The sequence below is a fragment of the Punica granatum genome, chromosome 4 (genome assembly GCF_007655135.1).
Source record: "Punica granatum isolate Tunisia-2019 chromosome 4, ASM765513v2, whole genome shotgun sequence".
Taxonomy (NCBI): domain Eukaryota; kingdom Viridiplantae; phylum Streptophyta; class Magnoliopsida; order Myrtales; family Lythraceae; genus Punica; species Punica granatum.
The window spans coordinates 11,268,392-11,412,570 of NC_045130.1; the positions used below are offsets into that span (position 1 = coordinate 11,268,392).

At 35.4% G+C, this 144,179-nt stretch overlaps 8 protein-coding genes across 12 annotated transcripts; 3 read left to right on the forward strand and 5 right to left on the reverse strand.

The window, feature by feature from the left end:
• Positions 1–5,720: 5,720 nt before the first annotated feature.
• LOC116204118 (expansin-B15-like) lies at positions 5,721–8,116 on the reverse strand. The gene is made up of 4 exons (XM_031536199.1): positions 7,948–8,116; positions 7,693–7,805; positions 6,242–6,435; positions 5,721–6,151 (listed from the first exon to the last, which is right to left on the reverse strand). The coding sequence occupies exons 1-4, from the start codon at positions 8,114–8,116 to the stop codon at positions 5,824–5,826; spliced, it is 804 nt and encodes a 267-aa protein (XP_031392059.1). The 3' UTR covers positions 5,721–5,823.
• Positions 8,117–21,370: 13,254 nt separating this feature from the next.
• LOC116205471 (expansin-B18-like) lies at positions 21,371–23,463 on the reverse strand. Its single transcript, XM_031538089.1, has 4 exons — positions 23,236–23,463; positions 22,995–23,107; positions 22,051–22,244; positions 21,371–21,960 (listed from the first exon to the last, which is right to left on the reverse strand). The coding sequence occupies exons 1-4, from the start codon at positions 23,396–23,398 to the stop codon at positions 21,633–21,635; spliced, it is 798 nt and encodes a 265-aa protein (XP_031393949.1). The 5' UTR covers positions 23,399–23,463; the 3' UTR covers positions 21,371–21,632.
• A 13,007-nt stretch (positions 23,464–36,470) lies between these two features.
• LOC116203524 lies at positions 36,471–41,423 on the forward strand. 2 transcript variants are annotated; one of them, XM_031535277.1, is made up of 2 exons: positions 36,471–37,084; positions 40,123–41,423. In XM_031535277.1, the coding sequence occupies exons 1-2, from the start codon at positions 36,692–36,694 to the stop codon at positions 41,116–41,118; spliced, it is 1,389 nt and encodes a 462-aa protein (XP_031391137.1). In that variant the 5' UTR covers positions 36,471–36,691; the 3' UTR covers positions 41,119–41,423. The 2 variants fall into 2 exon arrangements, with proteins under 2 accessions (XP_031391137.1, XP_031391138.1); XM_031535278.1 differs by having other exon boundaries at positions 40,126–41,423.
• A 391-nt stretch (positions 41,424–41,814) lies between these two features.
• LOC116203525 (nucleolin-like) lies at positions 41,815–46,174 on the reverse strand. Its single transcript, XM_031535279.1, has 7 exons — positions 45,729–46,174; positions 44,523–44,618; positions 43,714–43,845; positions 43,512–43,572; positions 43,010–43,134; positions 42,723–42,823; positions 41,815–42,323 (listed from the first exon to the last, which is right to left on the reverse strand). Exons 1-6 carry the CDS (start codon positions 46,077–46,079, stop codon positions 42,761–42,763), a joined length of 828 nt encoding a protein of 275 aa, XP_031391139.1. The 5' UTR covers positions 46,080–46,174; the 3' UTR covers positions 41,815–42,323; positions 42,723–42,760.
• Positions 46,175–48,966: 2,792 nt separating this feature from the next.
• On the forward strand, positions 48,967–52,495 carry LOC116203132. The gene is made up of 3 exons (XM_031534792.1): positions 48,967–49,893; positions 49,988–50,216; positions 52,034–52,495. The coding sequence occupies exons 1-2, from the start codon at positions 49,290–49,292 to the stop codon at positions 50,131–50,133; spliced, it is 750 nt and encodes a 249-aa protein (XP_031390652.1). The 5' UTR covers positions 48,967–49,289; the 3' UTR covers positions 50,134–50,216; positions 52,034–52,495.
• A 6,341-nt stretch (positions 52,496–58,836) lies between these two features.
• On the forward strand, positions 58,837–62,248 carry LOC116205915. Of its 3 annotated transcripts, none has more exons than XM_031538612.1 (3): positions 58,837–58,974; positions 59,472–59,774; positions 60,610–62,248. In XM_031538612.1, the coding sequence occupies exon 3, from the start codon at positions 60,742–60,744 to the stop codon at positions 62,002–62,004; it is 1,263 nt and encodes a 420-aa protein (XP_031394472.1). In that variant the 5' UTR covers positions 58,837–58,974; positions 59,472–59,774; positions 60,610–60,741; the 3' UTR covers positions 62,005–62,248. The 3 variants fall into 3 exon arrangements, with proteins under 3 accessions (XP_031394472.1, XP_031394473.1, XP_031394471.1); XM_031538613.1 differs by lacking the exon at positions 58,837–58,974 and having other exon boundaries at positions 59,450–59,774; positions 60,610–60,749; positions 60,831–62,248; XM_031538611.1 differs by lacking the exon at positions 58,837–58,974 and having other exon boundaries at positions 59,451–59,774.
• A 41,276-nt stretch (positions 62,249–103,524) lies between these two features.
• Positions 103,525–106,733, reverse strand: LOC116204084 (scarecrow-like protein 6). The gene has a single exon (XM_031536147.1). It carries the CDS (start codon positions 106,094–106,096, stop codon positions 103,943–103,945), a length of 2,154 nt encoding a protein of 717 aa, XP_031392007.1. The 5' UTR covers positions 106,097–106,733; the 3' UTR covers positions 103,525–103,942.
• An 18,589-nt stretch (positions 106,734–125,322) lies between these two features.
• On the reverse strand, positions 125,323–128,403 carry LOC116203065. Of its 2 annotated transcripts, XM_031534730.1 has the most exons (4): positions 127,777–128,395; positions 127,600–127,674; positions 127,085–127,225; positions 125,323–126,051 (listed from the first exon to the last, which is right to left on the reverse strand). In XM_031534730.1, the coding sequence occupies exons 1-4, from the start codon at positions 127,990–127,992 to the stop codon at positions 125,689–125,691; spliced, it is 795 nt and encodes a 264-aa protein (XP_031390590.1). In that variant the 5' UTR covers positions 127,993–128,395; the 3' UTR covers positions 125,323–125,688. The 2 variants fall into 2 exon arrangements, with proteins under 2 accessions (XP_031390590.1, XP_031390591.1); XM_031534731.1 differs by lacking the exon at positions 127,085–127,225 and having other exon boundaries at positions 127,777–128,403.
• Between the last annotated feature and the right edge of the window lie 15,776 nt (positions 128,404–144,179).

Genomic DNA, 144,179 nt, shown 5'->3' on the forward strand with positions numbered 1-144,179 from the left:
TCTCTTAGCCGAGGAAGTGCAATCGTTTCCTATTATTGAAGGTACATCGTGTCCGGCCAAGTTCAAGATTTTTTTTTTGTGAGATTGACCATATATTGAACGTGCAGGTAGAAGGATGAAGATTCTGACTTTAAGAAATAATTACTTCCGAATAATGAAATAGTCACGATCTCTAGAATTTAAAGTTTATCACAATTTCTAGCGAGATCCTTCCGGACATGCTATTTATTGCACATCAAACTCATATCCTTCTATGTCCTGCTTGCACTGCTCGTACCTCTGAGTTGGACTTATTTTATCTCACATCTATTTGTCTTAAATTTGCAGTTTCTATTTGTATGACGAATAACTTCATTTGAGAAAGAATGAAGTGTAATGGTATATATTTTCTATTGATAAATAAGAAATTCCTGAGTTTTGATTCTTATTAATAAAATATGTCTCTTTATTTAAATTTGATTATATTAAGCTCGTGAGTCTTTATTGTAATGAAAAAAAAAGATCATTTTATCTTGTTGTGAATGAATTTTTAAACCTAACTGTAGCTGTGATCTTACTGTCATCTAACGAGGAGAAGTCACGAGTCTTCCATTCGATTCGTGGTTGATTGACATCCTTTCCTCCGGAAATCAAGTCTTCCATCACTTAACTCCTAAATATTTTAATTAAAATAATACTAATCACCTCCAAAAGGAATATTATAATTAAGATATGGCTTTATATGCACAAATAACTAAGACATTGATTATTTGGTCAAGCACAACATTCAATTTTCAAACCCTTCAAAAAGGCCGCTCCCAATTTTTTTTTTTCATCGGAAAAAAAAGCGCAGTGCGATAGCGTACATCTTAATCTATCGATTAATAAATTATATATTTAATTCTTGTAATATAATTATATATTTGTGTTCATTTATTAATTATTAAAATTTTTCTTTTATTGTACGAGATCAATGAATCTCGTTTGTTAGGGACAAAATTTGTTTTGTCTAATAATTATGACCTCCTTCTCTCCTTTCCTCTCATGGTAATAACAGCAATAACTAGTCTTTTACCCGATGATAGATTATTCTCTTTTTTACTTTTTATCTGAGAGCTTTATTTACATAATAAAATTAGTAAGATAAATATCTTTTGTCATTCAATTAAGGATACATGTAAACAAATCTTTATAAATTTTATACTGATACACAAATTCTTTATATTTAATACTTAACGCCATGGCCCAAAAAAGAAAAAAGAAAACTTAAACTCTATTATCCAACTCAAGTTATATAATTTAAGTCACTAATTTGAAAAAAGAATGAGAAATTCGAAAATTTTTCAATTTTATTCAGTTACTGTAGGTTGCCTTTTAATACTACCGGTGTTGTTTGATCCTCCATAGTCGATACAGTGAATACATGGTCAATCATTCTTTTATAAAATTCTAGTCGGATATTTATTCAACCCTCCTCTCCCAATATCAATTAGTTCATATGAGGTTCACTTAGCCAGATCACTCAGATTAAAGGCCATTGGGTTGCTAGGTACGAGATTCCCGAATTAGGCTGGACCGATATCCAACCTATGACGGAAGAGGGAGAGGAGAAGAATTTACAACAAGTCTTATTATATGTAATGATTTTATTATTCTTGTTATTGCAACTATATTTTACCTGTGATTACATATTATGTATTGTGTTATAAATTAACGAATTTATTATTGATAGAGGTTATTCTTTTTAGCAATTTTATATTTATATTTATAAATTATATACATTAATGTAGGCAAATGAAAGGTCGATCAACTGGATGTTCTCAGCATTGTCGAAATGCTGATATGACATACTGCTGTAAAACGAATATAGAGACTTCTCGTGACATGATATCAAGGATAAATTTGCCATAGTAAGAAGCACTTCTTTACACGAATAATCAGTTACTATAAATTGATTAACTCTTTATTTATAACTCTTTCATAATAGACATCGTTTGATGTATTGTGTTGAGTAATATGATAATCATAATTATAGCTTGCCAAATTTTATTTCTACTTTTATAACCGCGCATTGAGCGAGCGGATGTATGGAGCAAAAGAAATACAATAATAAAGAGAGAGTTCCAATAGAGGAAATCGTAACAGATTTAACAATTCGTGCAGAGCATATTGAAAGTCACGACATGCAAAGGTTGACCTTGTTAGTTTAATTAATTTACGTTATTCAATGAAACTAGCATATACTCTGATTAATATATATCTATATATATATATATGTATGTATGTATGTATGTATGTATAATCTCATGAAGAGCGGCATGGGATGGGATCTTTGATTCGCATGGATTACCAACAGAAGGCAAATCCTCAGGCGTAAGGACGAAAGCAAAATAAAATAATTTTTTTCGATTACAAATGACACAACATATTTATTTTTATGACTTTTTTCGGTCACAAAGAAGGCTCATAGTATAATATAATAATATAAAATTTTAATAATTAATAAAAATGTATAACTACTTTTCACGGTGAAAGTTGAACCTTTTAACAGGTAAAATATACTGTCATTATGCTGTACTCTCTTTCACATTTTATTTCTAAGACTTTGCTGGGGCAAAAGGAAAGAGCATGGAAAAGTGATAATAAGACAAAAGCTGGTGGCAGAAAGTTAGCCCCCCTGTTCTTTAAGGCACCTGCAGACATAATGAATTGTTGTTAGGGGTTCTTAATTAGTTAATTAGCTTTTGTTATCTTTATTCCTAAACTAATGTCGGATTTACTGTTCCCATCCTGTTCTCTCTCACCTTGTCATGTTTAATCTCAAGCCAAGAGACAACACCTAACTCTATATACACTCTTAATATTAATAATTGAAATATTTACTTGCCCCAAACAAACACGACAAATTAGTTTACCAACAAAATATTAGTTGAGTGATAAATAATTTCAACCTCTATAAAAAGATGAAAACAAATTCGAGTTCCGGTAATCTTGTTAGATACGTCAGAGTTTATTATTTATTCACTAACAACTCGAGCAATTACCAAAAGTAATATTGCCATGGCGGTTAAGTGGGCAATTAATTTCCCACAGCAGACTCCGAGGTTTAAACCCTATTATGGCCGTACTATAGGGATTCATTTGTGTAACATAACTTAGGGAGGACATGATTCATGATCCTTTGACTTGCTTTGGGAGATACATTATTGGTAGGTTAGTCGAGGTCGCACAAGCTTGCTCGAATATCAGAGCACCTGACAAAACCAAAACCGAACGAATAAGAAGTTGCCCAGACCAGGGTGTTAGCAGCATCACTCACTCCAAGCTCGTTCACTTTCACCTTATTTCAATTACTCCATAGACCAGCCGTTCTCTTTCGCCTAACTGTTTCCCGCTTGATTGCATCATGTCCGCTTTCACGGAAACGGGTGCATGGATCGGGCAACTTACCCAGCCCACAGTTTGAGTTGGACCGGATCGGAATTTGGACCCACAAGGTGGGCCTGGCTGAAAATCTATAGGCCCAAAGAAAATGGGCCTGACCTGGACGAACATCAGAAACCTGGGCTCTGCCTGGCCCAGCTTCTTCATTACATGATATGAAATACTCTCCAATTCGATATCTATAATCTATATCTATATATTATGCTAAGAGAGAGTTCCCACATAGTAGGCTAAAACAGACTTTCAAAGGTGAGCTTTCCTTTAGTCACATATCAATCAACCATGCTAAAAAGAAAAATAAAATAATATTATATATATATATATATATATATATTTGTCATTTCAAAATTCTTCTCTTCTTCATCTTAAGAGACAAAAATAGAGAATTTTACCCACAAAAAAAAAAGAATTTTTTTAAGACAAAAAGTTGAGTTTGAAATTTTTTTTTACCATATTACTCGAGTATTAGTACCATCAAACCAAATTCTTTTAAGTGTAATAATATTTAGCTTATCTCTTTGCGTAAAATCTGGCTCCATTTAATATAGCAAATCAAATCATAATTACTATTTTGTATTTTATGACTTATCAAGATTTAAATATTTCCTTTTAACTTTATCTTTAATTTTTTCCCTTTTAACAATTATACATACATATATATATATATATATATGTCAATATAGTGTACATATACACTTAAATTTTCAGACATACAATTGAGCATTAATTGTAAGACATTAGTTCACATAAAAGGGAGATCCCACTTCTTTTATATATTTAAGTAAGGGGATATTGCCATTAGAATACCTAGAAAATGATTATACATTAGATATATCGTATTTAAATGTGGAATCTTTTAATCTTACTTAGAAAGGACTTGACAAATTAGTTTTCGATGTATATTGTCGTTGACTGGATATATGAATATCCATTTTTGATATTAACTTCTTCCATCTGTTAGTCATTTTAATTATGACTCATTCATTTTGTCGAACTTATTCGATCATATGTAACATAAGATTGCATAAAGTTATTTTACACATGCATTTTAATTAATAAGCAGTACATTTTTTCTATCAACCTTAATGTGAAATCAATTAATTTATTATTATCTAACTTTTTTTTTGTGAATTAGAATATATTGTAAATTACATTTTTAAAGCAGACAAAAAGAAAAGGAAATCCCCGCACAACGGGCAGGTGTTTAGCCTAGTACTGCAGTACATATTATAATGTACAATGTACGTGTATATTTGCTGTTAGAAAAGATCAAATGAAGTCTAAATCCAACCAAGTAGGATGCATCTATTTAGCATTGTACGGTCACTTTAGGCCAATTTTATCACTTTATGTGACTGGACGGTACTGTCCTTCCAATTAAATGTTTGTTTGCTGGCAAATTTTGAGTTTTTTTTTTAAAAGAGTTTGCGACATGCCTATGGCGATGTTAGCCCTTAGCATTGCCATAGACGGCTTCGGTTGATGCTTCTTAATTCCTAACGATGGCAAAAAGCCGAAATAAGCCTCGGCTGGCTCTATAAATGAAGTGGCATAGACGAAAATGAATGGGCACTAGTCAGACCTTGTTTTGCCTTGGTCGATGTCATCAATTGGGAGTACATGTGTTTTTGGTGCTCTTAATGTTGGGATTAATGGAAATTTAGTTGGACTACGTTTGGTAGATAAAAATGAAAACAAATATATAATGGATATCTCATCTTCCCACTTCATTTTCTTACCTCAGTGTTTCCTTTTCTTTTTTTAAATTGAAGAGAACAATCCACTAGGATGATACTTTTTTTTTTCAACCCGGTGAAATAATCTTTCATTGAAAAAATTAAGTAATATTTCACCATCTTAACTAAATTTTATATAAGTATCATATATTATCTTTTTAATACATACATAGAATGCCATTTTGGTAAACATGTTATAATCTTTTAATTAAACTACTTTGCATGTTCAAATTCAACTTGGAAAAAGACCATTTTTCTCTCACTATAATTTTATTTCACTCTATTGAACTAATCTACTCTGGATCCATTTTATTATTGCGTACCAAACCATAGGGCAAATATACCTGTATCTGTAATGTTTAGTATCTTTCCTGAGGCTTTTGTCCGCTTCCCTCTACCGGAAAAGAAGTTCATCATCTTTGATTGATGTGATCAAATTATGCGTCTCCGAGAAAGGACGTTCACTAAATACATTTATATCATCCGCAGAATCTATCTTATTATAAGATCTGCCCCGTACAGCTTTCAATTTAAATGTGGATTTAAGCATATATACTAATCATGCATGTGTATAAACTAGTTGGATTGATCTGCATCTACAGCGACCACTTCCTATACATAATAACTATTTGATTACTCTGTGCTAGCGTGAGTCGCAGGTTGTTTAGAAGTTGGCGGTTGATCGGTAGGTTTGGCCAGGCTTCCATCCTGCAGGAATGACGTTGTTGGCCACTAAAGTCTTGCCCGAGTTGCCTGAAGTAAGCCGGATCGAGAATGGGCCCTGAAGTGCCGACCCGGAGTCCAGTTTCCAAACTGCACCCCAGGAATGCTGCATGGGGAGCCACGAGTTGGAGCCTTGAGCTTGCTTGATATGAACAGCTGCGAGATCACCATCCCCGTTCTCATACTTGATCAGAACAGCAAAGTAGTAGGGGTTGGATCCTGAATCAACACGGAAGGTCAATGACACACCGTGGTGATTGCACTGCACCCTATATCACAAGGCGATCAGCAACAAATTAGAGAATACGATATAGGGGAGAAATAGATTTCCATGAGAATATGAGAGCTCATATGTTTACCTTCTGTATTGGATCTGCAGGACTCCGGCATTACGCAAATCATCAGCCTTACCGGAACTCGCCATGGCTCCAAAAGCCGTGCCACTTAAATCGAAGTGAACCTTCTGAGACACACACGGCTCGCCGGGGCAGTTGTCTGTGATTACCACAGTCACCGGATTCCCTGAGCAAGCTTTGTTCTCTGTGCATTTCACCTGAAATTATATAGCCGGAATAAATGTAAGATATAACAGTAGGTATATTTGCAGATATACATGGTTAATGTGATGAAAAATAAATTCTTAAGATTGGCAAAGAAAAGGAAAAGACTATACAGGATTGGAATCATATAGATTATATTTATAAGTTCATATTTTGCATGTAATTATATATGTATTCAAAAAAGGTATAGTGCAGCGATGATACACGTTCTAGCCTAGGAACTAATAGCTAGGTAACCGATAAAACAAATACATATATATGTATATATGTATGCTAATATATCTATATCTATGATACAAAAGGGAAAAGATAAGTGGTTGGATCAAAGTGGTTTCAGTTTTAATACTCATGGGATTACTCGTGCCTTTTTACTAGATATTTAGAATTTCTATTTTTTTGTACTTTACCTCCCTTATAATCGAAAAAAAAAGAGATGGTTTGGGTAATATTCCTTATCTGAAAATGTCCATTCCAATAATAAAAAATATAACTTTAAAGTTATAAGTTGTAAAGGAAATTAAAAGGGCAGTTAAGTAATTTTATTGTTTATGTGACTACCCTATTTCTTTACACAATTTTCCATTCTCTTCTCTCTCCCTCTCTTCCTTTCCTCTCTCTCAGCCCTCATGTTCGAGTCTCTCACATGCTCTACTCTTTTATCTCATAATTTACATTTAAAAAAATTTAATTTCATTAATTAATATTTTAATTAACGAAAATACTTTTTAATTGTTACAAAAAATATATATAGAAGTTTGAAAATAAGAAAAATAGTTATATTTTTTGGAGAATATAAAAGTGCAAGGAAAAAAAGTTACGAGCTGCCGTACGTGGTACGGGTGTGCATCTTATTTATATATATATATATATATATATATATATATATAGAAATACTCTTCCAACACTCTCCCTCAAAAGAAGTTACTTGTGGAGCCGAGTTTGTGAAGGGATACCATATATCTATAACTTATGGATGTAATTCTCAATCTCAGCTCGATCGACCATATGTACTTGGCACATTCTTTTATTTAATTTTTTTTTAAAATTTATAAAACTTAGTTGACCAAATAAAAGACACCAAATTAAAGCACAAAATATGCCCTCTTCATGGGACCACTCAATTGATTTTAATATGAGAAACCAATCAAAGTGTGCGACATGATCCTCTAATGATGCCATCAGAAGATCATAATTCTCAATTTGTTGCATTATATATGTGTGTGTATATATATATATTAATGATTTTGGACCTGATAACAGGCTCCACACCCTTTGCCTGATTTAAATAGAGAAGGCCCTCCTGCAGAAACCATCGAAGAAAACGGATGCTGCCCTACCGAACTCTCGTATCCACAAGCTCCTCCTGCAAAGCCCAAATAATATATAGTTACCATTATAAGCATACATATCTTATGCATGAACGTACTGTATGTACATATCATTAAAGTAAGCTATACTGAACTTCCATATAGATATTAAAATAACGTTTCTCTGATTCAATTTACCATCACTCCCAAAGCCGTTGGCAGAGCCGTACCAAGTAGCACCTGCAGGTGACCATTTGGAACTGGAACTATTCTGGGTTCTCGAGAAACTGAACTTTCTAGGGTGGAAGGCGCAAGACGAATGCATGCGAAGAGAAAACAAGATAACGAAAAATGGAAGAAGAGCCATAGCTAGATAGTCGAGCGTTGATCACAGTCACTGAACAAAAACATGTATTAATTTTGTGGGCAATGACTGAATGGATTGTTTCTGCTCGAGGAAATGATCAAGGAGTATTTATAGAGTGGTCGAGAAGGCAGTGACACTTGATTCTCAATTAATTGGAGAATTTATGGGTCGTGCGTACTCCTTAAGAAACAAATTAATTTCCAATGTCCAATTTGAGACATGCGAATGCTCTCTTTCCAAGGTAATGCTGGTGCAATGATTTCCTTGACATAAGCAAGAGATTGTTGGAGATATAATAATTTACCTTTAATAGGTATAGTGATATAAATTTTGCAAATATAGTGAATATCTATTTAGTTTAGTAATATTTGATAACAAAAAGGTAGTTGGTGATTACATATAGCTTATAAGTTTACATAGTTTAAGGTGGTTTATATATTGGTTGAAACATTCACTATGGTTAATATAAAGGCTAGGGCTATTTCCACCCCCTCCATGGCTAACCCACCCCATTTATTGTTAACTCGACTAAAATACCTCTAATAATATACTAATTACTTTAACTAATATGGATAGGTACACAATTTACTTCCATTTGAATTAGTTTTTCTTTCTTTACACTAAATAGCCATTAATCAAAACTTATAATATTTAAAGAAAGAACGTTTCTACCTTTTGTAGATAGAAGTACAATATTACTCAAACAACATGAATTTTTTTCTCGGTAAAAAACGAGACCAAAGCCATGAAAATAAAATTTAATTACGCAATCATGTGGCATAGAGACCCCTGATACATCACAGAGAAGGAGAGTTTGAATACTCTCCAGAGGAAAATGAAATAGATGAAGGCCCCAAGAGAGGTAAAAAAAAATCTTTCAAGCAAGTCAATCCGCGCACGAGTTGTTTGCCTATAAGTATAGACAACATGAATCTCCTAATCCTTCCCAAAAAACCTTCGAACATACTTAATCAGATTACTAAAAACAAGATCACCAATAAAAGAATGAGTTCGTTTTTTCATATAATGGATTCATGCCGTTGTATTCATATGGTCATGTTTTTATTTTCCCATTTAGCTTCGATCATAATAATATTGATATATTAAATGAAATTATTCATGAATTTCAATTTCTAATAATTGGTGCATACTAAATTAGCTATATTGTATGAAAAATTATATTACATAATCTACACCTTTAGAGAACAATTAAAAGTAAAGGAAAAAAAATGATAGCATCCATTGCATTGTCTTCGGCTAATTGCCCATATGAAAAATTCTCCCTTGAAGTAAAGGACAGAAAACAAAAAACGATACATTATCTCCATATTCTAATTTTTGTTTTTGTAATTTTCGAGTAAAAAGTCACTTTGGTGTATATAAATATTTTGTTCTATTTTTCGTTTTTTATCCTTTGAGATTTTTTGAGAGATGAATTATCTTTTACTCATTCATTATACGAAAATATGAAATTTCTTTTAAGGAATATTATGGGATAAGTAAATGTGTAGAATAAAGAAATTTTTAAATGGAAATTTTAATGCATTAACTAATAAAGGAAGGGATGAAAAATTAACTAATGATTTAAGGGACTTATCCATATTTAATCAGAACAGTTAATGTGCTATAGTATTGAGTATATTTTGGTATTATGAACAATAACTGGGGTGAATTAGCAAAATGGGGGTGGAAACGGCCCTAGCCTAATATAAACTACTGGCATGAATTCACCCTTTGGGTCACCGCGCATATTATTGTCTCTAAGCACTCCCCATTATATACAATCCAAAGTGTTAAGGTAGGTCATAATTGCTAATTTGAATCGGTTTTATGTTCTTGTCCTTGGCCTTTCTATATATTGGTCGATTTTTGAGATATACAAGATACGTACTTTTTTGGCCAGAAGTGCATCCTTAAAAATATTATTTATATGAAAGTCAAATCAATTATCATTTATTCAAGGATAAATTGTACTGGTGATCCAAAAAATTTTACAAATGTTTCAATATGGTACAAAAAGTTTTTTTTGCTAATTGATGGTACAAAATGTTTTGAAATTGTTTCAGTATAGTACAAACCGTCATCTCGCCATTGACATCGTCAAATCAACGCTGATGGTGCAAAACTAGTTTTTGTGGGACGTTAAATGATGGTGCAAAATGTTTTGAAATTGTAACTTAACAGTACAAAATATTTTACGTAAGTTACATGATGGTGCAAAAATTACAGATCTTGTAAAGGACGACTTGACGGCGTTAATAGAGAGATGACGATTTGTACTATACTGAAACAATTTCAAAACATTTTGTACCATCAAGTAGCAAAAAAAACTTTTTGTACCATATTGAAACATTTGTAAAATTTTTTGGATCACCAGTGCAATTTACCCTTTATTCAAATAAAAAAAATCAGTTATTGTGTTTTCGCACATTGTAGGACATTTGCTCTTATCACCTTACTTTTCTATCATGGTTCACAAAGGATCTATGTATATGTATGTATTTATATATATATATATATATATATATATTTGTTACAAAAAGAATTTTTTTTGGGTTACAAAAGGAATCTATATTTGTTTGGTTGAAAAAAGGAATGTATATTTTGCCTATATGGTTTCCTACATCACTAAAAGGATGCATGCTTGTTCTATAGAACATGTGTGCGATCCATTATAAGTTCTTTCTATATAACGGCTGATCCAAACTGACATATATGGTCAATTACAATAAGATCTAGCAACATATTTGATGCACATTTATAGAATGGCTAGCTATATATATATACATTTATATATTCAAAGGAAAATTGATCTAGTTATAGGGTGCTTCTTCGCTATGGATTTTTAGATTTTTCATACCATACGAAATCAATATGAGTACTTAGATCGCCCTTTATTTAATATAGATCGTCCATTGTACATAATTTTTTTTGAAGTATTTTCATTCTTTATTTTCCTATTTTCCTCCCACAAACCTTTATCAGTGTTACAAATTAGTCCTCACGCGTGGACCAATGAGGTAGTGGTGCGTCATCGACCATAAAAATTTTTAAAAATATATTTAACATTTAATTATAATTTTTGAAATTTTTTTAAAAAAGAACCCTACTGGAATTCGGTAATAGAGTTCTGGGAGGGGGATGCTACTGAAATACTACCTATCAAAGCTTTTACCTGTGCCAACAAAGTAATCCTGGTGGGATGGACACCTCCCCCACGGGAATTCTACAAACTGAATTCCTATTTCAAGTATCGGCCACCCGGGACCTGCAGGAGCGGGAGGAATCATTAGAGATTTCGACGGCTGTTGGTTTAACGACTTCTTGATGAATCTAGGAGACACAACTAGTGTGGTAGCAAAGTTATGCGCACTTAGGCAGGGTCTTCCACTAGCTCTAGAATCGGGAATTGGCTAGGAGGATCTGTGTTGATATTGATGATTCACTATTGGTAGACTGAATCTGGGGAAGGGCTCTTAGAATGTGGCTTTAAAACCCCTAATTGACCTGATTGATAACTGCAGGATGTCGAGTAACCAATTCGAGAAATTATGCCAAGCCATGTCTATCGGGAGGCAAGTGCGTGTGGTGATGCTTTGCGAAGAGGTTTGGAGGTCAAACTGCTCTGCATGCTTCCTCTGAACCATTGAAGATCCCCTTGGATCCAAGCCTTGTTATGATACTGTTTTTTTTTTTTTTTCCTTGAATGTTCGGATACTATTCCATTTCATGGAATTACGGGTTACATATGAAGCCTTTAAAGGTTCGGTATAATAGTTCTGATGGAAAGCTTTCATGAGGTTGAAGATTGATAATCTACAGAATCCACATATACAAAGTATCGGGAAGCCATGAGCACTCGGAGACAGAAAATTCAATTTCATTCATCTATCAAAACAATGACTAGCCAAACCTTCAACTATCTTATGATACTGAAGTTAAAACATCATTCAAGATATTCAAGACTATTTTACCCACAACGAAAGGCAGGTCACATGTGAGATTGCAGCATGGATTTATTCATTCATGTGGACAGAGAAAATAATAGACCAGTTCAAAGAGAGGAAAAGATGGGGACCCCTGACATCTACAATAAAGCTGTTGTTTAAAACATACTCTGAGGAATCATGGATCCCATATCCGGGAAGGGATGTGATTGCAGGGTCGACGCTGCCCCTGTCCTGTCGAGGAACAGTCCTTAACGTCACATTATTGAGCTAGTCTTTCTGCATCAGACCTTGCGTCCGGGCTATTAGCTCCTGACCAACATAGCACCCCTTGTCATAGCTTATGGCGTGTAGACTCTCCAGGTTGTATTCCAGTGTAATTACTTCGCCTACAAAATCACTGCACTCCAAGATCAAAAAGGCTGAAAAACATGCTGATTTAATCTGATAAGAGTGTTTCCATTAGGAAGACTATCAAGGAAGCTATAAGTCGAACTATCAATAATACAGTGCTCAATACACATACAGGGGAGAAAAAAACCTCAAGGATAATGGAAATAAGGGACCCAAAAAATAAAAATTCATCTTTCGGTATTTTAGTGGACCCTCTGCCACCCCTTTCTCTAATTTCCACAGAAGATAATTCTCTTCATCAAACCTTTATATAACAAATGAACCAGATCATGACTTTTCAAGGATATTTTTAAAATTTTAAAACTTATAAAAATGAATAGTCCAGAATAAATTGAAAGAGATTTAAGGATCCATATTACTTTTGTATAGTGTGGAAAAACTCAAAATCTGCACCATAGAATTTGGACTATATATAAGCATTGAGAGCAAGCACGGCCATTCGATAAATAAAGTTCCCTCCGTTGGGCAAGAAATTGTCTTTGCAGCTTCCAAACTCAGTGCCATCAAGAATATGTAATTTTGTTACTTTATTGGCTAGCTAAATTACGCCTGCCCTTTGGAATTTTGCCCCGTTATTTACCGGAAAAAAATTACGCCTTCCAACTTTTCTCGAGATATGTTATTCTTTATTTTAAGGGTAAATTACAAAAAAAAAATCTAAATTTTGTAAAACGTTTCTGTTTTGTCCTAAATTTTACTTTGTAGCAAAAAAACCACATGTTTTGATAATCGTCTCATATTTGACCTCCATTACTATTCCGTTAAAATTTCCGTCTATTTGTCTACGTGGACTTTGTGAGACCCACCAAATTTACACATCATTTGATCATCTTTTCTTTTCTTTATAAAACTAACCTAAGTTTTCATAAAAATCTTAGTTTTATTTTAGATTTTGATTTGTAATTTTAAAAAAATACATGTCAGCACTTTGTTTTGCTCTACCGGCTCCAAGAGAGAACATCAACAGCATTCCTAACTACAATTCGAAAACTATTACAGAAGAAGACCCAGCAAATCTCGAGTTACTATTCACAGTCGGGTCAGCCATGTCAACCAGACGGTCTCAGGAGCGATGCACGGAGGATCGCAGCATGAGAAAAATTCGAAATCGACAACCTATCCTGATCATAAGGAGGAGGGGCAAAATCGTCATTTCTGTCATCCATTGGTGGGAAGTAACACGGCTGACTCGGTTTTGAATAGTAACTCGAGGTTTGTTGGGTCGTCTTCTGTAATAGTTTCTTGGTTATAGTCAGGAATGCTATTACTGTTCTCTCCCGGAGCCGATAGACCAAAGCGGAGTGCTGACATGTATTTTTTTAAAATTACAAATCAAAATCTAGAGAAAAACTGAGACCTTTATGAAAATTTAGGTTATTTTTGTAAAGGAAAAATAAGATGATCAAATGATGTGCAATTTTAGTGGGTCCCACAAAGTCCACCTAGGCAAATAGATGGAAATCTTAATGGAATAGTAACGGAAACCAAATCTGAGACAATTATCAAAACATGTGTTTTTTTGTTACATTAGTGTGAAGTAACACGGTTGACCCGGTTGTGAATAGTAACTTGAGATTTGCTGAGTCGTCTTCTGTAATAGTTTCCGAGTTGTAGTCAGGAATGCTATTGATGTTCTCTCCTGGAGCTGATGGACCAAAACGAGGTGCTGATAAGTATTTTTTTAAAATTACAAATCAAAATCTAGAGCAAAACTGAGACCTTTATGAAAACTTATGTTATTTTTGTAAAGGAAAGATAAGATGATCAAATGATGTGCAAATTTAGTGGGTCCCACAAAGTTCACGTAGGCAAATAGACGAAAATTTTAACGGAACAGTAACGGAAGCCAAATCTGAGATGGTTATCAAAACATGTAATTTTTTTGTTACAAAGTAAAATTTAGAATAAAATAAAGATGTTTTATAAAATTTAATTTAATTTGCCCTTATTTTAAGGTCTTTCTACCTGTCATTTAAGAAATTTATATTTCGTCTCATGAAGCCTCATGCTCCAGGACGGAGATACAGCATCTATTCCTTTAAGAAGAAAGTGATCACCGTGATGAAAACATGATCCAAGAGTTGTAGAAGGAGAGACATAACTCTGTAAAATGGATAATCATTGGGCTACGTAATTTTTTATTACCCAAAAGTTAGCCCGTCTCTGAATTTACCTTTTCTTACATATCAGTCATGACTACATTGACTAGAGAAGAAACAGGCATGTGCTTGTTCCCATTTTTTGTCTAACAAATATGCCTGCAAAATTATGGACGCAAGTCTTTTAAGAGTGTGAGTTTTGCATACTTGGACTTGAACTTGTGCCCCTCTAATTTGACAAGACATTTAATCATTGTCCAAATTTGTTTCCGGATGAAGATATCATTAACAGAGAAAGAATATGAGAAAGAAAGTGTAGTACAGTGGCGTACATAATAAGATGTTTCATATTCAATTGATCTCGTGGTAGAACTGTCCGTGTTATTTATTAATTATTAAGATTTCTATTTCATCATATTAGACCCATGATCTTTCCTATATAACCGTAAAAAAAGAAAATGTGTACTAAGTCGCAAGGAAATTGATGTGGTGATTAAAGTGAGCAATTATCAAGATATTCCATTGAGTCAGACTTCATGGAGTTATACCTAAATTATTGGATATAAGTGAGTCCCTACACCAATTGGCACTAAAGAAAAAAATGTTTTTTTTTAATTCTCTTTTCACGACCTATATATAAATCAGTCTGTTATCTAAATATAAGAAATCAAGATACAAATAAGTTGGTCGAGAGAAATCATGAGAAAAGAAGACTCTCTCTCTTTCTTTATCCCTCGCGACCAAAAAGAAGAAACCCTAGCTTGGCTACTTCCCCAGCTCCTCTAGCTCCGGTCAGACGTGTCCGGCAACACCTCCACTAGGATCGAGAAGCTAGGGTCTCCCTCAATCTCCTGGGTGTCTTCGTTCACGGTGGCTCTTTTTGTTTCCCCTCTCCTCCTTGCTCTTTCTACTCCTCGGACGGTTGAGGGCGGGGTTTTAGTAGGGATGGTCAGCGTCTCAATCGTGGGTCACGGTGGCGACTCCTTATGCAAGTTGTCCTTCGTGTGGGTCACGACGCTCCAACTTCGGGTACGGTGGGCTCCAACTTCAGCGGCCTCTCTGCCTCAGCTACGAAGCAAGTCACAATGCTCCAGTTATGGGTTGGCCGGCCATCCTCAGCCTCATCTTCCGACCTCTGCGAGGACACCCCCTTAGGGCTCTTAGATGTCGGCGCCCATAGCGGCCTAGAGGGTGTCCGGTAGGTCCCAAGGGCCCTTCTCTACATCCTCTCCATTGTCGGTGTGGCGTATGCAGGGCAGCCTACTGCTCCCCTCCACTGATCGTGCCTTCTCCCTCTACAATTGGACTCGTGGCAACAAGTGGAGGCGAACTATATCTCCTCGGTTTGTTGACGAAGGCGGAGGCGGAGGCCATGTCGTCACCTGACCAGACCAACTTCCTGACTGCATCTTAATCAACCACAAGCCTTCTGATTGACCCGGCTTTGACCATCTACTAATCAGCCATCTGCTCCCAGACCACCGGCAATAGCGGCGCAGCGGTGGCGCTCTCCCCTCTCCCTAACCTTTCTGCCTGCCTGACTGATCCACCTCCATTCTGATGGTTGTTTCTAATATGCAATTAACCTCCTCTACCTAGCGACATAATCCCCAATCTCTAGTTCAAAGGATTGTGCCCTAGTCCAATAGATCCTACCGCCTACCTGCAAAGATCGAACTTTTGTGGCTTTGTCTGTTGATTTTTGCTGGTTCTGGCTCCCTAATATCAGTCGTTGGTTTGACCGATCAGGGTAGCTTGGTGCTTTGATTTGACAGTTTGATTATTTTTTATTCGTTGTCATTAGTTTGAACCGATCAAAGAAATCAAGCTGCTTTGGTTTGACTGTATAGGGATTGGACTTATTAGGGCTGGTTGATTGTCTAGGTCTAATGGTTGTGATCTCTGAAGGTTTCCTACGCTGGGTACCAGTTTAAGACCCCTCTTGGCTCTGCTCCTCTGCTTCCACATAGTAGCAGCCTCTATATGGATTGCATTTAGCCCGGTTCTAGGTATTATCCGGGATCCACTTAGAGCTTAGTTGCAAGAGGTCGGGAATAGATATAAAACAATTGGAAGGATTTCTGCAATTGTATCTATGTTTATTGGATGTGATTTTGTCACATTATATTTTTCTTTGCAATGATACCAACAAATCTGTTTTTTTTTTATCGTTGTAATCTTTTTCTTGAACATTTTACCTCGTACTCATTTTGTTATCAATGCACATTTATTAATTTCCTGAGCCAAAAATAAATCAAGATATAAGCACAAGTGTTATTGTACTATCCTGAGCCAATTCATAATCAAAATGGAAAATATATATTCGACAATCTTTATTCTTTTGTAATTGGGGATTTCGATTAATTGAAGATAAAAAATGGGTTGCTTAGCTCTCATTTTCAAATAAAACCATGGAATTATGTTTTATTCAAAATATATGGTTTAATACCAACACTAGTATGAGAAGGTTCAAGCGATTCAGCGTTTGTTCCTCTTAAACAAGATCTTGGATTCAAGTATTGTGAATGGAGAAAATTCATATTGAAAGAGTTTTACCCTCTTAGTAAGCCGACTCGCTCGAACTGAATTAATTGAGACTCGTTGGGCTTTCAGATATTAGAGTACCACCGAAAAATGTATGGTTTAATCGAGCAATTTTATTTGTTTGATGACAAAGCAAAATTAAATACATTATAAAAGGGCGTAATATATATAGAGTCCAAACCGAAGCACATTTTCTTTTTGCCAAAAAAATTGCCGAGTTTTGCTTCAAAACTGAAAAGCATATATAATATCGATATACATATATATGGCTTGAATAGTCTCAACCTCACAAGTTTGTTTTGCGCGAGTCTTAGCCCATGTCATATGTGCTGCAAAATACATGTTCACATGCAAATTTGGATCTGATGCAGATCGCCAATTTTTCTGTACTTCCATAAGCACAATCAAGCAACTAATCTGATGATAATAGCGAGCTTCAGCCACATGCAAATTATATAGACGAACCCCGAGTAATTCCATGAATCTGGGGTCGTTTGGATTTAGAGTTAAAGTTACTTTGATTTTGATTTTGATTTTGATTGTGGAAAAGGACAAATGAGATGTAATTATAAATTTGACTTGGAAAATGTGTATTTTTGTTCGGTAGTGTGTTGAGTTAAAGTTAAAGTTAAAGTTAAAATCAAATTTCTTGGAATCCAACCGGAAGAATATCTCAAAAGCATTTGATTTGCTTGCGTCCTCATCTAGAACTGAAAGCTAACATGTTATTATAAAATTAAAAATTCGAAAGTAATATAACCAAATCAATGAGGGGTTGAAAGCGACATATGTTAATTATGATGAGAGATATAGTTGACAAATTGCGCTGTCAGTTGATAGATTTTATTTGCAGTATAAGAGTCCACGAAACTTATTCAGAAATATCTCGTGACCAAGATTAAGCTCATATCTGAGTAGAAATCAATTTCAGTTGATAGATTGAGAGCACTTTGTGTGATTAAAAAGAAAGAGAGAGAGGAGAGAAATATATGTTGGTTGATAGCAGCCGTTAATGGCGGTTATAGGCCGTTGAATGTCTGCCCCGCCTACGGCGGAATGAATGTTAACCGAAAGTCAACTCCCATACTTTCTCTGCATCATTCCAAAAGCAGCGACTCCTATTGCGGGGCGAGAATTACGGCTCTGGTGACAATAATATTCTAGACATCATGAATGTTTCACAATTTCTTGTATTAGCTCTTACCTGACCTCACCTTGTTTGTCTCATATAGAGTTTATGACTAATTCTAATCGGCGCAACTTGAATCGCTTAATTACATGTTGTCGATGGCCTCGGAGATCTAGTAGATGTTGATACCTGTTGAACTTTTATATTTGTGTAAGTTCCACGCCCCCACCCCACATATATAGAGAGCTTTCGATTATTACACGTAAGTAGCATAATCATACAAACCAATTTGTGCATTACCTCGCCAGTATTGTCCACATTGTGTTGATATCGCCCAAAGAACGATTTAATAATCTGTTTTGATATTTCAAGCAGTTAGATGGCTTCTCTAAACATGCTTATATGGACGAACAACAAATTTAGAAAGCAAGGACGTAAGCTTGCTTTTTTATAAGTGTCACTTCTATTTTTTTTTCAGTTACAAAAAAGGTCCATGGACCTAATTAATTTCATTGTAATAACTTGCTCACATAAAAGAAATATTTCATAATTTTTTTGTCCACCTAGAAAATGTCCACCGAAATATTTTGGGTAGAAAGCAAACTATTGTGCATTTTTCTTTACTTGGATCATGTCCCATCAAATATACATTCTTTCTGCCCACATAGCCACGCCTAATTATCCATATACTAGGGATATAATTACATTACTGCAGAATGATAGATGGAAATCGAGATTTAGCTATCAATTTAAAGATGTAATAGATGACCCTATTACCTTAAGTAATAGGTAACTTTTATTAGAATACAATATAAAATCAATTACTAAGTATAAACGATAAAATTATGTACTAGGCCCACGTGTTTCTCTTTGTAACCGAAAAAAAAAGAAGTATAAACAATAAAATTAATTGGTCATTGTACTTTTTAATGAAAAAGGAGACTATTTATTCACCCAAAAGAAATCATCCAAAAAAAATTCACCAAAAAAAGGAGACTTCAAGAAGAGAGAGGTGAGAAAAGAGGAAAAAGAGGTAGAAAATAGAGGTTAGTGGATAGTTTTTGGTTAGTCTTTCTACTAAATTGACTCCAAATCAATGGTTTTGAATTAATTGAAATAATCTAGTATGAGCAATATCAAGGAAGGAAAGTGAGGCCAAATTCCTCCATCTCCTTTTATAATAGTAATAAATAATAGATTTTGTGATATAACACGAGCCCTTTGGTTTCACTTTATTTCACATGACAGAGTATTGACAATGAGCTGAGGGCTACAACACCCATATGCGTTTCCAAATTGCCAACGACACTTGTCGAACTGCATTGGCAAAAAGAAAATCACATTAGGAATGAGGAGCTTTTGATTTTTATTAATGGACTCGTATAAGCTCTCCATGTTCAGTTCATGCGTCACAATTGCAAATAAGAAATAACAGCTCATGAACGGTTTTTTAGAGTGGTAGTAAATTGTAATGATGATTTATGTAAACTGTCACTGAAAAAAAAAAGTTGACTTGTTACAATTGCTACTTTAGGTCTTTTAACTGCAAGTTGTCGAATGGAAATTACTCATACCTGCTCTTTGATCACTTTATTGTTAATTATGTCGTAATATATAAGACTACATAGCTCTTTTAACGCGGATATTATATATCTCCCTCCTAGTAATTACAGTATTTTGTTATAGGCTAGGACGCCACATTTTTTTTTCTCTAAAAAAAAATTATCCAAACTACTTTAGATTTGGTCGTCGTGCTTTCATCCATGTGACGTACCATAGAGTAATTCGTCCACATGGTTTTAATAACAATCATGGTCATTAAAAGAAAAGGAAGACCCAAGTTTGGGATATATGGATGAATTAAGCTCTTCCTCCACATGGCCATCATTTTCAGAAAGAGACAACAATATAGAAAATTACGGAGGAAAAGTACAGTACAAACATCGGAAATTCTTGTTATGAAGAAGTCAAATTAAAATTATCAAATACCATAAGAAATTAGTTCCGGGTCCCTACTAATTATTTATGCCCATAGGGCCAAGGAATATTCACTGGCAGAAAATTCTTGGGTTTGTTTCAGAACTCTGTCGACCCATCAAAAGGGGAAAATATTCGTTTAAGTAGGAAATTGTTTTCGGTGGTAAGATAGAAATATTTTGAACGTTTTGAAAGAAAAAAAATTTAAAAAAATAAATCATATCTCAAGTCTTAAGCAGGCCTGTTATCTTAAGTGTCTATCTTTTGTTTTGTTTTGTTTTTTTGTTTTTTTATTTTTTATTTATTATAAGGAAGGTTTTACAACCTAATACACGAATAGCGAAAACTAAATAATTGGCACAAAAAGCCCAACTAACAAGGATTGAATTCGAGATCTCATAGTTCCGAGCTGAAGATTCATGTCATTGCACCAAACCCCTTATTCATTTAAAGTCATCTCCGTAAAAGTCTAACTTGTCTTATAATGGACATGTTTCATAAGGAAAAAAATTCTAACAAAATTAAGAAGATAAAAAAAATATAAAATTGTTACTTCGGAATGAAAATGGTGAGAAAATATTTTATCGTTTTACTTTATTTTCTTATTTAGTGTTTCTGTTGTGAATTGAAAAGACAATCCATTGGGATAGATTTTCCTTCTCCAACTTGATGAAATAATCTTTCCTTCAAAAAAATGAAGAAAGTCTTCATCATTTTAACTAATTTTTATAATCTCCAACTCCTTTTCTAATGTCATTCCTTATTATTTCGAACTTCAGATTGATTCTAAATTGTTGTATTTTGCACAAGGTTTCCAAAAACACCAAGAACACCCAAATTGGAGGTCTAACCAAGAGAAAGATGTTTGCGGAGTTTTTTGGATAAGAAGAACATAAGTCAGACTTCAGAGACACCGTGCTTATTTTTCACTGAAGTCCGGGGCATCATGCAAAATTTTGAAAGTTTGAGGGCAAACCTGACAACACCTCATATAGTTCGAGGGGCAAATTGCACTTATCTAAACAAGTTAAATTCTTTTAATTACACTCCTTTGTATTTTCAAATTCAACAGGAAAAAGATCAGTTTAGTTTCATATATAATTATATCTAATCTACTCCGGATCCATTTCATTGTATACCCATCTTTGTGCCTGCTTTTCATTAGGCTTTTGCCTGCTTACCTCTACCGGAAAATTAGAGTTCATCATCATCCGCATAATCTCTCTTATTATAGGTAATAAGATCTGCCCCATACGGCTTTTCAATTTAAATATCAGAACATATATAATCGTACTGTCTCTCAAACGGTTGGATCGATCTGCATCTATAGTAGCGACCAATTCCTATATAAAGTAACTATATAGCTATTTGATTACTCTAAGCTATAGCATAAGTCCCACGGTTGTTTAGAAGTTGGCGATGGATCGGTAGGTTTGGCCTGGCTGCCATCCTGCAGGGATGACATTGTTGGCCACTAAAGTCTTGTCTGAGTTGCCTGATGTAAGCTGTATCGACAATGGGGCCTGAAGTGCCGAACCCGAGTTCAGTTTCCAAACTGCACCCCAGGACTGCTGCATGGGGAGCCACGAGTTTGAGTCTGGAGCTTGCTTGAGATCAACAGCTGCGAGATCACCATCCCCGTCCTCATACTCGATCACAACAGCCAAGTAGTAGGGGTTGGATCCCGAATCAACGCGGAAGGTCAACGATACACCAGGGTAATTGCACTCCACCCTATATCACCAGGCGATCAGCAACAAACTAGAGAATATGATATAGGGGAGAAATAGATATCCATGAGAATATGAGAGCTCATGTATTTACCTTCTATATTGGATCTGCAGGACTCCGGCATTACGCAAATCATCAGCCCTACCGGAACTTGCCATGGCTCCGAAAGCAGTGCCACTTAAATCGAAGTGAGCCGACTCAGACACACATGGCCCGCTGGGGCACTGGTCTGTGATTACCACAGTCACCGGATTCCCTGAGCAAGCTCCGTTCTCGGTGCATTTCACCTGAAATTATGTAGCCAGACTAAATTTTAAGATATATATTTAAGCAGAAATACTTGGTTAATGTAACATTGAAAAAAAAATCTTAAGATGGAAAAAAGTAAAAGAATAAACAGAGGATTATGGAATCATACAGATTTTATTTAGAAGTTGACATTTTGCATAATATATATGTATTCTAGTACGTAGTCCCAAAATAGAAAGAGATATATAGAAAAATTAATTTACTTTTGCAACAATCTCTTGCAAAAGAAATTACGAAGAAATTTTGGGTGAGTATTATTCAGTTACTTGGATTAATAACATCCAGTAAGAACCAACGTAAGTATTAAATTGGAACAACGATGATTTTAAAAATTTCCACTTATAAATTTTTTGATTGGTTATTACTTGTTCGCATTGATAAGTACAATGTCATAAAATCATGTGCGGAGCCAAGCTTGTGATGGGATCCCATATATCTTGAAAATATGAATATATAATTCTCAATCTCAGCAGAGTCGAACCGTATGTAATAGTCAATTTTTTTTTTATAATAAAATTTAGTTGACCAAATAAAAGATGCCAAAAAAAGAAGAAGAAGAAGAAGAAGCACAAATATGCCCTTGTCATGGGTCCATTCAATCGATTTTAATAAGAGAAAGCAATCGCAGTGTGCGAAATGATCTATTAAATAATTCTCAAATAGCTGATATTATATCTACCAAAAGAAATTAGTTGCCGTTATATAATTATTTATTAATGATTTCGGACCTCGTAACAGGCTCCACACCCTTTGCCCGAATTCCATAGAGAAGGGCCTCCAGCAGAAACCATTGAAGAAAACGGAGGTTGCCCTACAGAACTCCCGTACCCACAAGCTCCTCCTGCAAAGCCGAAATAACCATTAGAAGCATATATGTCGAATAACTACAACGCTTTTTCGTGGCATACTCCATGCAATGAACGTATGGTACATATGAGTTTAGTCAATAATGTGTCTGATTAGATTTACCATCACTCCCAAAGCCGTTGGCGGCGCCGTACCATGTGGCACCTGCAGGTGACCAGTCGGACGTAGACTGGACTCTCGAGATATTGAACTTTCTAGGGTTGAAGGCACAAGAGAAGTGCATACGAAGAGACAGCAAGATAGCCAAAAGTGGAAGAAGAGTCATAGCTCAATAGTCGAACGTGATCACAGTCACTGAACAAAAAAGATAGTATGTATCAATTTTGCGGGCAAAGACTGAATGGACTGCTTATGCTCGAGAGAATGAGGAGTATTTATAGAGTGGCTGGTAGAGAAGGCAGTGCACTCAGAGATCCGCTTGATTGAATTAATTGGAGAATTTTCGGGTCGTATTCCTTACGAAACAATTAATTTTCAATATCCAATTGGAGACATGTGCATGTTCTTTTTCCAAGGTAACGCTGGTGCAAAGATTTCCTTGACACAAGCAAGAGATTGTTGAAAATATATGACTCATCGCTATATAGGTAATAATTTATATCTGATAACCAACAGGTATAGTAATATAAAATTTTGCTGAGGCCGGGGCCAAATCGACAACCAAATTTATTATTTCCTCAAGTATTATATATTGATTACTTCACTAAAATATCCCATCTTACTTTCTAAGCAAGTTTATGAGTTAATCCTAATTCCGTGATTCTTTCTGCCAATATTTTTTTTTCTTATTTTCCGTTACAAAGGAGGCTCACAATTTAGTACAATGAAAGATAAATCCTAAATAAAACTAATAAAGAACACAGATAATCCCATTAGGTATCGAATTTATGATATCTAAGTCAACAGATGAGGGCGTGCGCCACTACGCTACACTTAATTTTTTTTCTTATTTTACCAAACAAATTATGTTCTATCACATGTATGATCGTTAACTTTCCTCCTCTCCGTTGAGCCCATTAATCTCTTATCTTTACTCTACAAGCTTATTTACTCTTTTCCATGATCCTTATTTTTTATGAATACATCACATATAATTTTTGATTTTTTTTTTCTAACGATCATATATTTTATGACCCCTAATTTATATGAGCATATGATGAACTTCTCGTCTTCTATTTGTGATGGACACAATTCCTTTTTCTTTGTGAAAGACTCAGTTAATATTTGTATAAATGACAATCTCAGAGAAAATGAAGATTGTCAAAGTGATGAGGAAAAGATGGATAAAGGTAATTTATAGAGTAAAATAACTATTTCGTCCCTGAGACATGGACTTTACGTCAATTTGGTCCTTCACTAATTTTTTACATCAATTGGTTCCTCGAGAAAGAGAATTTGGCTCAATTGAATCCTTTGTGTATTAATTTAGTCCTTTTATGTATCAATTTCGTCCTTGACTTGAATTTTCATCAATTGGATTTTCCGTCCTTCTATCGCTAACGGGCTAAACGTTAAAACTTCAAATAGGTCCTTATGTTTTTTCCCTTTTTTTTCCCATTTCCCTCTTTCCTCTTCTTGTGTATTTCAAAAGAGTAAACAATCAATTTTGTCCCCGACTTATGCAAGTTGTATCAATCAGGCCCCTGAGAAAAATGTTATATCAATTCGATCACTATTTACATCAATTTGGTTTTTGGTCACATCAATTTCGTCCCTAGTCACATCAATTTAGTCCTTGGGTGCATCAACTTCGTTCTTGGACACATTAATTTCGTCATTGATCACATCAATTCCGTCCTTGGACACATCAATTCCGTCCATGGTCAGATCAATTCACATCATTTTGGTCGTTATCAACATCAATTCTTTACATAAAAAATGTCCCTCTGGTCTTCTCCATCATTTTTACTACTCTTGTCTCCGTGCCGCTTTGGAGCATTCGTTCTCATTACTCAGACCTCTGATTCTCGTGTTCTTGGTGGCTATAGAAAGCTTATACATAGTACGACTACTTAGGATCAAGTTTCAAGCCAAAAACAAAGAAACAAGTTGGAATCCTTGGGGAAATAGTAGACTAGGTTGTGCATATAGCAGCATCTGCCTTTTGCTAGTATAGTGAATATCTATTCAATTCAGTAATATTTGATAGCCAAGAGATTTTAGCAAAATCAAGTGTCGAGAGACCTTCTGATTTCCTTGCTTGGCTGTAGGTGTCCTTTGTAATCATCTCTGTAACTGTTTCTTCTGCTCCTGTAATTTCCTATTTTCGGTTATTTTTAGACCTGCTCCTGTTTCTTCTTTTAAGTTATTTTTAGACCTTTTTGTATATCCTTTGTGATCTTCTTTTATAGGATCATTTCCATTAATGAAATATGAATGACCTATGTCCACCGAAAATATATATGAATGATCTATCCAAAAAAGAAAAAGAAAAAAAGAGAAGAGATTGTTGGGGATTATAGCTCATAAATATATAGTTTAAGGTGGTTTATAATTGCTTCAACATGGTTACTATCTGATTCTCGCATCGTTATTATTGTCTCTAAGCTCAGTAGATGCAATCCAAGTGTTTTGTTAGGTCATAACTGATATAAAATTGACTTGGTCTTATGTTCTTGTCTAGCGCCTTCTATTGGTCGATTTGTGTACGCCTTCTCCTAACAACATAGAGAATCCTGATCAATATTCATTTTCGGATTATCCTTACACCTTTATTAGTTATTAAAAATTATATTTTATTGTTCAAGATCCATGGACCTTCTTTATAACCAAAGAAATAGTATTATTTATATGAAAGTCAAATTAGTTATCATTTCCGGAAAAAAATTCAGTTATTGTGCTTTCGCACATTGTAGGACATTTGTTCTTGCTCTTATTACCATAGCGTACTTTTCTTAATCATGATCCACAAAGAATCTCTATTTTGCTAACGTAAGAATGCATGCTTGTTCTACGACATGTCCGATTATTAGTCTTTTCTATAAGGGCAGATCAAAACGGCATGGTCAATTACGAGTTCTAGTGAAACATTTGATGCACATTTATAGAATGGCTAGTTACATGGATATTCACAGGAAATTAGTCCTTTTTTTTTGGGTATGTGAGAGGTCTTTGAGCCTAATGCGACGATATCAAAATACTAATAGCTAATGAAATGATACTGGTAGTCTCATAACGAGAATTGAATGTAGAACCTCTTTATTATCAGGAGAAAATATGCTACTGCACTATACCCACTTTCTCAAAGTTGGTCTAATTATATAAGCATTGAAAGCAAGCATGGCCATTTGAAAAACAAAGTGCCTCTCTTGGGCTTTAGTTGTCTTTGTAGCTTGCAAACTTGTGCCATCAAGAGTTCGTAATTTTGTTGATTTCCAACAAAATATTGGTAAAGTCATGGGAAGTGCACTTGTTGGAAGAAAACACTTAATACTTGATTTTCAAGAATTGCGAGAGCAACGTTTAACACAATATTGTTGATTTATTGGCTAGCTAAATTACGTCTTGCACCTTTTCTCAACATCTCTTATTCTTTAGTTTTCAAGTCTTTTTTTTTTCCTGTAAGTTAACTAGGCGGGATTCAGATCTTTTTACTTATATTTCCTCCAGTTATGGAGGCCCATACTCCTGGTGGAAGAAAAAACATCTATTACTTTAAGAAAAAATGACAGTGATTAAAATCGGATCTAAGACTTTAGAGTTGTAGATGGAGATACAATGCTATAAGATTGGTCCTCATTGGGCTACGTAATTTCTTTAGACATTGAAATTTTGAACGGAAGGAAAGCCGAAGTTAGATTATATCTTGATTTACGTACCTTTTATTCATATTAGTCATGACTAGAGAAGAAAACAGCCATGCATGTGCTTGGTCCTATATTTTCTCGCACAAATATGTCTGCAAATTATGGATGCAAGTCTTGTAAGAGTCTGACTTTTAGACACTTGACTATAAATTATGTGCTCTCTAATTTGACGAGACATTTAAAGTTGTGTCCAAACTGTATCTAGATGAAGATATCGTTAACAAAGAGAAAATGTGCACTAAACCGCAAGGAAATTGGCACAGTGATTAAAGTGGGCAATTGTCCACGCAAGTTTGTCCAGGTATATATCCCGTCGGAGACGGACTTCATGGAGTTATCCCTAACTAGGTGGACATCAGTTGATCCATACACCACTTGGCATTAAAAAAATGCCGTCTTTTATCTGGATAAGAAATCAAGATGTAAGGGAAAGAGTTTGATGTAGTATCCTGGTATTTGAAAGAAGACTGAGCTTCGATTAATTCAATTCGAGTCGATTTCGCCCATGATTAAATGATAAAAACTCTCTCAATGAATTTTTTTCATTCAAAAGATTGGGATCCAAAACCTTATTTAAGAGAAGCAACACCCATAGGCCAAATACTATGAAATAGAAATCGTAATAACTAATAAATTAGCATGGATAATCCCACTAAGTATCAAATCAAAATATCTTGATTACTCGATGAGGACATGCGTCACTGCGTTATACCCTCTTTTGTATCGTAATAGGGGATTTCACTTAACTTTATGATCAATAATGGATCGCTTTCCTCTCATGTTCAAATACAACCACGGAATTTTGTTATATTCAAATTGTATGGTTCAATAGAGCAAATTAAATACATCTGAAAGGGGTAATATATAAATATATATATATATATATTTATTTATTTATATAGAGAGAGAGAGTTAAAACCGAACCGCTTTTTCTTTTTGCCATAAAAGTTGTCACATTCTGTGACAAATAACTGAAAAGCATATGTATTAATATATAATTATTGCATCATCATACATACTATATATATAAATATATGACGACTGAGCCTTATTTAATTTAAATAGTCTCAACCTCCCATGTTCGTTTTGCGCGCGTCTTAGCCCATGTCGTGTGCTGCAAAGTATATGTCGACTTGCGAATTTGGATCTGATGATAATAGTGAGCTTAACCTCCATGCAAATTATTTAACTAGACGACCCCCAGTAATTTCATGAATCTGAATATCTCAAAAGCATTTGATTTGCTCGCGTCCGTATCTAACTGAAAGCTAAGATATTATAGAATTAAAAAATTTGTACGTAAACAATATATAATCAAATTTATGAGGGTTTGAAAGAGACATATTTTAATCATAAGATATGATACAATTGACAAATTACGCGCTGTCAGTTGATAGACTTTATTTGCAATATAAGAGTCTGCAAAATTTATTTAGAAGTATTTCGTGATCAAGATTAAATCAATAACTGAGTACGAATCAATCTCACTTTGTGTTATTAACAAACAATAGGGAAAAAAAAAAGAAAAAGAGGAATGTATGTTCGTTGATGGCAGCCGTTAATGGCGGTTATAGTAGGCCGTTGATCTGCCCCGGCTACGGCGGAATTAACGGTATTTGAGCAATTACGAGAAGTCAACTCCCATACTTCCACCTGTGTCGTTCCAAAAGCAACGATTCCTATTTCCGGGCAAGAGTTAGGGCCGTTCTGGTGATCATAAAATTCTAGACATCCATCATGCATGTTTCTAATAGGTTATTATATAGGATATATTACACCATATAATTTAACGTTGATAGATATTTTTAAATTTAACATAACGTCTTTTTTTTACCTAAGATATCTTAACGTTGCTATTTTTGTTTCACAAACTATCCCCTGAGACTAGATGATGACATCAAATTAGCAACGTTGAGATACCTTAGGTAAAAAATCGACGTTGGGATAGATCTAAGAATATCTGTCAACGTTAGGCTATATGGTGCAATATACCTTATTATATAGCCTGACCTCACCTTGTTTGTCTTTTATATATATATATATATATATATTTATTTATTTATTGGTTATGACTAATTCTATAATCGGTGCAACTTGGATCCGGGACATGTTGTGGACGGCATCGGATCTTATAGATGTTGTTGGAAATTTATATTTTTGTGAGCTCACCCCCTCGTATATAGAGAGAGAGCTTCAAATTATTACACGTAAATTGCATAGTCATACAAACCAGCGGATTACCTTACCAATATATCTTCTTCATAACATCCAAAATAAAAGTTAATTGTATGTTTTGATATTTCAAGCAATCATTTTGCTTTTCGGATTATATGTATGCACGAATGAAAATTTTAAAAGGGAGGCAGGCCTTTCAAAAGTGCCCCTTCAATTTCATAGAAATAACTTTGTCTACCAAACAAAAAAGAACTGTAATATATTTTTTTGTTGGAGAAATTATATTTTCGCAGCAAAACGTTGTGTAAAATTCTTTATTTTTTTTCACTTGGATCATGTCCCTTCAAGTTGACCTTCTTTCTCTCCGTGAAACCCTCCCTTGATTATTCATTTATTAGAAGCGTATACTTGCACTACGTGTGAAATGATAGATGAAAAATCAAAATTTAACTATTAACTTAAGAATAAATTAGATGGCTATGTTACCTTAAGCAATATATAATTTTAATTAGGTTATTATAATAAAAAAATAGAATCAACTATTAAGTATAAAAAATATAAAACTAGTTGATATTTGTGTTTTTTAGTAAAGAAGGAGACGACTAGAGAATAGAGAGGGGCTAGAGAAGAGAAAGCAATAGGGAAAGAAAGAGACCTTAGTAGATAGCTCTTTTATTGCTACAAAAAAGAGAAAGTTCGTTTGCAACTAATTTTACCAAATTGATCCTAAATCAATGATTTTTAATAATTGAAACGTACCTGTCTATCAAAAAAATAATTGAAAAGACCTATTATGAGTGATAGTGGGATTATGCTCGAGTCGGTCGGATCTACGACACTAGAAGAAAATCGGATGATAAAGGCTCTGGGGGCACGACAAGCCTACCCTTGGCCTAGGGGCTCGACGAGTAACTCTTTAACCAAGGTGGCTCGGCGAGCCTCCCTCGGTCCAAGGGGCTCGATGAACCCCCTCGATACACGTGACTCAGTGAGCCTCTGTCGATCCAAGTGGCTCAACGAGCCCCCCTCGGTCCAAGTTGCTCGGTGGGCCTCCCTCAGTCCAAATGGCTTGGCAAGCCACCTCTATCCCGGAGGCTTGGCGAACCATCCTATCTCGGAGGCTCGGCAAGATTCAACCTTAGCCCAAGAGTGTGTTTCCCGATAGGAGTGGAACGAGCCTAGGGCCCAACCTAGGCTAATGGGCCGCAAGCCCAAAAGGTGAGCTCGGCCATATGGTCTCAGAACGCTCCATTTCAGAATGAAATTTTCTCTATTTTTTAGTCTTTATAATTTTAAATTATCTTTACTTATAAAATTAGCTACAAAATCTTCATAAATAATATTTCATTTAAAAAATTAAAAATACCATAAAATCTTTTGGATATTACGTTAATCTCCAATTAAAGGCAATATAAAATTTTCTAAATGGACATTATAGGTTTTCTAGTTTCGAAATTATTTTTAATAAAAAATATTTTTTAAAAGATATCTCATCATAAAATCGGATTTCTTGATCTCTTTAATATTTATAATTTATATATTATTTAACAGTCTTGAATTTTTTAATATGAAAGTTACTATTTCTTCCGAGATGGCCTTAGATGTTTTTCTGAATGAAATTTTCTTAATTTTTTGAGAATCATCATAAAATACGATTTCTTGATTTTTTTAAATATTTATAATCTATATACTACTTAATAATATTAAATTTTTTAAAATAAAAAAATAATGTTTCATCACATAAATATTAATATCAAAATAAGTATATATCATTACATATTCAAACATAATATAGATATATTAATATATGGTTATGTGGATAACTTTTAGTATATATAATAAGAAAAATATATATATGAATTATATTTTATATATATATATATATATATATTTTAAAAAATAGATTATATTATTATATATATGGAATTTTCTAAATTTTTTGTTTTCCCCGCATCAGTTAGCAATACGGGAAATGAGATAAAGTGAGACCCAATCCCTCCCAATCCTTTAAGAAAAGTAATAGAGAACTAGCTGACGGCTACAACACAGATGCATGGCAGATCACAATTGTCAAACTACATTGGCAAAAAGAAAACCACATTAGGTTCGTGGAGCTTTAAATTTTATTAATGGACTTGTGTAAGCTCTCTATATTCAATTCAGTACATGCGTAGCAATTGCAAATAAATGTTCATGAATGGCTTTGTGGAGTGATCACGATAACTTGTCTGTAAACTGTCACTAAAAACCAAGTTTATCTTATGTAGAGTTGCCGGAGTGGTTTCTTTAGGTCTTTTAACTGCAAGGAGTCGAAGGGAAAATACTATAATATCTGCTTGCCAAATGCATTAATGTTAATTATGTCCTAATTATTAAAATGGCATCATATATAAGACTACATATATAGCTCTTTCAATGTGGATGTCATTTATTTATAACTCTCCTAGTAACTAGATTATTGCATTATAGGCATAGGCCAGCATACGCTAGAATTTTTTTTTTGGTGAAATTTTTTTCTCTTCAAAACAATTATCCAAACCACTTCAATTACAATTGTACATCATACTTTCATCCATGTGACCTCCATGGAGTATTTCGTCCACATGGTTTTACACAAGAGAGCTGTTAAATCGTGCGAAATGGTCCTCTGAATACGCTCAGTGACAAGTGATGTAATTTCAGGCACTTTTTTAGGCAATTAATCATCACCTCGCTTTCGGCAGATCAAAATATTATTTTTACGGCAGAAAAAGCATTTTCCTTTACACAATCACGTTGAAAAGAAAAGAAAAGCCAAAATTCTGGGTATGGATTTTCAACAAAAAAAATAAAAAGGTATGCATGAATCAAGCTCCTCCACATGGCCATCGTTTTCAGAAAGAGACAAGAATGGAGAAATACAAACATAGAAAACTCTTTTTACTAAGAAGTCAAATTAAAATGATCAAATACTATAAGGACTTTTTTTTTCACCGAGTCCCTACTATTATTCATACTACTGAAATTCCCGCACTTTGTAGCGGAAATCGATTTTGTCTATTATACGGGATATCTACAATTCAATAATCACAAAAATAATTACGCCATGATATGTAACTTTCAATTTATACATTAGTAATCAAGCTTAAATCAACAGTCATAAAATTAAGCATAAAATAACAGTTAATAATGTTTATAGAGCAACTAATATATTAGGCAATATGACATCTTTTAGAAAATGTTGTATGAATTATTATTTGAAATATTCTAATTTAGATAGATTATACGTAGTAACAAAAGAAATTGACTGTTAAATTAATTTTTGACATGTCATGAGCATATTGTCCTCTTCACATGATTGGATTTCTAAATATTAACATAAATAAATTTATTGTTGAAAGTGAAGGAATTTTGTTGGCCAAGAGTACCATTTGTACGGAAAAAATAAGTTTTTTGAAAAAATTATACCAAAAACTAATTTCAGAAAAACTAAATAAATAGGTACCAAATTAAATAGTATTACCTACTTTTCATTTGATATATCAAACCCCATCACCTAATCCTCATTGTTTAATAAAAAATGAGGAAGAAAACAAAAACACTTGTGAGGGTAAAGAATAATCTCTACTCTCCTCAAGAATTCTATTTTGAAACTCTATTTTAACCTAATGTATAGATGTATAGATAGATTGATATGCCCATAAGGCCAGGAATATCCATTGCCAGATTTTTTTTTTTGAGTTTGTTAGAACTTTGTCAACCCATCAAAAGGGAAAACTATTTATTTAAATAGAAAATTTGTTTTTGGTCGTAAGATGAAAGTTTTAAACTTCTTGAACTAGAAATATTTTTTTTAAAAAAATCAAATCCCAAGTCTCAAGCAAGCCTATTATTTTAAGTTATCTTCTTTTATGTAAGAGAAAATACAAAAACCTCCACTGTAGTTTGGGTTTGAGACAAATTGCACAATATAATTTTTCTAGGGACAAATAATGCTATGTGTTTCACTTCGTGAGACATAATGGACATCGCCGTTAATTTTTGCATCACTTTTGGTCCTCAAACTTTTCTTTTTCCGTTATTACCCTCAAGCTTTCAACTTTTTTGTAATTTGATCCTAAAATTCGAAAAAAAAGGGGGAAGGGGCTTGGACCGCTAGTTGGCGACTCCGAACCCACTACCGAGGTGGCTGACACCCACAGAGGATGCCAGAAAGCTCGAGGGTAAGGTTGGCATCCTCTGTGGGTGCATACGACCTCGGTGGTGGGGTCGAGGTCGCCGACCGACGGCCTTGGCCCCTTCCTTTTTTTTTCTAATTTTAGGATCAAATTGAAAAAAATTTGAAAGTTTGAGGGTAATAATGACAAAAAGAAAATTTTGTGGACCAAAAGTGACGAAAATATTAACAGTGAAATTCATTATGTCTCACGAAGTGAACCACAATATATTATTTATTCCTAGAAAAATCATAGAGTTCAATTTGTCTCATGCTCAAATCACAAGGGGATTTTGTACTTTACAAAGTAATAGTCAACTTGTCTCCGACATCTTTGATTGGTATCTTATCTTAACTTGTATCTTATATAGAAGTATTATTATTTAAGGTAGAGTCTCATATTTTAATTATTTCTATAGTTTTCTTAAAACCCCATTTCTATTTATTTTTATGTTTTTATGGAAAAAAAACTTAAAAATTCGACCACTTTCATTCCATTAAAAATAATTTCAACTTACCAACAAGGATTGATTTAAACGGTTCGGTGCTTATTCCGCTTAACTAAGGTTTTGGATTCGAGTATTCAAAATGGAGAAAATTTTTGATTGTGAGAGCTTTATCCCTTAGTAGGCCTTCTCGACTTGAACTGGATTAGTCAACATTCGTAAAGCTCCTGTATATCAAGGTACACGCTGAAAAAAATCACTTTTACTAAATTAATTGCAATTATCAAATATCCATAAAAATAAATCACAATTCTCATAAATCTAACATACTTTTCATGAAAATTAAAATCGAGATTGGATAAAAATATCAAAGCAATTGCGCATGCGCATGGCCAATTAATAAGATTATATAACACCATCCTCAGTATGGATAAAATTTTTCAAATTAAAGTTATGCTTATTCCACGCATAGCGCAGGTTACACACTTTGGTATTAAGAAGATAAAAGGAAATCATATAATATTGTTCAAATATGATTGAAGAAATTTAATATATAAACCAAGAAGAAGAAATAGAGATATTTACTGAAGCGATTTATATTTTAGCTTTCCTAAAAAATTACATAAGATAACTAGCCTATTTATAGGCCAAATTACATAGGAAATTAGATATTGGAATATCCTAAGATACTAATAACTCATAAGATCTTATTCTCAAATATTCTATATCCTAATATGATAAAATAATATCACTAAACATGGAGAACAAGGAAATTTTCATCTTACACATAATCTTCACTTATATAATTTCTTAATTAGAATCAATCGAATAATGCATTTACTTTGCCAACCAGATCTTGTGGTGACAATGAAAAAGGAGTTTATTTGACTGCAATAAACCCCTCTATTCTTCTTTTCATTTTGATGGAAACAATGAATATGTGATTAGTATTGTTTGGAAGTTCAGTGGCAGTCATATAAGTGCTTATTTTATTAAATTTTAAGCAGAATCGTGATTTTTTTCCAGCTGGTTAATAGATAATTATAAAAACTGACTCAACTTATTTTTTATTTTAAGCATTAATTTTAATTTCAGCAATTTCAAATTATTATACTCAAAATGTTTTTGCTTATTTTAAAATCAATACTTATTTTTTAACAATTATATTTTAACTTTTTTGTTTCAGCAATAGCACTCCCAAACCAAGTGTAATATCAGAGGTTTGTAAAGATTTTCTTATTTTATTTGGATATATACATGAAATTAATCAATCCGAGTAGTCATAGATTTACCTTGACATTAGTGCCATGATTCAAAATCAATTTTCAAAGTGCTTTGAGGTTTCTCCCTTCGATAATTGCGTTCAATGTAATGATTCCTCTTCCGCTTTTGAATGAACGACACTGCTATCCATAAATCTTGTCCAAGCACATCTAAGCATAATGTTCGTGTAAAACCTAAGTTAGGTCATATTCTTAATAATGTTTGTGGTATGTTGCTTTTAGCTTCCCTTGCGTAGTCTTTTTGGGGTGAGATAGCCTTGCAGTAGTGTATAGTATGAATAGGATCTCTTCATTTGTCCTTAACAACTGTATACACTAAGAGTTGCACTATGATAAAAGTCCAGACTACCACACTCTTCGAACTTTTGGTTGCATGTCTTTTCCTCTTTTACCTTTTTATGAACATAACAAATTACAGCCACGGCCTAGATTATGCTGTTTCCTCAGGTACAACATAGAGCAAAAGGGTTATAGGTATCACGATCCTATCTCTCACAGGCTTTCAATTCTTGTCATATCCATTTTTTGGGACACAAGATGTTGCCAGTTCGTCAATAGTTATGCGGTTCCTTCGAATGTCACTCATTTATTCGTCAATACATTGTATGGCAGCAAGCCATGATGGATATATTACCAAGGCTTTAAGGTTGTTTGTATACAAATTCCAAACTATAAGGGGAATTTTCATCCAAATTATTAGTCAAACGGCCCATTTTGACCCGCGGCAACGCACGGACCATTCTATCGAGTCTCTAGATTACAATAAAACATTGTCCAAAGGAACATAATCGTTTGCCAGTCAAGACAAACATCAAGTTCACATAGCCTATAAGCTAGATTTCAATTTAAACATTTAAAAGAAACGTGGGTAAACACACATAATTTACTCAAACTTAAACAAATTAGTCAGGCCTTTAAGTCGAGTATTGAATATTTGGCTTAAACCCAAGCCATGGAAGTAGAATGTTCCAAGTGGCATATTATTCACCGAATTTATAGAATAAAATTCAAGATTTTATCGAATGTACCTCCCATTTTGAATTTACACCGAATCTATTCGCTTCCACCCATAGTATTCATGTGAAATCTACGAATTAATTTCGTAGATTTAATAACCATGTGCCGGAGAGGGCAGGTGTGCAACCCTTCATGATGAAAGTGGCCCTTTTTGAGGTTAGGTCTTATCTCGTCACCGGGCTTGGACATTACGTGCAGAACTCTATTTGCGTCTCGTATCAGAGTCTAGATCCTGGACACATTTTAATGTTTACTCTATTTAGGCGTCTCCGTTAGATATTTGTTTATGGGTGGGGTTGATGACTGGACCGAAGTGGTAGACGAAATGGCGATGTTTACGACAAAGTGGTCGCGAAAGTTTTCGAGGAACCGAAGTATTGGCTCGGAAAATGTTAGGGATCAAAGTTAGAGTTCACTCTTTTTCCGGATTCGAAAATTGAAAATCAGGATCATATTTTCACTATACGTAATGTTAGGGGCTATATGGTTAATTTCCCTGTTCTGTCTTCTCACTTCTGGCTAAGTATCTGGCTGACAATTGACATCCGGTGACGGCGGGCAACCCACCGGCCGGCGGCGATCGTTGCAAAATCAAAGGTCTCTCGCTCTCTCTCTTTCTGTCGACCAGATAACTCCATGGATCACTCCGATTACTACGCAAGCTACGACCAGCAGCACGTTCAGGGGACTTACGACCCATCTCAGCCATCGCAGCCCCACTGCTCATCCTCAATCGCCGGCCCCGCCACGACGGCGGCGGCCCAATCCTCCTCCTCCTACTATTCCTACGATCCCCAGCACTGCGCCGCCTATTACCATTCCCAAGACTACGCCAATTACTACTATCAGCAGCACCATCAACAGCCACCCGAAACTCATCAGCAGCAGCAGCATTCCCAGAATTCTCAGTTATACCAGGAACCTCACTTGCCCTCCCATCAGAACCCTTATTACGAGCAGGCTGCTCAGAATCCGAGTTCGGATCCTTGGCAATCGAGTGTTTCTGCCCATAGAGGAATTCACCACCCAGTAAGATTTTCCATCTGTTCCTTTTCAAATGTATTCCGGCATGTATTATACGTTTAGCTATATGTGACTGCATAGGACATGCTTGTGTATTTGACTAGAAGATGGAAATGTCGTTCAAGTTGGGAACTTGATGCATATTATTAGAGTTCTTGCCTCGTTTGATGTGCTGGATCATTATTCAGTCGGTATAGTTACAACCGTCGGTTGTAATGGTTCATAGAGCTTGTTGATCGGCTCCTTGTATAAGCTATTCGGCATCTTCAAAATTCACCATTGGTTTATCGTTTCCGTTTTGGCAGTTCGATGCAGTTGTTCTTGAAATGTTCTGTGTATAGGCTTTGGGAGGACAGTAATGAAAAATACAATAAGATGGAGCTGTTTGTTCTTGTTTTTGCTTGATGTGCTATTTGGATTATAATCCATAAGGCTAAACTGCACTTATTTGAGTAATCATGAAGTCCAAGTCCTGCATATGATTTAAGATGGAATTGGGCTGTCTCTGCTTCTGTTATGGAGGAGCGAGCTACCTGCTTGACATGCCTTGGTTGCTTTTGTCTTGCAAGGGTTAAGTTTTTCTCTCTTCCCCTAATCTCAGATAAAAAGTTTTAAGGTTAAAATGCTCCTTACTCATGGACAGAAGCCAGTGCTATGTTGTAGATTCATAATATTTTTCACAGAAGTTTGGTATGTTTGATTGTATAAGCCTGTCTCTTGCTCTTCTTCCTCAGGCTCATTCTGGGATTTTATTGCAGCACTCAACTGATAGGTTCTAGGTATTATATTCTGCAATTAATTTCTTCTCCAGTATGCAAAATTGTTTCTCTTCTTTTAGACAAAGCAATCAACATGAAACTAAATGGATTTGAGATAGGGGAACTCCATTTTAAAATCAACTGACTCGTTGACAGCTTGAGTTGTCTTTCTTTTTTTCTTTAATCTGTCATATCATCAACATAAAAGCTATACAAATTTGCACATTCAAAGCTGTCTCCAGTTCTTTCTCATTTCTAAGATTGACATAATAATTTCGTAAATTTGTTTCCTCTAAACTCTTGTAAGGAAGCATGATGTGCCTTGCTTTTTCTCTGAAGCCTGATAACAATTAGGAGTTGCCGTCTACATCTTTATCACATTCACTATTTGAGATGGCAGAGTAAAACTATACCAATGATTACCCTGTGCGTGCATGGGATTCAGACTAGTTTGTAAAGTATTCTCACTCCATTCAAATCATCAGTTTGAACAATACCATTGTTGTTGCTTTCTTTTTTTTTGTGAGGATAAGTAATTTGGCCAATTTTGCGCTCTTGTTTGGCTTCTCATTAAAGTTATACTCAGCCATGTTTTACTGATGCTGCTGTTCAACCTTCTTTGGTCGAATCTGCTACATATAAAAATGAAAATGGAAAGGGATCCTCGTATAAATTGGCCCCTACAAGTATTCTCACTCCAGTCAAATCATCACGTTGAGTAATATCATTTGGCTTTTTTTTTTTTTTTTATCTTTCTTTCTTTTCTATCGGATTAGATTTTCGCTCCCCCATTTTTTTTGGCTTCTCATAAAAGTCATATTGAGCCCCATTTCACTGATTCTGCTGCTCAACTTCTCTGGTCGAATTCACTGCATATAAGAATGAAAATGAAAAGGGATGCTTATATTAATTGGCCTGTACAATATATGGGGATTCCACTACGAAGGGTTCAAATCATACGTACCAGACATGATATCAGGCTTCTTGCAGTTAATCTCTTTCCATTTGTATTTTGACAAAAGTACTTGGTGGATATTGCAGTTAGCTCTCTATTCAGGATGTTTGAACTGAAATCGCAGGGATGATTCTAATTTTTTCTTTTGAGCCATGCATTTGTTCTCATCTCTTTTATTGGCTGGGAGAGCCATATCATAGTTCAGCACACACAAGATGGGTTCCCAGATCTTCATAGTTCTCAATGGAGAATCTTCTGATAGGTAATTCTTAATTTTGGTCGACTCAGAGATATTATCCCTGAATCAATGCTTGAATCCAAAGCCCGATAAAGAAATACCTTTTGTTGATTTGGCACTGTCTCGTCGAGAAAAAGGTGAAATGAAGCGGACTTTGAGATTCAGCAATTGATGAAATATTGAGTATCAACCACATGTGGTATCACTTTGGTTGCTTCTCAACTACTACAGCTGTATTTGTATGGTCTGACTGGCGATGCTCGAGTCTCAAAGCCTGATAAAAAAATGCCTTTGTATTGTTTTTGTGGTTTATTATGGAGAAAATGTCTTCGAGGAAATGGGCCTTGTGACTCGATCATTGATTAGTCTTGGAGCCTCTCTGATGTATGCCGTGGTTTCTTCACACCATTGGTGAGATTGATCCAGAACTGGGAAAGAGCAAATGTCTTCTTATGCATTTTGTTGCTTATCAATATCAACTGGCCTGCATGTGCTATTTGACTAATCTCATGTGATCTGCATTACATGTTCAAATTTATAATGTCATGATTCACCTGTCAATTCAAGATATTCTTCTCTTCATTTTTTTATTCATATTAAACTAATTAATGGGCTGCAGGTCTTTTCCATCCAAATTTTGCCCTTTTCCTTTAAGGCCTGCCCCTTAAACTCCTGAAAATGTTCTTCTTGTTCCATTGTTTTGATCGCAAATTTTTATTTCCTTTTTCCTCAATAATTAACGTTTTGAGATCAATTATATATTTAGTGATTTTCTGTGACATCTTCTCCAGTATGAAGCAGTGGAAAATGGTGAAATGGATTTTGAATTCAAAGTTGAGTAGGTTTTTGTGCTGATTCCTTCCATTCTTGATGGATTTTGAAAAACAAGTTCTCAATGAGTAATTATTTTCTGGTGTCCTTTTCATGTTCTGTGTTACTTGCAGTTTTTCCCTTTGATTTTTTGTCCATAATATCTGTTTGTTATATCTTTGGGTTGTTTCTTTTTTACTTTCTCATGTTTGTTGATTACTGCTCTCATATATCACTTGATCATGCCAAGACTTACCCAATGCTGCATGTCGTCACTGCTCAGCAGATGGGGCAATCTGAAAGCATTGGGAAAGGAGGGAGAATAGGCAACCGGCAGTCTAAACGAGGAGGAAAGGCTGGCAGCCGAGGTGCACAACAAGGCCCTCCTATGGAACAAGAACCTGGAAGTGCTCCAGGCCGACTCCCAAGAATGGTACGTTGTGAGCTCTGTAGGGTTGAATGCAACGCACCTGAGATCTTGGAACAGCATAAGAATGGAAAGCGCCACAAGAAGAACCTTCGAGTCCATGAAGAGCTGCAGAATCTCAAGAAGCAGATGAGCGAACCTGAGAAACCTGCAGAAAATCTTCCAGCTGAGACTAGACCACATGAGGAAGGGGCCTGTGGGGCTGGTATGAAGAGGAAAATGAAGGGAGGCAGGGGAGGCAAGTTTCTTAAGGCTGAATCAGGCCTGAGACGGCCAGTGGGGTCAGCCCAACCGAAAGAACCAGCTTTTCCATTCATTTGTGATCTGTGCAATGTTAAGTGCGAATCCCAGGTGGTCTTCAATACCCACCTGACTGGGAAAAAGCATTTGTCGAAGATGAAGAGGTTCCAGAGAAACCAGTCTCTCAGTAGCAAGTCTCAGGTGTTTGGCCCGCCTTGCGCAAGCTCAAGTCTTCCGGTTTCTTCAACCTCGGTTACTCTGGAGGCCAACAATCAGACCAGTGGTTCTGAGCCTCTGGCTCTTTTGTCGGTTAATGGAGTTTCCTCTTCGGACCCACAGGTCCTTTTGGCTCAGATAATAATGGATTATGTGCGATCTCAAACCCATGGAGTTCCTCAGCAGGGCCAAGCATTGGTGCCTGGGTCGGGCTCAGGGACTCAGAACCAGCAAGGTCAGCAGATACACGATTCAGAAACCGCATTAGAAACCTCAGCTCTTCCTCCTGGTACCAGGATAGAGACCAAAACCATGACTGAAGTATCATCGGGGGAAGCTGTTTCCTGTGGGCCTGCAAGTTGCAGTGAGACAGCTAAGGACATAGGGCCACAGTGAACTTGGTCATGCTTTGTTTTTGAGAAGATTGGTCTTCTGAATTTCAGAATTCATGAATCTCGACAGATGTTGAGACCGATGAACATGTACGAATTCATGAATCTCGACAGATGTTGAGACCGATGAACATGTACGTATGGAGGGAGAATTTCGCCAATCTCATTTGTATGAACGGGAACATGATTTTCTCGCCACAGTTTTTTTCTGGATTGTAAGTGCTCTCTCAGCAAATGCGGCGGGAAAAAGAAGCATGAGAAATGATTATTTTTTTTCCCCTTCCTACATTGCAACATTTTTTGATGATTTATCCAAAGTTTTTAATTGAAAATTCTAGCGTGGTTGTCAAATAAAAAAATATATTTTAGTTGGCAATTTCTTAACCGTGAGATTTTAGTAGATAAATCTCATCCGTTCACGGGCTTTATTTGTGAAAAATGACAAATTAAATCATATTGGTTTTATTTTTCACACTTTTCTCATAGATTTTCCGATGATGCGCGACTACACTCGAGATTGAGCTGATGGGGTGAACCAACTAGAATAAGTCACCCATCACGCTAGACTGATCCCGTTTAGCATATTCTCATATCAACCTTGCCAGTTTCTTCAACCAAAACATATTCTAATTAAAAATAAAAATAACATCTGAATAAAAAAAAATAATAAATAAATGTCGGCAGGATGCAGAGGGTGGTGATAAGTAAGAGTAGGAATTGTTTTGGCCTCACCACGTAATAGCATGGAATGATTAATGTCTTAACATTTTCCTGATGCTACTAACCCGAAATTGAGCAACACGAAATCAGATTTAGCCAAGGAAAAGGGGGAAGAAATCATACGTGATGTTACATTTTCAGCCCATTGTCGGCCAGCAATACAACAATCAGTAATGACTGGAGCCTCTGTACTAGCTAATGAATCCATGTAAAAAAACATTACTTCTATCCAAAAATTCAGAGACTCATCAACTGGATCCATGCTACTAGTTAGGGCTAGCAGTAGTTCCAATGAAGTCCAATCAGAGGACATGCGTCGCCAGCGCCTGCCTTCCATTCGGAAAGCAGAGCTAAAGCAGCCTTTTTCATCACTGACCTTCCCAGGAAGCTTGTCCATGAGTGCGGGACCAAAGGATTCATCCCTGTCAATGTCCGGTTTAAACCATAACTACTCCGCCACAAGCCTTGGCCTGCTATTGTCTGGCCATCCTGTCCAAAAAAGCCAGAGTTTACTCGAGTAAATGCTTTTACATTGCATCGTAATTCGAATAAATATCCTAATTAATGATTGCTACTACTACTATACAATTACCATGTAATCTAAACATCGTTTTCCCCACCTAGAAGTTTAAAGAGGAAAACTAGGAACTTTTTCCACTTCTTCAAACCAAAGGTGGCCATAACTTAATGGTAAAAACATAAGAGATTACTTTACAGTTCTTTAGGGAAAAATGGTGTTGATCCGTTAGATGACTTCCGATAATGGATAATATTTTGATTCATTAACCAAAAGCATAAGGAAAAAAAAAAATGTTCCCTGATATTTATGCTCTCGCCTAAGAGCAGTTACAGAGATTGAACTTGCTTCGGAGCATAAGGGATGCATACCTTGTTTGATATGCCAGGAATAATCCAGTCAAGAGCTCTCACTCAGGACCTTGAATCATGTTGCACCGCTCAGCAATCTTCCGAAAATCATCAAGGCCAAGCTGTAACATAGAAGAATGACTCAGTTCTATACAGTGACTCCAAATGTGAAGCTTGGTTAAACTAACAGTATGCAACCTCTATCAATTCCAGTAAAAAGCAGATGGGTGAAGTTGCTCCCACTTTCGCATTGCCATACTTTATGGGCTATAAAGAAATGGGAAACAAGGGTAGGGAAAAGTTCAGACCTTCCCATCTCCATCGGCATCGAAGCAGTGGATCATGTCAAGGAGTTCCTTATCTGTCCATGTGAAATCATGTGCAGTTGCTACCTTTGCTAAATCCTTCATGTTTATACTGCCTTTCCCAGCTTCTGCAAAACCACATTTTCTAATCACCATGAGAAGAAGATATCTCCAGACTCTTCACAAAATCAAATGAAAGAAAAGGATTTTTTTTAAAAAAAAAAGGAAAGAAAAAAAAGGGACATAATCAAACAAGGCATAGAGTGAGATTTTTTATTCTTTTTAACCAAAAAGATGCATGCTTTATGACCAGATCATACATGGAAAAACCATAATTTTATAGGCACATCTGCCTTTTAAAGCCCTTTAATCCTTCTCAACATCAGTATTTATGATCACGAAGAAAATCCCAATTCAAGTATGGTAATCATACGAAAATTGCTTCAAGGTTCACGTAACAATGTCATGCCCAAAGATGCAACACAAAGAAAAGGAAACGATTTACCATCAAACTGAAAGAAGTGCAGAATCACTTCATCCTCAGTCATCTTCACCCTACTACTGAACTGCACAATAAGGGAAGGACTAATAAGAAAAGAGCAAGACTGCAGAGCGTTTCTTTACAACAAGAAAGGGGGAAAAAAATCCCAGTCAATTGATTTGAATATATATAATTACTTAAAAAAGAAAAGAAATTGAGACCATACCAATGATCTGCTCTTTCCTTTCCGTGATTCCCCCCGAACCTCTGTCCTCCTCGCTCTTCCCTTTGGATCGACATCCTCAACTTTTCCAGGAGATGCTATTTCATTATTTCCTCGCAAAGAAAGTGCAATTGCCTGAAACGTGGCCAAAATACAACTTAGAACATATCCTTTCTTGAGAAACCAGAACCTCAAACACACTAAATATAAAGTGAGAAATTCATCTGTCATTATGAGCGGAAGGCTATGATAATCAATACTTTGTTGAACAATATTGTCAGTGGCACTTGCTTCTCTTATATTATGGGTAAATATTTAATATGCATAGCTTACGAATAACTTCATTGATCTTGTCCGTGTTATTTACACTTCAGCTCAGTCCTTTATAGTTCAATCTTTAAGATTTCGTTTCCTCAGCGAATTTGCCAACGGCATCTGTTAAGATGTGAGGGGCTTGCTTCTTTTTTTCTTTTTTTTTTTGGCTAACGCGGGGTGTCCGGGCTTTGCCCGACTAATCCCCGACGCTCCGTGAACCCCCGCGGCGCACGGAACGGATAATCACGCCAAAGGCGCTCCGATGGCTCCAAGGGGTTTCGAATCCGGAATCGGGTGGATATTTAAGCTCCTCCTTACCACTAGGCCATACTCCTTGGAGTTTGAGGGGCTTGCTTGTTGGATATTAGAAAACTTCAACCAGTTTCCATCAACGCAGAAAATATTATGAGAAAATATAAGATCTCATTGTTGAACCTTCTAAACTTGTTCTAATTAAACACATTAATGTTTCTAGATGAGATGCAAGTATACATTACCTGCATGAGCTCATCGTCATCATCAACAGAGTCTGATTTGATTGGAACCTTTTTCACTGGAGTCTTTCTTTTCGGGGTTGACATTCTTCTCTTTCCCTGGCATAGAAGATGAGCAAAGACACAATTAGATGAACAAGATTGTACTGAAAAGGGTTAAATGGTAATAGTCTCCCTACTATTAACTGCCCAAGTGCACAAAAGGCCTCAAAAACCTAAAGAAATCATAAGCTTTCCGACACCAACAACTGTCGGGGTCCTAAATTCTCGTGCACCCATACGTTTTATCTCGGCAAGAAATCGTAAGTGAACATGCTCAAGACAGATTCAGATTTTAACCCGTCACAAGCGAAAAAGTGAAAGCCTTGGCAAAAAGCTTGGAATTTCTACTGTCATATAGTCTGGTATCGAGTTGATCATCGAAGAAAAGGAGAATGCAGTAACTGGATTCAATAGTTACCCAAAAGAATTCTGGTGCACTAGACATCCCAAATGACAAAAACTCCTTAGGAAACAGCTACTGGAAATCCTATCAGGATCAAAATGACCTTGGTAACTTTTAATTATTTTTGGGGCAAAATATATTTTAGTACCATATCATATATATATATATAATATAGTGCATAATTGAGTGAGGCAACAGCATATAGCTGCCGGAGATGTGTATTGATAAGGGGAAAAGTGGAAATACGAGGATCTTGGAACTGAAAAAAGTCTAGAGGAGAAACTATAATCTATCTCATCAGAGTGATAAAATGTTCAACCATCACTTAGCTGAATAAACTTATCATCTAAATCTCCTGCTACAAATAATCCCATTCAACTCGAAAAAATTCGCAGGACTAAGGATGCTTTCAAAAGTTCTGATTCTCGAGAGTGAGAGCTGCTGCTTCCTAAAACAACGACGATGACCAGCATCATCCCTTCACTCCTTCAGATGTTCGCTACCACCCACGACCGTATTACTTTTAAAAGCAACAAGTAGGGTTACTGATCATCAACAGGCAACGGTGGGACTACATAAAATACAAATTCTCAAAAAGAGAAGATCTTTACGTGCTCGCAGCTACAATCCACCATCTCTAATGATCACGAGAGCCCCAGCACAGGGAAATCGGAAAAGGGTCGGTGTAATTTAACTGGACACATGAAACTAACCAATCAGATCAATGAACCGAACAACGCGATGGAAAGGGAAGTAGAAGAAACCTTCTTCCTAGTCGACCCAGGAGCCGAATACTCCTCATCTTCATCATCATCATCATCATCGACACCACCGGCCTCGTCCGGGTCAGGCTCGTAATCCTTGTCCTCATCATCCAGCTTCCTCTTCCCCTTATCATCAACCTTTCTAGCGGACCTTCGACTGGGGCTCTCCATCAGAGAGCTAGCGATTTTGGGGAGGCCCAAAGCGGCCATCCTCTTCCTGTTCTCCTCAATCCTTGAGAGCCTCTGAATCTCGTACTCCGACAACCCCTTACTCCCGGCGGGAGGGCCGGAGCCTTCGGGAACTTCCTCTTCGCGCTGGGGACCGGCGCGAGAAGACCGGCGCCTCGGCATTGTTTTATTTCCGGTGCTCGACTGAACTGAAGAAAAAGCAACGCGCGGAATCCCCTTCCTCCATCTCCTCCGCCGGCTTCCACCGCCAATTCACCGATTCAGCCACTCAAATCAATATTGACTAAATTGACAATTTGGTCCTCAAAGATACCTGCCTAGTAGAATTAGTCCCTGAATTATTATAATTGTGCAAATTGGTCCCACGCGCGCGTTTGGAACGTTTTTTTGTCCATCTTTCCTTCCAGTCCCAGATAGAAAAGGCTAACATGCTGCGTTAGCAACTGACTTGAACTGATGAGCTCCACGTTCGCCTTAATGGACCCGAAACCCCCAAAATAGAAAGGCAAATCCCCCAAAACCTGCGATTGAACCCTCTAAGATCAAGTCTCTTGCCCTAAACCTAAGATCAAGTCTCTTACCCCACATTACAATGTTTGTCCGAATTTATAATAGATTTTTATGCTGAAGAAAAAGCTATATATATATATATATATTTTGCAATATGAGCATTGAGACGACAAAGTTAATTATCATCGATTTTTCCTCTGGTAACTCTTACCGTTTGTTTGGATAGAAGGAAAATGATGGGCAAAAAATGCTCGTAAGAAGTTACCCGCTCCTCCCTTTCCTTTTCCTCATGCAAACAAGGGGTTAACTCTGGGTTCTGGCCAGTGAAATTGGTGCATTCTTCTTTTGGATCAATGGCCAAAAGATCATGTAAAAATTGGCCGGTGGAAGTGAAGGCAGCTGCAAATGACAAATTTTATGTAGAAAATTGGAGGTTTCTTCTGATCAACATCTATCTACCTATCTATCTATGCATCCATCCATCCGGCCGGGGACCTATGGGGGGCAGTGGGTGGGTTTTCCCCACCTGCACCCCATCCTCCTTTTTTTTTTTTAAATTAAAATTTTAAAATTTCAATCTTTTCCAATATTTATTAAATTTTAATTATACAAATCTCTTTTTTCTAGCAGGTATCACTTGATAATCTAAAATTTACGAGATTCGATTAATCTAAATTCAAACAAGGTCAACCCACTAAGAGATAAACTTCTTCCGATCGTGAATTTTCTCCGATTACAAAACTTGCACCGAATGACTTACCAAAAAATAACAAGCGCAGGCTTACCTAAAACTAGTCCACGCTAATAGAAAGTCTATTTCAATTCTTCGTCAATTTTTCGATTCAACAATTAGTCATCGATTTAGATAGTCTCTTTTTATTTGTGATTTTTTGGTGCGTACCACTTAATATTCGAAAATTCCATTAGGTTGGATTAATATAGGTTCGAGCAAGGTCGACTCATTAACGAATAAACCTCTCCCGATCATGAATTTTCTGCAATCACATGACTCACACCAGATGCAGTACGTGCCATGCCTGATAATATAAAAAATTATTAAAGAAGAATATGTCATAGTAATAATTATTGACAAGAAAATAACAATTGATTTAACGTCATAAATAAAATTGTAATGATATATAATATATCACTAGAATAAGTAAAATTTAAGTTATACATCTATAAAAAAAGTGGTTCAATAAGCGGTACTTCAAATATTTCTTTTTCTTTTCTTACATAAAATATATGTTCTTACCGACATTTGCCTTTCTTATTTCTTTGGAAATTAATTAATTAAATTGATTATATATGTGATTTTTTGAGAGTTAATAAGGTTTTTTAATTATAATGAAGTTTTTTTTAGTTCATTTAATACTTTTGATATAGTAATAGATATTTGCAATTGATTTTGAGTACCATATACTTTTACCAGTTATATAATAAGTTTTGATATATCATAATTATTTTCTTCTTATTAAAAATACGGGTTTTCTTGCCCCGTGCAGACAAATATATATTGTAGTTACATAATTCAAACTTAATTTTTTAGTTAAATTTAAAAAATTTCATAAAAATATATTTCTTTTTTTCTATAGTATATAATATCTAATAATTATTGTCAGCATCCCGTTTTTGTCCACCGGCTCTAGGGAAGGGCATCGACAGCACTTTTGACCACAACCCTTGAACCGTAATAGAAAACCGTCGGGTAACCATCCTCTTATCACTCACAGTTGGGTCAGCCATGTGAACTAGACGGTCCAGGAGCAAGGCGCAGAGTGTCATAGCACAATAAGAATTCAAAACCGACGACTTGGCATGATCACGTAGATGAGGGGCAAAATCGTCATTTTATCACTCATCGGAGGGAAGTATTTTTTATTAATCGCCTAAGCATTCACGGCTTTTAAATTGCATTTTTTAATTCACCTTTAATTTGACATTTTTCAGGCCTTACGTGCGTCAAATTTGAATTTCAAAATCTAGAACAAAACTCGAGGCTGAAAAATGTTTTTTTCTATATAATATCGATCCCTGAATTTTTCTGAACACAATGGTGGTCCTAGATTATTTTTCAGATGTCCGGTTGAAAAGACAAGAATTTCAAGCCTTGCATGCAGCGATGTTGATTTTTTTTTTCAAAATTCAAGTCGATGCGCGGGATTGAAAAGTATTTTTCTACATAATATAGATCCTTGAATTTTTCTGAACACAGGTGTTTTCAGATTATTTTTCGGATATCCATTCGAAAAGACGAGAAATTCGAAAATAATCGTGCAATTACTATTGACGTGTGTCAGAGGTTCAATATCGATTTTATCGAGATTCGATCTCCATTGATACAAATTGAAATTCTCATAGAGTCTACTAGTTCTCGAATTTCACGATTTCGAAATTCTCATTCCAAAAATGTCGACAGATTCTGAGAAATCAAATTTTCATCCGAAAGAAGCCCCGTACGAAAAAAAAAACATAAAAGTGCATATATATATATATATAGCAGAGCGTCGACCCCCATTTTTTATTTGTTCTCCTTCTTTCTGCCTGCCTCCTTTTCTTTTTTTCCTTTTTCTTTTCTTGTAGCCTGCAGGTTGCTTTTCCTTTTTTTTTTTTCCTTCTTCTCGGCAATCTTCCCTGCAACCTGCAGCTTCTCAGATAATCATCATCAAGTCTGCTCTTTTCCTTAGGCCCGTGACCTCTGATCAGAACCGGGTCAGCTCTCTCTCCCTCTCGACTTTGGCTTCACGGAGATGGACAGACCATCACCAGCTGGGGAGTTTCCTTCTGAGCTCAGCTTCCCTTCCCCCTTTCGACTCTCTCCCTCTCGGGTTCTCCATTTTAGCAGACTCCACAGCCACTGCCATGGCTCTCTTCATCTCTTCATCATCTCTCCACACCTTAACCACTATCACAGCCCACATACAAGGCCCGTTGCTCAGCTCACTCCTATCCCTCTTCTGCCGCCGGTCCCTCTCCTTTTTCTTCGGTGACAGCAGTTGCTTCTCCTTGGCTGCCATCAACTCATCTCCTTCCCATCTTCATCGTCTTCATCATCATCACAAGCTCCTCCTTCCAGCTTCTCTCCCTGTTCCTGCAAGAAAAAACAAAAACACAGACCAGCACATTCTTCTCTTCATCCCAGAACCATCTCACTCCTTCTCCTGGTATGCATCAGCCACGGCGGTTCATACAGCTCTCCTCATTCCTCAGTTGCTGTCCGTGGTTCCCGAGCCCCCGGCTCCAGCACTGCTGCTCCGTTTCCATCTGCAGCCGCTGGTCCGAGCCCTTGCCGAGCTGAGCGGCTGCCTGGCCGCTATCCTTCCTCCTCGAGACATAAAACAGTGGCTGTTGCAGCTCCTTCCCGAGCTCCCTGAGCTCACGACTGCTTTGCTCTCTCATTTGCTATGTGTTGCTATTCGCCTCGAGCTTTCCAGCCCGCAGCAGAGCTTGCCTCCTTCCATACCAAGTTGAGTCCCGCCTTGGTTCCCCTCTTTCCGTTTTCCTTTTATTTGCTTGCATTACTATTGTACTCCTCACTTTCTTTTGGCTTTTCCTTGCAGTTGAGTCCCGCTCGAGCCCCCGCCGAGCACCATGGATGTCATCTAGCCCCTCCTCGTGTTTGTGGAGCCGAGTTGGAGCACCGACTTCCTTCGATGTGGCTGCAGCTTTTGCTGTCATCCTGCTGCCCCTCTCCTTGCGGCCGTAGTGTCCTTGGACAGCCCATTCCGGCGCCTACTCACGGACAAGTCAAAGCCTCACATGGTTCGTCCCGACACTTGCTTGGGAAAGGTATAATATCCGATGTTAGTGGCATGACTAGGCCTCTATTCTTTTGTTTAGTTCAATGGTTGCATGAATGACAATAATGGGTGAATGTTTTGGTTGATAACAAAAGAACCGGTTTAATTATAAAAGTCGACTCTTTAAAATCAAGATGTGTGTGGGGTGAATCGACTCGAACATGAACTTGTTTTAAAGAATTGGACTTAAAACAAGTTGCTTGAAATGTGAATGAACTGTTACGAATTCGGATTCCATGTGCATTTGGACTTAAGGGATAAAACTTGCCAGAAAAAACTTTAAACCGGCCTAATCAAATCCACTCGGGCATAAAACCGACAAATTAGATTTTGTTGTGATTGTGTATGCCGTGTTCATGTGCTTCACGATGTTTTGATGCATTTTTTATTAAAACCTCACACAAACTGGTTTAATCATGTAAAATCGTTTAAAATTTGGACGACCCTTCAATGGCCGGATCGACGACTCGAAACCCACAAATTTATAGCATTTGACAAATTTTAATTAACTCGATAATTCCACAAACGAGGGAATCGAGACGTTTCACTTGGCTAAATAAATCACTCGGCTTTTTTACATAAATTGCATGTACCGGTCAATAATCTGTAATCGTGTCGACAGTTTAAGAACTGTTGGCTATGTCCTTTTAAAACTCATGATTTAAAAAGTACCGAGACACATGTCACGCAGAGCATAGATATCTAGACAGTACTCGTGTACATTGACTTGAGTTTGGGCCCGGTTTGAGGCGGTTCAAGTCGAGGTGCACAAGTCCTCTTTAGACCACTTTCAGGCGGAGCGACCATTTTCTTGGTTCTCTCGATGCTCTCATGACCCCGATAGACTCAAGGGATCGGTGGACACCGGCTACTGACTTTCGATAATCTGTGTCACGTGATCTCGACTTTCTACATGCACATTGCACATTTTTCCAGTTCAAGGGCATGACCACCGGTTTTTGATCCGCCGACACCCTAAACATTATAATGACCAAAACATACCGAATAAGGAAAGGGACGAGCGCCTATCAAGGTGCGATTGCCGCTCGTACACCCTCCCTTTTCTATCTGTATGTTTATGTCACCCTAGTGTAGATTGGTACGAGTGGGGATGGCCGGTGAAAGGTTGTCCAGTCCCACATGGGTCATGTGCAATGATCTTGGCACCCTCGTGTTGTTTCATGCCCCAATTTCCCTAAGTTTGTGTTTAGAACGGGTCAAAATACAAAAACAAATTAATCTCAAACCCGGCTTAATCAAACATGGGCAAGTAGTTAAGCAGAAGTTTAGGTTTCGAGTTTCAGGTGAGAACACACTCTTGTCATAATCTGTTAAGCCCTCACTGTTATCAAACAAAACAATTTAAAGTTAACTCATAAATTCGAGACTTGACTACAGATATCATGTTTGTTGGGTCCTTTAAAGTACTGTTGAATACTACTTACCCTCCCAGGGCAGTCTATGACCGATGCAGATCGAATACATCGTCTGATTTGTCTGTTTAGGATAGGAACTTTTTTTTTTCGGTTACAATAGGAGACTCATGGCCTAGTACAAGGAAATGGAAAGGAAATCTAAATAAAGGAGCACAGGTATTCCCACTAATGAGAATCGAAACCGGAACCTCTAGGTTACCAGGTGAGGGTGTTAGCACTGCACTACACCCCCTTTCTCAGGATAGGAACTTGTTTGTCAAGCAACTCTATTCATATATTCTTAATCACGTAAATCTGGCGATAATACACAATTTGTTAATTTTCTTCTATCTTGATCTGCTTTTCACCTGTTTTGTTTGTTTTCATGCAGTTTGAGCCCGCACCCATAAGATACGATGCACATGGGGTCCAACGTCCCTTTACTGTCAACCACGGGGTCCAACGCCACCACACACCGAGCGTGCGCGACCTAAGTGCAATATGGGGTCTCACCTTGAGTCACTGTCTCGACCCGTTTAGTATCTATGCGAATGATGACCCGGGTCAGGACAAGTGAAGCATGGTTAAATAATCACTTGGGAGCTCGACCGGTCCCATGGCTATCTTGAGGACCATTCTGTCATCTTGAAATCCGTCGGTTTGGTCGGACCTGATCTCCGACCCTCACGAGCCTACATGGCTTTAATTTCGGTTTCGATCATTTAAACTACACGGTGAGTATGCGTGGAATAATGGTCGAGCACGAATCGATCGGAATTCAATCGTTGTAATTTATATTTTTATTTATTTGAGAGAACAGTGTAAAGATTATTTTGTATATTTATTCATGTAAGAATCTCGGTCGGTGAGTGAAAGGTCCGAATGCTGAATCGGTCGAATCGATCTACTTACCTAGGGACGAGTAAACCCAATGCTTCACGGTTTCGATTCGCGCGGGATGTCGACCATCACAGTCTGATGAACCGTTACCCAATGATAGCGAACCGATTCCTTGATGTACGGGCCTACTTTTCTCTCGGGCTCTAAGTCTGAATCGACTGTTATCTTCAAATTTACGGTGTCAAAACGGGTAAAACGAGTGCAACCTAATCATGCATTAAATAAATAAATGTGGCAAGCCCTAGGCAAATAGAGTACCAATACGGCGTGCGAAATATAGGCCCCGCACATAACAAAACCCCCCAAATTTGAAATTTTCGGTTCTGCAAGACCAATGCCTTAGCAAATTAAGTGTATCACATACCCCTAGAGCCCGGGTAACTCACCGACCCTCGATTTTTGCGTCGTAAACAAGTAGTGGCGACTTAGTCTCACTCGTATCCGTCACGCGTCCCCACGGGAAGATGGACACTCCCAAGTCGTGCGATCAGTCGCATGCATGCAGATCCCGACGAGACGAAATTTTGGTTCGCACAATTATATATGCTAATATCTTTAGGAATTATAATTAATTCATATATTACTACCATATTCGATAATTGGAAGTAAAGTAGTGGTGTAACTTTTTCAAAATTATTATTTTTCTAATTCGATAAAAAATTAGTAATTATAAGTTTTGAAGATAATTTTGTAATCATCACATTTACGCATAAGCTTCAAAAATATATTAAAATAAAAATAAAAATATTTCATGTACAAATATGTTTATATAAAATAATCATATTTATGCATAAGTTTTGAGGATACATTAAAATTAAAATATCTCATGTCAAATATATTTGTACATATATATTCAAATTATTAACATTTTTTATTTATAAAAATCTTAATTTATATGCAATTAGTAATTTAATATTTATAGATGCTGATCATATTTATGCATAAGTTTCAAGGATATATTAAAATGAAAATATTCTATATTCAAATATATTTATACATATATATTAAAATTAATGAGCATTTTTATTTATCAATTCTAAATTTATATGAATTTACTAATTTAGTCCCATTTAATCCTAATTGTATAATATTTACAATTATGTCATTATTTATTCCACTATATAAATTATTTATATATTTACCGTCATAATCATATAGTATTTTGACATTTACCTTTTTAACCCTATTTATTGGGTGGGGTATAACTTTATATATATATTGAGCATTTTTATTTATAAGTTCTTAATTTATATGCATTTACTAGTTTAGTCCTGTTATTTATAAATCCTAATTGTATAATATTTACAATTATACCATTATTTATTGCACTATATATATTATATATATGTTTATCGTTTTAACCTTATAGTATTTTGACATTTACCTTTCTAACCCTAGTCTTCATTCATCCATGCGTTGCACGAGTAATTTTTCTATGGAGATTTGTTAAACCTTTTGCTTTAGATGTGATTATAATTACTTTTTTCTCGGTGGAGAATTTTTATGTTTCACTACAAGAAACACCTTATCAGAGACAAATAATGAGAGGCAATTATAATATTAGTTTCTTCAATTCTCATTACGAGACAAATACAATATATGTCTTTATGTGAATTTTATTTGCCTCTAAAAGCATCTAAATTAATATTTTACCAAATTACAAATCTAGACCATAATTATTAGTTACAAATAAATATTTTACCTCAAAAGAATAACTTTTAGAAACGTATTAGTTGGCGCATATAGAAAATTTGTCACTAAATATTTTTTTAGAATGCAAAAGACTTAATTGCTTCTAAATCCAATTTTATTTGCCCCTAATATATAGTTTTAGAGGTAAATTACAATTTTCTCTAAATCTAATTTTCATTTGTCTCAAACTTACGAAATTTTACCTACAGAATAAGTAGATAAAAAAGTTGAAAGTTTGATTGATTATTTTTACCTAAAATAAATAATTTATTCAATATGAATTAAAGGAATTCAAATTACTCTCAACATAAGTTGAAAATATATTTTATTTACTTATGGATGTGAATCACATTATGCAGATTTTGAATTAAATAGAAGGGCAAATTAGAAAAAAAAATCTAAATTTTGTGAAACGTCTCTGTTTTGTCATAAATTTTATTTTGTAACAAAAAAACCATAAGTTTTTATAATCGTCTCATATTTGGCATCCGTTACTATTCTGTTAAGATTTCCGTCTATTTGCCTACGTGGACTTTATGAGACCCACAAATTTGCACATCATTTGATCATGTTCTCTTTTCTTTACAAAAATAACTTAAGTTTTCATAAATGTATCAGTTTTGCTCTAGATTTTGATTTGTAATTTAAAAAAAATACATGTTAGCACCCCGTTTTGGTCAACTGGCTCCATCGCTTTAATTATGTAAATATTATACTGTGAAGTATATGTGAAATATTCGATATACAATGAATATATACTAAAATATTTTATATGCAATTAAAAGATGACATACAAATCTTATATTATAGGAATAAATTTTTTTTGCATATGCCGTTTGATAGAAGTGTTATATATGTTTACATTACAGTAATATATATATACACTGAAATCTATACATACAATCTTCATTATAGAAATATATATATTTACAATATATATCATATATTGAGACTTCGACTACTATTACCAATTATATACATGTTGTACATATCATATAGTGGAACATAGACCATTTCTTGAGATTAAAAAATGGAATTTTTGTATTCAAAAGTAAATTTTTTTATTAATTTGTATGACGTTTTGAACTACATATACTGTACATGTTCAATATACGTACTAACCTGAATATCTGACATGAATTTGGTCGATTCACAAGATTTCACCGGTATTTCACTACGCTTCATTAGGTTTTCTCAAAATCCATAATCGTCAAATTCATGTATTTTTTTTCCAAAAGTAATTTGTTTAAGATGTTATCTTTTAATTGAATGTTAATTTGTTTGATGCGTTTATTATTTGCTTGAACTACTGTATTTGCATGAGATATTTTTTATTGTGTATTTTTTAATCTATACCTTAACAAATTTTGAGTTGATACAATGGTTTAACATATATTAAAAGAATTGGAATCGGAAGAAGTAACGAAATTATCAATTTTGATATCATTTTTCTTGATAAGGAGGTATACTTTGCGTGTTCGACTAAGTATATTATTTTATTAATCAAAGTTAAATTATTGCTAATTTATTTTTTCTAATGAAATTAGGATTCATTGATGCATGTAAGTATAGGAAAGTCTCAGATTGATTTGTTTTGGGCCTTACTTTGAGAAGAAACTTATATATAATTAATAATTTCAAGATAATTACACTCTCATCAAGGTATCGTCAAGTTGACGTTGAAATAAGATATTGTTTTTGCTTAGTCGATATGAATATTTTTTTGTAATTTATTGATATCCTTAACATTATTCGATTTTAACTAAATTTTATTTATGCATAATATGTAAAATTATTTAAACTAGTAGTAATAAAAAAATTATTCAATTGGATCGATGCTACGCGTGTGTCATCACTTAGTTGATATTATTATTGTTACTATTATTATTATCATCATGATCATCATAATATATAATAATAAAACGAAAAAATAGGTTTAACGAGATTGGGCAATGTTTCATCTCAGGATTGACAAGATGATGCTATGTGTCAAGCCTCAACTCTCTATTTACCTAAATTTCACTAATCTTACCTACCCCTTTAATGCATTAGTAATTAATGCACAAGTAAATAAATTGGTTTATAAGAATAGTATATTTATATCAATTCAATTTATTAAAAATATTTTCATTATTCTTGATTTAACAAGTAAAATTATGTTTACTAGAATATCTAGAAACTTTTAAAGTTCCTATGACAATATTAAATATACTTGAGAAATTAAAAAAATGTGAGTGAATTGATCTAAGAGTTTGTACAATTTAGTAATAAATATATCTTTTAGAATCTGCATATATAATGTATCATAGTGAAACTAAAAAACAAGTTTACCAGGGTGGTGCCATGTGTCATCCAACGATTGACAAGGTGGTGACATGTGTTAAGCTCTTAGCTCTCTATTTACCCAAATTTTACTAATCTTCTTTGCCCTTCTTAATGCATTAGCAATTAATGCACAAGTAAATAAATTGATTTATAGGAATAATATATTTATATCAGTCCAATTTACCAAAATTATTTCCATTTTCTAATTCTTTATTTAACAAGTGAAATTATGTTTACTGGAATATCTTGGAACTTTCAAAGTTCCTCTGCCTATGTTAAATATACTAAAAAATAGAAAAAAAATACAAACGAATTGGTCTAAGCTTTAGTACAATTTATTAATAAATATATATCTTTTGGAATTATTATATATATATATATAGCAAAACTAACTACAGTTTGCGATTAATGTCTTTAATAAATACAACTATAATAATTTAAAAATTATATTTATTATAAATTAGTGAATGCAATTAATAATTTAATATTATTAATTATTAATCTGTATTTAAATATATGATAGAACTGACCCAAGAGAATAAATGTGCTTAATGCAAATTTCAAAACTATGGAAGATAATATAAATTGAAAATGTGAATTACTAATTGGAAAATGGGAATATCCTTTTAATCAAAATTTAAAAAATGGACTAATAGAATTATGAAAAAAAAATTAAAATTTTAAGAAGATAGCAAAATATAGAAAAAAAAATAAAGTTTATGAATAAAACCGTATTGGACTTTCAATTTTATTAGAATGATATATTTCATTTTAGGGCAAATTACAAAAAAAAACTCAAGTTTTGTAAAATGTCTCAGTTTTGTCCTAAATTTTGTTTTGTAACAAAAAAAACCATAAATTTTCTAAAATGTCTCAAAAATTACCTCCGTTATAACTTCCGTCAATTTTTGCCTACGTGTGACCTACGTGGACTGTTAAAGGGACCCACTAGCCTACGTGTGACCTACGTGGACTGTTAAAGGGACCCACCATCAACAGCAAAAATTGACGGAAGTTATAACGGAGGTCATTTTTTAGACATTTTAGAAAACTTATAATTTTTTTTTGTTACAAAACAAAATTTAGAACAAAATTGAGACATTTTACAAAACTTGGGTTTTTTTTTTTGTAATTTACCCTTCATTTTATACATAAACTTAATGACCATGTTAGAATATTGAAATGAATTAATAAATATAAAACTAATATCAAATTTTGATATTATAGATGAATAAGTACAATGCTACATAAATAAAAATAAGCCGGTGCAACTTACGGGAAGTAGACTAGTTATTATTATATTGAAAGGGCTAATAGTATAATTTTTAATTTCTCAAAATACCCTTAGCATAATGTTTCTAACTAATAACAATTATGAATTCAGCCAAAAAAAAATGGGACTATGATTGTAATATACATGATTAATTTTATTTTTTTAAAAAAGGAGATGATAGTATATAAAAATATCAACCAGTGTCTACACCAGCATTAGAGCTGGAGTTATTACAAATGTCTCTTGTCTAAGAGGTGCCCAACGTATAAGCTAATAAAAGATCTGCTACCTCACGAGGAGGGGTGTCAAAGTACATAATGTCCCGAGGTTGAGAAGGGTTCCCCATAGCGAGCTTCGCCAATCTGTCAGCCACCATGTTAGCTTCTCGATATATGTGGTGAATCCTAAAATTTGCGAAGAGCTGTATGAGCATCCTGCAAGATTATCACGTGAGTTGCCTGAAATTAGATCGACGATAACCTGGGCATCCAACTCCACAATTAGGGAATGAATGCTTATTTCTCGAGCCATGAGGAGCCCATCTCGTAAGGCCCAACACTCTGCCATATAGCTATAAGAGGTGCCAAGAGGATAACTGAAGCCTCTAGTCCACCCTCCTAGATGGTTGCACAACACACCTCCCCCTCCTGCCAAGCCTGGGGACCCCAGTGCTGATCCGTCGATATTAAGTTTGGCCCCATCCAAGAGGTGGTGGGGGACCAATTGACGTTAGCTTTTGTTCTCTTTACTGGAAGGGACGGTCCCAAGGAGGAGAAAAACTCAACAGCATTGATGAGACAAGGATGGTAGGCTTTTGGGTTATGGGAGACCCCCTCAAACACAAATCTATCCCTTTGCTTCCATAATATCCAAAGACCATAGGGAAATATAATGCTCCAAGGAGCATGTAAAGTGTGCAGCTCATAAGTTTCACAATTAGTGCGAAACCAATCATTAAGGGGAGGGAAAAAGTTCCCTCTTGCGATGATGGGGTTCCCAAAGAAGTCCAGAATTGTCTTTCAATTGGGCAATCTCATAAGATATGCAGAGCAGTTTCCTCAAGTACCAGACATAAAGGGCATGAGGGTGATATAGAAAGCCCCCTGTCAGATGGACTGCAGTAGGAAGCCGATTAAAGGAAGGTTTGTACTCGGGGATGAGTCTTTACTTTTCAAATCCAAGTTCAAGCCTTACTTGCTCGATCAGGATTCCGGCCGCATTACCAAGTGATAAGCTGATTTGATTGAGAAATGAACCATTGAAAGAGTACTTCCATATCAATCTATGTATGTACATGATTAATTACCCCATATTTTCTCCACGACTTTCGCCCTCTATGCTCTCTGTCTTTTCCCACTTTTTCTCTCCCTATCCTGCCTTTAGATTAACCGCATGCATCCCTCTTTTCCACATAATTTTTTTTATTAATAATAAAAAAGTATTAACATTTATTTATCATTCATAGTATCTATATATATATATATACTAAATATGAAAGTTCCAACTTGTCAAAATCATGTATCGTAAATTACGTCTAGTTGACGAAATACAATTTAATAATATCGTATTTAGGAGGAATGCAATTTAATCCGCATATAATCGAGGTTTTTTTTTTTTTTTTTTTGGGGGTGACGAGAAGACCGGCAACTTGTTCGCTGTTCCACATGTATTGCCGGTCTCAATTTCCCCCTCTAGCCCTTGCTGATTTAACGGGACCCACCCCAGACGGCCACAAAGGGGAAGTCGTCAGCAGCCAAAAAGGACAAAAACCACAACACCCGCCGGCCACGATCGTCGCCGCCACCATCCCCACCGGCCATCCAACGAAGGACAGAAGACGCAGAGGAAGCAGGAGGCTTCGGCTGACGGAGGTGGCTCTAGTAGCCGCCGCAGCTCACTGCCATGCGAGCCCATTTCGGGTTTCTGAGGGGCAAGGCCGCAGGTATGTAGCACCTCATTATCTCTGATACTAGCTGCTGTTCGGCTGCCGCCTGGTCGGATAGAGCTGATTTCTGCTGAAGAGAGCTGATTGTTGTTGCTGATCGTTCGATCTTCCAGCTGAACACAGCTGTTCTGATTGATTGAATCCTCATTTCCTGCTTTGAGTCATAGAGAAGGTGATAACATGAATGAGCTTAATGCTTGTCTGTCTGAACTTACTTTTATCGCAAACTGACCCACTCTCAGTGACATGCATATTGTCAATGAATTTATATCAGTCTGCTCGATATGTTCTCTTATAGAATCCATATATATTGTTTGGCTGGTCGAGTAGTGATTTGTGTTGATATTTCAGCATATTCCGTGAATTTTCTTTTGTTTGCTCTTGGTATGATATTACCATGACGCTGCTGCCTTATCTGGAACATATTGGTCTCAACAAGTTCTTGTGGTTTAACTTGACTCAATTACTAGCTTAGGACGTTAATGTTGAATGCTATCAACCAACACCTGTTCGATGATTTGTCTGAGTAAACCTGCTTATCTTTTAACCTGCGTGAACAGAGTCAGTTGCTCAAATGTGCCAAAAGTCGAGACCGTTATGTTCTCAACCAGTCGAATACTCCACTGGGGGTGTTAGACAATGCAGAGACTTTTTGGATTGTATCATTATATGGATGTGCTTAATTGCCCCACGGATGACACCTTAGTCTAGGTGCTTGTTGCATCGAGAGCGGAGATAGTATCCCACATATTTGATGTCTTTAAAGACCACAAAGGGGTGGTTTTTATGCTATGAAATAACTGTTTGATTTCATCTTACTGTGATGCTACAGGTTTCGTTCATGAGTTCGAGGAATTGAGTTTATTTATGGCGTGAAACCACTCGAAGTATCTTATTAGGACGTTTCGAAAGAATGCACTTTTAGATGGTTTTAGGTGGAGTCGGATGATGCTGATTAATAAGGATGTACAGGCGAGTAGTACACAAGCTTTATTTCAAAGAGTATATGAAAAGTCGGATAGGTGGATTGCTAAATGTGATGCTGTATCACAGTGTTGAAGAACCCCATGGAGCAGTTCTCCCTGCTGAATGGTATGAGAAGGCATACCCAAAGATGGTAAAACTGAGCCGTTTGTTGAAGGGCTTGGACGAAGTTGATGGTAGGCTAATGAATATCAAAGATGAATCGATTGTTGTCGATGATCTCACTGTGTGCAAGATGAATGCATTCAAATCTCTCGTCAGGGCCTTCATTGGGTCTCCATCAATCCAGCAAAAACTGAAGAGAAGCTCCATGGCCTCCTCTGTGGTATCTAGTTCTGCTTCCTCTGTTTGTTTCAGTCAATTAAGTGAAAACCAGCCCGTTATTATAAACTCTCTGACCCAAGTAAGTGATCTTCTCAGACTTTCAGCTCAACAGAGGAAATTGGTGAAACAAAAAATTAGCCCTCAGGTCACACAGCAAAAAATATGGACGGGCGCAATCATGGAGATACTAAACGGATTAAAGTATGATTTAGACTATTTCAATCGCCAATGTTCCAACAGAGCTACTAGCTTGGGCCAGCAGATTGTTTCTTCGTGTGTAAAGTTCTTGGACAAGACTGTTATTTCCTCTGACCCTGACTCCCCTTCGTGGATGAAACTCGGACCAACAAAGAGTCTAGAGGCACCTAACTTGTATAAGTGGGAGGATGTCCTTGAGATGTTCAATGACCTGATCAAGTGCTTGGGCGAAGAGAAGGGACTTTTGCTCCATGTTAGAAAGCTCAACGAGATGAAGGAAGGGTTGTATCAGATCAAGGATGTCTCAGTAGACAGAAATATTGGATACAGAGACTCTCGGCACCAGGAAATCCTACTGCAAAAGAAGCTCTCAAAGGCATTGGGCCACTCATCTCCTTGCCTGTTTACCCTTCTATTCTACTATCTCTATGGGCGTGTTGGAAGTACTGGGGTCGATCTTTGTGGAGGAATTCTTGGGCCCACTGATGGGAGTAGTGTTTGCCTGCATATGGGGAAAATATTAACATCGGAAGAGGCAGCTAACCTTTGGAGTGGAGTCAAGCAGTTGGATAAAATGCTTGGGCTCTTCAAGTTTGTCTGGGAAACAGCGGGAATGAAGGGAAGTTTGGAGCTTCAAGGACATCTATGGTGTGTGGGAGCTGAGGACAAGACATTAACTTACCGAGGTAATACCTATATTTTACATGGAATTAGGCATTAACAACTTCTCAGGGAGATAAAGGACCATTTGAATACAGCTTTGGAGGTCAAACAAGTGTTCCAAGGGAATTGTCTTCAGTTATCCAATTAGAATGGAAAATTATATTCTCGGTGTCTATGTTTGGAGCCTCCTTATTCTCGAGTTTTCCCCAAAAAGAAAACTGTTTTACAGAAAACTGAATATTGATCTCTGCTTTTCTTGTTATCTGCCCTAACTGGATTAATATAATAGATATTTCATGTGAGTTCCGGATCGGTTAAATAAAAATGTCATATGCATTTTTGCCTGCTTGGAGAGTGAAGGTATCGTGAGAGGATGGTGTTTGGGGCTTAGCAGCAGCAGAGATATGGACTCTCTTTTTAAAAACCAGATCTACAAATTGAGAATCCTCAATAAAATAATGCATTTCCAATGGCATGTTTGCATAATCTTCCCCGTTTTGAGTGTATTTAATCCTGAAAATGTCAGACGATGAACATATAGTAAGTGGCTATATACAGAACCTTTCCTAGATGGCCGAAGGTTGGGAAGTTGGGCGGCTTCGTATTGCTGCCTCTCTTATGTAGCAGATATTTGGAAGTCCCGATTCTGGATTATATGAGAGATTCTTCGATGATCTTATCTCGCCACGTGGTGTAACAAAGTACTAATTAAGTTACAATAAATAAAATAATCAATGCTAATCACTCAATTAATTGTGGTGATTATTCTTAATTGAAATAATCTTATTGATTCTTCATCACCACATTATTATGAGGAATAACCATTTAAAATTTTCTGAATTATATAGGAAGAAACCCCATTATCATGGTCCGTCAGCAAAAACTAATAGAAACTAATTAATGCGCGGGTTCGTGTTCATAAAATTATATATAAGTTTTGTCTTAATTAGTTGCAATTTGAAACATCAATTTCTCTATAGAAAACGATAATAATTATTAATTATTAATTTTAATATTCAAATAATATATTTTTAATAAAATTTAGAGTAAGCTAGTTATTATAATGATAATTTTAAATTAATTATTTCAATTGATATGCATCATATCTTTTAATTAATTGTTAATGTAAATTTATCAGGTAAAACATCGTTTACAACATCCTTGTTTTTATTTTTTATCAGTTAATAGCATTTTGTTCTAATTTTTTTTCATCCAGAATTTTTTTGGTTGCTCTCAAAGGCTCTCTATGGACTCAACTCAAACAGGCTTTGGAAAAGGATCATTTTTTCAAAATTCTATATACGATGTATTTATTCTTTTGTATTGTTTATATCATTTGTATTTTTATATAAATATTCATTTTAAAACACAGACACATCCTTTCTTATAACAATTATTCTGATTTTTAAAAATATATTTGCTTTTTAGCACAATAAATTATGCTCAAAGTTAATTCAATTTTCAATAAATATTTTTAATTAATAGTTTCAACGCATTATATATTTATATAAGCATTGTATTATATACAAATTATATATATATATATATTTACATAAGATTGGTTATGCATTTTTTAATATATAAAATTTTATGACATTCTTATTTTGAATATTTAGTTTTTATTTTATAAGTTCACATATTATAATAATTTTACCCTTATTATAACAAAATTAGGTTAACATCTAATTGAATATGTATTATTTATTAGTATACTTGATTGTCACAAATTAAATTGAGCCTTTTTTATTAAGTCGAGAAGATATCGGATTTTCATAGTTGGGCTTCACTTGATTGACTCAATTATCTTAATTTTTATCATATAATATTTTAATAATTTTCTTTTATTAATGAGAGAGTATTTATTACTATAGGAGTCAATTTTACTTATATAATAATTTAATAATATATTAGAGTATTATTCAACAATTGAACTAATTTATAGTCATTTCTTATTCTAGATTAAAGACAATTCATTGATTGTTATAATTGATTCATAATTATAACGCCTGTATCTTAAGAAACTGTGGAATTAAGTTATAGCCTCATGTAACCTGCTTTTTTTACAACAAAATCGACATCATAGATATTATTTGGAATGTATATTAAGCCTGTAATTTTACTCGAATGAGTGTCATTCTTAGATTTACTAGGTTTTTAGGCCATTGTGTTACACATATTTTACAAATAAAAATTCATAATACATAGAAATTTAAATATATGTATCTATAGAATTAGATTAAATTCAATGATAATGGTTAATATGGACTATGTATAAAATATATCACATATATATTGTTTTTACTCTATTAATTTTAATATTGCAAATTTCAAATTTTTTACTACAAAAAATTATTCGAGAGACATGAAAAATATATATAAAGAATAAAATTGTTCAGTAATCCTGTATTCCGAATAAATTTGTAATATTATTTAGATATTTTTAGTGAGAAATTATAAAAAAAATAAAAATTCGTAAAGTTCAAAAAATGATAAGATTATGCATAAGCAAACTTCAACATGGGAGAAATTACACGATTCGAATAGTAGCTTGGAACCCTTGATTCATAATGCGCTTGATGAACTGCTTTCTCCGATGTATACTCTCGTGGAATATGCCAATGGAAATTATACTTAAAAATTGAAAAGAAGTAAAATTATAATTAGAAATATAAATAGATTAAAAGAAATAAGGTGTCACATGAATTTTTCTCAATAAATAAGAATACTCAAGCCAAGAAATCATATAAAATGTTACAAAATAGCCTCTCAACATGCCTCTGGACAATGAGCACCTCAGCCCCAAATCCAACTAATACATAGATTTTCATGCAATTAAAACAATTTAGAATTTAATGATCATAATGATAACATTAATTTTAGTTGTCGCAAAATTTACTATTCTTTTTATTGACTGTATTGATTATAAAATTTATGTTGGACTAATATTGATAGGAAGATAATATTTATGTATAATATATTGCAGGAAATTTTAAAAATTTTAAGTCCTAATGATAATTAAATTGAATTGATCTGACTTCTAATTTAATTTTGAGTATTTCAAAATATCAATATTCTAAATTTTAATTGATAATTGAAATTTCACATCTATTAATACCTACTAGTTGGACATATATATGATATGATGGTCTTTTATTTCAAAAATATTAAATAGACCTTTTTAATTTATAATTTTTTTTGGCATATGACAATTTTTTATTCCTGCTTTTGTTTTATGACTAAAGAATTTTTATCCTATAGGATATGCTTTTGTTTTAAAGATATTAATGTAGATCTTTTTAATGATTTATTGTAACATTTTAGGGTTAATGACTAGAAAGGCATAAACTTTGATTCATTTTTTAATTTTGGCACAAACTTTATTTTTTCGTAGAAAAAGGCATGAACTTTAATTTTATTGTCACTTTAGGTATTTGTGACATTTTCCACCCATTTTGCTGACATGGCGAAAAACGGTACCTGCGTGGCAAACAACATCACATCACGTTAGCAAAAATAAATAATTTTTTAAAAAAATTATTAAAAAAAAGATAAAGGCTTTGATTAGAGAAATGGTGGGGTCCCCGACCTCCTACCGTCAACCATTGCCCCCTGATTGGAGTCGTCAGCGACCCTAATTAGAGGGGTGGCTGGGATCAAGACCCCACCCGCCGGAATCAGGAGAGCGCCCAATTTATTGATTTAGGGATTCTTTTGATTCTGGTGGATGGGTCTTGATCTCGACTACCTCTCCCATTCCCAATTGGGGTCGCCGATGACCCCACGAGAGGGAGGTGGCTGGCGGTGGGCAGTGGCTGGCTGGGATCCCCTACCCTTTTTCTGATTAAAGCCTTTCTTTAAAAAAAATAATTATTTTTGTTGATGTGGCGTGACATATTTGTCACGTATAAGTCATTTTCCGTCACGTCGGCGAAATGAATAGAAAATGTCGCAATTGTCTAACGTGATGAAAATATAAAGTTTGTGCCTTTTATGCCAAAAATAAAGTTCATGCCAAAATTTTAAAAAATAGGTCAAAGTGCTTACTTTTTTTTTGTCATTAGCCCTACATTTTGTGACCATTTTTTATTTGTACTTTAAATTATTTAATAAAAAATTAAAAGAAAAGCTCTTTTAAATGTTTAATAGCTTCAAATTTACTTATTTCTAATTATTATAATTATAAAGTCAAGGGTAAATAGCTTAAAAAAACACGTACTTTTCAAAAGTTTCCAAATCTAGCACGAACTTTAAGGGGGCGTTTGATTTCAGAGTTACAGTAATTTTGATTTTGATTGTGGAAAAAGACAAATGAGATGGTATTATAAATTTGACTTGGGAAACGTGTGTTTTTGTTGTGTAGTGGGTAGAGTTAAAATCAAAATCATGATTCTAAAATCATTTCATCAAAACGTTTCAAAACTGATCAAAACCTAGCATGTCGTTAACATCCATTCATGGAATGTCGTGAAATACTTACGTGGCCATTAATTTCTGTCTAACTGGCCGTTATCTTCCACGTGTATGCACCCCATTGGGGGGCCTATTTTCCTTTTCCTTTCAATTCATCCCCTGTTCTTTCACTTCCACTCTCGTGTTTTTTCTCATCCCCCATTGCTGCTGCCAACACCACCGTCACCACCACTCCGGCATCCTCCGCCAAATCACCGCCACTGTAGGCTTGAGCAACTTCGAGAAAGCAATTACAATGAACTCGAGTTCATGGAGAAGACTCGAGCAACAGCTGCACTAGTTTAGGGGAAGCTCGCAAGGGGCTAGACAGTAGCAAGCAGAGAGGCTTAAAGCACTACCAGCAACAACAACAGAGAATAGGGAGGGGCTTGGAACACCAGCAGCAGCAGCAACACGGAACAACAACAACAACACAACAACAATAGGGACTAGAAGAGAAGCAAACAACAACGACTATAACTCCAGGAGCTCAGGGAGGGGAAGCAAAGCAGCAACAACTCTGAAGGGCGTGCATTAGTAGCTAGGGAAGGAAGAGGGATAACACATCAGCAGGAACAATGAAGGAAGGAGAGAAGTCGAGTTGATGGTAGTTCAAGGAAGGTCTATGGAAGTGGAAGAAGGAGAAGGATAGAAGGAGATGATGAATGGAGGTGGCGATGATGGAAGGAAACATAGGCAGGAGAGGCTTAGAAGGTAGCGAAAATAGCCGCTTGGAATTAGGGAAGAGCAAGGAAGGAAAAGGAAAATGGTAATGGTGGTTATGAGTGGACGAGAGGGAGCTGAAGTGGTGTTTATAGTCTCGAGAGAAAGAAGCAGAGGATGAATGAAGATGAAGAATCCTTTGAGACAATCTCGACCATCTTGGAGGAGTCCGAGATAGTTGAACCGAAATATGAGGTCCCCGGTTTACATTTCTTGTTGGGTCATTGAGTTCACGGAAAATCAGAGAAGAACAAGTCCTGTAAGGAACAAGGGATGGAATTGGATGATGCCGGGGCAAATGGGAGCTGTAGGAGGTGGCATCTCGAAGAAGGGGAAGCATAAGGGAGAAGTCTCTTCGACGTCCCAGGGGTTGAGGGAGTGGTTGTAGCAGTGGTATTGGCGGCGACGATAGAGGACGAGAAAGAACGGGATAGGGGAAGAGAAAGAACAGGGGATGGGTTGAAGGGAAAAGGAAAATAGGCCCGCCAATGGAGTGCATACACATGGAAGATAACGGCCAGCTGGATAGCAATTAACGACCACGTAAGCATTTCACGGCATTCCATGGACGGATGTTAACGGCGTGCTAGATTTTGATCAGTTTTGAAAAGTTGTGCTTTTATAGAAAATTTTTAAAGTTCGTGCTGGATTTTGGAACTTTTGAAAAGTACGTGTTTTTTTAGGCCATTTACCCTAAATTCAATTGAGGATTAATTAAGAAAATTACATATTTTTAGCCCTATTAATTGGATGAAGTGAACTTTATACAGATAATTTTTTATATGATCTTTTTGTCACGTTCTTATAAAAGCATATATTTATATTGAGATTTATATACATCGGTGATATTGTATTAGGAATAGGTATATAAATTTTATGCTAAACATTACATACGTGATATGATATTAGTAGTAGGTGAGTAAACTTTATGTTAATTCGTCAATTGAGAGAAGTGATATTTTTCACCATATTTTTAATCATAAATTTTGTATGAGATATATATTTATTGATTATAACCAACGTTAAATATGTAAAATTTATGCCTTACTTTAATTAATAATATACGTATATTTTCTATTTCTAATTTATTTATGAATTATTATTAATTAATTCAAATTATTTCATAAATGGACCATAATATATTTACGACTCTACACCTATTTAATAGTTAAGAAGTATATATATATATTAAGTTATTTATTATTGAAAGCATATATCAGAAATAATGTTTATTTGAATTAATTACATGGAGATTACAATTTTACCCCCATTTATTATGGCGTAATCAAGTTTATATAATATATAGATAAGAAGGTTATATATATATATATATTAAGTTATTTATTATTGAAAGAATATATAAGAAATAATGTTTATTAGAATTAATTACATAGAGATTTATAATTTTACCCATATTTATTATGGTGTAGTCAAGTTTATATAAAAAATATATATATAGATATATAGAGCTATTTTTGAATTACTATATTTATTTTCATGAAAACTTACGATTTTAATTGAAAAGTAATTAGAAAATAGATCAAAGGCTATTATGGCTATTTTATAAAATATATATATATATATATATATATATTTTCACAAATTGTGGAATTAACCTATAGCTTTATGTAACCTTATTTTTTCACTACAAAATCGACATCTGAAAACTATATGAAGAAAAAAGATATTTAGTTTACTTTATAGGATATTATTTGGAATGTATATTAAGCCTGTAATTTTACTTGAATAAACGTCCATAGATTATGTATAGCGCTATTTCTTAACTAATATATTCACTTTTTATGAAAACTTACGATTTTAAGGCTTGATTGAAAAGTAATTAGAAAATAGAACAAGGCCATCATATATGTATATATATATACATATATTGTTCACGACCAAGTATTCGAAAGTCAATAAGTCTCTATCAATGTGTGTTGGTTCAACGTTTGTTCTGTAGGTCTTGGGTTTGAGTTTTGTGAATGAAAAAAGTTCATACTTGGAGAGTTTTATCCTTTGTAGGACGATCTAACTCGATTGGATTAGTTTGAGTTCATTGGGCTTTCGGATATCAGAGTGCACAAAAAAAAAGTTAGTGAGTCCCAAATAATTTGAGTTTGAGTTACTCAACCAATTAAAGAGTAAAATTCTTTCAATTGTGATTTTGTTTTTCTTATTCACAAAACTCGTAACGAGACATTGCTTAAAAGAAAAGGAATGCTAATTCACTTGAACCAGCCGACATTGGTCGCTACTCTCTTTAATGTTAAAAAAAGAAAAACATCATCCTACAAATTAAAACATCCTCCAATAGAAATTTCACAAACGCAACATAAGAGCCTCACTTTATGTCTCTAGAATTCTATTCGAGATGGACTAATTCATCATGGCACCTTCCACTCAACAGGCTTCATTAAGTTTCGGAGTTAGGATTCTACTCTATTTTATTTCGCTCATTTATGACGAAATAGTTTTAAAATTTTATTATTAAAAAATTAATCATAATAATAGTTAAGAGAAAGTATGAGTTACAATTTATTATTAAATGAAAAAAGATAAAAAATATATATATATGTAAAAGTAAATGAAAAATTTATTATTAAAAATTAATTGTAATAATACTTAGGAAAAATACCGAATGGAATTTATAATTAGATAAGACAAAAAGACAAGAAAAATAGGGATTTTTACCTAAAATGGCTCATGGTTTGTCCGTTTTGTTAAATCTATCATATGTTTTTTTTGTCAAATCTATCCCATGGTTTATTTTTTGCATCAAATCCATCCCGGCGTTATCTTTTTCGTCGACATCTAACGGCCGTGCTAACGTGGCCCGTGGAGAGATAGTGGGCCACACTTGCCACGTAGGCGCCACGTCAGCACGTCTGTTAGATGTCGACGGAAAAGATAACGCCGTGATAGATTTGATGTAAAAAGTAAACCATGAGATATATTTGACAAAAAAAACATATGATAGATTTGAAAAAACGGACAAATCATGGGTCATTTTAAGTAAATACCCCAAAAAATTAATGATTATATTGTTGAGTCGAGAGAATAATGGAGTGGAGTAGGGTGGAATAGAATTTATATTTCGAAAGATAAACTGCTTTCTCATTCCCCATGTCAATTCTTTATTATTATTAGTATCTTCACGACTGCCCAAAGAAAATTTGGCTTTTTGTTTTTTGAATAAAAAATTTTACTATGCTCAATTCAACTCTATTCTTTCCTAACTACAATCATTACAATTTTATTTTTTTTTCTCTATTTAATAACAAATTCTCCACCTACTTTCACATTTATATATGCATATATATCTTTTTACACGATTTTTCACTCATACTTTCATATCTTTTCACCAATCTATATATGCATCAATACTTGCCATCATTATAAAAAATCAAATTGAGTTGGATCATGATCCAACTCTAAAACCGAGCGCAAGCTTAGCGATCCTCTTAACTAATCTATATAATGGGGAGCCAGCCGTACATATAAAAAGAATACCGCTAATAAATGCATACAACAGAAGAAAAAAAAAAGAAACTAATATCTAGGATTAATTAAAAATACTCAATGCAGAACCTGAACTATGATCATGGACCATGATTCGTAAAAAAAAAATGATCATGGACCATGATCATGGATACACTTACATGCAATATATATATATATATATATATATTCACTTAAAGTAATTGTACCTGCTTAAGGGGATTGCTTATATATACAGTGGCAAGTCTCGTGTAAATTAAAATAAATTAGTATAACCCAGGAATGAAATTTTTTTTTTCTTGGTCTATAGACAAAGAAATTTCAGTTAAGGCCCGTTTGATTCAATGTCCCACTTTACATTACAAAGTTCGAACTTTTACATCGTATTTTATGGTATTTTGTTTAAAGCTAACCATTGTAATCATTTTCCTAAGTTAAAATTTTAAAAGTGTGGTTGTCAAAAATTTTACATTTGAAACACATGAAATTGTTAGATTACAACGGATATTCCAATTATGGGACCCATATCTTATCTCTATAAAAATAAATTATATAATATCTAGTGATCTCAACTCAAAAAGGATAAATTATTATTATTGGATAGAGAGTTTTTTCTTTTCCTTCTCATGAAGCTCAAATTAGGGTAGAGAGTTTTCTCCATGTCTCTCTAGACTTGTACATTGATGAGATTATTTAATTAAGATTATATATAAAGAAGTCTATGACTTTCACAACTAAGTTATGAAAAATACTATCTTATAAAGTAATCGATTCAACAAACAAACATTTCCATTATTTCCATAGTTGGTCCTAACATACGACTATAAAATTCTAATGATAACTACGGAAAACGCCACGTACTCTCAAGTTAAAATTATGGCGTGGACTCGCTGAGTTTCTAAAAATACTATAATGACTTCTTAAATAGTCTTGGTTTCATCGACGGCAATGGGATTGAAAATCTGTAAGCCACCTCCTCAATAATCTTACTTTAGAAAATTATTGGAAATGCTATTGTGAAAATTTACATTAAAAAGGTTAAATCAACTTGTAGATTTATTATATTTACTGAAGTCTATGTAACAACTTATAATATCATTTGGATTTATACCTTCTATGAGAATCACGAATCATAACATCCAAAAATAATAATAATCATTATATATAACTCATTATAAATGTAAATTATAACTATGTAACTTATGGTATTTCGTGATTTGTCTTTTCGACTTCTAAAAGAGATGTTGAGATTAGATATCATGTCATTTGCCATTTCATTACTAGTTGTGACTTGAAGGATTATGCAACGAGGATTTTACTCTCTACTACGTGACGTGTTCCGACGTGTGGCCTTAACTTTTGTAATATATATGTAGATTTGGACTTTTTGTGTACGTTCTAGGGGGCCAGGGGCATTACTATTACATGAATGAAATTTTTTCTTCTCTGATAGATGATTTTCATTTATTTCTGCCGCACGTTAATAATTTCTGTTAAGCCTTGGGAGTTGACCGACCAAAGGGCTATATAATCAATTATCAGTTGAAAACGATTTATATATGTTTTGACATTCATCAATCACCTGTATTGAGACACAGTGAGAGAGAGAGAGAGAGAGAGAGAGAGAGAGAGAGAGAGAGAGCGTTATAATAAGACAGAACCGTCCAGCAAAGCAACGGCTCGGAAAAGCCCTGCCAATCGTCAGAGATTTCTTCCAATTCCATTTTTCAAGAATTGAAATATCCATATTAAATTAAATAATGTCTCGCCTATAAAATCATAACAAATAGTCGGTAATGTAATCTAACCGAAGGAAGAAAATTATAAATATATATAAATATATATATATATATATATCGGAAATTTTATGTTTTGATTTCAAATCCTCACGTAAACAAAATGGGAAGAAAAATTACGTTTGTGTAATTAAATTACCAATAGATTTTAATGGAGAAAAAAAGTGGTATAGGAACGAGCCATTTAATAAGAAAAAGAAAAAATTGTAAATAATAAATATACAAAGTATAAAAAGACAAAGGAAGGAAAGAGAGATAGAAAGCAATGGAGCTGCCAATTATTATATGTCGAGGCAAAAAATCACAATGGACAGAATAAGCTCCAAATTAGAGTTCTTTACGCTTCACGTGGGCTTTGTCGACCCAAGTTTATCTCTTTTGCTTCCTCTTCTCTTCTCCTCCCCTGATTTTTAGTCCTTTTTCATTATTTTTCTTTTATTATTATTATTATTATTATTTTTATTTTTCTAAATTAAGTTTCTGGCGGTTTTCCATTCATGTGTGTGTGTCATCAAGTTGGATAGCAGCGGTATGTGAACGTGGCAGCAAGGAAAGGTTGTCGTCTTGATAACAATTATATATATATACCCTGTCGTTCATCATGCATGCAACAATATGTAGTTGATACGTAAGGGCAATTGCCAATTGGTGATGCAACTTTTTTGCTCGATTTGGAAAAGTCGGAATTTAGGGGAAACTGTCCTTCTCAGTTCTCTCTTTTGTGTTGACACCTAACCATACGATGATTTTAAGCCATATGATTCTCACAGTGTATTTTCCCAAATATTATTCAATTCTAATAATACGCAGTCCCAATTTATGATAACGCGTTAACTTGGTGAAATCATGTGTATTAGGAAGGTTTTGCGAATTAGTCGACGCTGACGGGGGGGGGGGGGGGGGGGGGGGGGGAAGATGTCAAGAAAATTCATGTTCCGATGGGAAGGAAAGGCCGATGGCATGGAGCCCAAATAAGACAAATGCCTTTATCTCTATGGCTGGAAAAAAAATCAGAGCACTAATAATTTGTTTTGAATCACACAGGAAAAATGACTTTTTAATTTCGACGACAATGGATGAGAAGAAAAAGAGAAGTCATGAAAGGGACATGAGAGAGGAGTGAATGGTTGCCTCGTTTGAGAAGACAATATTGGATGCTATTAAAACTTAAAAGGGGCTGGAGAGGATGAGAGATGGAGAAGAGTATGGGACAAAAGGAAATTAAAGGGCAAAAGGAACACAAACTCATTCACGATAGAGTCTTTTCGTGTTTTGGGGGATATGTCGCGATCCAATTGGTGCATACCTACTCATTTTCTTTGGAAATTTGAGTACAAGTCTATTGGAAGTATGCTAAAATTAATTTCAATGACTAATGTTAAGTTTCGCATCAATTGCCGGCTCGAATTGACTTGGAAAAAGAGAAATGTTCAGATATATATAGATATACACATCATCCTGACCGATAACCAAAAGAATGTCTCGTATAATCATATTTTCGCAGACTCCATATGTATATATGATAGACATGCAAATAATAATGTTAATGAGCAGTTAACCATATTTCCAAGATAAATAGGAACTTCGACCCAGTGTACGTATTGAGTTTTTATGTAACATAAAAAAGAGAAACACCCTTTCTTCTTTCGGTAAATATAAACACCCCAATTAATATATGTACATAATCTGTGTGGGCAAACACATTCATATCTATCAGTACACACCGGTTGTTCTAACAATGCATAATGTTCCTTCTCGCAAGCAAGAGAGAATGCAATATGAAAAATTATGATTCAAATACATGGTCGAGCTAGGAGCCAAGAGCAAGAAGCAACTCCCTGTTGATGTAGAAGATTTATCAGAAAAATTGAAGAATCAATATGCATGACAAGTTGACTCCTTGCCAATTATTTCACTCTTGAGCAATTCTATGGCTTGGAGCCCCATCCTATCCAGACGCACGGACCAATAATTGCAGCCCAATGGGCCCCCATCTGTGAGCCCAAAGTGTTTGTGTTATTTCCTCTAAATCAGGTCATGCTGTGTGCGAAGAAGGGCTTCGGAAGCGCCACTAAGCGGGCCTGACCTCATAAAGGATTTATATCTATATAAAATACTAAAAGTCAGGTTAAAGCATTGGGAAGCGCCACATAGGATGAAAGAGGCTTTTCCTTGCGTGATCACCATTCGTCTGACCGATAATAGCCATGTCCCAAATGGCACAATATTATGTAGCAACATCGCTTGCATAAAACCAAGATTATTTACAATATGGAAGACGAAAAGATTAATATAATAAATCTATTAAATTGTTAATATTTTGCTTGGTGATTTACATATTGGTTGAGGCACTTGCACGAAAATATTAAATTTTCATGAAAGATGTAATACTAGTCGTCCAAAATGTTTAATATGAACAGTAACGAAGGTAAAAGTCATTTTTATAGAATTGTATTAGTAAATTATTAATTGTCACAACCATTCTAGGCTGCGCACATATGCGGTGGTAGCTCGTCTAGTATTCAATAAAAGTCCAACTTCCAATATTAATTCAACTGTGATCATAATGAAGAGGAGCCATGCATGAATGGATTTTTGTCCCTGCGCCATACTTTTGAGAATTTACAGAAAGTGTTATAATATTTTTCAAGCTTGTAAATCGGGTCAACACAATAGCTTTTATCTTTTTCTTGTCTTTTTTCCTTTTTTCCCCCCTCTTTTTTTCTTCTTTTGAAAATAACGACAGGTCAATATGATAATGATTTTTAAGTGAGGGAGAGTCGTGAAGATGAAGGGAGAGACGGCCAATTAGATTGTCGAGTTGTTATATCGGGGAGAAGTGTCCTTACTTTAAGTGGGGCTTGGTCTTTTTGGCAAGCCATGAGTGCCTACTTTATAGTTTTTTTTTTAGGGTTTTCTGTTGGGTGGCGGGACAAAAAGGTAGAAATATATATATATATATATATATATATATATATATTTGTGTGGGACGCAAAGAACGCGTTGGTTCTAAGCAGACTGAGATTTTGTGTGCATGAAGAAGAAGTAGAAAGAAAATGACTTCACAGAGAAAACTATGTATATATTATAAAGAGAAAAAAACAATGAAGGAAACTTAAAGAAAGAAGGTGAGTTGAGGAAGAAGAGAAGATATGATGGGTGGTGGTGGGCAAGCATCTATAAAAGTAATTTGTGAGATGGAGGGAAAGGATTTTCTGTGCAAAAAGCACTTTGGCTGCATAATCTTATAAGCCATATTGACGTGTATATATATATGTATATGTATGTATAAAATAATCCCTACTATTATTGAGAGTTTTGGAGCGATTATAATGATTTTTTCTCTATGAAAATAAAATTACCGAAAGATATGCGTAAATATTATTCACATTGTATATAAAAAAATTTCGTATTCTTTTGTTATGAGGAAGACTAAGGAATAGGAACAAAAAAAAAAGGAACAGAATAACATGAGAGTTTCGATGATCATGAAAATAACAAGCAAAGTATCATAGTTTGAAGAGTTTTCCGTTTTTTTTTCTAAATTTCATTTATTTTATATTAAAAATTTATTGATTATTATATATTAGTAATAGTAATAATATCTCTCTAAGTTTCATAGAAAAAGAAATGAATTTTTACCTAAAATGATTCATGATTTGTCCGTTTTGTCAAATATATTCTATATTTTTTTGTTAAATCTATCACATGGTTTACTTTTTGCATCAAATCTATCCCGGCGTTATCTTTTCCATTGACAGCTAACGGCCGTGCTAATGTGGCACGTGGAGAGATAGTGGGCCACACTTACCACGTAGGCGTCACTTCAGCACGGCCATTAGATATCGACGGAAAAGATAACGCCGGGATAGATTTGATATAAAAAGTAAACCATGTGATAGATTTGATAAAAAAAACATATGATAAATTTGACAAAACGTGCAAATTATGGGCCATTTTAAGTAAATATTCAAAAAAAACGAAAATCGACCCTTTTTTCTTACGCACACCCATGTATATGAATCTATCCACCTGATCACCAACCACCATTTTTTTTTTCTTTTTAATTTTTAAAATTACTTTATTTCTTTGTCCGCTTGCCCTGGATGTTCACATGATTTTTTGCCCTAAACCAATAGTTCTTTTCTTTCTGTTTGTCCAATATCAATAGATTATCCCAAGGCCGAGGGGCGGCAGAGGTTATGAAATTAATTAGCATGAAAAACAGCCTTACAGTGTGCATGTTTAGATCATTGTTTTATCTTTTCTTTCTATTACAAATGCATGCATTAAGTGGGGGATGAAAAAAAGAAGATGAAATAAAAAATCACAGTACATGTTACTAATGAGAATTGATTGTAAGATCTCCTGTTTCCCGATTTAGGGCAAGTATTGTGTACAATGTCTCACCTTCTCTTAGGGTCATTGTTTTGTTCTCGTATAATTAGTTTGTTATTCTTTATCCATCGCACATAGCCTATTCTAGTACCAATGGCTAGATGCTTGATACATACAATTGAAAATTTCAAAACACTATGATTGATAGCGGGTGCACGATAAAATTGGTTTAGTAACAAAGGGCAAGATGATCGAGATTCAATATTTATTGGACTATATATATAATATATATTGCATCGGTATTTTTTCTTTTTCCTTTTGTTGGGTTATAATGGACACTCATAAGCCTTTTTTTCCCCCTTGTCACACTCATAAGCCATATTTTAATGAAATATGAAAAGCACCATTGATGAGACTTATATCGAGAATCACTTAGTTTTAGTTCCATTACAGTGCAATTTAACCTAATAAAAGATGTAACAAATAACAGTATAAACATTGTGGGCTTATAGTTAGGTACTGTATTGAACCCCATCGACCTAGAGAGTTCAATCACCAAATCTATAGAAGATACTGCCAGATAGGAGGCACCCACATGTTAAATTCGATAATTGAGCTCAAATCATATTAATTAGGACGTAATAATATGTTCAAATCTTCAAAAGATTGTGTAACGTAGTGGCGCATACTATCGCCTGTTGATTTAGAGATCGTAGGTTCGATACCTATAGTGGGACAACCCCGTTGCCACTTTATTAGTTATTTAGGATCTTTTTTTATTGTAATAGGTCTTGAGCCTCTTTTATAACAAATATATATATATATATATATATATATGTTCAAATCACATGCTAGGAATTATTGGCAAAGGCAAGACACGAATTCTCAACAGCCACAAATACACCGTGAATTAACGCAACTGAAAACTTGCATGGACATGATAAATAAAATATTTTATGCAATTTCACTAAATACTTTTTTTTTTTACACAACAATAATCTAGGGAGAACTCTTAGTCCCTAAGGAAGCAAAGAATTCTAGCAAAGGTTCAGGTTGTCGTGAAAATTGTGGGAATCATACAAAAACAACAAAAGATTCGAATTTCACAAAGCTTTCAGCCGAAAAATCTCAATGAAAGCTTTGTAGATATATACGCAACCTGCTCAAAGATTTTGTAAAAAAGAAGAGTTGATATGTATGACTAATGATTGACGATATATTCATCCATCGATATTTCTTTAATTATATAGCATTATTTTCGATTACAAGAGACGTTCGTGAACCTAATCCATTGAAATAGAAATCATAAATATCTAATAAAGAGACACGAGTAGTTCCACTGGATATCAAACGTGAGATCTCTTGATCATTAGGTGAGAAATGCATCATTACACTATACCATCTATATATATATATATAGCATTATTAAAGTGTTGGAATATGATTCTTGGACTGACCCATGAAATTAAACTAAAGTGCATTAATTAATTTCTATCCGGTGGGGGTTGACCAATTTGATCTTGTTTGAGTTGACAACGTGTTTCCTTCACACTCAGTATCTCTAGGATTAACAGTATATGTTAATATATAATTAATCTCATTATCATTGTTTTTGTTACTATTGTTTCTTATCATTATTTTATATTTACTAGTTTAAGTTACTTTTTTTTTTATGATCCATCATTATCGATATGAACAAGGTATCAACTCGGTACGTTGTAGCAATGACCTGCGAGATCCAATATAGAGAGTCAATCAGTTATCCGTTTTGGTATACCGATATGCATGCTTGTTGGAGCATGGCATCCGTCATGTCTAAGAATACTCAAAGGGATAGTTTCAATTTTATACCATTCTACATGTTTTTTCCGCGATCTGCATAAGAGGGAAACATATGAACACACCAAATCAATTTAAGACCATCCGGCATACACAGTGAAACATTGAGGAAAATTTTTATTATATATATGTGTATATATATATTTATATCACATTTTGCAAGTAAGTTAATCACATTTGACATAGGAGAATATGCCAAATGTTGTAAAAAAGGGTATGTGAGTCTGAGATAGGATATGACTCTTCATTCAAACTTTAGTTAGTGCCCCACCCCATCATTTTCGAACTTTGGAGAAGACAAAAGCTGAAAATGTTTTTATGATATCTTTGTTATCCCCAATGTATATATATATATATATAATAATCATAAATACAAATATATATACGTAAATAAATAGATATATTAAAAGAAACCAAAGCTAAAATCCCTCACTCCTAGGAGGCTTCTCAAAGACAAAAGTGCTCACCTCCCATTCCTTAATGAAAAGTTGCTTATCATTATACTTTCCAAGGCAGGGCCATTTTTTTGGGGTTTACAGAAAAGTGCTCCACTTTTAAGAGCTTCCATATCTAGAAGATGCTTAGATGGTGATATATATATATATATGTATGATATATCTATATATACGTACATGACAATAAAGGTGTTAGGGAGGGAAGAAAGGAGAAAAACAGGGAAAAAAAAGAAGAAGAAAAGGAAATTTCACGATGGAATCTGCTTTCAACAACTTGAGGTGACTAAAGGGCCACAATGGCAGTCTAAAGGAGGGGAGGGATTAGAAATTTTGCGATGGTAAAAAGGAACGCAACTTTTCCATTCGTTTGCTTATGTTCTTCCCTTTCAATCTCTATGTTATGGGCCACGTAGCCTTGGACAGGCCAAAACAACACACAATCGGTAATAGAAAAGCAAAAACATATCGTAATAACTCGTCTTTTATATATATATATATATATATATATAGTAACTTTTGAACTTGAAAAACATTATGATTTGAAAATGCCGAAACTCCTTCTTTATAACAGAAAAAAAAATGCCGGAATGGATTGAGTTGACGTCAAGAGTACGATGGTGCTCAATTAACTGGACTCGACTGTAAGTCATCTAGCCAAGACAACGATCAAAAAGCAATTGTATCGTGAATTTTCGAATCGATTGATAAGCACAAAAGTGATAAACTCTTATGTGCTCGAAAAATTTTGAATACCAAAAAGTCCTTGGATATCCCTGTCACGTAAAAAGTAAAGGAAGAGCATGCATCCCGTGAACCCAAAGTTTTACATTAATTACGATTAGAAACCAAAAAAATTGAAAGAGAAAAATTTGTTCAGTCATAGAGAAGAAGGTCTTACGTTACAAAAATATATGCCATAATATAACCTTTTACTTTTATTTGAATTTTATCACAACCTTTTAAAATTACACTATATGGTACATCGTTTAGGGTATAGTGTCAATCATAACAGAACATTTTACTTTTGTATCAATTTTATCGAAACTTTTAAAATTACAATATATAGTACATCGTCTGAGGTGTAGTGCCAATTATGTCAAGACGTCAAATTTTCCATAAAAATTAATCAGAAGTCTACTGTGGTGTGCCCGTAGATGAATAGTGGGCCCAGACTCTTGCCACATGCAAAATATCTCATATTTCGACTTGTCCGATGCCTTTTAACCCACCTGACTCCCTCACCATCAATGCCCGAATCTCATTCCCACATCTTCATACATTTGTTGTCACTACAACACCAAATTTCTCTTCAGTTCAACGCTTTGTCATTTCTTTGCTCTCTTCACCCTTGAGCTTACCAGTCTTTCTCTTCACACTTTTCATTCTTTTGTTCCCATATAAGAAAATGAATTAAGATTTTCATTTCATTTGATAGGTATTAGATTCCTTTTCTTTCTAACAATTTTGCATCCATTGTTCATTATATGAACTACAATAAATTCAATATATTATCTTTTTTCATTCTATTGATATTGTGGTTATTTTTAGAAAGAGCAATTTTATATATGAAGAAGCAGGATTGAGATTTGGGTATTGATAGTGAGGGAGTCGAGTAGGTAAAAGAGTACCGAGCGAGTTGGAATTTGGGTTATTCAGCATAAAGCCTGGGCCCACTATTTCATTCACGTATGCCCCATATCAGCTTTCCGTTTAATTTTTACGAAAAATTTAAAGTCCTGTTATAATTGACACTGCAGTCTAAACGTTGTATTATATAGTGTAATTTTAAAAGGTTATGATAAAGTAGATATAAAAATAAAAAGTTGTGATATCACATACATTTTTTTATTTAAATATTCCTTTTTTTATTTTGCCTTTTTGGCTTACAAAAGCTTCGAAGTTTGCTCAGCCCTTTTTTTCCTTTCTTTCTTCGTAATTAATTAATAAATGGCGCAGCTTTTAAAAGCCCATGTGCATGAAGTATGTAATTTCCTAAGCCATTTGCGTTGTTCCCTAAAGTCATAATTCTCAGGGTAACTTCAAATTATTTTTTCATTTTCGATTATAAAAAAAACTCATTAATCTAATAAAAAATTTAAAACTAAATAAATGAAAATTAAATTTGAGTTTTACCAAACTCAAAACCTCTTTATTCCGCCTCTTCAACAGTCCAGTGAAAGGCTTTTGGCCACGTTAATTAGATCAGGCTTGATAAATCGTCTTTACTCTTAATAAAGGTGTTAATTAGAAAAAGAAAAGAAAAAGAAGAGAGGGTTGTGCTTGGCCCGTTTTCTTTTAATATAAATAGGCCACTTTTCGGACTTTTTTCCCCTCTAAAACTCATGTTTTGGAAAATTTTCAAAATTATAATTATGGAAATCCGTCAACGGTAAGACTGGTGGTGGATGGCCAGTGGCCCAGTGGACATCCGTTGAGGTCGCTTGGACTCGATATATATATGGTGGATCCACGTCAGTCTAAAGTACCAAATGAGTAAAACAATACCGTGTCACTAGTGACATGTCAATAATTACAATATTTCCAAAAGCAACTGTATTTCTGGATTTAACAGATCATACGTGATTAATTTAGTATAATGATGTCATATTCGAAAAAATCTTAAACTATCATATCACATAATGATCTGATGGGGAAAAAAATAATAAGACTATTACAATTAATTAAGAACAATTCTGATAATTACTCATTATCATATGACTTGATAATTGGAGCTTGGATTAACTTTTATATCATCTCACTCAACCTTTGGGTCGATGTTTATCAGTTGATAGCGGAACAAAAAGATGTTTTTGTTCATCGAAAGGACAAAATAGAAAGTTCTTTGTTTAGGAGCATAAATGTGACTTTTTGTCCCTGCAACAGCCAAAGAGAGTAAATCAGAGCCCAATTTATAAATGAAAAAGAAAAATTAGTGTACAAGAAGAACTGGTACTGCTTCTATTATTATCTCTTTATTATTTTTATTAGCTAAGGCAAGATCCATAAGAATTCCCAAATTATTTTCTGAGACTAAATTTTTTAGGCGCCGGCTTGATCTTCACCACTAGGTGCTTGCTTTTGAGTTTTGAGCATTGCAAGTAAAGTTCACGTAAGGGGAGCTTAGTTAGCTCAGTAACAAACGTTTGTTACTGAGTAACAACCTTGTAGTTTACTATCTATCAATATGTAGTGGAATTTTGGAAATATTGAAGAACTCAAAAGGACATAAGGAAAAAAATTTCTTCTGCAATCAAGGCCACAATGCGAACACATTACCTTGTACACTTTTCCCGCGGATGGAAACTAGAATCCGTTGGACATAAGAAAATGTAATTTGTAATATTGATTAAATCCGAATCAAGAAAGGAAGGGGTAAAAGGAGAGAAAAGAGGAAAACACTTGCATGAGTTGATGATGAATTTTTCTGCGCCAAGCAAAAGCAAAAGTGAGCTATTGCATCATGAAAATCAAGAGAGGAAGAATTCTAAGTTGTAGGAAAGAACATGATTGGTTTTGAAAGTAAAATGTTAGTAAGGGTCGTATCTAAAGATGTATTAGCTAGGTCATGTTTGATGCAAAGAATAAAATGGAATGAAAAGAAATATACATCTAGTTGTTATTTTTTATTTCGTCGCATTACTTAAAAGTTGAAATCAGATTCCATTGAAATTATATGACATTTTCTTTAATTTAATGAAATGAATAGTATTTTGATCAACAAGTTCATTTTCGGAGGTGAGGACCTTGCAGGAAACCTCCAACCTCCAGGACAAGATCGTTGGCGCCATTAGCCATCAAGGTTCGCCAATGACCTCGTCCCAGGGTTTAGAGGCTGTTGATGGGGCCTTAACCTCCGACATTGAGATATCCCAAATCCACATATGGGATTTCTCATTGTCGGGGATAGGGGCCTCAACTGGCCCCAAACCCTACGATGCACAAAGCCAATGGCCTCGTTTCGGTGGGGGCCGTTGAAGAGGCCCCTAATCCTGGCAAGTATCATGGCCAAATTGTTAGATATATGCCATAGAGTCGATATATGTAATTAGATATTCCTATTTATGGCAATGATATTTATTATGTCATTAATAAATAGTTTATGTTTAATAGAGTAAGTCCATAAGATATTTGGCAGATGCTTCATTCTCAAATACTTGAGAATATGAGGGACGGAGTATTCTGGTATAGGTTTCTTTATGTTGTTCACATTCGTAGGAATCTCAGCCGGGTATTATCATTCCGAATAGACTGTCACATCTGTCTGTATCCAAGATTAGTATAGAGATACTAATGAAGATGAAGTAGTGATTCTCATGCTATTCGGTATCTAATATCGAGACAGATATGTGGACATTTATAGAGATATGTGAGTCGAACTGTGACGCGTTAATAATATTTACGTGATACTTTACTGTTGTCAATGAATATTATCTAGACCGTATTAGTGCATATAGTCCTTAGACCTGAGATGGCACGATTATCTCATACATGGATAATTATGATTTGTTTCTGCTTATATACTTTGCTAAGTATGGGTATCTGGCAGATGGTGATCCTAGTTAGTTGTGTATGAATGTTGGTGTCTAGTCGAGATAGGATTCATTGACCTAAGTAAATAGGAAAAGATCCTATGGGTTTGAGTTCTATTCTTGATCAGGAGATCCTTAGCCAAGGTGGATGGACTTAAACAGAAAAGAATTTCTATTTTAAGTTCTATTGATCTATGAACAAAAGCTCAGAGGTTCCATATGAACGACTATAGAGTTTAACATCAACCATGACCCTGACTAGATTGAGATCATCAATAATGAATGGACCTGAGTGCATGGCCTATATGGTCGCAGTTTCATCAAAATGTTCTAATCGCACATTCGTCACTATTTGAATTATTATGATATTTTGCTAGGCGTCACTCATGATCTTTGGGAGTCAATGGCATTTTGAAAATTGTGCTTTTGGTTGTTGAAAGAAATTTCCAATAATATCAAGGTGGTTGATATTATAGTCTCATTGCCATTTAGTGATGAACCAAGGTATTCACCTACAATAGAACGTGTTTGAGCCAAGAAAAAAATTGATTACAATTAAGGCAGTTAATTAGTAATCAATTATCGGATTAGACTTGCAATGTAGTTGTAGGGATGCTAGCACATTCCTCAGTCAAGTCCAATATTCAAGTGGACTTGCTTAAGGAATTATTATATTCGATATAATAACGTTCTTGAATGAAAGTTACCATATATATAAAATGTCTATATATTAGTAAGTGCATTATGATTTTTCTCTTTTGAGACTAATATAAGTTATGAGATAAATGAGATAATTCACGTATGGTTTTAGAAACTACTCAAGTCGTGGGACTTATTTGCAATTTGTAATTAATTGTGCATTAATTATAACTGTTAAATAATCTGAAGGACTAATTGGCATATATATATATATATATAAACATATATATAGATATATGTGATATATATGGGTGAATGGCTGAATCTGTGAATTATCATGCACGTGGAGTTCATTGTCATTCCACCTTTGCTCGGGAGCATAGTTCGATCGTGTGGGCGACCCGTGGAGACTAGTTCTAGTTGAGGAAGTGCGACCCCTTGGCGGTAGACACATTTGTATGGATGAGCTAGAGGCCAAACACTTGAGCAGCTTCAAGCAATTATTCAAGAAAGCGATTACTTGGCAGTCTTCTGGAGATTTTTACAAACGAGATAACTATCTATAAACCCTAGTAGGATTGTCAAGTTAACATTATTTAATCGTGGCAAATTGATACCACGCATTTCGAATAAGATTCAAGATGTCGATCATACATGTATGAATGAATGAAATTTTAATTTATTATTTATTCCGCTTCCACTACGTTTTTGGTATCGTTTTCTAACACAAACAAGGGACGGTCTTGATTTTTCATTTTTTCTTGTTATCATTTTCTTAAAATTTTTGTAATATTCTTTTCAGTTACAATGAAGACTTGTGATTTTAGTACAATTAAATAGAAATCTTAGTAACTAATAAAAGAGCACGGGTAGTCTCACAAAATATCGAATTTGAAACTTCTTGACTAACAGGTGAGGGCATGTACTCCACTGTGCTACGCATTCTTTTGATAATTTTAGTAATATTTTACTTAATTGAATTTGACTATTTGTTCTGGCTAAGATGGACTATGCGTTTTGTCCTCGTATTAAATATATAGCTACTGAATTTCATTTCCCTTATGTTTAGAATGATGCACCTCAATTACACAAGTAGCAAAATTGTTGTAAGAGCCACCATTGTAAGTCTCGTGGTCTGCCGTGTTTCATGAGATGAGACAAGGTTTTCTAGCTATATCATCACCAACTTAGCCTAGTCAAGCGCATTTACCATCACCAGAAATCTTCTAAAGGCGGCAGGAATTCTGCAACACGGAATTTTCCGGAAGCCTTCCGGCACCCGTCCCCATCAATAGACTTTTAGAAAACTGAATTTCTCAGCCTATATCATATGGACTGAAAAATTACAATTGAAGCCCCTCGATCGGTAATGTGCAATTCCGGATATATATTACCCAAATTTGATATCCATCTTGAGTTGGTTAAGAAAATAAGTTGAATATTCCCCCATGCTACCAGGAAAAAAAGAGAAATTGAATATTGTCCAACCAACTTCGCCATTCGCACTCCAAACTTGCGAATGATTGAATGAAAACTTTCCCGACCGGCCTAAAGCTTTGTGAAAACATTGGCCAGCTCATGAGTCGATGGGACAAACACTTTTTGTAGTACGCCCGCTTGAACTTTTGCACAATTTAACTCAATGTGTTTTTTGCACAATTTAACTCAATGTGTTTAGCCCTTGATAAAGTATATAGGGGTGGCAGCGATATGAATGATACCTTTGTTCTCACAGCATACAGTCATGAAAGAGGATTGTTTGATACCAAGATCACGGGTCGATTTTTGAACCATCGCATTTTGTATGTCATGGTATCCATTTTTGTTGAAGAGTGAGATTGTTGATTATTTCTTAGTCCACCATGAAATAAGTGAATGCCGAGGAAGATCCAATATGATGGAACGTCAAGTCATAAAGCAACTAGTCAACTCTTTAATTACAGTGCACAACAAAACTCGAGTACGATGGAAGAATACCTTGGCTCAGTGTCCCCTTGAGATGTCAACGTAAGCCAAAAGAAATTAGATAGCTTTTGAGATGCCGAAATGAGTGGTAATAAGATAAATCAGTCTATTTGTAAGTCCGCCGTGTGAAGAAGAATCCTCCAATGACAAATCATGTCACTTCGTATTCTAATATGATTAACTTATAAGAGTAAACAGCTATAGTAATCTCAAACTTTTTAACTTGACTAGTATAGAAGCACTCGCGCTGCACGTGCAAGATGTTGAAAGAATTATCAAGTTAAAATGACATAGAGTCACTAATAAAATTTTAATTGAATAATATCTGATGTCTCACCAAAATAATGGAATGTAAACGATGTATAATTTGGACACTTTATTGTTGCTAGTATAAAATGGAAGAGGCTTATGCAATCTATGCAGTACACACACATATATATATATATATAATTGATCTTTGACTTATTTTGATATGGCCAGTGACATAGCCTATCAACCGGCAAATGGAGATGTAAATGAAAGAGTAAAGTAAAAAAATATAAAAAGATTGTACACCAAAAAAGATATTTAAAAAATTCATAGGTACCAAAAGAACAAAATAATTATAGTTCATCTATGGAGTCAAAAATACAATTCCGATTAATAACTCTGAAATACTCAAATATATACAGAGAGAGATATAAGAAGACATATTTTTGGGTAAGGAAAGATAAGGGGACATGCTACGCCATAATTTGTAATTTTTATTTTTGTGAATTCTAAATCGATATTATTACTGCAAGTTAAATTGTTTTAATATTACCTCAAAAAAATTGATAATTTTCCTAGAAAATATTAATTATCACATATTGCTTGAGGGTTGGTGAAATCGGGTGAAAATATCCATTAGTAAGAGATGTCTTAGCCTCTAGTAATGGGAGGATAAAAAAGTGGTAAAAAAGGTATTAACAAGATGTCACGTGCCTCTCGAAGTGTTTGTACATAGTAGCTGCGAGATCCTAATCTATTCGCCAGGCTAAATTCAACAAGTTGCTTCTTTATATACAAACCATTAGATCTTGGTGTCTATGGAAACCTTACAAAATAAAAATTTTGTTCAAAAATTAACAAGATTCACAAGGTGAAGGAATCAAATAAAAAGTATGTCAAAATTCGTTACTTACCATAACCGTAGAAGATTCATATCATCGTAACTCTTGAGTTATTCAACGAAAATGAATTTTGTACATTCCTATGTCTTCCTTATGATTGTAGGAGTCTAAAAATATAAGACTTTCACAAAATGTATATCTTTACAACAAGTTGCCATTAACAGCCCACAAATTGAGTTTTCTCCCTTTAACTCTAGAAATCGTGAGTTTAACCATAAAGAGTGCTCGAGTTTCTTACTAAATGAAGAAAAAAGACTCTCGTGTGTCGATTTTGACATCTCCAAAGGCTGTATGACTTATCAACGCTCTCACTTTCAGAGTCACCTTCACCACTTCATTGTTCCTCTCTCTCTCGGTCTTCCTCGGTGCTTTCTATTTATGACTCGTTGATTCAAAAAAGAAAAGTCTCGCATTTTTTGTAATCTGTTGATTAATCAAAGACTGATTCACCACATTCCGGAGTTGTAGTCATGCAACAAGGAAGAAGCTGCAAGAAAAGGAAGGGGAAAATATAGGGCTAAGTGATATGACTGTGGGAAGAAATATATGTATAGATAGAGAGTGTTCACCATGCCAACCATCAATGGGAATGGGAAAAGAGTATGGAATTGACGGGAAGTGGAAGCCTTGAAGAGGCATTGGAGGGAAACAAATAAATTAGAGATAAAAAGTATGAATTTATGAAAGGCACAATAGACATATTCAAGTGCAAAAACACTTCAAGCTATTTCACATTTATTTTTTATTATAGGTGTAAAATTTGAATTTCTTTCTCTATTTTTTTTTAGATTTTGAATTTCTTTGATATTCAAACTTTATTTTTGAATTTTCTGACTCTTTCGAAATTTATTTAGAATTATAATATTTTTATTCTAAATTTTATTTTTTCTTGAATTTTATAAGTTTTTCCCTTTCTATTTTTATGCAATTTATTAGTTTACTTTTAATATTTTTCTAGTGCCATATTGCTATCTTATTGTTATGTCTTGTGAAATTTGACGGGTCTTAGATTTAAAACTAAAATGATTATTAGTATATTTCTGTAAAAAAAATGCTAGATTTAAAAAACTAAGTAAAATTCATGATTGTTGGCGCACTTAACCCGAATAAGAATAAGAAAACATTACAAGTTCTTTAATTAAATGAGTGAAGAAGTGATAGGCATGCATGTATCCTTTAGTCAATATGTATAGATAAAACGAAGGGACGTATATGAAAGAGCATATTTAAATTTTCTAGATACATTGAATGAGTAAAAATTGGCTAGATTCATCAAATTAGTATAATATAAATTAAAATATGTCTAGATTCATTAAAATGGTAAAACTGAAATTAAGAAAAATAGAAAAACACTTTATCTATCTTTGTATTTTTATTATGGTAATAATTATTATAATAGATTAAGTTTGGTTGATGATACATAAAGTGTCTTGGCAAATCACATCACTACACAATAAAAAGACATATTTGCCAAATTGATCTAATTACTCCTAATTAGACTTTAATTAAACAAAATCGGACTCAATGGAGCACTAACAACTCGGCCGCCATCTTCATTCATACATCAATTAAAGCACAAATTGAAAGAGTTGGCCACAATTAGGCCTTATTACACAAGATGAATGAATAATCAACATAATTAACACATAGTTGAGCCTAGTCACCTCCAATTCAATTAATTAGGACTCGCATCAATTCAGCAAAAAAAATTCAGCATGCTTAAGAGGTTGATTTACAGCTAATTAAATCTAATTAAACCCAATCAAGCAAGATCTCAAGTAATAGGAAGTCAATCACACCTAATTAGGCATAATCAAGCAACAAATCATCACATTAGCTCCCCTAAGCCTAATTTACAGAAAATTACATAATGTTACAAAGCTCAATTTCACACTAAGTTCACCTAACTAAGCAAAATCGGGCCTAATTACTCAAAGTTAAGTTCATGGTTAACCCAATTACACACGATTCAAGCCTAATTAAACCAAAATTAGACCAAATCATCACACGACCATAATACAATCATGAGTATTTAAGCATGGTTAAACCCAATTAGAACCTAATTAGCCCATACATAGACTAATTACAACTAATTATACACAAATTGACTCAGTTAATACCAAATCAAGTCCAATTAACATGCAATTAGTCTTCCCCGAGTACAATCAAGATTAACTAGCCAAGTTCAACCCTAATTAAGCAAGATACTACTCAAGTAATTCTAATTAAGCTATAATTCACACAGTTTACTAACCTAGTCATCTAATCTATACGTATTTAAGCTAATTATACACGTAACAACCAAGACACGAGCAATAGAGCTCGGCCTCGGTTCTGGACAGAGGTCCAAGACCTCTTCTCACCTTAGTTCCGGCAATGGTTCGGACTCCCCAGCTCGAAAATAGTGGAATCGAGCTCAATCTCTTCAAATCCTACTAAATATCTATGAACTATGGGTGTTATTAAGGATTTCGGGGTTATTTTGGCAAAGTTTCAACACATGAATTGCCAAAAGTCCTCTTTGGCAGAGTTCTAACAATTCAAGGACGAAACACAATTTAATTTTTCCAATTTGAGAGCTTTAGATGTGTCCCATTGTCCGATCTTGTCCGTTGGGGCAGTTGGCCCGCGGGTATGATTACCCACCGTCAGACGCTACCTGCGCCTCCGTACATGGACATTGGTACTAACCGCGCCCATATCCTAAAATTCCACCTCGGTGGGAGCTGACTTGAACCAGTTGAACTGAACTAGTTTGGTCTTGCAAAAATTATATATTTGCCTTCAAACTTTAAAAAATATTACATTTTTACCATTTTCGGGATTTTAAAGCACATTTGAGAGGAGAAAAATTATCAGAAAATATCCTCGAGTTCAGAAAATATTTTCTAAGTAGAAACCACCCCGACATGAATATTTTTCCTACGTGAGAATATCGTTCTTCTCCTTCTCGAACCCTCGTCATGTTGAATAAAATTTATAAATCGAAGATTTTTAATTAGAGAAGATTTATCATGCCTTTTTATATGAAAAATATGAGCAATTGGGTCTTAAAACAAGGTCTCCGGAGAGCAAGCGTCACATTTCAAAATTCGTTTACACGTGCGTCACCGAAGAAAGAAATATTGCTAATTAACACGTATAAATTTTGAAAATAGGCACAAGATAATTGAAATTAAGTACTCAACACTCGAGGATTTATTTATTTGTTCTTGATAAACCGTCTTCTCACGGGCGATCCTTAGGTGCTTCGTCAGTTCTTTGATTTGATGTGCTTCCCGAATGACGATCGTAGCCCGGACCAGAATGATGTGCTTATATATATAGATGCATAAAATATAGTAACGTGGCCTCAATAACGTATGACGTCAAATTTGGATGGAAATTTGATAGCATGATAGATCTGAAACAAAACCTAAATATTGAGATACCTCAAAAAAAATTTAAAGGATATGATAAATTTGAGAAAATCCCATAAGATTGGGACATATGGAGTGATCTTGTTAAAAAAAAAGAAAAAAGAAAATGATCATAATTTCAGGAGAAAAAAAAAAGAGAATTGATTATGCATGCAATCATAAAAATAAAGAAAGTTCGGTGTTAGTCCTCAAAACTTTATTGTTATTTTTTTATTTTTTATTTTTGCTTTTAGTCCTAAATTCCTTGGTCTGAATCTTGTTCTAAACCTTTTGTATTTGGTTCGTTTCTAGACTAAGTAATTTTTTAATGGAAAATGCTAACTTTGACGTTTTTATTTGAATTAAAAATAATTATTATGAAATACTAAAACTAAAAAACAAAACAAAAAAATAATACAATAATTAATGGACGATTTAAAAATTGGAGGGAGAGTGGAAGGGCAATGAAGGACCTCGTCGCAACACCACTATCTCATCAAGATCGCCGACAAGCTTTGAACCTTGAGAAAGAGGTAATTAATCACCGCTTGTGCCCCATTCTCCCTCAATCGAGGGTTCTCGATTGAACTGAGATCCTTAAAGTAAGGGGGAGAAGGCATCTTTGGCAAACTCCTCTCCCCCTGTAAGGTCACTAGCATCCTTTATTGTCTACGGTGGCCTTGGAGGAGGAAAGGGGGCCGCCGACGTCCTCTATGGTTATTAGTGACCTTAGGAAGGGAGATGAGACCGCCGATGGCGCTCTTTTCCCCTTTAATTGAGCGATCTTATTTAAACTGAGATTTCTCTATTAATGGGGAAAGGGGCATCGCCAAGAGCCACCTCTCTCCTTCTGAAGTTTCGGGCAATTGCCAGTGACTTGGCAAGGCCTCCAAGGCTCATCGCTCTCCCCTTTCCCTCCCATTTTTCAATCATCTATAATTATTGTTCTTTTCATTTTAATTTTAATTTTCTTATTTTACAAAAATTAGTTTTTTAAACAACGATTAAAAATGGCCGTAGAACTAAAAACGAATCCAAATGAAAAAAATAATTAGAGTTAAAGCTAAAACAAACGAGAGTACGTTAAAATTTCAGGACTAAAACCAGCCTATGTTTTGCACCAGCATGCCATACATATCATCTCATGTCCTTCGGGGCAACGGCACCGTGGCGCGTGCGTGTGTGTTTTTTTCTTTTTAGTTTTTTTTCGTTAATTCGGAGTGTTCAGATTTCGCCCGATTAATTCTCATGACTCGATGAATTCTTGACGACGCACAGTACAGATAATCATGCCAAAAGCACTTCAATAACTTCAAAAGGTTTCAAATTCGGGAACGAATCAATACTTGAACTCCACATTAATCCGTACGGGAAGAGTTGGCACTGTGCCGTGTGTATTTATGTGTGTGGGCATCGTCAAGTCGCATTGCACATAAATTTTTGGTGACGTCAGTCCCTTTCACAAGTGGACCAACCGTACACGTGTAATTACGTACGATTGTGACCATTCAAATTTATTTTTTTCTCTTGCGGGGTGTCGGGGCCCACATGAAAGGTTTTTATTTCTGCTGAAATGAAGGCATTAGTTGTCACTTTCATGTGGCTGTCTCCTAACCACTGCAGCCACATGAGACAATCTGTCACCGTCGGGGGAATTGTTGTTTGGGCATTACGGTTTAGGCTTCAATTTTGGCGAGAGTGCTTTTAGTGATCTTTTCCCCAGGAGTACAATTTTTTGGTTAACATGATTTCTCTTCTTTCTTTTCTTTTCTATTAAAATAATTAAGATACCTATGAATTACTATTTATCAATATGATTTGGTACCCGCTCCCATTAGATAAATCGTGAGTTCGAGTATTGTAAATAGAAAAAAAATTTACACTATGAAAATTTTATCCGTTAATGGGTCAATTCATCTTGAACTAGATGAGTCATGGCTCAATAAGCTTTCGAATTTCAGCGTGCATACCGAAAAAAAGAATCAAGATGCTATATGAATTCAATGTTAGCTATGAAAATGTTTTACGGAATTACTTACTATTCAGGCGGAATATGATATATTTTATTATTGACAAAAATAAAAATAAAGGACAAAAAAAATCATAGAAATAAAAATTAATTGAATGCGGATCTTCTTCGGTGCGTGTCAAGAGTAAAATGCAAACTCCCTTTCTCCAATGGAATAATTGAAGGGCATGACAGCGATCAATACAGACATTATGGTTTTCATAAAGTACATAATCTCTTCAGCGGTAACATTATAACCAAATGATGACCGCTTAATATTTGGACAAGAACACAATGGCACCTGAAGAACGAGGTTGTGGTGAATGAGCAGCTAGGACGGCAGTCACTCAGCCGCAAAAACAGTTATTAGAATGGTCCAAGGGTGGGGCCAAGGGCCATAATCGCAATTAGAAGGGTAAGAGACCATAGTCACAGGATATGAATCACCGCGGTAAAGCCAGCCTCATGACCGCAGTCAAGTAGGTTTGCATCATGAGACTATCTGTACTCGAAGCAACATATGTACCTAATAAAAGTTGGTTACGACATTTCCATATGTTATCACATCGGTCTATATAATCTAATCAAAATTGACCTCCACACAATTTGAAGGTGACGTTTAGTAATGAAGATCAAGTGCTTCTATTGCTATGCTTTTCACGATAATCGTGCGAGAATTTTGTTGACATGATATTACACGGTTGAATGAGCATTATTCTTGAGGATGTGAAATGGTAGGTAAACTTTAAGGACTGAAGAAGAAGATCCTTGAGAGCCGAGCGAGAGCTGGTGATAAGCTATTCAAAAGAAGTAGGTCTAAAGACAAGAAGTCTTCTGGCAAAAGGAAGAGTAGAAATAGTGACAGTACTGGAAACCTCGCTATTTCTGAAGAAAGGATCCCTCGGTAAATCGCCGAAAAAAAAATTCGATAACTTACCAGGGGTTTTCCGGGGGATGTTCCCTCGAAAATTACCACGGGATTTTCCCTCGAGAATTTCTCCTTAAAAAACTAAAAAAAATAAAATACTTACTGAGAGAATTTCCCTAAGTGATTCCTTAAGTTATTCCCTCAGTAATATTAAAAATAATAAAAAAAAAAATACCGAGAGAATTTTCCCCCGTATTCCCTGCTAAGGAGGGAACAATTTTCTCAGTAATTTTAAAAAATAAAAATACCAAGGAAATTATTCCATTGGTAGTTAAAACAATAAAAATAAAAATAAAAACAAAAACAAAAACAAAAACAAAAATTTAAAAAAATTAAAAGTAAGAAAAAGATATCGAGGGAATTAGTCTCTAGGTAATACCGAGGGAATACCAAGGGAAATATTCCATCAATAATTTTTAAAATAAAAAATTAAATAAATACAAAATATTAAAAAATTGGGGAAATTAAAAATGTATTATTTTTTTAGAAAATATTAAAAATAAAGAAATAAAAATTTTATACATGTTCAACGAACCAACAAAATTTTGAAAATAAAAAAAAATTTAAAAATCTAATTGGTAATGTAAATTTAAAAGAATTAATATAAAAATAATAATTTAAAAATTAAATAGTAATAAGAATTAATTTTTACCTATATTATAAAAACTGTTCAATAATTTTTCTATTGATAAAAAAGTGAATAATAATTCAATGTATTTAAATGTTACAAAGAAAACTAATACAATGTGATTGTTTGCTCATACTCACTTGTAAGGACAAATAATGGTTCAGTTAACAAGGATTAATATTTGCTCACACCCATGCTCCCGCCGCATGGGGGTGGCAGCAGGCTAACCCGTGCTCCCCACATGTTGTGTCTTCCCAGGCCTCCTGGCCTGTCCTGGTCCGTCCAATTATTATTTTTTTTAACAAAAAGTTATTACCAACGGATTTGATCTCCAAAAATCAATTGAATAATTAAAAAAATAAAAATCGAGAGAATACCGAGGGATATTCCCTCGGTAAATTCTCGGTAAAAAATCCCTCTGAATCCCCTCGAAAATTACCGAGGGTATTCCAAGGATTTTTCCTCAGCTTTACCAAGGGAATTTCGAATCCCTTAGAATTCCCTCGAAAAACCCTCCATAACCGTACGGAACCGAGGAAATTCCGAGGGATCCATCCCTCGGTAATCCCGTGTTTTTAGCGGTGTGACTTGTTGTAATTGCACGGTATATAGTCATCTCAGAGAAAGCTTCCTAAGTAGAATGGCAATTGCAAGAATGTTGGGCCATTAGCAGAGAGCTAGAATGGGCGAGAAGAGTTCTAATAAGGAACGTGATGTACTTACAGCCATAGCAGTCCCAAAACCTGATGGGTATTCAACAGGAGAATTTCACTGATTTATGATTTGTACTTGATGTTTCCCTGATTTTAGGGGTTTATCGGGATATAATCTCGGAGTTCTTGTTCTTTACTTTTTAGGTTAAAATTCCCAAAAATTCTTGTAAGATAATCAGGATTGGTAAAGGTTCAAATCAAATTGTTCAATGATATTATTAAGACATTGACAAATGACTGATACATTCATGAATTAAAGAAGAATCTGATTTCATTAGGTACTCTTGACAGGATTGGTTATGAGTAGAGGGGTCCGGATGGACTTACTGAAGTTTTCTAATTGCAGACTCGCGGCATGAAAGGTCTCAAGGATAACACGTTATACGTGCTCCACTATTACAGGATCTACAACTATTGGGTCGGCCGAGCAAGCAATAAAGACTACCATATTTTGGCATATGAGGCTCGGACACATAGTGAAAGGCGAATAGCTGAATTTAGCAGAAGAGATTACTTAGCAGTCAGAAGACAGGAAAGTTGGATTTCTATGAACAGCATTATAAGGAATAGAGCAGGGTGAGGATCATCACTGGCACTCGCCCTAGACCAAAGGAATTCTCGAATATGTTCACTTAGATTTGTGCAGCCCTTTTGAGTTACCAACAAAGAGTGTACATGTAGACTGTCATTTAACAATAATCAAGAAAGTTATAGGTACATTTTATTAAGTATATAGGAATGATATATATAATTGTATATGCAAGCCTTTAGCGTTGGAAAATGCTTTTTCAGAAGCAGACTGGGAAGTCAAGCTGTTAAGGACTAATTATAGTTTGGAATTCTGTAATGAAGAGTTCAACAAATTTTGCAGTAAGTAAGGAATTGCTAGACATTGAACAGTATCAAGAATGCCGCAAAAGAATGAAGTAGCAGAACGAATCAATAATGGTGCGTTTGGTTTTAGAGTTAAGTAACTTTGATTTTGATTTTGATTTTGATTGTGGAAAAGAACAAATGAGATAGGATTATAAATTTGACTTGAGAAACGTGTTTTATTATTGTGTAGTGTGTTGAGTTAAAGTTAAAGTTAAAATTATGTGTGTTTTTATTGTGTAGTGTGTTGAGTTAAAGTTAAAATTAAAATTAAATTTTTTTTATTGTGAATCCAAACAAAGTGTTAAGATTCTGACCCGAAAAATATAAATCATGTATTTCTTGCAAATAATAAGGGAGTAAATTGCATGGATGGTACAAAATTTTTTTCGTTTGTAACACTTTGGTACAAAAATTAAAAAACGTAACAATCAAGTATATTTTTTATCCAAACCGTAATAATATTGTACAATCCGTTAATTTGGGGCTAACGGCATCAGTAATTTTCGACCGGTTGTTTGACGTGTCAAACGTTATGCGTCTTGACTTCAAATTGGGGGGGGGGGGGGGGGGGGGGGGGGGGTTTGGAGAATCTTCAGACATTATTAAACAAATCTAAGAAAGGGAGACAGAGAAGGGATTGTCGTTTGGAGATTCTATTCTAGAGAGACAAAACCTTTTGTTTGGAAGCCCTATCTAAGAAAGCTAGGGTTCATTTGGGGGAAAATCGGTTGGAGAAAATCTGAAGCTAAGAGTGAGGTGATCTACGATTGAGCGTGGGAGGGTCGAAAATCACAGTGAAAGCAAGAAGATTGTGTAGACAATGGCGGATCGTCGAGGCCTTGTTCGGTTTAGGAAGGACTATGGGAATCTTTTTGAGCTCGGTAAATTATAAGCATCTCACCACCAAAGTGGTAACTCAGCTGGTAACGGACTTCGTCTTCCAAAGGTAAGGTCAAAGGGTCGAAATTCGACTTAAACACGAAAACGCTTGCGTTAGGAGATCCTTATCCTCTATTCTATGGGAGCTGTTCTGATCTACTGTGCGCTTTACTGGAGTCATGATAACCTAGGTGTATTATGTCTCACCGAGTCATTTACCCATTCGGACGAATAAAACATTCCATGGCAGTTGTGGAGCTCCTCTGGTTTTCAGAGGGGGTTTGCTACGCTGGTCTTCCCCTCCCGGCCTTTTATTCAAAAAAAAAAACAAAAAAAATAATAAGCATCTCCTTTATCATTTGAGCTGATTTTGGGTTCGTTCCATTTTGTTTGCTCAGTTTAGATGCATATGCAATTTTAGGGATTGCAATTAGGAATTCAGTTAAGAGTCGTGTTATCTCCATCTCCCTCGTTTGTTCATATGGCTGATGAGTCTATGCACATGTGTTGTCCTGCAGGACCCTTACTATCGAGTATCATTATGGTGGAAAAGTGAAGTTTGGGCGGTCTGTTACGTATGAGGGCGAGGGTGAGGGTGGGAGCTTGAAGTACAGGGACTACTGTAATAAGAATCTCATCTCCCTTATGCATATAAATATAGATGTGATTGCCTTAGGATGTAAAGGATATTTATGCAAATGACAAGTTGTCTTTAAAAGTGTATGTATAGTGAATAAACAAGTTATTTAAACAAGCCGTTATTCAGATTATTTTTAACACTATAATTTTTCAATTACGAGGGAGGTAACACTATAGTTTTCTTTTCTCGGTTACAAGAGAGGTATAAGGGTCTGGTATAACGAAATAAAAATTTTAATAGCTAATAAATGGGTGCAGGTAATACTACAATAAGTATCGAACTCGAAACCTCTTAGTTACCAGGCGAAGGCGTGTGCCCTACGCTACAACCTCTTTTGACGGTAACACTGCAGTTTTTACTCACCAGCTTTGCTTACATTTATGTTTAATTCCTTTTGTTATTCTTTTATTTTCGGTGCATATTCTGTTATCTGGAAATCTAACGTGCCCGGCTAATCTATTTCGAACCGGGTCAGTCCATTTAGATGTAAAACTCTAAGGATTCTCCATTCACAATGCTCGAATCTAAGATATTATTTAAGAGGAATATGAGTTGAACTACTTGAACCAGCAACCATCGTTAGTACTTGGTTGCTTTTCTAACGTTTCATTCAGTTTAATTTATTTTTTTGTTTATTGGAAAACGTAAAATTTTGGTCCTCGCATTTTTTTTTCAGTTACGTCCTAATTCTCTTTTTTTTTTTCTTTTCCTGATTATGTCCTTAGCTTTACAAAGCCTTATTCTTATTTCTCAATTTTCCAGAAAATAGTGATAGCGTGACATCTTTTAAATTAAAAAAGTTAATTTTCAAAAATTAAAATATTGAAGAAATTAAAACAAGAAAAAGAGGATGGAGATTCGAGCGAGAGGGGCATCCGGGGCAAATGTTGAAAACCATCAGTCTTTCTCGCTTGGGTGGGGCGGTGGGCAGTACCACCTGAAGCGAGTACTCGATGACCCACCCTAAGAATGTGGCAAAATGACTTTGAGTCCTGGCTAACATTGCACCAGGCAAGGTCATCGATAAGTTTGCTTGGGACGGAGATCGCCGGCCTTAGATCCTAACCATTTCGATCTCTTGCATCTCTCTCTTCGTGAAGATGTTTATGATTTTGAACTCTGGGCTTTTTGGTTTTGCATTCCATCAATCACACATATATAATTGTTATTTCTCAATTACTGAACGACAAAGTAATATACTTAATTTAAACCTAACCTTTTCATATTTCCAGCTGATATGCATAATCTGAATTCTACAGACATATATTCATGCCACCCTATGCTCTTCCAACTAATTCTTTCCAACACATTACATCTATCTTCTTCGAACAAGGCATCATCGTTATGGAGCTGCCCATCGATATTAAACATAACATAATCATGCTCTTTGCTAAACAAGATCCCATAATCATTGTGGGTACACCAATACTATGCCGTCGTGACAAAAATAGTACAATCAGACGCAACGAAACCGCAAGCACTTGGACCGGATGATGCACAAAAGGGGGGGGGGGGGGGGGGGGGAATGCGCCTTCAAACCTAATTTCCTACAATTAAGAGAGACACTAGACAAAATTTTAAACTACTTGTTACATTTCACTTATGCTGTATCGATGTTGAAATGTTTAAATTGGATCTTATATAAAGAATTGCATCTCAACATATTACGAGCTCTTTTTCATCAAATTCTTTTATACTATTATAAAAGTATAGAGGTTGCCAAAATATTTTTCGATTTTTTGTAATTTTAATTTTTATCTTTTCAATGAATTTAGACATATTTCAATCTCATACTCTACCATGTCAATGAATCTAAACAAATTCTAATTATTTAACACGCAGAGACACAGCCCTTCACTTCATCTGTTGTGACTAAAGGTAGTGTATTTTCATGTATAGAGGTACACCCATTTATTTCATCTAATATAATATATATCAAAGGACGAAGAGATGTGCACTATATACACAAAGGCACACCCCTTTGCTTTAATATACATATACATATATATATATATATATATATATAATGAAAACGGGCTATAATGGGCCAACCTGATATCCTTAGAATACTTGATTGTCAAATTAAATTTTTTTCATATGTTTTGTGTTTTTGCAATTTTTAAAAATTAGAAATTTTGAGACCGATCATTTATTTATTGAATTTTTTAATATCTTTGTAATATCTTTGAGTTTTTAAATATTTCATACTTAATTATAGTATGTTTTAAAATCTTTCAATTTTCATATGACAACGTAATCTAAATAAATATTTTCAAACCAAATATGTTTTCAACATATTTTTCAAATTTTCAATAATGTTAAATTTTTTTAGATTAGAAATCTTTTGGGAAATTATCCATGGCATACATTGACTTCACCTTTTAATGTAATTTTATTCTTATTTTATTCGTGATATTAAATTACTATTAGTCTCGTATAGTTAATAATGAAATGTTGTTGATTGTAAATTACAATTTGTAACCAGTTATAACACATATATTTTAAAATATGCCGTACATTACAGGCCACTAAGCCTTTAGAATAATAAATTACATCAATATCAATTGTTCTAGTAATAAAATATGAATTTGGCTACCTCCCTCTCTCTTCCGATGTTGGTATACTATTAAGTAAAAAAAAAAAGTGATAATCCATGCGTTATACGTAAAATTTGGTACGAATATAAAATCAAATTATATTTGTAAATATTATAAGAATATTAATAATAAGATTAAAGTGCAAAGATAATATATTATTCTATCCTATAATTAATTAGAATTAATAAATTTTACTTTGAAAGAAATATATCTATTTAAAGTATGTAAATAATAAAAGATGATCGCAAAATTTTAAAGAATAATCTCCTTAATCAAATGTACATTAATTTCAAGATAATAAATCATATATATATAGTTGGACATTCATATGTACACCAAGAGTGACATAAAAAGAAATGAGCAATACTCAATATGTACATATATATAGTTTGACAGCCATATGGTCGATAAATTTAATTTTATTGCATTTACCCTGTGAAAGCTAGTTATGTTTATTGGAATTTTAGTACATAAAAAATTGAATTATGTAAAAAAAAAAATATATATATATATATATCTCAAAATACTCTTTACAATTATCGAGTAAAATTTTCATTTGATAAGAAAGAACTTTAATAATTAATTAATATGTATAAAAATGTGAATTAATTAGAAACGATTCGTTGAACTTGATTTTACTAAAGCGTACTATGAAATCCTTTAAATGGAATTACAAGGACACTCAGTATAGAGTTAAGAGTTTGCTAACTGAGCTTATATAGCGTGCCTACGCCTCGCATTTCGGTTCTTATATATTATAGTTAATTATATCTATATATTAAAAATGATTAAATACAACTAATATTGGAGTTGGTCACATCACAGAATTAAGATAGCCAAAAATAACTTTATTATCTAATTGTTTGCGTGTGCTGGAGGTTTCTGTTTTTTTTTTTTCCCTTGCGCTTGTAGTGTGTGCTGGAGTGTCTCAATCCTCCATGAAGCTGACATGATTAGCTTCCTATAAACCAGTATAGAAAAATATATTATTTGCAAACATCAACAAGTTAGCATAATCGTGTTCATGCAAGAGAGCCAAACATATCTCTTCCTCTGTTTGACACAGCATGGTCCCAATCATTAAAAAAGCTTAGCTTGTTTGTAACAAAAGCATACCAAAATAAATAAACAAATAAACAAACCCGAGCCTTTAAGTTGATTAAAAAAGAAAAACCAATTTATTAATCATAATTAATGATGTGAGGGTCCAATGGTACGAGACCCATGTGACCTCATTAGGGGTTTGGCATTAAAGAAAGAATACCAAAAAGAAACCAAATACACAAATCAAATTCAATGTACAATAATCCAAATGTTGGGTCATTTGTAAATAATTGACATGCATGATGCATTGCTTCCAAAGGAGGAGGTTTAATTGCATATAGAAGAATGAAGCTCATTTGTTTAATGCACCAATCATGATGACATGTCGCGGATTACATGACAAATAAATATTGGTGAAAATCTCTTACTTGGGTTCATTGAATATATAGAGTAGGAGAGGATTTAGCAAACATCCACGTCAAGATTTTTTTTAGGTCTCTCGTCTATATCAAACCTCCTGCATGCCCCTTCTAAGCATTGCTTGTTTACTCCCATCTGAATCTCTTATTGCTATGGATGCTCGATTAGACTTAGGTATTACAGTTCGAATTTTCTCCCCATAGAATACACTTTATTTTATTTTTAGAGTAGCATCTGAAAATCTATTAGGTCCTGATTAATCATGTTCGAGTTGGGTTGGATTGGCCAACTAAAGGACTCCTCCAATCATGAATTATCTCCTTTTGTAAAATTCAAACTCAAAATCTTATTTAAGACACAAGCACCGAACTACTTGAATTTATCCATATTAGTAAATATTACACTTTTTTTTCGATGTGCATGCTGGTATATCTGAAAGTCCAATTGGAAACCCGATTAATTTAGTCGAACTATGTCGGCCAACTAAGGAATAAACCTCTTTCAGCATTGATTTTTTTCATTTACAAAACACGAACCCGAAATATTATTTAAGAAAAATAAGTACCGAACCGCTTTAACTAATCCAACAATACCATTTCTCAGGTTTAAACCCTTCATTATAGCTGAAGATTTGGAAAAGTTTACTTGAAAGAGAGTACATAAACTGATCACTAAACCAAATAAGAAAACAAATATTCATTTTCCGTAATATAAACGTATCCAAAACTTTTTGCCAATCAAATTTAGAAAGGAATTACATCGTTTTTCATTTCATCACAATTATTGTTTAATTTTAAAAAAAAGAAGAAAAAAGGCTGAACTCTTTGTTTGGCCTTAAAGAATGAGTAAATTCATTCCTAAACATAGAACTTGGGCAATATTGTAAATTTTCCAAGATGGAAGAAATAACTATCAATGTCTCATGCAACATGGCCTCAGTGATATAATATTATGATGGTTTTTAGCAAAAGCATATTAGTAAACTATAATAAATAAAAGTAATAAACTAATAAGTAAAGGTATTTCCCTACCAATAAATAAATAAATAAATGTATTTGAAGGTTGTAAAGGAGAAAAGAATTTAAAACTCAATCATGTGGGTCCAATGTTACAAGACTAATGTGACTGCACTTGGGATTTGCATTATTAAAAGGCCTTATTATAATAACAAGTGTTTGGTATACACAATATGCTCATTTTTATACGCTATAAAATATAACATTCAGACGTAATAGCAATTCAACCATCATTATCTCCAAATTATGTGATGAATATTGATTAATCGATGTACCCGAAATGGTACTAAGACAACATATATATACAAAACATGTTTTGAGGCCTTCAATGCAAGATCTCCAAAACACACACATCACAATGCATATAGTTCTTGTCCCCAGTTGACAAAATGAGATAATCCCAGATAAATGAACAGCAAGCCACAAACCCGAGATCGAATCTTACTTCACGCAGGCAAGTTTATCAACCTAAAAAACACGCTATGGCTAGTGACATCATAAGTCGCAATTGACCCGAAATCGGAGCTTACATAAAACATGGAAAGAAAGCAATCCCTTCCCACAAGATAGAAAAGAAGACATTCGAATAAAGTTGGAAGACCTCTGGTCCAAGCACGGACCATGGTAGCTACTACATAATGCTCTTGCATTCAAATAATTAGAGATATGACAGCTTTCTGAATCCGAACTTATTTGGAAATCTGATGGACCACAAAAGTAAATGATCTCTATATCGTGGCAAAATCAGTGAATGTTACACTCAAACTAATAAGCACGAAGAGGAAATTAGCCCATGTCTCAGTATAGCAACCAAGAGAAATCGTCTATTTCAATGGCGGTATACATGGTGCACCACAAATGATCATAGAAACATAGAGGCCCAGTAAAGGATATATGCCATTACGGTTCAAATTAAAAATCATGTCCATGAAACTTGACATGAACGAAAACAAGCATTAAGCATGGGCGTCCCCTAACAATAAGTTGTATAACAACTAGAATAATGGCGTCAAAGCAAGAAAAAATGTGAATGACACTTACGGAAATAATATTAGAACAAGTGGCTAATCCGATCATGAATTCATAAAAACCAAAGTCAAGAGTCATTAACAAGAAGCATTTATGAAACTTGCAGCATTCAAAAGTCAGCTTCTCTTCTCGTGAACATCCTGCTTTCGACTTGCCGTTCGAGTGTACTACAATTCAATGAAGTTTCCGATTCAAAACGGGCTAATAGGAACCATACAGGTAATGCCCATAAGAGACTGAACATTACAATGCCATCCAGTAACTGAGAAGGAAGTTTGCCACAATTAAGCCTAAACCGCGTAGACAATTAGCATACCAGAACCAACTACCAAGATAATACCCAAGAAAAAAAGAAATGGGGGCAAAAAGATCAGAAGAAACTTAGGCAATAGTTACGGGGCAGTGACCTTTCGAATCGAAAAGAGCAGCTCCTCCGCATCAGCACCTCCACGCAGAAGCCGACACCAGCTCCTTCCTGTGCCAACATAGAACGAGCGAGGACTGCCTCTTCTCAACATGGAAACCCCGGGCAAGGCTGCGTTGAACAAGACACTCAGCCTGGGACTCGTTGAAATTACTGAAGGTCAGTGGAGAGAACCCGCAGGACAGAAACAGGGACCGCCACGCAATCATCTTCTCGGGCGATCTTTGCCGACCGTTCACAATCCTCTCAATCCCTGGCTGAATTAGATACCGTTCAATCTTCTGCAACACGTCAAGGTTCACATTCACAGCATCAAGGGATTCCAACAAGCTAGAATAGCATTGAAGGGCGTGGATCATGTGATTCGGAAATGGAGTGTCCGACCGATCACAGCCACGATCGAGAGAAACCACAATCTTTGGGGAGAGCTGCTTGATAAATCGGACAGCTGCAGGTAGGTAGGACGGGTAGCTTGAGAAGGACCCTATTGGGAGGTACACCGCAATTGCCTCCCCGCCATCCGATGGTAGGTTGATGGCGGAGTTGAAGGACTCGATGCTCACCACCTCGAACTCCAAGGCCATGTTGAGCTCGTGGGCAAAGTGCTTGAGGGTATCCTGGGTAAGGCCGAGCTCGAGTTCATCATGGGTCCCTGGAGACGCGAAGACCGTAATCCTGAGCAAGCTAGGAGGGCCCCCATTTCTAAGCACGAGCTCCTGCATGAGGGAGGCCCACTCGCCCCCGAACCCAACCTCAAAGCTCAGTATGTGGATCCGGCTAAACCCTTCGAGAGCTTCCAGGAAGGCTTGGTTGCAAGTGAAGTTTGCAAACTGGACCACAGGGGAAATCTCACAGAAGGATTTGTAAGCTCCTATCTTGTAGATAATACCGAATGGCGGAGGAGGCAGAGGAGGCAGAGGAGGCTGAGGAGGGTTCGCGGGGCCCACAAGGTGGGGGTGATGGTGGTGGAGGAGAGATTGAAGGGCCTCCTTGCAGTAGAAAGCAGCCCGACGGAAGGGCTTCCCAACGGGAGAGAGCTGGTGGTGATTGAGCCGCGCCAATATCCCTTGCGCGAGTACTGGGTTACCAGTTTCGATCAGCTCTGCGGCCTTGTAGAGGTGGTCCGTAATTGCCTGCTGGAGCTGGTGGTTAGCTAACTCTTCCCCTGCAACCTTCTGCTGATGCTGCTTCATCACCATTGCAGGTCTCTGCTGAAACTGGTGATGCTGAGGATGGTGGTGATGATTATGTGATTGCCCCGAGTTTGGAAAGTTACCCCTCGGACCCACAAAGTTCGACCCGACCGGCCCCGGGTTAAGCCTCTTCGGCAGGGGAGGGCCCGAAGAAGACAGGGGATGGTCCTGCACTGCGTTGAAACCAAGCGGGACTAGCGAAGGGTTCTGCGGGAATTGGACCTGGTTCTGGTTGATTATCAACTGCGGGTTGAAAATCTGAGGCTTCTCATCCATGGACTCGTTGTGGGGTTGTTGAATCACACCAGGGGGGAGAGGAAAGGGCATGACAGTGCTGTGGACGGAATCGGTGAACAATGGGAAGGGGCTCACATGCCGGAGGTTGGAGGTGGCGTTGGTGAGAGGCAAATCCTGCAGGGAAGCTGGGTCGATGGAGCTGTTGGGTCCTCCCATCATCAAATTGGGGCCGTCAAAGGTAAGAGCTTGAGGGTCCATGAAGCCGAACCCCCCGCCGCCGAACTCCATGTCCTGAGGGGCAGAGGAGCTGTGGAGGAGCTTGCTGAGGCCCAGGGAAGGGTCCTCAATGTCGCCCATTATGAGGCGGAGGATGGACTGTTCGTGGCCAGGAGAGGCCGCGGTCTCGGGCAAAACAGCTTCCCAGTCCTCCTCAGCTCCCATTCCACCACCGCATCTCCCACTGCCGCCGCCGCCTAATATGTCGCCGCTGTTGAGGGAGGAAGACAGTGTGGAGGAGGAGGCGGCTGCAGGAGGGCTGGGGCTGGGGCTGCCAACATACAACTTCCCTTTGGTGGGAGGGGTCGTGGCGGCAGTGGTCACGGCGGTGCTGAGGTTGCTGTGGTTGTAGTTGAGCTGCGAATTGGAACAGGTAGTGGTGGCGGAGGGTGAAGAAGAAGACGAGAAATCAAGCAGCCCCTTCCCTTGAAACTCCTCAAAGAGCAAGGGGGTGGCCTTCATCTACAGTAACAATGCTGAAACCCCCAACAAAATATACAAATCGAACAGGCGATGGTGGGGGGGCGCAGGCTCCAATCGATCTCAGCAGCTCCTCAGACAGAGCTAAAAATCAGATTTTTGCTCTTCCTTCCCCCACAGCCTGAACCCCAGAAAAAGAAATGAACTTGTTCAATGGCATGCAGATCTGATCAACCAAGAAACCCAATAACAAAAACATCCAACAACAAATTGTTCTTCTTCTTCTTCTTCTTCTTCTTCTTCCTCCTCCTTCTGCTGCTGCTGCTTCTTCTTTACCTGTTACTTCTCTCTCTGCATTCAAGCTCTGCCTTTACTGATATGGCACCCGCAACAGCAACAACAAGAAGCTCCATCCTTTTTTCCCCACTGGGCACTAAAATCTTCTTCTTCTTCTTCTAAATGCTTCTCTTTACCCGCTCGGATGTTGGTGGTGGGTTTTCGATTTTTACCTTTAAGCAAAGACTTCTTCCTCTTTCTTTCTCTTTTCTCTTCTTCTCTCCTCTCCCTCTCCTCCTCCTCTTCTCTGGCCTTTGTAAGAAGTACTGCTCCGCCTTCTGTTTTCTGCTATGGATGCGTGCAACCTATAAAAGTGGTAAAGTGCCTCTCTCTCTCTCTCTCTCTCTCTCTCTCTCTCTCTGTTCTCTCTCTCGTCTCTGTGTTTTTTTTTTTTTTGCCCTTTTCTTTTTCTTTTTTTCATTTTTTTTGTTCGTCAATCGTATTTTATGTGGCTTTTGCCTGTAGACGTAGTTAGCCACTCATTGTGACTTGCTTCTTTTCTTTCTTTCTTTCTTTTTTTTTTTTTTTTGCCCTGCTCGTTCAATTTATTTATTATTAATTTCTTTAATCTATTAATTATATAAATAAATAAATAATTTCAATAAACGTATTCTCTTTTCACGGAGACCGAAGATACAGAGGGAAAAAGGTGAACCGGCTAGACTGTTTCACTTACCTGTCCATGTTTCCAAAAATGCCCCTCTGCTTCCATCATATTCACATCATACCCCTCTTTGGGTAAAAACCTATACGCAAATCCTACCCAACCTATTCAACGATCGTTTCTCACCATGACATGCCTAATGTCAATTTAATTGCAACAAATGAACAAGTCCATCTTAAGCTTGCCAATAAATGTCACAATCAATTATAATATGTAAAACCTGAGGCATGTAAATGAGAAAGTGTCATACAAGCTAAATTATAAATCATCGGTTCTACGTTATATTGACTTTTCGATTCTAATTCAATAAACTTACATTATATTTTATTTATGCCACATTCGACGCATTTTAATTTATTTACTAAGTCTATTTGGTAAAATATGCAGTTCTTTAACACACTTTTCTTCATATCTATTATGTATTGGTTTCTTACTTTCAGTCTTACAAAAATTGACAAAAAACTACCACGACGTGCTGATTTCACTTAGTCATCACTCATTGTGGAAATCATTTAGGATTTTTTTCGACCATGGAGAAATCAAAAGATAAATAATTTATTAACTTATTTTTAGAAGAATTTTGGAGGTAAAATTTACATTAATAATATTAAAAAATACGAAAAGTCATAAAACTATATTTTGCGACAGATGTTTAATACACGAGATCTGATAACTAAGAAAATAAATATACAAGGTAAAAATATTAAAATTGAGGAAAACATTCACCGATAGAATATGGAGAATTTACTAGACAATAAATTGAAAATGACAATCCTTAGATCTCTCAGTCCTTCCCTATGTTACAAATTTCACAACGAAAATAGTCTAATCTAATCTCTCAATTTTCTCACTCTAAACTGCGACTCCACCAAGATAAGAATTTTTCGAGAATATATTACCATCACCATCCATGTAATTCCAGATACCCTCAACTGGCCCCTATGGGCCAGAGCTTCGCAGCTTCAAAGGCACCTATGAGACAAAAATGTATTTCATGGTATCCTAATATCTCTTTCAAGAATATTTTCCATTTTAAACAAATTATGTGGTTGCAAAAAATATTAAAAATATAGGAATTAATATGTCTTCTGATTTCTTCCTCATTCCAAGTCTTCAAGCTCGGGCAGGCTTAATGAAGACATCCCGACACTCTAAAGTAAATGATAGCAGTTCTAGCCTTTGGATTGGTATAAACTATCTGATAAGTTTTGTGCTCATCGCTACAATTGTTAGTACAATATCTCGCTTATAAAGTAGTCAACTAGCCCGGTTTATCAGTAGAGTCGAGTCCCTCGGGCTACAAAAGAATTACTCGCAACAAATCACATGTTATATGTGAGATATCTGGTGCAATATTCTTATATAATGCCTTTTTGTAATACTTTTAGGGTGGTCCGTAGTCCTAATTTACGAGTATTGGGATGAACATTTTCACCAAATAACCAAGGAGGTAAACTAATCATCAATTAAAGTTCTTAAATATATATTCATGAAAAAAAAGAGCATATATATTTTTCCTGTAATTTTTTGTATTGAAGAGCGGAGCAAAAAAATAAGGGGTAACTTGGAGGGAGCAAAGCACAGGCCGGGCACAGCATAGCAGCAGGGGACTACTCGGACGGGTTTTCGAGACTAAAATCTGACGACATGAGTTATTAGAGAGGTTTTTTTGGGGTTTTGAAAAAATCGAGAAGGATTTTCGACGAACGGGATCCGCTCCCTCTCAGACACTTATGAGCGGCTCAAATCTATACATCCTTTATAGGTTGATTTCATCTTTTTTTAATCGTTATATTCAAAAATTTAATCTTTAGTGAGTCGAAAAGAATGGATTCACTGAAGAGATAAAATTCATTCAATATCAATAATTTTTATTCACAAGATTCGAATATGAAATTATAAAAAAAAAATAGAAAATCACTTGGATGAGTCTATATTAGTTGTTTTATTTTTTTTATTAAGCATTAAACCAGAGCGATTAACCTCAACCCCCGCGGGTGGGCCCCAATGTACGGAGCTAATATAGCGAAGAGAGAGAGCCAATTAGGCGGTGGGCCCCGACCGGACCGATGGGGTTTTGGGTCCGCTTTGGTGAAATGTCACTTTCCAAAGGTCGATTAAAAAGTGAAAGTTTTGCAGTAAAAAAAAAATTATTTTATTTTATTAAAAATAAGAAAAACAAAAATGTAAAGCCCAAAATGACGGCCTCAATTAATCATGGACTCCTCCGCTCACTCACTCCACTTGCATTTCTCAACGTGTTACTTCCAAGTTACAAGTGAATATTTTTTTCCCTTATTTTTTTACTGTTTTCTACAGTGTAATTTCAAATGACTTGTAATTTTGCTGTCTGTGAATGAAATATATAAATGTAAGACAACCATTTCGATGTACTTGTGAACCAATTTTATCAAAGGACACCCTTGAAATTTGGATGTGTAAATAGCTCCGAGCCCCATTGAGAGTAAGGTACTCACTCTCTTTTTTTTCTTTTGTTCTTTCCCCTAAAATAAAATAAGACACGTTTCCTTTTTTATTTAATGTTTTTCTTGTAGTGATGTGTGAATCAGTTATTAATTGTTTACGTATTTTAAGTAATTCATCATCTCTGTAAGTGAGTCAAAGACAGCTATATATTCATGTTTGGGATTGTCAAAATTGGATATATTATTATCTAAAATGGGAAGACAAATAATTTCTAGCGGAAGTCGACATAGAAAATTATCCTCATATCCATGAGGAAGTCATCTAACTTTGAACCAAAACCATAATAACAATGGCACATCTTCATTCTTCACGGCAAACTATTACATTCCAAAATTATGGTTCTCATAATGAAAAGAACTCGAAACTTTTGCAAGTAAATTATTCCCACTAATTAGTCGTGCATGACGATGCATAATTTTGTAGAGATATCTCAATGCGAGATTTCCAACAACATCAATAGGCCAGTTGTTGGCTTATGTGATGATGAAACAAGATTCGTGAAACCTCGAATGTTGAAATGACCAAATTGAACAATCTTCGATTTACCATTCGATATTGCAATAAAGTAGTTCGTTGTTGTAGCTCGGTCCATTCAATTAGGTCGTTCTTAACCCCCAAGACTTAGAAGTGCATGACAAATACTATGTCTTTTCATTAACGGAAAAAGATGGGCGCAAACTCTTTTCCTCCGATGTTTTCGACATGTTTTTTTCCTAATTGTTTTGAAAAAGATGTAGGATGAGGAGACAGCCCTGAAAGTGAAAACCTAATTGAATAATTAATTAGGAAAAGAGTCCCATGATAACCTCATATAAACTAATTTAATCTTTCATCCTCCCCCTTTTTTTTTTTTTGTATTTTTGTGTTTTTTTGGCCCCTCTTTCTTTTGTCTTGAACATCATCTAATATTGGGTGTTATACAGTTCCAATCAGTCAAATCAAATAATGGGGTCACGTAGTCCAATTGGAAGGTGGGACATGTACCGGTTTGGGAGCTATCCCCATGCCATTAGTTGGTTGTTTTTCCCGTACCCCCCTTCGATCAATTGCTTCATCATATGATAGGCTTCATTAACATGGGTTTCAACGAGAAGTTGCTTCCAAATGCCAACATCCTCTTCTCCATTTAGGACCCGACACGCGCTCGTATATATCCTTTTGTAATGGCAACAAGGACTAGACAAATAGAACTGGACTCAGACCATACATCTCCGGTTTGAGATCCCATCACATATACTATTGGAAACTCAATTCATCATACAAATTCATGATTCAACAATAACTGCAGACGAACTGTTTACCAGTATTTTATTAGTGTAAAATGAGTAACACGAGAGCCTTTTCGAGAGATGAGCGTGATGGAATTGATGAGCCAGACCCGAACATGAGACAACTGCGTAGTGTAGGGAGTCCTAACAATGGCATGCAGAGTACAATTGAAATGGGCAAAAGTGGCTAAAATGTGAAGACAAAATTGAAATTTAGGGTTTAAATGCATGAGAGGGACAGAGAAAGAGAGGGGGAGGGGAGGGTGGTGGGAGCAGAAAGGGGACATGCTTAGGTCTACTTTGAATTGTTTAGGGAACCATGATTTGGACATGTCAGGTACAAAGCCCTTCTTCCTCTTGCCCCTTGCCCCTTGCCCCTTAGTTTAATTTTGATTTAAGTCCCTCTCTCCTCCACCCCCCATGTGATGGCTTGCACCAACTCTCCTCCCATTTGTGAAGTGTAAAGTGTCCCAAACTATCCTTAATAATACTCACATCCAATCCTACATATGCTATAGCTATTCTTAATTAATTAATTAATTAAATTAAAAAAATCATATGCAAGAGTCTTCATGTGTCGGCTCGTCAAGGCTAACTTGTGACTCTTACATTATACGTAATTGAGGGGAAGAGGTAGCCCATTTCCATAGGTTCGATCATCATAACACGATTAGTATAATGATATACAGGCTTGACAGACAGAGAGAAATATATGTCTAGACTCGATATTTGCTTTTATTAATAATTGCATCTTCTCATATTAGTTTTATGTATGTATGTGTATATCTACCTAGCTTCTTTGCGATAATTCATTTTCTCCCCTATGCAACAATACTCATTTTTAAGAGCCGATGAACTGATGAGTACTTGAGTTTTTGTAAATATTGTTTCAAAGAAAGGTTTTTCAATAAAGAAAAAAATGGAAATTTCATTATGAAATGATTAAATTCCAAATCTTTCTCTCTTTCTGACAAACTATATATAATTAATTAATTAAATATATATGTTCTTTTGTTGCCAACTTTTGTTGGCCGAAAAGGGTAGGTGTCCCCTATGTTCTTTTCTCTCTTCTCAAGACATCCTATGACGATTCAAGCAAAGCAAACACCCATGGGAAGCACCTACAGTACTCTACTCTCTGTATGCTAAAAAGAACACCCGTTTTTCATGCCAATGATTTTTTTTATTTCTTTTTATATGTACATCCTTACGTCTATAAATCTAATAAATCCTTATCAATTCAATTTCAAGTCGAGCCAACCCATTAAAGACTTTGGTTTGTCTTCATCTCTTCATCGTATGTGAGGAGTTTCATTTCATAGCTAGCCATGATCAAGAAAAAGAAAAATTAAAGGTATGATGATGGATGGCCAAAGCCTGTCAATGGATCGATTGCACCATTCATGGTTATGTAGCAAGAAAAACCCAACTAAAATACAATTTCTTGAATTTATTGATGAAAGGCAAGAAAAAAAGAAAGTACAGATATATATAGTAATTTGTGGAATGGTTTACTTAGATTTTAAACCACAAAATGTGGTGAGCAATAGATCGGATGACCTTCAAATGGACGAATTCGTGACACACTGGAGACACCATTAATGTCGACATCACGACATCTAATTAAGCTGGTCCAAAATCAGATCAATGAGATCAAAAATGGCCTTCTTAGGGGTTAATTAGACGATTAAAGATATATTTTCTTTAATTAATATATAATAGAGGAAGTTTTAGGAGCTAGCTCGGTGGCTAGCCTACAAACCAAACCATTAAGCCTACAAAACCAACCTTGGATGGTCCCCGAAATCAATCATCTGTTTTTTTTTTTTCCTAACCAGATTGTTCGGATTTAGTCCGACTAATCTCCCAGGTCTCAAGAACCCCATGCGATGCTCGGAACGGATAAATTGGGTCAATTAGCCTAAAAAAATTTCAAACTTGAAATATGGTTGTTATTTATACTCTTTTTACCACTAGACTAAATTCTTGGAACTGCGGTGATATTTTTTGCCTGAGGTCCATATAAGCCACACTAGCCAAGTTAGCCTTATTAAGAAAGACCTTCCCTTATAGAGTAATATCAATGAGGGTCCACCTATGACTCATCAAGGTCAAGGGCCAGCCCTCGGTGTAATGTGAACCCGTCTGGTTGATGGTTAGCTGGTCAATGCGCAAAAGTTACCGAGCCACATGTCCCAGGTTTGTCATCCAGTCTACTAAGGCATGTATTACATTTTTATGCCAACTATTTTCATCTTTCAGGATATGATGTTCACAACTACCAAATTTTGGACTATGGAAAGGAAGGATGTAATTGGGAGGGCGCATCTTGTTTTGGCAAAGATCACGGTGTTTCCCGATTAACAATTAATAAAGACAATGCGATAGGTGTAATTTTTTCTAATGTCAAGGGTTCATATGTAAATATTAAAATAAGATAGAATGCGTATTAATTGGATATACGTTGGAAATATATATACATGCATGCATAGATACTCAATTTTGTGTTAGATTTATTCATTGTCTTTGACTTTTTTTTTTTTACATATGTAGGCAGTGCCTCTGATCAACTATTCAAATAAGATTTTCTAATTGTTTAATATGGAAGTTTCTTCTTTCTTAATTTGCTTTAGGGTTGATGGGAAGGCACTAATGAGAGACTATTATAACTAGGGTTGAATATAATGGATTTCCTTGTCATTTTCGTGGCATTATTGCAAAGACTGAATAATTAATGCCATAGACATGCATTTACTTAGATTTTGGATGGATTCCTAGGTCATATAGCTATGGACACTAATTTCCTTACATAGATAGCTGACTTCCATGTCACATCTTGCAAGAGGTGAATGGATTCAAAGACAAACCCAGGATTTTAGTCGAGGGGAACGAGTCCTTAGAAGGAGTTAAAGAAAAAAAAAAGTTGCCTAGTTATGAGATAGATATAAATAATTTCACTAAAAATGAAAGAGAAATTTATAACTTTTCATATAACTTTAAAAATTTAGGAGGGATTGCCACCCCAGCCCTCGATCCATCATTGAATGGAATTCCTTGCGCTCTTGTGTTAATGAGGACAATTAACCAAAAGAGTAAGACATATATCCATGAGGATATGATTTAGTGACAAATTGAGTTTTCAATGAACGGAATTTACTTTGAATTGTAAGGGTCTAAAATATACTGAAAGTACTTCGAGATTACGGTTAAGTTCGCGCCTCAATGGAGATAACTAATATCATCTAATGGGTTAAGAACAATCTATTGAAAAAATAAAAAATCTTGAGGCATATGAAATTAAACACATATATTTAACCATGTTGATTTTTTACTCATCTACGATGCCATCTGTGTTCAATTTATACATATAATCAAGGGTAAATTATACTGGTAGTCCAAAAAATTTTAATAATATATCAGGTTGGTCCAAAAAGTTTTTTTTGCTACTTGATAGTACAAAATGTTTCAAAATTGTAACATGATAGTACAAACAGTCATCTCGCCATTGACGCCGTCAAACCGACACTAATGGTGCAAAACCGGTTTTTGTGGGACGTTACATGATGGTACAAAATATTTTGAAGTTGTAACTTAGTAGTATAAAATGTTTTACATAAGTTACATGATGGTGTAAAATTTACAGTCTTGTAAAGGACGACTTGACGGCGTCAATGGCGAGATGACGGTTTATACTATCATGTTACAACTTTGAAACATTTTGTACCATCAAGTAGAAAAAAAAACTTTTTGGACCAACCTGATACATTATTAAAACTTTTTGGATCATCGGTGTAATTAACCCTCTAATCAATTCATAACTGCTATAACATACCAATTAAAATAAGTAAAACGTGAGCAACAATTTCAATATATGACTATATATAGTGGAGTGACCATGAAACTATATATACACTGTCAATCGAGTTTTTGTTCGATTTGCACCCTAGTATTCAGAATCCAAATAAGTCATGACTAATTCAGTTCGAGCCCGGTTGGCCTACTAAGAGGTAAAACTCTCACAGGTAAGGATTTTCTCCATTCACAATAATCGAATCCTTAAACTTTACTTAAAAAAAAACAAGTGTCGAACTATTTGAATCAACACTTGTTGGTTACTGTCGAGCAAATTTGACTTGTTATAGGCTTATAGCAAGTATAAGTGAACGGCTATGCTACTATGGCATCAAACACTCTTTCCTTGATGATTTCCCAATTGCAAGTCGCTTAGTAAATTCCATGGAAAAGAAAAACGTCAATCCGCTTTATACTTTCTTCACAACTCAATATATGACAACAGCTAGGCCAGTTATGTTATTGCGGAATTCCACGTTTATATCAATTTTTGGTTATTTTCAGCTGAGGAAACTTGTTATACTTAGCTAGAGAAGTAATTCTCTTAGAAGCTATACATATATATACACACACACATATATATATAAAATAAACTATCTTAAGAAGGAAAGATTTTCTAGTTGAGGGGGCAGAAGTCAAAATTTTGCTCATATACACACCGAATATGTCTCTTTTCCTAGCGATAATGGATCTTAATTAGGTAAGTTCAGTCCATTTGATTGATGACTTCTATCTATTAAACTAGTATAGTTCGAGTTATTAGAACAGATTTATATATCTGCACTTTGGTTTGACATAGCTGCACTCCGAATATTTTCTAGATTCAATTCTCAACGGTGATGTACCTATTGATTTCATTTTTTCTCCTCCTTCTGAATTCATATGCATCCAATATTGTAATTCAAAGATAATATATATAGAATTTGAAATAGTGCTTTTGTTGTTTTATTATTCAATGAGATTTTTTTGGTCGAATATTAATTAATTAGATTAGTTAATTTTGTTTTATCTAATTCCCTGTCCTTTTGTCAACCAAATTGCATGACAGTTGATAGAATCTTAATCGACAAAAAATTTTGACTCTGCATATCATTATTCCTTAACATGTATGTCATCATGTTGTATTCATATGGGTCTCATTGCACCGTCTGCTCATTCATCAGAATCCATTAATTTATCTTCCTTACTTGTGCTATATAACTTGATTGTAATAGAACGTCGACTTTGAAGAGAAGCATTGCGGAAATCTCTTGTAACCGTATATTATCATTCTTTAGGTGCTTGCATGAGTTCAAAAGTACGATAACCGTCTTATTAGGATTGTGAAAGTTCTCGATGTAACATATTATCACACCTCATAAGATACTGAAAGTTATTAGACATAAACCAATATATATATTTTGAGGTTCACATTTGAGGTTCACATTTTCTGTGGCAATCGATCACTCACGCTCGTTACAACTTGCTTAACCAAATCACGTTAGAAAACATCTCACAGTACTCTACTGATTTTCCAAGACTCTATGCATTGCATTCCCCTAGTTTGTCTCATAAATTTTCTATAGGAAAGGTCGGCTACCTGTTTTGTGTTGAGAAAGAAGGTCTAATGGTACAAAGGCCCATGTGAGGAGGCATAATGAAAATAAATAAACAAATAAAAATTATATATATATATATATACATATACACACACACGATAATAAGATAAAATTCGGTTAATCAAGAAACTGTAAGTTTATTAAATAATGGGAGGACTTTTATCATCAATCACATATGTTGAAACCCACCGTTAAGACACATTTTATTTCTTATTGCTTTTTGGCAGGTAGGACACATTTTGTTTAATTCATAATATTGTGAACTCCCCTCTCTCCATTATATTTTATATCTTCGAACGAAAAAATTAAACAAAAGAGAAAGAAAAAAGTAACTCATCATTTCATAAATTATGTGCGCGTCGATCACACACTAGAGCCTTATGTCATTTGCATTGAGTAATCGGGTGTCTCAAGTTAATAACGAATTTTAGCAAGGACATTGTTAATTGCATTAGCCAATGAGTCAGTCATTGCAAAACGAATTTTTTTTATCAAAGTTTACCAAAGAAAATTTAATATGATTTTCTTTTACAGTTGCAAAAAAAGTTCATGGAATTAATGAAGAAAAAAAAGAAATAGAGATAAAGAAACATGAAAAGTTTCACTAACGATAAATTTGAAACTTCTTTATTTATAGCCTGAAGGCGCATACCACAGCAACATACACTCCATTTCCCTTAGGGTAAATTGCGGTGGTACAAAAGTTTTACAAATGTTATGGTACAAAATGTTTCAAAGTTGTTTCAGTATAGTACAAATTGTCATCTCGCCATTAACGCCGTCAATCCGTCCTTTACAAGATCCGTAAATTTTGCACCATCATGTAACTTACGTAAAATATTTTGTACTATTAAGTTACAACTTCAAAACATATTGCACCATCATGTAACGTCCCACAAAAATCGGTTTTGCACCATCAGCGTCAGTTTAACGACGTCAATGGCGAGATGACGGTTTGTACTATACTGAAACAACTTTGAAACATTTTGTACCATCAAGTAGCAAAAAAAACTTTTTATACCATCATTTGTAAAACTTTTTGGACCACCAGTGCAATTTACATATTCCCTTATCATCATTTCATCAAACACCTAATTAAAACAAAGATAAATTGAGTTTTTGAAACACCAAAAATGTTAGGAAAAATTCATAGGTCTACTTCAGACTCGGTCTCATCCGCAACTCAAAAGCTTAAGTCAATGGGTTGCTAGACCATTGCCTCTTATAAACTTATGGATTTCCTCTCAACTTTTCCATGAGGGATTACTTTCAACACCCGCTCTCACCATTCTCTATATAGGAGATAAACCATCCCAACAATTCTCCTCATTTTCGACTATGTGGAGGACTTCGAGTCAGCCTTCTACATCCGGACTTGGATACCAATTATTAGGCCCTTCACTAGCCACGACAAATACACTCAGGCCTTGGTGTGGTGTGGGTTTCCACGCATAGCATATGCACTTCCCCATGATCGTTACCTTGGGATTTGATACCACTTGTTAGGAAAAATCAACAGGCCTACTTTAGACTCGGGCCCATCCGCAACTCAAAAACTTAAGCCAATGGATTGCTAGACCATTATCTCTTATAAACCTATGAATTTTCTCTCAACTTTTCCATAAGAGATTGCCTCTAATACCTGCTCTCACCATTCTCTATATAAGAGAGAAACCGTCCCAACAAAAAAATTTCACTAATGACAATTAAATTTAGAATCTCTTTTATTATAGGTCAAAGACTTACACTATAGAAGTACGTCCCCTTTTCCCTCATCATCGTTCATTAAACGCCCAACTAAAAAACAAATGAATTTTGGGAGAAGATGAGAGCCTCGACTTCAAAGGGAACTTTGGGCCGACATTAGCATTGCAAATCCATGGATCCAATTATTCTTTTGACATTTGCTTACGGGCTTTGCTTGAAAGATAAAGTCTAAATTGATGAGATATTGGACCATGATTTGTCAGTTTGGGAGCTTGATTGATATGTGCAGATCTGTTCTAACATCAAAGATTAATTCGAATTTTTTATTAATTTGAAACAAGACTAAGTACTATAGATGTTTTGGATGAGGACATCTAGGGAGAAATAGATAGCTTGATCCAGCAAATACACTAAAAACAAAAAATTACAATCCTTATGCCCCTTAGTTAAGCTCATTATCGGCTCTTTGCAATTAAGTCGACAAAAAATTTCACCAAGCGAAGGCCTTGTACTTTTGGAAAGTCTTGTATGTATCAGATATATTATGTGAATTAGTTTTGCAACAATTCTCTGCACTAGGGATTCCGATACATATTGAGATGGGCTCGACCGTTTATTAGATGACAGAACTACTAATTGGATTTGAACTGAAAGAGTGCAAAGCCCAATTCATCCTGAAGAATAAGTGGTAGACCGGCCCAGGAGTTATTGACCAAGCCGAAGCCCAACTCATTCTCAAGGGATAGAATTGGAAATCTGCAGGAATTACAGGGTCAAAACTAAAAGAATGAAAACATTTTATAGATCATAATGTGGGGAAAGTGAGAGGATCCTTTTAAAAAAAAAAATCGGCAATGCATCAATCAATAAACAATAATAATAAGAGTCATACATCAGGAGTTCAGGGTCGCATCAAGGCGGACCATTCTAGTATGGTACACATGAGTAAAATCTATAAATAACATAATAAATAAATCGAGCGAGGTTCAGTAAATAAAAGAAAATCTCGCAGAGTGGCGCCCATCTTGGCACAGAGTGAGCACAAGTGTTCTTCTCACGACAACATGAATACTTGGGAAAGTGCTACACAGGGTCCTACCATCAAACACATTTTATTATTGCACGTTCAGTTTTTGGAAAAAAAAGACAGGTTTGGTCCACCGTATTTGAGTTTTTTCCCACTTTTGTCTGAAAATTTTTTATTTTTATCATTCTTATCCTCAAAATTTTTGTTTTTTTTGGGGGGGGGGGGGGGGGGGGGGGGGGGGGGAGGCGCTAATTGGTGCGCTATGACAATTTAGCTTTGACAAATTACTATATCCGCGAATAAGATATGGCATCCTCTCCCCACTGAAGCGAGGAAACCACACCCATTAGGCTTGTGATAAATGGGTCTTTCCTTCCCATAAGAAGAAATCCCCTAAATCTAAGGAGCTTCTCCATTAAGCATCGTAATTAATCAACATGTACAATATATAATTGATATAATTATCAAATTTAGATATTTGTACCTTGTCGAGGTAAGGAACCATGGCATATATATTTATACCAGATGCAAGTTATACTGAATTCTTAGATCTTTTAGCTCACTCATATTCTCGGCTTTCACGAAACCAAACACCACTAACTTGCTCGGAGATCTAAATCTAAATGCTATATATGATGCTAAAAAGGACGAGTTATAATAAGAAGAAGAAGAAGAAGAGAAAGTTTGAGAGGATATGATTAGAGACCACGACAAGGAATTGGGAGATTTCTGTGGTATAATCAATAAAAATAGTCGTACCATACAATTAAATCAAATGAGTTACCAAAAATTTAAGCAAAAATTAAGTATTTTATTAAAAATTTAAGTAAATTTCTTTAAAAGGTTTGTGGAAAATTTGTGTACTTTACTTTCTTGATTAGTAAGTTACTAGAAAATTAAATAAATTTACTGCCAAGTGGAGTAATTTACTTTGATTAGATTATATGCTCCAATTGATCGCACCGTATATGGGTGTTGATGTGCTTTGGTTCAAAGATTAGTGGAGAAGGGATGATAAATGGCCTTATAAGCATCACACATAATGCGTGTTTTGCCTTGATATAGATTTTTAAATATTGCTTGCATGAATTAGCACTAGATCAATCGTACACATTATGGGAATTCTATGATGATGGAGCGTGTATATATCGGATCATGAGTGGAATATGGATTATACCTGGGAACGTAAAACGGAATACAATACTATAAGAATTCGCTCCTATAAAGACATAATTTTGAGATGGAATAGAACAATCTCAATTTTAAGACTATAATTGTCAAATTGAGATAGAAAATTCTATCTATCACCAAAGAGATGGAAAAGAAGACGTAAAACTCCGTCTCTTTTTTGAGACAGATCAGAGGACCGAAAACTTTATTTTTTAATTTTTCGTTACATATGCCCTCTCTCGTTGATGCGAGACGGACAATATTGTCCCTTTCCATCCCTAGCTTGAGACGGAAAATTCTGTCTCGATGGGAATGAGATTGAAATTTTTGTCTCAAATTTCCATCTCTACCCACATGAGACGGATCTATAAATCCATATATTACTTATAAACTAGTAATCTAGCCCGCACTTTGCGTGAAATTTTTTGCGGTTTTTATTTTATGTTGATAATATTGTATTTAGGAATCTCATAATAACAAACAAATTTGAAATAAATAATCTCCTCGAAAGTATCTAATATATAAATATATTGTGGAAAATCGAAAAAATATTAATTATGTGAAAAAAATCTTGGTATATATTATTAATGTACAAGGGATGCAAGCGGTCGATCATCAAGGATCTTAGGGTTACAAGAGGAAGATCCTCATAAATCGAATAGAAAGCTCCTCTGAGCTCTCATAGGAGAAATCTAAATTACTTAATATATAGATTCGAATCTTTATTTCTCATTTTTTTCTCTTTTTCCATTCCGAATCTTTTTCTCTCCTTCCGTAACACCCGAAAGTTTCTAGGGTTTCACACTTAAAAAAACTAAATAATTTGATCTCTCGCATATTAAATGCATCAAATAAATTATTAAAGTTACTCATACTTAGTTTTAATGTTGAATGTAAATGAGATCACGAATTGCTAGGTATACAAATATAAATTATAAAAAAAAGTCTATAAAAGTTTCAGAAATTATCATAATGAAAAAGAGATGAATGTTAATTGTTCACTAAAAGTTTTGAGAATAAAACAATAAATAAATTGCAGACAATAGATTAATAGTATTAGGGAAAAAAGGTGCCAACTACAATTAAGAGTGGAGTGTAGATATAAAATCGGTCGGAGGTATTTAACAATTAAGCAATTAGAAAAAAATAAATATTAGTTTTAAAATGAAAATTTATATATGTATAACAAATATAACGAAATTTTAAATGGTAATAAGAAATGAGAGTAATCAAGGTAGTAATACGCATGCATGCAAGGGGAAAAGACCTTGATTCAAGTTTTCGCCAGGACGCACGGTAGTCCTACTCCCTCTAGACTTGGCCGACCCAATATATACATATATATATGTTACATTTTTCGATGGATTCCGATCTCAAGAATTGAGACGGAGGGAAAGATGGAATTTCTCTCTCTAATAGGGAGACGGAAAACTCTGTCTTCAACAGTGAGACAGAATTTGTGATGATTTTTTTTTACTATTAGATTTAGACGGAATTTTCCTCTCAATTTTCCGTCTAATCCTCGAATGAGACCGAAATATCCGTCTCATTATTTTGCAACGGAGTTTTTTGAGATTGGCTTTCTAAGACATAAAATTCCGTCTCTATATATCATGTAGAGACGGAGTTTTCCATCTCAATTGCCGTCTCTAAATAAGCGAATTCCTATGTCTCATATATGAGATTTAATTTTCATATATGAGATTTAATTTGAACTTTATGGAGTGATGTGTGCCTTTTCACTTTACATTTTATTGTTTAGTTCGATTTTGCTGGAGAACTGACAAAATTTATGTTTGAGGGATCTGGAACTCTTTAAAAGCGGGGTAGTCGAAGCTCGTTTGGACTGTTGAGTGATACTGTATTATCCAAGTCGTCATCTTTTTCTTGACTTGTGTCTATGTAGTTTAATTGGTGCTTTTAAAGATTTCAATTGGTTATCATCGACTTTCATTTGAATACGCATGGTTGTAGGTTATTATCGAAAATGAGTTGTTAGTCCCAGGATAGAGGTGAAGAGCACGTAGAGAAACTCATAATAAGACCATTGAAGCAATTGGGGACCGTCCGAGCAAGAAGGGAGCCTCCCAGCAGCTTGGTGCTGTTATGGCAAGGCACGGGAGCCGCAGCCCGAGATGCACTCACTGATAAAAGAAGAAAAAAAGGGGAAGGATTTTATGAAGGAAGTATATTTTCGCGAGCAAAGATTGTTCATCGTGCTATAATATAGATAGTTTGAGGTTGATGAAGATATACTGGGCATTTCCAAAAGTTAGTCACAGGGCGCGTGCTTGCCCGGGGGATCAGTGAGGCTTGTCATGGATGAGATTGATCGATTCTGTGAATATTATTGGTTTCCATTTTGTTTATGATATTTACCATTTATTATAAAAGGAAAAAAAAATCCAGTATCCTATCACTCCTCTCAGCCCTAGAGCTGAAATTCAATTATGAAGACAAAGCATACCAAACTCGGCCATTTTGTTTTGTCACTATTGTGTCGTTCGGGAACACGAAAATAAAAGAGGAAGTTGGAAGAAGAATATTTTTTTTTAGGCGTTATGTCATTCCAACTATCCATCAAGATAGATATGTGGGGCAATCGCAATTTATGTCGCTCCTTCGCAGGATTCCACTCTTTTATTTTGTGTTCCTTCTTTCTACAATAATTTCTCCATATAATCCTCTTTTCGCATGTCTAAGGTAAAATCACTTAAAAAATAGTTGTATTATGTATACAACTAAAATACTCAAAATTATAGCAAAGTAGCTTAATTTAAATTAAATTGCATTTTTTTTAGTAAATTGCACATGTTTTAGGATTTTTTTTTTTAGAATTCATTCTTTAGGAAATTAACTGGGGTAAATTACTCTTTGGGTACATTAGGGTAAATTACTTAGATTCTTAGTATATTATTTATATTTAAAGCAGAATATACGAATTTCAAGAGTCTTTACTTATATTATTAGTAAGTTACATAGATTTTAAGAGAAATTTATTTAAAATTTTAGTAAAGTATTCGAATGCGCCATATTACTGTTTTTGGTGATTGTACCATTTCGATAATATGTCAATGATGTCATTAAATGCTTTTAGTTTAGGAAGCACTTTATGATCCGGGTATGCCGGATGAGGATTACTCAAAAAGAAAAGAGAATGACTCCCTATACTGACAACAATAATTAATCAAGTATCAATGTAACATGATCTAGATTAGAAATTCCCAAATTCTTTCTACATCTTTTTTTTTTTTTCCTCCAATAATTCAACTCTACCCAACTCAAATGTATTCTTCCCCAAATTTAACAATATAATCATTACTGTTTTGTCTTTTTTCTTCCATTTAATAATAATTCTTCGCTTATACTTTTCCCTAACCATTTTTATAATCAATTTTTTAATGAGGTAATTACATTGGTGATCCAAAAAATTTCACTAATGTATCAAGTTGGTACAAAAAGTTTTTTTTGCTATTTGATGGTACAAAATGTTTCAAAAGTGTAACATGATAGTACAAACCGTTATCTCACCATGGACACCGTCAAGCGAAGCTGACGTGGCCGAAACGTGACTCTGATATGTTTTTAGGAGTTGGTGGAATGTTACATGATGGTTCAAACTCTTTTGAAGTTGTCACTTAATGGTCCAAAATGTTTTACAGATGTAACATAAGGGTACAAAATATTCCTTTAATTAACTTAAAGGTCCACCCATGTCAATGGCGAGATATCGGTTTGTACTATCATTTTACAACTTTGAAACATTTTGTACCATCAAGTAGCAAACAAAACTTTTTGGACCAATCTGATACATTATTAAAACTTTTTGGACCACCAGTGTAATTTACTCATTTTTTAATACAAAATTCTACACATACTTTCACATCTATAAATACATATATGTATTCTCTCACACATCAATATATTTGTCAATACTTGTAATCATTGTACGAAATCAAGTTGAGTTGGATTATAATCCAACTCGAAAACCAAACGCAAACTTAATGTTGTGGGATGGGAATTCAAAATTAATTATACTGTCATTGCTAGATAGGTGGAATTCTTATCAATTATATAGTCACTCGGTATGAAAAAGTATCATACTATTAATATTATGGAGGATCTACAGTGACACACTCCGCATCCTAGCCGTGTGTGGCGCATGGACCTCACATGGGGCCCCTCATCGAATGAGTAAGGATGCAGAGTTACGGTGACGCAATATTGTTTTAGAATTCCCCGTCTTATTGCAGCTAGTAAAGTTATATGGCCCATTAGTACATAGATTATGAAACACAGTTTTGCATGATTACAGAATTTTATTGCATTCTTCTCTCCATCTTATCACATCACGAGGAAAATTTAATTAAGATTCTCATCAAATAGGCACTCCGGTCTCTCATTCTTTTTTTATATATTTATAATAGAGGTCTATAAATTTAGCATATATCCAAAAATAAAATAAAATAATGAAATATAGAAGTTCCACTCAAAGACTTAAATTGGTAATCTCTTAATTTCATTTGGGAGCATCTACTACTACATCGCACATCATTGTCTCTCTCTTTAATGCATTATTATTGTTATTGTTGTTGTTATTATTATTATTATTATTATAATTATTGGGGAGTCTCTTTAATGCACTTCACTTTTTACTACTTCGCAGAAATATCAATAGTTGCCAATAAATAAACAAGACACCTGTCGCATGAAGTATTATTGTATGCGCCCTGACATATCAAGGTGGGACACCCAAGACAATGATCACAAGTTATGAGGCTAAAACGATAATATATTTTGTGTAACGGATATATTAAGCTGTAATGTGTTATTAGACATAGAAAAATTATATTTGTCAATGGTTTTTTTTTTTATTTTTTGGATATTACTAAAAATTAAGAAAAATTAAAAAATTTTATTAACTTGTACCATGATGACGTGATATACCCGTTCCATATAATATTTTCTCTTACATAACATGCCCGAGCAGATGTATTACTAGCTTGGAAAACAACCAATAAGTCTGCAAATGAAATGCATTGGAGAAATGGTGCCATATGAATTAGCCTCGTCACTCAATTGTGTCTTTAAATACACCGAGTTAGGACCAATCAAGGGCTCCTAAATGGCGAGGTTCGGGTTCGAAGGGGCGGGCGGCATGAGCTATAAAATATCCATGATATATCACCAATTGCACTTTTGTGTCACTGTTAGCTGGCTGTAAACAACCCAACCTTTTACCTAAGGAAGGAGGCAGGCATCCTCAAAAGAAGAAAAACCAAACTGAAAAAATCCTAAAATGGACAATGACAGAACCACTCCTACCTTCTAAAAAAGGAGAGAGACTTGAGAGGTCTCCTCTCTTTTTCACAACAAAATTGGGGAGATTTTTTCTGCCCTAAACCACCCCTAAATTAATTAACTTTCTTTTCCTTAACCCATTAATCTGTCATCCAAAATATATATATATATATATGCTGACCTATACTTTGCTTCAACTATCCAACCAAGTCACAATGCTCAAGTCAGTAGAGAGGGGCCCTGTGCGGGGTCTTCTTTCTCCGGTTCATCAACCCGGCAGAGTTCTCTGATGCCGGGCCACAGACGGGCCGGGCTGGTTCATGGGTCGTCGTCGTCTGGCAGGGGTCGTGGCAGGTCAGCACGCTCGTCCTCTTCTTCCTCACCACGGGCGCAAAGTCAGTAGCGGCTGTGCAGGCGAGGGTCCGGCACCCCACCCCTCCGTAACCTCCGCCAGAACCCGAGCTGGTGGGGGCGGGCTCGAGGACCGTGTCAGGGGTCATGAGGCCGGCGTCTTCGGGCAGGGGCAGGAAGTTGCAATCACGGAGGTTCCTGGAGAGCCCACCCTCGGTCCTCCAGAGGTAGTCAATCTGAGGGCCAGCCGCATGGGATTAAGAAAAAGACAGGACAGAAAGAAAGACAATGAGACAGTGGAAAAAATCTCACGGATAAGACCAAACAAGAGAATAGGATGTGTCAAAGAACGGGGAACAGGTCCCCTCAAATTAAAACCGTATCTTATATCCTCAGGTACCGCTTTGAAACAAAATTTAATCAACAGTCGGGGACCCCCCCCCCCCCCCCGGCCCCCAACACCCCAACAAGGAATCAATCATTCAAGAACACAAGATTTGCATCCTCCAACCCTACCTGTCACCGTATTCCCTGCATATGTTCTTCCTCCACAAAAAAGTCGAAATGAGAAAAAACCATTTACCAACAAGTCATTCGTACGTATGTGCCGGAGGTAAAAATGTCTTCTGGGACAGTATTTATTATTAGTACATTATTAATTAGAACAAAACACCAACTTCGACTTCAACTAAGAGTGTCGTCATGATGACGGTAGATAATAATGAATGAGGGACGCTCGCTGCCATGTATATACTTGTCTCCAGAATCATCAGTTCCCATTAATGAAATGAAATTCAGGGATTGATGTGGGGGTTGGGGCACAGTTTTTATTGGTCTCGAGAAGCCATAGCTTCAACTCCAAAAAGGGACCATCCTATTGCAATGGGAATTCATGAGACGAACAAGCAGCGATATGGCCCAGATATAATAAAGACACTCTTCTCCTCTCATTCGAGAGCAAATTTATCCAGGAAAAGAACTTTTATCTAGGAGGGAGGGTGGCCGAGTCATTAAATGCTCGGGCAGCGTCAGGAGGTAGAGGAACACAGGCACAAGCACAAGCAAGCAGAGTGACAGACAGCAAAAGATCTCTCTTTTTTAATTCAATTAATTAGCGGAGAGCAAGATTGGATTGGATTGGATTGATTGAGGATGGGATGGGATGGGATGGGATGGGGAGTGGTTTGATTTAATGAAATTAATTAAAAGTGGGAAGTATAATAAATAATAATAATAATAATAATAACTAAACGAATAATGAAACAAAACCTTGCAATAGAGGGAGCAGAAGAGATATGGGTCCTGGAGGGGCCTGTCGCAAGTGCAGCAGATGTTGCCGGAGCCTCTGCACTGCCTTGTCTGCGGCCTTTGCCTCAAGAACACCACTTTTGCGCTATTGGTTATGTATGTCTGCAGTGCAAAACAAACCCGTTTCCTTCTTCTCATTTAAATATTAAGACAAAAAAAAAATCATCGAACACACCCCAAAAAAAAAAAGATAAAAGAGACCGATAAGGGGAAAAAAAAAAAAGCCAAGCCCAGAGTAATGAATGAATATTCTCCTCTTTTTTCATCATATCATCATATATACAAAAATACCCCAGGTCCCATTGCACTGTTCATGGTGAAGATTCTCTTGTCTCGAGTTTGCCCATGTGAAAAATAAGGAAGGAATTAATCACAGTTGAGTTTGAACAGGAAGGATAGGAAATTCCCCCCAGCCCCCCAATTGGTTTTTTTTTTTTCTGCCAGTCAATATAATTAGATTTGGAAGGAACACTGACCTGAACGGAGGAACAGTCGAATAGCTTGGCAGCATCATCCAGCCTTAGAACATCATGGTACACATACCTCCGTATCTGAGAAGACCAAATCCCACCACCACCATCATCAGAAGGCGAAGAAGAAGAAAGGAAGGGAAGATTTTTAAGAAGGAAGAGATGTTAGAGAGCAAAATAAACCTGAAGGAGGCGGTGGGAGGAGTGAAGGGAGAAGCAGTGGGGGCAGAAGCTGGTGGAGCAGTCCAAGCAGAAGATGTTCTTCTCGTTCTTGCGGGCCTCCTCGTGAATTATGCACGCGTTGAAGAACTTCTCCCTCAGCAGCCCTTGCAGCCACCCCGGTAGTGCTATGATCCCCTGACCCTGACCCTGACCCTGACCTCGACCCTCACCCACCATGGTCTTCCTCTTTTTTTTTTTTCTTTTTATTCCTTCGTTCTCTGTTTCTTTGTTCTTGTGCTGGTGGTGAGGCGAGGTGAGAAATTGGGTGATGAGAGAGTTATGGTCTATGGGAGAGGGGATGTAAGTATGGACAGGGTTTAATGTTTTATTATGCAGGGAAGGGAAGGGAAGGGAAGGGAAGGTGGTGGTGATGGCGCAGCTGCCCTGCCCTGCTGCTGCTGTACGGGAAATAAAAATTACAGACAGACAAGAGAAAGGGATGAGAGAGAAAAGGAGAGAGAGAGTGAGCGGCGCCTGGCCTGGCCTGGTTTCTGCTAGTAGTATAGTACTGATACCAATGAGGAGTAGAGAGAGAGAGAGAGAGAGAGAGTGTGTGTGTGGGCGTATGAAAATTTGATTTGATTTGATTTCATCATAAATATAAGCCAAGCCTACCACATCCTACCCTATTCCCTATGTCCTCCGCCCCTACATAGCTACTACGAAGCAACCCAAAAACTAACATATAATAAATAAGTTAATAAAATCATGTATGGTATGATCCAGCCGAAAATAATCATGTATTTCTTGCAAATATTAAGGGAGTATATCTGCATGTGTCTCTTCTCCTGTCCTCGAAGAAATAATGTGCATGAAATCTGATTCCATGATTTCTTTCCATGTAACTGGTGTATTGATCGATCCTGATTCGTGTTTGATTTTCTTATTTCACTTCAGCAGCTGCTGTCTGATGCAAATATATATTCTCGCGATGACTAAGTAAATTGGTCAATAACTATTTTGTATTTACATGCCAGTGCATTGCTAGGATTATAGTGATCATAATTAAGCATTGCTCCGTGGCCTGCGGGGCTCTCGCGTGCTGCTCATAAGCTTTTATATGTGTACTATACTGTCCTTCCTTGATTTATATCATACGTTTGGATGGGTTCGACCGGCCGTTGGTTGGTTTAAACTTAATACTGATGAGGCAGCTCGGGGCAATCCAAGGCCTGCAAGAGTGGAAGGGATTATCCGTGATGCACAGAGAACTAATTAGATTGGTGGCTTTATGCAGAACGACATCGGGATAATGCCATCCACCATGGCGAAGCTTTGGGGGGTTGAAGGCCATTCATCCTCAAAGTGGACTCTACGGTATGTGCGCTCATCTTGGGTCGCGATCGTTGTCATCCTCTCCTCCGATCAATGGTTAGAGATATTTCAAGCTTTCTCTTAAGGGATTGGACTATTCGCGTTCAACATTCCGATGGGGAGGAAATTTGTTGCGCTGACTGTTGGCTAGACGTGCTATTTCCCGATCTATTGGTGCCACTCTTTTAATGCGATTCCGAATGGACTAAGTCCTTTACTGCTCGGGATTATTGTTGGGGTTATCATACCCCATGTTTATAATTCTTAATTTCTTTTAGCGCTTAGCCCTCTTTATTGATTGAAAAAAAAAATCATATTTTATGTTCAGAACGACAAGCTGCATGCAGATGACTTTGCACTAATAGTCTTTACGAAGATTTCATATTTTATACTTCCGAATTCATAGTTGAACATTAATGAAGGCGTCATATTCTAATATAGATAGATTTGATTATATATTAGTTTCTATTTGTGGATTTGAGACATGTAAGAAATGAATCTTTTATACACGCCCACATGTACATATATATATATATATATATATATATATATAAGTGACCATTTTGGGAAGATCCAAAATGCAATCGCTCAACTGCATGCAAAATAAATTACTAAAATTTATATGAAAGTTTGGCGGCCGTAGCCCAGTATATTAAAGTTTCATAACGTTAAGTAAGTTATACATCTTTAAAGTAACTTATATTTATTTTAAGAAAATAATTGAGAGAAATTATTTACAATTCTAAAAAATAACTTGTAATTGAAATAGATTACACATGCAATTTTAAATTGTTAATGAATTATAAGAATTTTAAGAGGGTTTAAATCGAATCTTTTAGTAATATACTTGATTAATTGCACCATATCATAAAATTGTTTAGTTGCTCTAGTGTGAAAAGTCTAGACATTTTATGGAAATCTTTAGAATATAATTTCGTATATTCCGTATTTGCGTCACTTACGACATTTAGAATTCACAAAAATATATCAAACAATATATATATTGGTCCGTTTATCCGCACATTATGTTTTTATATTTAATAGTATTTTTTTTTCGGTGTGTACAATCAAGAAGTCAACAGATTCTGACTAATTCAATTCGAGTCGGGTTGGTCACTAAGGAATAAAACTCTTAGTAAATATAATGAATAGATAGATCTTAGTAAATTCATTCCATTAATCTAGAAGAATATGGATGTTCAACGAATGTGAATTCATTGGGTGCGACTTAGGAAAATATAAAGTCATTAATTAGATAACTACATGAAGTCTATCTATAGTTAATGAGGGGAGGCGAAAAGACAGGCAATCATGATCTAGGAAATTTATTGACGTTGAGAAATTGACGTAGAAATTTCTCATTGTACGAGTAGAAGGCTCTTGTGAGAGGATGATAATCACTCTTATATTGCTCCATGTTATTTTCTTACACAATTTCGTTCTCAGTACTTAATGATAAAAATAAAAATAAAAATAGTAATAATTTAAAGCAAAAAATAATAATAGTAAGACAGGGCATAAGAACAGTTCTTCTATAGGGTAACTTCTATAGAGACTCATAAGTTTAGTATAAGAATAATGAAATCTTAAAGGGTTACAAATGTTTCACTAACAATGATTGAACACCGGATCTACTAATTCCAAATCGGCAATCTAACCTATCTCACTGGGGGTGGGGCCAAGATTTTCATCCAAGGGGGCAAAAATGTTACTTGATATAAATAATTGTAAAAAAAAATTAAGAGAGGTAAAATACTAATTTTACATAAAAAAACTAATAAATAAATATACTTTTGTGGCAAAATTTTAAAAAATTCAAAATTCAGGGGTGACAATTGCTCCCCTGCCAATACATTGGCTCCCTCCCTAGCAGGGGCAGGGCCAGGATTTTCATCCAAGAGGGCAAAAATATTACTTGATATAAACAGTACATAAAAAAATTTCAAGGGGACAAAATATTAATTTTACATAAAAAAATTAATAAATAAACATACTTTTGGGACAAAATTTTAAAATATTCAAAGTTCAGAGGGAGCAACTGTCCCCTAATTGCCCCATGCCAATACATTGGCTCCGCCCTGTATCTCCCTGTTATGAGAACTATCGTCTTCTGTTTATGGGCAATAATTTTCATTGCTGGAGCATGCTCGATGCCATGTTTAGTCTTGATAATATGCATGTACATGTGTAGATGTACGTACGATTGTGCACATAGTGCTAAATGACAAGATCTTTGGAGCAGTTGTCTTTTCTCATCGGTGCGGAGAGAATGGGATAAATGCAGCAGCCTAAGTCTTCATTTAGTAATTATTAATTTGATTCTCATTAACGAAACTATTTTATACCTTTATTTGGCTTCCAATTTCGTATTAGCAGAGAAAAATGATGAAAGATAGAAGAAATGGGGAAATCGAAAAATTTTTCTAATGATTTTCCAAAAGGTTGGCTGATAATTTTTCTAGCTAGTACAGTGAGGGACAGTCATATAAGTTTGCTTTGGTTGTCCCATATGTGTGTGCGTATGCGGATGTTCCTCCATGACCAGGATTGAGAGCTCATTTTGTTCATCCATAAAACAACGCATATTCTTAAACGAGGAATCAATATGAACAGCAATTATGTTAGTTAGACAACATTAATAACTTTACTCCTTTTTACAACATTACGGATGCCGCTTATTGTCCACAATGAAGACTTGTTCATAAAGACAACCGTACTATGTCTATATATGTGCGATTGCATCAAATCTTATTAATAAATTTTTATTTCTTATTCTGGAGAAAAACAGGAGAATTCGAATTACAATGTGCAGATCTTGGGAAGAAATCCCACAATAATATCTAAGGCTGTAGAGAGCTTCTATAGTGCTATTAAGACACTCTATCCTTGCGACCTCAGTTGGACGATATCCCACTCTTTCTCACGTTCTCTATTGCGTGATACAAAGATTGGTTAATCAATCAAGGAGAAAGACACCTCGATAGCGGCGTTGAATTTTTGAGACACTATTGTTTGTTTAATTTTAAGGTTACAAGTAGATTATAAGGAAAGGAGAAAGAAAGAGGCTCGAGAAATTCCAATGATGAAAATTAAAGAGTTAGTAAACAATTTAGTCCCTGACTAATGATGGTTATATCAATTTGGCTCATGACTTATTTTTTGCATCAATTTAGTCCTTGAGTTTGTGAAGTTGCATTAATTTGGTCCCTGTTATGTCATTTAGGTTTTTGACTTAAGAAAATTGCATCATGTTGGTTCTCAAGTTAAAAAGACACATCAATTAGGTACCATGCTACATCACCTGGGTTCATCAATGTTGGATGGATATTGTTGGGCCGACGGATCTAAATGTCTGTCAAGTATGAGGGACCTAACTGATATAATAGAGAAGAGATCCGATGTTACCTTTAGTAACTCTGTGTTTAGGTTACATCAATTAGGTCCTTTAGTATACAATCTCGCTCTCACTTTTAACAGTCCTTTCTTTTCAATCTATTCTCTTCCATCTTATTTGTCGCTCATTTCATACTCCCTTACCTTTTCCATTCCCCTTCGTCTCCTCTGCTCAAGAAGAAGTTCTATGTTTCTTCTCCACTAACATTGTGCGAAGCGATCAAGAAGTGAGGTGTGGGAGCACTATGGACGATGATCAAGGCGACGCTAAGTATTTCTGCATACCTAGGTAACTCTCTATTTCTCTCTAAACTCGTACTGTGGTAGTCTTGATAAAAAAGATGAGCTTTTTTTGAGTTTTGATCATCGACCATATCTCTATTTCTCTGTGGATGTAATTTTGGGTAGAAATTTGTCTTTGTCACTGTAAAATCCCAGTGTGATAGTCTAAGGAAAGAGAAGACCTTTTGTTGCGTTTCCATCATCGATCATACCTTTGTCTCTATGGTGTTGTTTTTTGAATAGAAATCCATTGTTTGATGTTGATTTTTGTTAAAAAGGTGAGATTTTTAGGTTTTACAAAGCAATATTTTCTTATTCTCGCAGTCTGCACTTGTAAAAGATAGTTGATGTGCATCTTCATCATAAAGGAAGATTTGTAGGAAGTCCCAGGGTTAATTATGAGGGTGGTGAGATATTCACATTCAGGGATATAGATGCAGATACCTTAATAGTTGTTAAGATCTGTGAATTACTGCCTAAGGATTATGACAGTACACCCACGACCAGCCATTATAAAGATCCCACATTTAAGAACATTGATTTGGCCATAAACCTATTCCTAACAGACCATAATGCCATATACCTCATTAGTGTATTGCAAGATCAAAGTGAGTTGCACTTGTATTATGAGCATGACCATGTAGATAACGCAATAAAACTCACTCGAGAGCAGATTGGGGAGTTGGAGAAGATTGAGGCTCAAAGGAGAGAACATGGATGCACAGAAGGAGCAGAAAGAGCTTCAAATGAGGGAACAATAAGCTGCACAAGCAAGGGGGTAAGAAGTTACTGAAGGGATGACCACTAAATACTTTGCTAATGATGATATTGGTGAGCCACCTGAAGTTAGGGACTGGGATAAGGAGGATGAAGACATTCATCCTGAACAGTCCACTAGATAGGAGCTAATAGAGTGGACAATGCAAATGCAAGTAAAGTAAGGGTAAGGAAGAAATCACTTGCTGTGAAACCCAAGAGGAAGAAAGTGTGCGAAAAGAAGAAGAAGAAAACTACTGAAGAGAATGAGTCTAAAAGGAGGAGGCCAAGTTACAAGAGCAAGTATAGGTTCAGGGCTACACCACATGCTGAATGAGCTTAGATGCAAATGCAGCAGGATGCTGAGGTAGCTGATAATGATGATATAGGACCTGCATTTCCTGAACCTCTATTAGCAATTTCAGTTGCTCCAGGTGAGGATGGAAAAGAAAAGTTATCTAATAGATATTAGACTTCAGATTTGGAGTCATCAGTTAACTCAGATGAAGAGACCCAAGGCAATATTCTTGCTCTTAATGCAGATGTAATGGAAATAGCTCTTGGAATGCAGTTTGACAGTCTCGAGAATTTCAAGAATGCCATCAGAGAGTACAATATTGCCTTGAGGAGGGAGATTGAATTTTAGAAGAATGACAAGGTGAGAGTGATGGCCTACTTTGTTGACAGAAACAAGAGAGATGAACATAAGTGTCCCTGAAAGATTTATGGTGGTTTGAATAAGAAAAAGAAAATATTTCAAGTGATTACATATGTGAGTGAGCACACTTGTGCAAGAAGGATAGGGAACAAGTTAGCAACTAGAGAGTGGGTTGTAGAGAAGTTGATCCCAAGGTTGAGGATCCAACTAGATATGAATGCACAACAAGTCTTTGATTATTTTATTCATGTCCATCAAGTTATGTTGCGAAATTCAATGGTTTTGAGGGCCATTAAGTTGGCTAGAAAGAAGTGTGAAGGTGAAGAGAGCCACAATATGCCCAGTTGAGAGATTATGCAAATGAGCTGTTAAAGTTCAGGTTCCATTGTTCTGTTTCAAGTCTAACCTAAAAGTCATGAGTTTGAGAGGCTCTATATCTACGTAGCTGCATGTGAGGAAGACTTCTTGGAAGGTTACATGACTTTGATTGGGTTAGATGGTTGTTTCTTCAAGGGTTACTATGGGGGACAACTATTAACTGCACTTAACCAAGATGGCAACAATTCATTCATTGTCATTGTAGATGCAATTGTGAAAGTAGTATATAAAGATAGCTAGAAATGGTTTTCGGAGAACTTGATAGAATATGTGGGTGATCTTATGGAAAAGAAAAGTACGCTTTCATATTAGACATGCAGAAGGTCAGTTAATGCTACCAATGTCATTGCTTTACTTCTTTTGGTTTGTTTTGCTCTTAATGCAAATGCATGTATACTGACAAAGAGTTGTTGTGCAGGGGTTTGATTATACCATGCATGAAGTGTGTCAAGGGGCACCACACAGATTCTATTGCAGACACATATGGGCAAACTTGACCAATAACTAGAAACTTCCAAGCTTAAAGAAAGCCTAATGGAGATGTGCCATGGCAATAACCCTTCAAAGGTTCACACAGTGCATGGCTCAAGTGAGGATGATGAGTATTGCTGTTACAGACTACCTCTCAACATAAAAGCTTATAGATGGAGCAAGCATACTTTTGACACCAACTGCAAGAACAATGCAGTCACTAGTAACATGTGTGACTAGTTTAAGAAAGAACTGTTGAAAGTGAGGGAATCATAACATTGGCTAAAGAAGTGAGAGAATACATCACAAAGAAGATGGTGAAAGGGCAGAGGCCATATGCCAAAGACAGAGGATTCATATGCCCCATGGCTCAAGCTAGATTGGAAGAATATGGGAGCATATGTGGAGATTGGGTTCCATTGTAGTGTGAGGATCCTCATATGGCACTATTTATGGTAACATGCCTTCCATTATCTAAATATGTAATTGACTTGAGAAATCACACACGTTCTTGTCAAGTATGGGACATAACAGGGGGCACTTCACAAACATGTCATTGCTACCTTGCAATACAACAACCAGAGACCTGAGGAATATATGCATCATCGCTTGAAGAAAGAGATCACTAAGAGAGCTTATGCACCTTTTTTAAATCCTATTGCTGGGCAAAACTATTGGAAGAAGACTCAATATGACTCTATCAATCCTCTAAAGATTAGGAAACAACCAGATAAGCCTAGTAAGAAGAGGAAGAAAGCCCCAAAGGAGCAGACTCACCCTCACAAGGTAAAGAGGAGGTTTAATTCCCCTAAATGTTCGAGGTGTGAACAGATTGGCCACACCAAAAGAAGATGCACTGGACAACCAACAGCTGCTGAATTGAGGACATGTTAGGAGTGCGGAAGTAGAAGAAATGGACATCACTAATGATAGTTCCCTACCTTAACCATCACAACTCTCTCAAAGATCACAACCATCTGAAGCACAACAATCTTAGGTACTTTTGCTTTCTTTTTCTATAATGCATGATATGTATGACTAACTGCAAACAATGGATTATCTCTTATGAATTTGCTCTATCGATATTATATAGATTCCTAAGATGCCCCCTCTAGTTAGACCTCATTCTTGCACTATTCGGAGTAGAGACCATAGGGGCTGCCACTGCTAGAACTGCTGTAAGATTTGTAGCTTACTTCAATCCAAGAGGACCTCCTCCTCCTCATCCCTCTCAGTAAATTGAACCTCAAAGAAGCTGATGCACCACTTTATGTGCACTTGATCAGCGGTATATAAAGTAAATTTAATTATATTAGGTTGAATGTGATAGTTTTTTGGGTTATATTTAGGTATGTCATGTATATGTGATTGTCGACAACTCTCTAGTAGCATATATGTTATTTTGTCAAAGTAACATGTACTTTCTTTTGCAAAAGTATTTTGGCAAAGTAACATGTACTCCCTTTTGTGAACCTTTGGAAAGTTGTTAATGCATATATGTTTGTAATTCCTCGTTATTTTGCTAAGTTGGAGGTAATACAATAGCCACATAGAGTTCTTTAAGTGAGAAGAGAATGAAGAACCTAATTGATGTAATGTCTACTCGATATAATGGTCAGTATTACTAATAAAAAAACGAGATACTAAGTCACCTTTCATTTAAAACTTCAAATCTAAGCAACATATACTGAAGGATCAATTTGATGTTGCGTTTGACCTAAGTGATGTAACAATGACTCATCATTTAACGGTGTCAATACCTATAGCCAAGGGAATGCCTTGGAGGACCTAAGTGATGTAACTGAGGACCAGTTTGATGTAACCAGAAGATCTACATGATGCAATTTTCTTTAGTGAGAGGACTTTAATGATATAACAAGGATTAACTTGATGCAATTTTCTTAAGTCAGTGACTTGATTGACATAACAAGGACCAAATTGATGCAACTTCACAAATTTAAGGACCAAATTAATGTAAAAAATAAGTTAGGGACCAAACATACATAATCAGCATTACTCAGGGACCAAATTGTCTATTAACTTTTAATTAAATCTAGCTGGAGTCGAGGGTGAGAATTGCTATGAATTAAGCCCCGTTTCTTATAGGGAAAATGCCTTTTTTTTTCCCTTGAAGTACGAACATATAAATGCCTTGAGAAAACTATAAACACACACTACTAAATTCATTATGATATCTTGGAATATTTATAGAAAGCCCAGTTTCATTCGAAGAAGTGGAGGTTTTCTTTGGTACTTTTTAAGATTTTAATGAATGAACAATAGAGAAGTGAGTGAGGTAAATATGCCAAAATAGAAAATCTGGGGGCTGACATGTCACAGCCATGTCATTGACAAACAGTAATGGTTGACGGAATATTAACGGAGGCCTAGATAAGTAAAGTACGAGTCTTGTCTAATTCATTTCGAGCAAGATCGGTTCATTAAAAAATAAAACTTTTTTGATTAATGATTGTCTTCATTCATAAGACTCGAACTTAAAACCTTATTTTAGGGCGACAACCGTCGAACCACTTGAACCAATATTGGTTGATAAATAGATAAGCTTGATAGAGTAATACGAGGATTTAGCCAAATTAATTAGTCATTAATATGTCATTAGGGACATTTCGGAGATGGATGAATGGAAGAATAAAAATAGACTCAGGGAAAGAAAGAAAAAAGAGAGGAGTAAAAATAGCAGTAGCAAGACCCCAAATAAATAAAGGAATAAAGTAAAGGCAATATATATTTTTTTTTTTGCGAATAAAAGGCAAATGGGGGGTATATTTATATAGCCTTTTTTTTCGCTGAATGTATATATATATAGCCTGAGGATGCAGACAAAGAGGGAGGGAAGCAGGGAGTTGGCAATATGGCGTATCGCCTTACGCATCTTCCCCCCTCCCTCGAGGCCCCTATCCAATTAGGCCCTACAAAAAAGATATTACAATATCTCTCCATTCTTTATCAAACTATATGTATTATATACATGTATAATATCACAATAAATATATATATATAATAAGTAAACAAATAAAAGTTTTTTTTCCGGATGTAATTGTAGCTTGTGTAGTTGTATGCTATGCTATAATTTTTAATTTCTGAATTTTTATTTTTGAAAAGTATAGCAAGAACTCACACAAGAATATCGCTAGCTGCTATTTATGAGTATCAAGGTCGATCAATTAGAGTTGATGAGAAAATTAAAAATGAATAGCTTCTATATACTTCGTCTTTGCTAAATTGGTCACCGACGAATTTTCTGCGACATATTATGTCCATCTTCAATTGGTTTGATCGTGTAAAAAGGCCCGACGTTTGAAGTCAGATTCAAATTTTTTCCGTTACATATTACCTACACTTAGCACCCTTGACTTCTTTCGATATGACTGTTAAGGTAAAAAAATCCGTAGAGATCTTGCCATAGATCCAATTAGATAGTGGAGATCGTCTCTCGGTAACTCAGAATTATACGATTTCAAGTCCCTGAAATGTCGAGAAAACCGGTAAAAGTTGACAGAAGATCAACAGATTCCCGAATAAATAGCAAAGGTTACACACCGCACCATTAGCTTATTTTTGTAATAAATAGATTGATAATGACCGCAGATACAATCAATCCAATCTCAATATTTTCACCGATTCTGGTCAAAAGGAAAGATATCGATCGCCGATTTTCTCAACGTGTACAACAACTCTAACCCGCACATGTTTTTCAAGACCTTAGCATGCTCTTTGCTTTGCTCCATCCGCGTTTGATTTGAAATTCACATCACAGACAGAGACAGAAAGGGTCAACAGCAACAAGCGCATTAAATTCTTTCCATCGCATGCGCCATGGCCAGTACTCTTGAGTATCACTTAGGAACGAAAACTCATCTCGACACAAACGAAGAAAGATTTTTTGCTTTGCCGGATATTAAGTCACAGGTCAAAGATACTGACAGTGCAATGTCGCCCCCGCCTCACCCCCAGCATACACACACGTTAGGGCAGGCAAGCATGCAACAAAACAAACAACTGGATGAAACCGGGGAGGGACTTTGATTGCCCGATTCTGGCTGATGTTGTTTGGTCCCGAGGGCTTTTTTTTTTGTTTTTTGCTTACTGTGTCTATACTTTAGTATTCGAAAGTCGAATAAATTCTGACTAATTCAGTTCAAATTGGGTCGGGTCATTGAGGGATAAAATTATCTCAATTACGGATTTTCTCCATTTAGGGTTCGAATCTACACTTTTTTCGATACGTGCCGTGGTATCCGAAAGCCTATAAGGATCTGACTAATTCAGTTCGAGTCTGGTCGGTCCACTAAGAAGGTAAAACTCTCGTTGCATGGATTTTCTCCATTCACAAGATTCGAACGCGAGACTTGACTCAAGGGAAATAAGTGCAGAACCACTTGAACCAAGCTTTATTGGTAAAAAATTATGGGAGACGTTGCTCTCGTAATTCCTGAGAATTGAGTACTAAAAGTTACTCTCTCTCTCTCTCTGAGCAAGTGCATATCCTGAGACTCAAAATCGTATTCTTCTCCTAGGGATTGATAAGGCCACTTCCCACTTCAATCAATAGCTCGTTGGTTCGAATCTGTAATTTTATTTAAGAAGAATAAATATCGAACCGTTTAAATCAATTTTTATTATTGTGTTCCAGAGAAATTAATTATAAATGAGAAATATATGAACATAAGGGAAACTGACATCACAGGTTTTAGTGGGCAGTAAGGGGGTGGTTTCCTTGTTACATTTTGGGATGAGATGTCACTATCAGTTCCTCTTGGAGATGAAATAATTGGTTTTGAATTTGGGGGTTTGATCTTATTAGCCTTTGGCCTCGAGCCGATTGTTTGCGGCCACTTGTTGACCACCGTTTGTGGGATAAAACAAGCAAGGAAAAAGCAATTCCTCCATCTCATCCAACGGGTCGTACATGTTTTGTTTTAGTAAATATTGGGGGGAACGCGGAACATCTGTCTTTTTTATTTTTTTTCCTCTATTAGAGGTGTACTCAACTCACGTTACGGGCGGAGTAATACGTGAAATCGATGTACAATCAATCAATTGAATTACCTTCAAAGCAAAAAAAAAAAGTGTTTAACAATCAATTTAATGATGTAATGGATGTATTTGCTACGACTTTTTTTTGAGTGGATTATGGAGTTAATGCTAAGGAGAAATAAAATTAAATAAAAAAGGAACGAGGTATATATGGAAACCCTAATAATATCGCATAATGAAAAGTAGCATAAACCTTTAGGAACCGGAACTCCTAGAGGGAGCAAGATAGATCTCCTGGACAAAGAAAAAAAAAGCTAAACAAAGTTCAAAAAACTAAACTGAGTTCATGACCATTGATGTAGTTAACTCAAATAAGAACAAGGAAATATTTCAAGTTTTCTCAATTAATTGACTTGAAATGTGTATTATTAAAAGAGAATTATTTCATAACGGGAATTTTAGATTAGACGAAGCGACGGGGCACATTTTTGTGTACGAAGGTGTACATTCCTTAATCATTCTAGTGTGTGCATGGATGAAGCGAAGGGGTGCATTTATGTATGAAGGAGCACATTAGTCACACTAAATTAAAGTTGTGTTTGATGACTCAAATTAAGTGCTGAATTTTATCATTTAATACTTAATTGAGTCAAGCTTGTTTGTTAACACAACATAAAAATTGACTTAATTTAATGAGTAAGTCAAAAAAGTGTTAAATCATTAAATAATCCAAAACATACTTAATCATTCAGCACTTTTTAGCTAATTCGATCGGTTGGGATCCATTTTATCATATTTGCAGCAATGCCCCACAACTTTCACAACATTTGCAAATTAGTCCACCTATTTTGAACTGAGAAGATTTTTTTTTTGGAGGGAGGGTGTTGGGGAAAGGCGACTACTGAGGGATAGGGCGATGGTGACCCCCGATTTTGGCAACCACCGTCGTAATCGAGTTCGACGGTGACATCAAGGTTTACAGCAACCTCAATTACGGTGGTGGTAGTCGAAATTAGGGGCCACCACCACCCCTAATCTTTCTCTTTCTCTCTCTCTCTCTTCGAAATCAAAGAGAGAGAGGGAGTTCAATTGAAGCCTTGGGGGTTCCGTCGCCAACCCCCACTGGGACAGAGGAGGTCATCAGCGGTATCTGTGTGTGAGAGAGAGAGAGGGAAATTAAGGGTGGTGATGGCCCTTGACGACGGTGGTGATCGAAATTGGGGATCACCACTACCCCCTCCCCTTCGATTGAAGTTGATTCCGTATATTTTATTTTATTGTGTGATTCTTTTTTTTTTAATAATCTTTTGAATTTTAAAAAATTATATAAAATGTGGGCAAATGTGAAAGAAATTCAAGTAATGAGCCTTTATGTAAATATAATTTCGGTCATTATAATTTTCACCAGATCAAACACTTTTCACTTAATCATTAAGCACTTATTCTATTTAAATTTTAAATTTTTAGCACTTAAAATTAAGTCCAAACAAATGCTACCTAAGTGAAGATACGCGTCTTTATGTTGTTAGATATGAATGAATTAAATTTTGTCTGGATATATTGAATGCGTAAAAGTAGGTTAGATTCGTCGAAAGGCTCGAGTATAAAATTCAAATATTCCGGAGAAGGAATAAAGGGCGGTTGGCATCCGATTTATGAAATAGAATACAAAATCTCATGATTTCGGATCGAGAGCGAGTAACACCACGTGGCAGATATGTTCAAGCGTTTCATTCATCATGCTCCCGCTACTTTAATTTAAAGGTTTGTGGCAGGCCTAAGTGAACCGGTTCTGTTTGGGCTTCACATTGGGCCCAATTCCCTCGCCCATAAGATAACACAGTCCAAGGAAGCCCATTTCAGACCAGATCATTTCGTCAAAGCCCACATCTGTTCTCAAATTTGTAAAAGCCCATTTGAACCCGCACGCAGGATCAAGCAAAAGCCATGGCCGGGGTAGCATCTCAGGGGCACATCTCCAATGTAGTCCTATCGGACCTGTCAAAAAATTACTGTCGCATTCAATATTCGACCTCTACCTTGATGCTTGAGAGGACGTGCTATAGAGTATAAGGTCTTGGAAATAAAAACTCAACAACTCCTGAAAGTTGTAGGAATTAAGTAAGAATGCTCAGTCAAACAGATTGTAATGCGGTTGTCCGGCAAATGTAGGCCGATTAATGGACAAATTTATCCGGGATTATCTTTTGAAATGGTCGGGTATCATCCGAAAGGCGCCAAGGGGACTTTAGGGCAACCATAAGTTGTTACTTGATCTCAAACGCCGTACTGACTGAATTTTCGCCTTGACTGGTTTTATATGATTATTCATCGGGGATTTGATTTGACGAGCTAACAACATTCGTTGTCTGTTTATGCTTGTCCTCATGCATGTAGGTTTAATTGATTCACACAAGACAGTATAAAGAGTTCTTCCAAATTGTGCGGATATAACATTTTTTTAATGCTATTCTAATATAAATATAATCCATAATTGCACCCTCAATTCCCACATGACAATTCTCACAATAGATTGAAAACGCGGTTTTACAGAGAAATCGACAAATCACTGGCTTTAATTTCTTTTTTTTCCCCCCTTACTTTAATATGCATCCCCAGTATTTATTAGTATCAAATCTTGCTAGTTGTTTAGCTGGATTCTCGAAAATATGATATATGGCATTTGCGAAAGACATTGTATGACATTGCATGAAATCATGAAGCACGAGCAATGTTCGAGCAGATTATGCGTTCATTACTATATTGATATGATCTTCGACAACCACATTCGCTACGTAAAGTAATCGTCACGTGGTCTAGTTCATAGTCATTAAAGTCAAGACCTTAACGATATGTATAAACTTTTATAGAGCCGATGAAACTTGTGCGAATCCCTCTCAAGTATTCCTGTTACCTTCTATGGTTGATATGATGAACTCTCTTGAATAGACTGCCCAATGTAATGACAAATCGTTGAAAAGTTGATTTTTACACCTAATACAGAAAGGCGACTGATTGAAAATGCTAGAAGCAGCTCGATGTCCTATTGAGTAGTCTGGCTAATTAAATATTGACCTTGAGATGAGAGGGAGGTAATACTGTGGCACATATCCACCAAAAACCAGAAGATTTTGTTTTCGGGTTCAATTCTCGTTGACATTACGTACTTCCCACGTACAATTATTTTTTTTATTAACTGAACAGCAGTGGTGGTAACATTGTCGCCCCTGTTACACAATGTTAGGACTCTCAAGTTTCACCACGAACATATCAGCAAATTAAATGACCAGAGCAAGCACTGGTCTCGTTACGTAATACCATCATAGACCTAATATAATTTATAGAAGTTGAAGATAACTCTAGGCCCAAGCGAAAGAACCTACTTTAGCATATTTCCTTGGAGGGATTCGATCTCGTGACGTGAGAGTCTCCAAACTATATTAGAGTGAATTTGAAACTACTAAGGGTGAGTTTGGATTTGAAATAATGTTTAACTTAACTCAACTCAATTCTACTTATCTTCAATTCAACATCACAATCATTACTTTTTTTCATTTTTAAAATTTTTTTAACCATTCAATTCAATTTTTAATATTAAATTCTCTCAACTATTCATTACTTTTTCACAATTCAACAACACAATCATTACTTAATTATTATTTTCTCTCAATTATTTATTACTTTTTCACACTTTTTCTCATAATTCAACAATACAATCATTACAAACCAATTAAAATCAAAACTCAACTCAACTCAACTCTCAATCCAAACGCACTCTAAATCATCACCCGTAATTATTAGTACAACAACGTTGTCTCGTATGCTGACTTTAATCACCTTATATGCAGTAAAATAACTATTGTTAGGTGACCTATACATGTAGTTGGTAATATATGGGTCAAATCTTCGATTACGTGAAAAGCGGCCATCGTCAACGAATTTCAACCGAATATATATATATATATATATCAATTAATTGCAAGAGAAATGACTGAAAAACCCCCAAACCAATAGATGCAATTAATAATTGATAATTAGTTAATAAGTGCGATACCACTGACCGGTCTACCAATTCTATTTGTCCTTAAATATATAACGCTGTTTTTTTTTTGTA

Bases quoted from the DNA above. Each gene is read 5' to 3' on its own strand.
- LOC116204118 (XM_031536199.1), bottom strand. From the start codon at position 8,116: ATGGCTCTTCTTCCATTTTTCGTTATCTTGTTTTCTCTTCGCATGCAT. The intron at 7,806-7,947 runs GTAAATTGAATC...TGGGCTTTGCAG, and splicing joins CAACGGCTTTGGGAGTGATG to GAGGAGCTTGTGGATACGAG. The intron at 6,152-6,241 runs GTAAACATATGA...CTTGTGATATAG, and splicing joins CTGCAGATCCAATACAGAAG to GGTGCAGTGCAATCACCACG.
- LOC116205471 (XM_031538089.1), bottom strand. From the start codon at position 23,398: ATGACTCTTCTTCCACTTTTGGCTATCTTGCTGTCTCTTCGTATGCAC. The intron at 23,108-23,235 runs GTAAATCTAATC...TCGGCTTTGCAG, and splicing joins CAACGGCTTTGGGAGTGATG to GAGGAGCTTGTGGGTACGGG. The intron at 22,245-22,994 runs GTCCGAAATCAT...ACATAATTTCAG, and splicing joins GGTGTGGAGCCTGTTACGAG to GTGAAATGCACCGAGAACGG.
- LOC116203524 (XM_031535277.1), top strand. From the start codon at position 36,692: ATGGATCACTCCGATTACTACGCAAGCTACGACCAGCAGCACGTTCAG. The intron at 37,085-40,122 runs GTAAGATTTTCC...GTCACTGCTCAG, and splicing joins ATAGAGGAATTCACCACCCA to CAGATGGGGCAATCTGAAAG.
- LOC116203525 (XM_031535279.1), bottom strand. From the start codon at position 46,079: ATGCCGAGGCGCCGGTCTTCTCGCGCCGGTCCCCAGCGCGAAGAGGAA. The intron at 43,846-44,522 runs GTAATGTATACT...GCCACGTTTCAG, and splicing joins ATGACGATGAGCTCATGCAG to GCAATTGCACTTTCTTTGCG. The intron at 42,824-43,009 runs GTCTGAACTTTT...TCTATGTTACAG, and splicing joins ATGCCGATGGAGATGGGAAG to CTTGGCCTTGATGATTTTCG.
- LOC116203132 (XM_031534792.1), top strand. From the start codon at position 49,290: ATGGCTCTCTTCATCTCTTCATCATCTCTCCACACCTTAACCACTATC. The intron at 49,894-49,987 runs GTTGAGTCCCGC...TTTTCCTTGCAG, and splicing joins CTTGCCTCCTTCCATACCAA to TTGAGTCCCGCTCGAGCCCC.
- LOC116205915 (XM_031538612.1), top strand. From the start codon at position 60,742: ATGTACAGGCGAGTAGTACACAAGCTTTATTTCAAAGAGTATATGAAA.
- LOC116204084 (XM_031536147.1), bottom strand. From the start codon at position 106,096: ATGAAGGCCACCCCCTTGCTCTTTGAGGAGTTTCAAGGGAAGGGGCTG.
- LOC116203065 (XM_031534730.1), bottom strand. From the start codon at position 127,992: ATGGTGGGTGAGGGTCGAGGTCAGGGTCAGGGTCAGGGTCAGGGGATC. The intron at 127,675-127,776 runs GTTTATTTTGCT...TGGTCTTCTCAG, and splicing joins CCTCCCACCGCCTCCTTCAG to ATACGGAGGTATGTGTACCA. The intron at 127,226-127,599 runs GTCAGTGTTCCT...TTTGCACTGCAG, and splicing joins TCGACTGTTCCTCCGTTCAG to ACATACATAACCAATAGCGC.